Source organism: Gasterosteus aculeatus, chromosome 4, assembly GCF_964276395.1.
Source record: "Gasterosteus aculeatus chromosome 4, fGasAcu3.hap1.1, whole genome shotgun sequence".
NCBI lineage: Eukaryota > Metazoa > Chordata > Actinopteri > Perciformes > Gasterosteidae > Gasterosteus > Gasterosteus aculeatus.
The window spans coordinates 13,548,288-13,688,184 of NC_135691.1; the positions used below are offsets into that span (position 1 = coordinate 13,548,288).

General features: G+C 43.9%; 11 protein-coding genes and 1 long non-coding RNA gene across 35 annotated transcripts in view; 6 read left to right on the plus strand and 6 right to left on the minus strand.

Moving 5' to 3' along the window:
• Positions 1–581: 581 nt before the first annotated feature.
• On the minus strand, positions 582–9,930 carry LOC120817505 (uncharacterized). Its single transcript, XM_040173800.2, has 2 exons — positions 9,580–9,930; positions 582–9,053 (listed from the first exon to the last, which is right to left on the minus strand). Exon 2 carries the CDS (start codon positions 8,972–8,974, stop codon positions 1,007–1,009), a length of 7,968 nt encoding a protein of 2,655 aa, XP_040029734.2. The 5' UTR covers positions 8,975–9,053; positions 9,580–9,930; the 3' UTR covers positions 582–1,006.
• Positions 9,931–11,881: 1,951 nt separating this feature from the next.
• Positions 11,882–18,303, plus strand: rmnd5b (required for meiotic nuclear division 5 homolog B). Of its 5 annotated transcripts, none has more exons than XM_040173874.2 (10): positions 11,882–12,153; positions 13,454–13,630; positions 13,818–13,960; positions 14,042–14,179; positions 14,362–14,462; positions 15,087–15,253; positions 15,505–15,670; positions 15,882–15,984; positions 16,067–16,221; positions 16,556–18,303. In XM_040173874.2, exons 2-10 carry the CDS (start codon positions 13,492–13,494, stop codon positions 16,617–16,619), a joined length of 1,176 nt encoding a protein of 391 aa, XP_040029808.2. In that variant the 5' UTR covers positions 11,882–12,153; positions 13,454–13,491; the 3' UTR covers positions 16,620–18,303. The 5 variants fall into 5 exon arrangements, with proteins under 5 accessions (XP_040029808.2, XP_040029809.2, XP_040029810.2 ...); XM_040173875.2 differs by having other exon boundaries at positions 11,906–12,149; XM_040173876.2 differs by lacking the exon at positions 11,882–12,153 and adding an exon at positions 12,321–12,593.
• Positions 18,304–19,326: 1,023 nt separating this feature from the next.
• Positions 19,327–40,764, minus strand: n4bp3 (NEDD4 binding protein 3). Its single transcript, XM_078102313.1, has 11 exons — positions 40,471–40,764; positions 35,420–35,603; positions 23,587–23,858; positions 23,341–23,477; positions 22,721–22,953; positions 22,382–22,503; positions 22,059–22,254; positions 21,882–21,974; positions 21,534–21,785; positions 21,122–21,380; positions 19,327–20,823 (listed from the first exon to the last, which is right to left on the minus strand). The coding sequence occupies exons 3-11, from the start codon at positions 23,823–23,825 to the stop codon at positions 20,441–20,443; spliced, it is 1,914 nt and encodes a 637-aa protein (XP_077958439.1). The 5' UTR covers positions 23,826–23,858; positions 35,420–35,603; positions 40,471–40,764; the 3' UTR covers positions 19,327–20,440.
• A 1,134-nt stretch (positions 40,765–41,898) lies between these two features.
• On the minus strand, positions 41,899–45,276 carry LOC120817538 (platelet-derived growth factor receptor-like protein). The gene is made up of 7 exons (XM_040173878.2): positions 44,913–45,276; positions 44,485–44,645; positions 44,246–44,388; positions 43,984–44,135; positions 43,560–43,853; positions 42,960–43,099; positions 41,899–42,620 (listed from the first exon to the last, which is right to left on the minus strand). Exons 1-7 carry the CDS (start codon positions 44,992–44,994, stop codon positions 42,417–42,419), a joined length of 1,176 nt encoding a protein of 391 aa, XP_040029812.2. The 5' UTR covers positions 44,995–45,276; the 3' UTR covers positions 41,899–42,416.
• A 622-nt stretch (positions 45,277–45,898) lies between these two features.
• On the minus strand, positions 45,899–52,909 carry LOC120817519 (cationic amino acid transporter 2). 3 transcript variants are annotated; one of them, XM_040173831.2, is made up of 13 exons: positions 52,756–52,882; positions 51,355–51,374; positions 50,579–50,960; positions 49,957–50,112; positions 49,713–49,878; positions 49,483–49,619; positions 48,184–48,406; positions 47,632–47,768; positions 47,437–47,539; positions 47,215–47,348; positions 46,921–47,087; positions 46,728–46,836; positions 45,899–46,645 (listed from the first exon to the last, which is right to left on the minus strand). In XM_040173831.2, exons 3-13 carry the CDS (start codon positions 50,946–50,948, stop codon positions 46,515–46,517), a joined length of 1,833 nt encoding a protein of 610 aa, XP_040029765.1. In that variant the 5' UTR covers positions 50,949–50,960; positions 51,355–51,374; positions 52,756–52,882; the 3' UTR covers positions 45,899–46,514. The 3 variants fall into 3 exon arrangements, with proteins under 3 accessions (XP_040029765.1, XP_040029762.1, XP_040029763.2); XM_040173828.2 differs by having other exon boundaries at positions 51,355–51,369; positions 52,756–52,843; XM_040173829.2 differs by lacking the exon at positions 51,355–51,374 and having other exon boundaries at positions 52,756–52,909.
• Positions 52,910–53,998: 1,089 nt separating this feature from the next.
• On the plus strand, positions 53,999–63,879 carry anxa6 (annexin A6). 4 transcript variants are annotated; one of them, XM_040173825.2, is made up of 25 exons: positions 53,999–54,361; positions 55,122–55,163; positions 56,686–56,770; positions 56,923–57,017; positions 57,127–57,240; positions 57,339–57,429; positions 57,505–57,584; positions 57,698–57,754; positions 58,164–58,257; positions 58,476–58,571; positions 58,658–58,716; positions 58,838–58,960; positions 59,196–59,254; positions 59,537–59,615; positions 60,165–60,246; positions 60,331–60,425; positions 60,605–60,718; positions 61,372–61,462; positions 61,545–61,624; positions 61,749–61,802; positions 61,886–61,979; positions 62,063–62,158; positions 62,248–62,306; positions 62,492–62,629; positions 63,473–63,879. In XM_040173825.2, the coding sequence occupies exons 2-25, from the start codon at positions 55,161–55,163 to the stop codon at positions 63,530–63,532; spliced, it is 1,998 nt and encodes a 665-aa protein (XP_040029759.2). In that variant the 5' UTR covers positions 53,999–54,361; positions 55,122–55,160; the 3' UTR covers positions 63,533–63,879. The 4 variants fall into 4 exon arrangements, with proteins under 4 accessions (XP_040029759.2, XP_040029761.2, XP_040029760.2 ...); XM_040173827.2 differs by having other exon boundaries at positions 62,492–62,614; XM_040173826.2 differs by having other exon boundaries at positions 54,217–54,361; positions 55,103–55,163.
• A 1,198-nt stretch (positions 63,880–65,077) lies between these two features.
• On the plus strand, positions 65,078–78,119 carry tnip1 (TNFAIP3 interacting protein 1). 12 transcript variants are annotated; one of them, XM_040173822.2, is made up of 19 exons: positions 65,199–65,219; positions 67,822–67,973; positions 69,057–69,239; positions 69,733–69,876; positions 69,983–70,068; positions 70,228–70,284; positions 70,873–71,076; positions 71,682–71,776; positions 72,231–72,399; positions 72,594–72,686; positions 72,822–72,887; positions 73,966–74,097; positions 74,226–74,354; positions 74,443–74,577; positions 74,817–74,942; positions 75,052–75,135; positions 75,602–75,817; positions 76,083–76,167; positions 76,545–78,119. In XM_040173822.2, exons 3-19 carry the CDS (start codon positions 69,092–69,094, stop codon positions 76,649–76,651), a joined length of 2,076 nt encoding a protein of 691 aa, XP_040029756.2. In that variant the 5' UTR covers positions 65,199–65,219; positions 67,822–67,973; positions 69,057–69,091; the 3' UTR covers positions 76,652–78,119. The 12 variants fall into 12 exon arrangements, with proteins under 12 accessions (XP_040029755.2, XP_077958443.1, XP_077958442.1 ...); XM_078102318.1 differs by having other exon boundaries at positions 75,692–75,817; XM_078102315.1 differs by having other exon boundaries at positions 65,200–65,219; positions 69,733–69,897.
• A 136-nt stretch (positions 78,120–78,255) lies between these two features.
• Positions 78,256–82,203, minus strand: gpx3 (glutathione peroxidase 3). The gene is made up of 5 exons (XM_040172831.2): positions 81,191–82,203; positions 79,703–79,850; positions 79,489–79,606; positions 79,031–79,130; positions 78,256–78,769 (listed from the first exon to the last, which is right to left on the minus strand). The coding sequence occupies exons 1-5, from the start codon at positions 81,260–81,262 to the stop codon at positions 78,557–78,559; spliced, it is 651 nt and encodes a 216-aa protein (XP_040028765.2). The 5' UTR covers positions 81,263–82,203; the 3' UTR covers positions 78,256–78,556.
• dctn4 (dynactin 4) lies at positions 82,070–91,013 on the plus strand. Of its 2 annotated transcripts, XM_040173854.2 has the most exons (14): positions 82,070–82,446; positions 83,109–83,179; positions 83,320–83,498; positions 83,692–83,735; positions 84,115–84,222; positions 84,926–84,946; positions 85,520–85,593; positions 86,373–86,485; positions 86,563–86,672; positions 86,766–86,839; positions 87,166–87,220; positions 87,581–87,688; positions 89,299–89,396; positions 89,498–91,013. In XM_040173854.2, the coding sequence occupies exons 1-14, from the start codon at positions 82,312–82,314 to the stop codon at positions 89,727–89,729; spliced, it is 1,422 nt and encodes a 473-aa protein (XP_040029788.1). In that variant the 5' UTR covers positions 82,070–82,311; the 3' UTR covers positions 89,730–91,013. The 2 variants fall into 2 exon arrangements, with proteins under 2 accessions (XP_040029788.1, XP_040029789.1); XM_040173855.2 differs by lacking the exon at positions 84,926–84,946.
• A 24,384-nt stretch (positions 91,014–115,397) lies between these two features.
• Positions 115,398–131,185, plus strand: synpo (synaptopodin). Of its 3 annotated transcripts, XM_078102325.1 has the most exons (5): positions 115,480–115,689; positions 119,059–120,359; positions 121,883–122,137; positions 124,245–126,313; positions 128,114–131,185. In XM_078102325.1, the coding sequence occupies exons 4-5, from the start codon at positions 124,577–124,579 to the stop codon at positions 129,326–129,328; spliced, it is 2,952 nt and encodes a 983-aa protein (XP_077958451.1). In that variant the 5' UTR covers positions 115,480–115,689; positions 119,059–120,359; positions 121,883–122,137; positions 124,245–124,576; the 3' UTR covers positions 129,329–131,185. The 3 variants fall into 3 exon arrangements, with proteins under 3 accessions (XP_077958450.1, XP_077958451.1, XP_077958449.1); XM_078102324.1 differs by lacking the exon at positions 121,883–122,137 and having other exon boundaries at positions 115,398–115,547; XM_078102323.1 differs by lacking the exon at positions 121,883–122,137.
• LOC144406331 (uncharacterized) lies at positions 119,056–121,182 on the minus strand. The gene is made up of 2 exons (XR_013467608.1): positions 121,042–121,182; positions 119,056–121,008 (listed from the first exon to the last, which is right to left on the minus strand). It is a non-coding gene; the product is annotated as an uncharacterized LOC144406331 (long non-coding RNA).
• Positions 131,186–132,475: 1,290 nt separating the features above from the next.
• The window catches only part of tspan17 (tetraspanin 17), a 16,902-nt gene continuing 9,480 nt past the window's right edge, over positions 132,476–139,897 (plus strand). Inside the window, exons 1-2 of the mRNA XM_040173888.2 lie at positions 132,476–133,068; positions 139,289–139,339. Coding sequence (XP_040029822.1) covers positions 132,982–133,068; positions 139,289–139,339 — 138 coding nt within the window. The 5' untranslated portion in view covers positions 132,476–132,981. The remainder of the gene's footprint in view (positions 133,069–139,288; positions 139,340–139,897) is intronic.

Below are 139,897 nucleotides of genomic sequence, written 5' to 3' on the forward strand. Positions count from 1 at the left end.
ATCGATTGATAAATTGTTTTCATTAATCAATTGTTTGTTCTGTTGTAATAGTGACAGTGCTCTCTCATGGCAAAGAGAAAAAATGTAAATAAGTTGACCAAAAATAAATTGGTTCTTTGTAAAGCTGGTGATATCAACATTTAATGCAAAATAGTAGAAATATCTAGCATCAACTTCCCCTTACACACTTGAAGGGACCTTCAAGTGTGTAAGATACTTGAATGAAAGTATCGTTTGTATCGTTTGGTGTAACTAGAAATCAAAATGTTTAAGGCGCAAAACTAATACATGTTATAATATAGCCTCATTTACATGGTATATACAGTAGTGTACATTTGGTGTAGTGTAGCACCAGTTTCCTGTGCACAGCCAGTAGCCAGTTCTCTTACTGCTTTACCATTTGATTACATTACTAATGCGGTTACTCATTCAAATAAAATTGCATTTGATTGTTTAAAAACACTATATTAGCATGACAGTTTTAGTATTCGACCCCGTAGGCCTAATTAGATGATCTGTCTGGCAAATAAAGGCAGAGCGAACCACAGAAGTAGAGATGAAGGTATAAGAAAGCAGAGCAATTAATATGTAACATGTTTTATTGCCAGTTGCAGAGTTGCCAGTTGCAGACATCCTGTGCACAAACTCATTAATCTAAAACACAATAACAAAATTAATACAATTTTTTGGGAGACATTCATTGCACCTCAGCAAAACCTATTTATTTGTAGTGCTTTAGAATTACCGGAATTGTATGAGATCATTTTTGAAATTTAAAAACACCTCATAAAAAATATCTTTCTCTCTTGTATTTTCAAAACTATTAATTCCAGAATCGTACATTGTGCAGCCTAGCACAGATGAAGCAGCAGCAAATAAACAACTGAAGATAGCAAATCTTTAGTGAAAACTCAAATAACGTTACAGGCTAACATTAGACACCTCCTTTATACACTGTGTATTTAAAACCCAACAGGCTCCAGGAAGGCGGCCTCTGTCCTCTATTTCAGGACCTTTTCCCCCCTGTTGGGGGGAGGTTGGGGGGATGTTTGTGGTAATAGTCTGGTGGGGTGGGATTGGGGCTCGCATTCATCCCTGTAGGGACATAATACATGTTCTCCAGGTAGCTCTGGTCGAGCGGTGGGTGATTCTGGGCCTCTGCCTTTGACTGACCAGAGGGATTCCTGTAGCTGACCCCAGGCCCACCTGCGTGCATTGTTGCAGCGGCAGAGGCCTCAGGATATCGGGGTGGCTGAGGCTGGGTCTGGGGGTGGGCTTGGGGAGGAGGAGCTGCATAGGGCATGTACTGTGGAGCAGGAGCATACATGTTGGGGTTGTGGAGAGATGTGTAAGGGGCTGCTGCGGGGGGGTACATGCCCAAATGTGACATTGACTGCTGCGGGATCAGCACCTCCACGTATTGGCCTGTCTCTGGGTCAAATAACATTTTTCTCAGTGGCTGCACAGGCACCTCTATGTAAAAATACTTCCCTGTTTCAGGATCTAGTAGCACTCTGCGAGGTGTCTGTCCATAGCTGCTCTCTGAGTACAAACTTGAGCTGTCTCCCCCATATTCAGAGCCATAGGAGGGCCCAAGACTTTGAGGGCCACACAGGTACTGGGGATCCATAGGAGGCAGGCCTGGAGAGTTGCTGTGGCCTGTATCGCTGTAAGGAGCACCAGCAATTGGTGGCGGCTGTTGCTGGGGGGATCTGTGGACAGGTGGTCGTCGAGGGTCAATATGCTGGGAGGGCTGCAGCGGGGCAGGGCAGGGCTGCAAGATTGAGGGGTGGGGAGGGCAGGGAGGAGGCTGGTGAAGAGGCTGGTACATGCCCGGTGGCTGACCTGGACCAAGAGGGCTTGATTTTGGAGAGCTGGGCTGGTAGCTTATTGGCTGAGCGTCAGGTCTGCACTGGTGGAGACGGAGAGGGGGTTGAGCGCCCGGGTAAGGCAGAGCCTGACCTGGAGAGTGTGTAGGGGCGGGAGGGGTAAGGTTATGGGGGGTGCGGTGATGGTGAGGAGGGGTGACACCAGGGTGGGAAGGGCAGCCAGCTGTGCACGAGCAAGGAGGAGGGCGGGATGAGGGTTGATAGTGCCCCCTCCTGGAGGTCAGATCTGGGAGGATGAGGGGACTGAAGCTCTCTCTTTCGTCGTAGCTCGGAGGGTCGTCTGAGGCATAAAAAAGCAGGTCATCTGTCCTTTGGGAGAGCTCACTTGAGAGGGATCCCCGGCATGGCTGGTGTGTGTATCCTGGCACTTGTGTTTTGGAAACACCTGCAAGTTGTTTTGTATTGTTTGAAGTTACCGCCATATCTTGTTCGTGAGGGTATGCTGACCTGGAATACTGGTGTTGGCTGTCTGGATACATAACAGCTGCCTGGCTTGGCTTGTTGGATCCAGCTGATTCAGGTCCAGGGACATGGTTTGGTTTGGGGTCAAAGACTGGACCCGGAGCTGAGGTGAAAGCTGGCCGAGTGGCTGATATTGGAGCTGTAGGTAAGGTTGTGGGTCTCTGTGTATATCTAGGAGTCTGAGGCATGACCCCTGGCTTTTGCTGCTGACCTCTGTCATTAGATGCCTCGGCCTCTGATGCTGTTGACTGGTTTGAGAGATTAGAGATGGTGGTTGCTGCTGCTTTGCAAGACGGCGGTTTGAGGCTGGATACTGCAGACACAGCCACTTTTCTTGTATAGCTTGACGTCGATGTGGACTCATTGGAGAGCTTTCTATAGATTGTCGGTGAGGACACAACAATAGTTTGAGACCTCCCATCACTTTGTGGCTTTACAGTTGTTGCTGAAGGTCTCTGCGCTTCACTTGGCATTGCCCCTAAATCGGCTGGTTTAAATTTGCAGCTTGGTTTGGGAGGTACCGCTGGCTTTTGAGAAGTTTTAGCTATAGATTTAACCTCAATAGTTTGAGGCCTGCTGTTTCCTGTAACGTCTGTGGGCGTCTGTTGTTTCTGTGTTTCTTTAGACAGCGACTTAACCTCAATTGCCTGTGGTTTGAATTTCCTTGCTGCAGGGGACCTTGGGGGGAAAGTTGGATCTAGTCTTTTCACATCTTCAAAATCTCCAAGTTCCTGGTGTTTAGCAGGAGGTGGTGTCTGCTCCTGCGCGTTTCTTAGCTGAGAAGGACTTTTTTCCTTTTCAGTCTCTTTTATTGTAGGCTGACTTCTAATGCCCTCGTCTTCTCTGGCCTTTGGAAGGGTGTGTGTGTTCTCGGATGCAGCCGAGGGACAAGACGTGGTGGATGAGGAGGAGAATGTCCTCTTTCTACGAGACTCAGGTTCACCTCCATGTGAAGGACTTGCGGTCTGAAGGGGGATCTCTAGGCAGTTCACATGTTTAATCCCTGTAACCTCAGTTTCAGTCATGTCGCCCACTACTGCTCCAATGTCAGCTTGGTAGCCTTTCCCCTTTAATAGCATTGAAACTGAGTGGCCACCGCTGGGGGTAGAGGGTGCGGATGAGTGTAAATCAGCTCGAGTTTGGAGCAGGTTGGGAATCCCTTCATGGATTGAAGATCCGGATTTCTTGGTCTTACTTGATCCATCTCTTATTAAAACTACTGCAGTGGACACCTCTCTTTCCTTACTAGGCAATCTAGGGAGGCTGCCGAGCATTGGAGGTTTTATCTCGGTCTTAAGCCCCACAGGTTTCTCCTCATTGTGTGACTCTTTATGCACTTCAGTCACATCCTCTTCTACAGCATGGTTAAATGACTTTGAAACTGCTGTGTCTCCGGTTGTGTAACTCAGTGCCTTGTGTGATTCTCTGCTTACCTGTGTGATGAGCTTCTGAGCAGCCTCGCATTTATCACCAAGGTCTTTCTTGCTGCTTGACGAACAAACAGCCTTGTATTGTATTTGCATCGGCTGTGGACGAGACATAGAACTTCCTTTGCTCTGAAGAGGTAGAGAGGTTTGTAGCTTTGATTCTTTTAACTCCTCCTTCTGTTCCTCTTTCCTCTCCCCGCTGACCCCCTCCTCCCTCTCCTTCCGTATTATCTCATGCCTTACCTCCCGCTCTTCCTGAGTTGTACCCTCTTCCCTCTTTTTTTCCTTAATTTCTTTTCTCTTATCCTCATTAGAAGTGTCCAGTCTTTCTTTGTCCACATGGGATGGCATTACAGCACTAGTTGCTTTGAATGACAGATTATATGTATTTTTTACAAGGCGCCTTACATCTCTAACTTTGTGAATGGGGACCTTAACTTTATTATTCCCATTGCCTTCTTCTTCCTCATCTATCCTAGTCTCTAGCTGATCCTCCTTCATATCTGGCAAAGACGCCCAAGGTTTGTTCTCTGCCTCAGGTGTGAGACAGACATTTAAGGAGGCTTTCTTTTTCTCCACAGCTCTGACAGTAATGTCCTGTGTTTGTGACGTGTAAGCGCCCCTGGCATCCTGTTCCAGTTGTTTATAGTCCTCCGTGTTTTTACGTTCTGGGTCTCTGCTTGTCCCCCTGGCCTGCATGCTGCTGGCTCCTGTGGCAGGAGGAGCTCCTGAGTTCCTGGCGGTGGCATTTGCTGAGTCACCACCCTCCCCTCTGTCCCATGTCTCGCTCTCATCAGCTTGTTGTACTCCAGTTCTTGACTGTTTACTATCAAATGGCACTTTCAGTTCTGCTCTCCTTTCAGATCTTAGTGAGGCCGCATTTGTGCTTTGAGAATCAACCTCCTCACTCTCGGTCAATGAAAAGTTAACACTTCGGCTGCTGCTGGATGAACTTGGCCTATTACTGGATCTTGCTCCAAAGCTTTTGGCTGGGTTCAAATTATCCTTTGTGATTTTCTTTTCTCTCTCAGTGACACCCTCAGATAAAAGACTGTGATCTGACTGAAGACTGGAACTAAGATCATGTTGGTCAGGTAGTGGGGACTCTTTGAGGAGTACCTGTGTGCTCTCTGTTGGTTGTCTGTTTTCCTCAAAAGCCGGGCTCCCCTCTTCTCCTACCTGCTCATCAGGTTGTTTTTCAAAAATCTGCATCTTCTTGGATAACACACTCTTGATAAGACAAGTGGCCATCTTGGTCTTAGTGCATGTTTCATCAAGAGAAGCAGATTTCTGGAGTTTGGATTTTCTTTTATTTTGTTGATGCTGCTCAAGGTTCCGTTCAGAGGCGTAGCATTCTGGCATTGCTGCTGGTGTACTGTGTTGTCTCATGAGCTTCTCCCTGGAAGGAGTCTCTAGAGAGGGGCTCTCCCCCATCACTGGTAACCCAGGACTACTATTTTCACTGCTCTCATCCTGCTTCCCTTCAGCGTCACTCTTTTTCTTCAGCTGGATCTGTCTTTTCGGCACTCCTCTTCTCACCCTTCTGAAGTCCTCTCTTTCCACGGCAACATCCACACACTCAAAGCTGCCCATCTCGTAGCGCCTTGACGGATCTAGGCCGTCTGAGTAGTATGCAGGTGGTTGCTGGAATGAGAGTTCATCATTGTCCAGCCTAGGAGCAGAACCCCTGAAGTCAGCATAGGCCGGCCAGGCTGTGCTGACCCCAGCGGGACTCTCCTGTGTAGATGGTTGAGAAATGTTGGTAGATGAACGGTGGCTGGAGTTGTACATGTCAAGGTAATCTACCTCAGGGCTTGAGAGGCTGTTGAAAGCCAAGTCTGTGAACCATTTCACCTCATCGTCTGCCTCATCAAGCTCACTTCCCATGCTGGAGCTGGAACTCCGGCAGGACCTGTGTGCGGCCACGCGTCCAGGAAGACTGCTCTTGTTGTGTGGTGCAGGAGGTTGACGGCGTCTGCTGGGAGCACCACCCCTGCTGTCTTGTTGGGAAGCAAGTCGAAGCAGACTCTGTTGTTGCTGTATCTGCCTGGTGGTAAGCAAGCTTTCCGAGTAGGAATGCGCTGTTGGCCGTCCCTGACGGGTCTCCTTGCTTGTGGGAGCTGTGCTGCGACTTGCAGGCCCTTTTCTATTCTTGGCGTTGAATGACAGTTCAGCCTGTTCCCCTCTGTAACTGGCGTCCCACTGCCCACCCTTCCCCTTTTCAGGAACCTGCTCCTCCCTCTTCTTTCTCTGGCTCTCTGGCTCCCTATCAATTTTCCTCTGCCTACCTACCTCCCTTTCGTCCTCTAGCTGCATTTCCCTTTTCATCTCCAATTGCCTTCCTTGCCTGACCCAATGGGCCTGGCTATTATTGTCAACATAGGCAACATCGGGGCATTCCCTATTTGTCTGCACTTTCCTCAAATTACAATTGGGTGAGGATGCTACAACCTGGGAGGGGCTACGGCTTCTGTTCTGCCACTGTCTGTATGGTTTCTCAGGGGCTATGATGTGGACAGGTGTAAACCTGGTGAGTGGCGGAGAGGGAGTCCGCCTTCTGTTTACATGCTGGGCCATGTCCTCTGTTGTCCTGTTCCTGGTTTCACCTCTAATTTTGGCTGACAGCTGTCTTCTGGCAGGCTCAGGTGTACAGGCTGATTTTAATAAGCCGCTGCTCTCATAAGTTTGCGGATACGTAGAGAATTCAGGCTGAATTGAGGTTTCTTTTTTCTGCACAGGCGAGGTTGCTGTAGACCTGTGGACAGGTGAGATACCTGGACTCCTGTCTTCGAAGATTAGACTATTACGAGAAGGAGTATTTATTTCAATGGGTAGATTTTTAAAAGTGTCTTCGTTCTGTCCAAAATTCGGGGTAATAGGTTGTTTTTCCTCTGGGAGACTTGAATTATCCTGAAGGGTTGCCTCCTTTTGTCCTGCTTCCCTCTCTTTGTTTTGTTGTTTAAATGAGGGTGACACACTCTCTTTGGCCAAATGTGTTGGGTATTGTTTTTCTGTAATATCAACTGAAGCGGAATCCTCCTCAACCTCGGGTGTATTTCTTAGAGGAGGAGTAGGCCGGGTACAATGACGGTTGTACTCAGTGGAGACGGTCGGTTGTGAATTCCAATGATACCTCTGTTCAGGGCATGAGGCAGGTGATGGACCTCTACTCCTTTGCTGAGGCGAGGGACTTTGATTCTTGTCAGATGAAGGGGTTTGATATCTTGGCTCAGTCGAGGGAGTGTGACGCTCTGGCCGAGGTGAAGGTGTTTGATAGCTGGCTTGATGCAACACAGTTACTTCTGGCTGCAGGTCAGAGCTTGTGACTCCTGATATACAAGGTGAATCTCTTGGTGAACAGGTGGACTCTGCTATACTGCTATGTTTACTGTCTCCGTGGGGGGTAGGGCTCCTTGCTTCAGGGGAAACAAGTGTCCTATCAGGTTGACGGGTGGAGAGACAAGAAAGCTCGGGAAATGAGGGAGTGTCCCTGTCCTCGGGTTGAACAACAGAGTAAGAAATCCCTGTGATGTGAGGGGACGAAGTGAGGCTTCTTGATGAGGAACAGTCAGAGTGAAGATCTAGGAAAGGAGATGCAGGAGTTGTTTCCACTTCAGAAGACAACTCTCTTTCACTGACCTCAGGGGAAGAAGCTGTAATCCTAATTTCAGGTGAGGGAGCTGTATGTTCTTGCTCTGTGGGAGAGTAACTGCTCGTAATGTCAGGCGATGGAGATAAGCTATAACTGAACACAGGTGACAACACCTGGGTCCTGCTGTCAGGAGGTGTTAAAATGTGTCTAATTTTATGCGAGGCGTCGGGAGGCGGAGTCCTTGTCCAAGTTTTATCAGAAGAAGCGTCACAGGGTTGGCCAGGTGAGGGAACTGTGTGTATCAATTCAGGTGAGATGCTATGCACAAGCTGAGGAGATGCTGCTGGTGATGAAACAGGTGAAGGTTGTGTACATACAGCACTGAGTCTTGTATCTTGGCTCTCAGGAGTGGTTGTATCGTGTCCTCTTGCAGTGGAAGAATCTAAAATCTGCTCAGGGATGTGGGTAAAATCTCCGTTATCAGGTGTTGAGCCTCTGCTGAGGAGATCAAGCAGGAACACCCTCCCTCTTAGCTCAGAAAAAGGAGAGGACGCTTGCGAATCCCAGGAGGAAGGCTTGTCTTTCAACTGAGGTGAGGCCAGTGTCTCTCTCGACTGGGATGATAACTCTGTAATACTGGCTGAGGGTGAAGGAGATAGAAGTGTGGCTGCAGAATCAAACGTGGATTCTGTAGAATCCAGAGAAAGCTCTTTGGATGTGGGCTCGGGTGAGGGACTGCTGTGTTGATTAAAGCAGCTGCTCCCGGGCACAGGGTAAGCCTGTGCGACACCCAACTCAGGTAACAACTGGGTGTTCACTGATTCACAGGAAGATGAGGTGACACAGTTCCCAGGCTCAGGTGAGGGGCTTGGAGTTAGAGACGGAGATCTATCAATGAAAGTGGGAGTGGTTCTTCTTGCATCCGTTTCTGGGTAGGTTTTTCTAGGACTAGGTGATGATGGTGTTTTTTCAACTGGGGAAGAAGACAAGGATGACAAGCTTCCCTCTATACTGAGGGTAAAGGGGCTATTATGTCCAGGAGAGGGTGTGCTCTCACCAGTGTTGAGGACTGATGACGATGGGCTTGCTGTACTAAATTGAGGTGCGGGTGATTTACTTTCTGGTTCTAAATTTGGGCTTCTATCGTCGGAAACTTCTGTAAGCCCTGAGGTCAGTCCCTCACCCGCCAGCTGCCTCCTTTCTGAAGAATCGCACTGCAACAGGGGACTGCAAACCCTTTCTCTAGAATCTTCAAATCCCTCCTCGCCTTCACTGGACCCCGGAGCAGTGTGGTAAGAGCCCGACGAGTCGTTCAGATCATCTGCCAGAGATGAGGCAGCAGCTGACCCGTCCACCTCCCTACGCGGAGGAACAAAAGTCCCGGCAGCAGGGCTACTGGAGACAGACGGTGACTCACAGTCGTCTCCAAAAATGTCACAAAGGCTGGTGGTCTCGGAGATGACACTGCGCTGACTTGGTACGTTTATGATGTCGAAGATTTCAACCTGGTTGGGGGTGCCGTCCCGATGGCACAGGGAAAATGTGTTGCGGGGTGCACTTCGCAGGAAGGAGTAGCTGTCCCCCTGTAGAGTCCAGCTGTCCATCGCTCGTCCACAAGCTCCAAATTCTGACTGTGGCCCGTCCAGTCTGCTGCTCTGGTCTGCTTTGGGCTCAGTTCCTGGACTGGAAGTAAGATAGTGTCACGTGGAGGGTGTGCAGCTCATTCATTTAAACCACAAGGAACACTGATTACTACTACTATGATGTAAAAAACTCTCCAATGCGCCTGCTTTGTTAGCTGGCAAAAAGCACATTTAGCTTTAACCCTAAATGTCCAGAGCAACAGCCATATACGGGGATATTGTGAACCTTAAAAGGGATTCAGAACAGAATGTAACTGTTGGTATCTCTTTAAAAGCCATAGCAAACAACTTATAATTAAAACATTCAACTTAAGCAGACTAAAACATCCATTTGAAACAGTCCGCATGTGGTTGAAACCTGACAAGATTTTCATCTTGAAATACAAGGTATTTTGCAGTACAACGACACAGATGTATTTGTTTTATATTGAAACTGACAATGGTTGGATTAGCTCAGCCAAATAAATGCTCTTCATTTTAACTTTCTACTTTGCCTTCGTGTAGGATGACAGGAGAGAGAGTACCTGCTCCCCATGCCGGCAGAGAAAGACAGATTGGTACTTTACCTTTGGCCAATGATGAGGCTCTCCCTGGGGCATTGAGATCCTCTGTGTTGCAAATCCTGCTCCTCATTCGCCAAACTGTCTCAAAATCTGCACCACATTCAAGACCCGATCCAGGACTGGGAAGCTTTGGACAGCCCAGTCTGGCAAAGCCACACTGGCTAGACAACTCCAGAATGTAAATGCACTGCCATGTATCAGACTTGAATAGAAAAAGCAAAGGGGGGCATCTCAGGCAGACCCATTACATCCTCCAATGCTCCCATCGCTATTTCTGCCCCTCCCCTTTGAGCTGGCCTAAGGGAAATTGCCGACAGTCTAACCTGCGATTTTTCTTTTTCTCTGGGCCGGGGTTTGGTTGGACATTGGCTTGCCTGTGTGAGTTGGACTAAGAGGGGCGGCCCCTGACGGGGAGGGGGGGGGTTATAGTTAGCAGCAGGTGCTGATCCCGCCAGGATAGATGAGTGTGCCTGGAATCTGACACTTACAGCGAGATCAGTCCCAGGCTCCTCTATATATAGACCCATACTATCAGGGCCAGATAGCCGTAGCTTTAGCCAATAGTCTGGGAGCCTTGGTGGGGAACGAGAGGAGAAATACAGAGGTTGAAGTACAGGCCACACATTGTCCACTTGACCTTATATATGAGATTATACTTAACATTGAGGCTGTGGTGCATGTATGTATGGCTGTGTTTGTATCTGTGTGTATGTGAGTACTCACTGGGGCACAACAGGTTAAAGGTTAACATCGACCACCCAACTTTGACATCACACATGCAGAACTCCTGTGCATGGTAGCTGACAAGACTCTGCAAGGTGCTTTCACTGTTTTAAATCATGGTTTTATATTTGATGTCTGGATATTTTATGTTTCCCAGGATTACCAGCGCCATTGGACTTTTTCAACTTCAAATGTACTTTTAATCTTTCTGGTCATGTCTGATCAAAAGCGATCATGCTATTTTACTGTACTTATTATTGTTGCTACAATAGCAGGACCCTCTAAGTCACATTGTGGCTGTCTGGGCATGTTTGATAGTAGGGAGAATAGCTAAACCCTGTGTACCAAACATAATACCTCATGAGATTACCTTTCATTTTCAGGCATTGAGTCACTCAGGGCAAGCCAGTGGAAAATCTTTAATTGCAGCCTGACTAAATGTAACTAGGGCTGTAACATAAAAGTCAAGTATCTAATAAATGTACGGCATCATACATATATAATTTTCCCATTTTTCTATCGGAAGTGTTATGTTATTAGTGTTCCTTGCCAAAATGGGAACTTATTTCATGACCTTGGTGGAGTTGTATATCTTCTTCTCTTTTTTTTTTACATCAACAATGCTGTTTATAAACCATTTTAATAGTCATCCTATACATTATTTACTATTACACTATAGGTTCTAATGACACGGCAAACATAAATCCACATCCTTTTGAACTCTGGGCTGTACCAAGAGGATGGACAATTAAAATACATCCACTATCTTACAATGTGTTATAAATAAACACCCATCTCAAAAAACACAGTGTAAAATAGTATCGCCCAGAACTGTAAAATTCCAAAATGTTGAAGGGGATGACATGCATGTGTTTGCTTGAGGTAAGATTGTGTAAACTAAAGTGTACATAAGTGCTGTTTGAACATATGTGGTCAATGGTAGCACAGTAGACCAGTGTAGGACTCAGAGGGAAAGAATGATGAGCACCTCAGCAATGGGAAGCTTCAATGTAGATCACTGATAGATTAGTCACACTAGCCTAATAGAGTCCAAAGACCTCACCCACCCTCAGCAATGCAAGACACCATAAAGCAATGCACAAACAATATGCTATGGGGCCTCTATAAGGAGACAAATGTATACCAGCACGTTCATTTGTAAAAAGAAAAACAAACGTGCTTCATACTTTTTCTGGTTGTGTACTATTTGTGGAACATGATGCTAGACAAGGGTTTGGTCTCATGATGAGCTATTTAAATAGGCAACTAGTATTTTGTGACAAACCGTAAGAATATAAACATACGATCACATTTCAAATATTTTACCTGACCTACTTCCTCTTTTAGGCCAGGCTCAACATAAGCAATTAATGTTACAGACGTTTACTCTTAATTTAGCTCTATATATATATATACATATGTTGCACTGAATAATTTGGAGGATATAACACATTTTCAATACAGATGTTTTACTTGTGATGAAGTACTTTTACACTTTTGTATTGGTACTTTTACTTAAGTTGCAATATTGCAATATTGAGGTTTAGCACTCAATATGAATATTCTATGATATTTCATGAATGCTGATTAATTTCGTATCCTTATTGTACCAACCATTAAGGGACATGTTCTGACAGCTTTAACGGCCGTGTGCAAGGGAAAGAGTGAAAATCATACTATACATGGACAGCGAGTGTAGTGTTTCGACGTCGCACAAAAACATGTATTTTATTGTGAAACATCCAGTCTAAGCTGAGTGCGACACAGGAAGATCCGCATTACGACTGCTGGTGAAGTGTTGCCATAACAGGCAAGCGGCTAACGCTAATGTTTGCTAACTAATTAGCAGGGTAGGTGAGTGGTGTTTATTTTAACATACCTCATCATTCAGTTAAAGGTGGTAGATGTTTCACGCGTTGGTATAATGCAAAACAGCGAAGACAAGCGGGTTGTCATTCTCTCCTGAAATAATTCGGGCCTTGTCACATCGACTAGCTGCTAGCCGAGTAGCTGCTAGCAGCGACGAGCTTTTGTAGCTAGCTAGACACTGTGACACCGTTTGTTTATGTTAGCTGTGCGACACCTTCATTTTCTAACTTATCGAATCGAATCAAAATACAGAGCTTAGTGGTTCGTATCACTTTGTATTTCTCGTTGTTGATGGGTAATACAAATACCAATGGTGGTGTTTAAATATGGAATATAGAAATATTTAGCTTGCCTTTTATGTGGGTTAAGTTAGCTCTGTCACGGTTACTGCTAGGTGGATATTTTCTGCATTGGGCGTGCAAACGGTGAGAAATAGCAAAACCTACAAATGACTATGCGTAGTTTAACAAGGTAATAGACCAGATGACTGACGGCTTTTTCTTTCGCTACCTTATACTCCGCATCGTTGAGGACTAGTGGTGACTTACGTCGGTAAACAACAGGCCGCGGTGCGTTTTAACGGTTTAAAGGCCTTGCTGGTTCGCCAGCAAACTTATAATCAGGGTAGCACAGGGCAGGCTCGTTGTCAGCTTTGCAGGTTTCTTCTGCTTAAAAATAAATAAATAATGAATGCCAGCCAGCCGTCAAATGTCGTATGTTATAAAACACTGTAGTGCAGCGCTGGGGGATGTCTCGTTCAAGAGAGAGCTTTGCAAGAGAGCTTTGCAACTATCGCTGTAATGGGATTGTCAGCATGTTCAGTGTTGTCAAACACCATTATTGTGACAGTGAAATAATAGAATGGGATCATACGTATTTTCTTGACTGGTCCACAATCTACATTTGTTGGATTTGTTTCTGTTGTTTCAGCTGTTACAAACTACAGAGAGCAGCAAACTAACATTAAACAAAAACATTCCTGATTTCAGCCTGATCAATGCATCGGCTGGGCAAACATCAATTATGCATATTTGCTGAAGATATATTTGCGGTTAGTTAGTTGTTTCCTTGACTTTGCACAGTCCATTGTTTGACATTTAAGGTCACGCAGAGTACATCTCTAGGTCATAAATCTTGAAAAAAATAATTCTAAGCTATTGTAATGAGAAAGTGTTTTGTATTAGGGAGACATGATCTGATTTTAATAAAAAAACATTAAACTATCTTTATTGTTACTTTTTCTCAAACGTCTTTAAGCTGTATTTATTGTATTTTCTTTCTCTAGGTGTTGTGTGTGTGTGTGTGTGTGTTCCAGTCTGAACCATGGAACAGTGTGCCTGTGTTGAGCGGGAGCTGGAGAAAGTGCTTCATCGCTTTATAATGTACGGCCACCAGTCTGAGGAGAGGCTAGACGAGCTCCTGCGCAGTGTCTGCGAGATACGTGGACAGCTAGTTGCTTTTGGTAAGAAAACTGATGCACACACTGCCTGAACACTGAAAATATTCTCAGAGCGGCTTTAAGTTTAGTATTTACATAAAGATTATGCTTTTGTTTTTTTTATGCTTTGTTCGTGCTGTATCCTAATTAATTGTCGCATAATATTGTAGGAATGCAGAATGAAGACTTTTCCTTCTTTTCTCACTTGCAGGAGTACAAGATGCGGACTTGTCAGTCCTGTCTCAGACCATGGCACAGTGTTGTAAGAATATCAAAGAAACAGTGCAGATGCTAGCCTCCCGACATAAGGACATCCATGGCAGTGTGTCGAAAGTGGGCAAAGCCATTGACCGGGTGAGGACATTGAGACCAGCTTTCTTTTAACATTTAACAATGGGCTTTAAGGAACTTGACTTTTGACATGCATCTCTGCAGAATTTTGACGCAGAAATCAGTGCTGTGGTGGCAGAGACGGTGTGGGAGACCCCAGAGAGACAGAAATATTTGAGTGAGACAATTGTGGAGCACCTTTACAGACAAGGGATGCTCAGTGTAGCAGAGGATCTTTGTCAGGTAAGCAACCATAAAGCCCGCAAAATGTTTTTTGTTCTAAATGCAGCCCATATGGCTTTAAAATACTTTCTATCTGAAATTAATCATAGCAAATTGATGTAGCGTTACGGGCCTTTTTAAAGGCATTATCTTTTGTAAGTCAGGATAATGAATTGACAATTTATTATTTATTTGTTTTCCAGGAGTCTGGTGTAGTTATAGATATGAGTATGAAGCAGCCTTTCCTGGAGCTGAACAGAATCCTTGAAGCTCTAAGGATGCAAGACCTCAGGCCGGCACTAGAGTATGTTATACTTTCTCTCTAAATATTCATTATCTTCAAATAACTGAAAAACACATTGGAGAAGATAAAATGCACTACAAGAGGTACAGACACCTTCAGTACAATTTAGCATGGGAAAATGTCATAAACAAGACAGTTGTTTGGTATTCAGTGTTGCCCGTATCGGGGTGATGCAGAAAGAGGGAGAGTATTGTTAACGTGCGACCGTGTAGAGACAGAGATTACATGTCGTTGTGTAAATAAGAAAATGAACATCAGGCTGTGTTTCTAATACATGAACAAGTTATTGACCCATCTTTATAGGAAAGGTAACCTTTAAATAAAACCTGTTGTCGTCTGGCACGATATAGAAAATCAAACAAAATTAACCTCACCCTCTAATATGCCCCCCTCACTCAATATAACAGTAGGGGAACACTGGTATTTGCAAAAATAATTGAACTACTTTTCCCATCTCGTTGACTCAAACTTTTGTGAACTGCTTGCCCACTTTTATAAAGTCCAAATATGGAGGAATTTCTATTGAGATACGGTTTACGTTGATTAGTGAATCCCTTTTGAACACCGTGATGATTAAATTATCAATGTTGACGAAGTTAACTGTACTTATTCTTGTCTCCGTAGGTGGGCTGTGTCGAATCGCCAGCGCCTTTTGGACCTGAACAGCAGTTTAGAGTTCAAGTTGCACCGCTTGTACTTCATCAGCCTGCTCAGTGGGGGAATCAACAACCAAATGGAGGCCTTGCAGTATGCCAGGCACTTCCAACCCTTCGCCTCTCAGCACCAGAGAGGTAGATGGACACATGGACCTCAGTCTGACCCTCCTAAGTCTCTCATACGCAAAGATGCTTAGCATGACTTGTGTTTCATGTTTTCCTTTGACCTTGAAATAATTAAAGAGTCTTTGCTCTATTTGCATCCAATAAGGACCAAAGATGTTCATAAGGAAAATACACTGTCCTTTTGAGGCCTACCTCACAAATCGTCACGTAAGGTTTTTGATTTACTTTATTTTCCTCTCCGGCACATTTTTTCCCTGCAGATATTCAGATCCTGATGGGCAGTCTGGTGTACCTGCGTCACGGCATTGATAACTCTCCGTACCGCACTCTGCTGGAGACGAACCAGTGGGCCGAGATCTGTAACATCTTCACCAGGGATGCCTGCGCTTTGCTGGGTCTCTCTGTAGAGTCTCCACTCAGTGTTAGGTGAACATTCCTCTCTGATTACCTTTTACAGTTTTTACATTTAAACCAAAGTACAAACAATTAACTAGTACATTTGTTCAGTTCATAGTGAAGTATGAACTGTACCATCATGTAGACAACCTGCTTGTCATCATGTAGCGTGTGTGCTTAAAATATTTAAAAAACAGCTGGACTGAATTAATGCTGCCTTTTTATTATTTTTTTCTGCAAGTTTTGCATCAGGCTGTATGGCCTTGCCAGTGCTGATGAACATCAAGCAGGTGATCGAGCAGAGACAGTGCAGCGGAGTCTGGACGCACAAAGATGAGTTGCCTGTAAGTCGCTCCTGGCTTCCCAGCGGCATGTCCCGCTCCTCTTTGCCCGCTTAGTTGATTCACACCATGTCTGTTCCTGTAGATTGAAATCGACCTCGGGAAGAAGTGCTGGTACCACTCTGTGTTTGCCTGCCCGATCCTCAGACAGCAAACCTCAGAGAGCAATCCTCCCATGAAGCTCATCTGTGGGCACGTCATCTCCAGAGATGCCCTCAACAAACTGACTAATGCTGGGAAGTAAGTCAGCAATACAGCCCAATGCTTTGTATGATTTCTTGATAGGTTCAGGGTAGGATTAGGTTGTGTGATTTAGCTTAGGTTAAAAACAAAAAGTGTGTTGCATGATCCTGGAAAATAATATTGAACTGTTTTTGTTTTGTTTGCATCTAAAAACAGAATATTCAGCACTTGTAATAAGCCTCCAATTTTACGATTCAATTAATGGAAACCGATGGATATCTGTAAATAAAGAAATCAAGATTAATGGTTGTTCAGCAGAAGCAACCAATATGGTCTTTTGATTTGTCATTCAAACTCCCGCTCTTCTTACACTCCGGTCTCTCGTCCTCAGGTTGAAATGTCCGTACTGCCCCATGGAGCAGAATCCGTCACATGCCAAGCAGATCTACTTTTGATACCGCACATTTCTTCACAAGTAAGGATGAAGTTCCCTGGAGCTGTTTGCATTTCCAGGACCATTCGCTCTGGCCCTTTCCCTCTGTCCCTGGCCTCTTGCCCTTTTTATTCAAAGCATTACAGTTGAGTCCCAGTGCTCCTCTGGACACCCTCGGCCTTCCCGGCACCCACCTTGGACCCTCCGACTTTGCGTAGTATACAGAGTCCAGCGGGGACGGTCCAAGTACGACCTGTAGTCGAGAGAGAAGAGTCTCGATGTCAGTAATGAGAGCATCCTCGCAAAGAAGCACCTCTGAAAAAAGGTCCATTCGTTGAAACTCATTTGCAGACACCTGCATAGTCATAGGCTTATCTTTCTTAAGTATGTAATACTTTATAGTGGTATTTTCTTCCGACTTTATAAAATTGTTTAAGTTGGATGACTGCTTTTTATTTCATTTTATTTTTCTTTTTTGTGACCGAAGCAGCTGAATGATTATGGTCGGGTGAGTGTGGGGAAATGATTTAGATTTTCAGTTTTCAGAATGGTAATTAAAGTCTTTGAAACATTAAGGAAAAACCACAAAAACAGTTGCTGGTGAAGGGATCTGCGGGGGTTGCTCTTGTCTTGCTATTTGTCTTGTTCTATGTATGTATTTAACAAACCGTGACAAAAAGGAAAACAAAAAATATATACTACTGTGAAATGTGCTTTTGTTTTTACTTTTCATTGCAACACAAAAAACACTCACGTAAAAAAGCAAATTCGGCGGCTCTCAAGACAAAGGACTCAACAGTTCACGTCCCGGGTGTGTCATCCCCTCACTCTGCTCCGCACTGTGTGTCCTAAGCTGGCGAGCCGTGTGATTTGGAGATGTGAAGTGGTGTGACAGTAGCCGTGTGCTCTGACTTGCAGTGACTGTGGGCTTATGATTCAGCTTTTACACGTCGTGGGTGGGAGAACTCCTCCGATTGTCTGTGGCTGTTTAATAAATACTTTGATAATGCTGCTGCATAGCTTTTATTTGAGATGGAGTCTAAATAGAAACATTAAAATCCATACATTTCCTCAGGGCTCATCGTAACAGTTCACACCACATTTTTCATTTCGTATTAAAGTTGTACATTTATATAAGGAGGCTTGAACAAAGATGACACATGCTTCACTGCTGAGGTTAATGGTTTGCAGTTTGTATATATTATTCAGAGGGTGTTGTGTAGGCGTGCCCTTGTAAAGAAACGCGTCACAAGTTCACATGCATTTGGACGTACCGTAGAGTATGTTTTAGATGATCAATAATTAAAGTGCAAGCTCCCCGGGTGCTCTGGGAAATGGTGATGTCACCTCACACTCCCGTGAGGCTCATTTGTTCAGCGCGCAGCAGCACAGCTCTCTGATGCAACATTACACTCAGTTTTAAGTCTGCGTTCAGGATTATTTTTCCAAACGTTGGTTTCTTTTGGAAATTGGTTAAAGCACATGTTACATTTGCGTGGACCTTTTTTTTTGTTTTCTTTCTTTGGTTGACAATCATTCACTGCTTCACTGAGTTTTTCCCTTCAGCTAGCGCTCTGTACTTCTGCCCTGTTTATTTTGTTCAATGTTTGCATTTTTTGTAAATATTTACCCTCTAACATGTTTCATATACTTGCATCTGAAATCAAAATAAAAATGTATACTCCAAGTCATTTGGAGTAATGGCATTTGCTGATGTTCTGACCCCACTATGACTTTTTCCCCTTCCTAGATTTAAAGATGTTTCGCCTTTGAGTTCATCACCACCTGGTGGCGTTATTGCTGCATTATCCATATTTGGGAATAAATGGTCTTCAAGTGTATTAAATCTCAAACCAAAGAGTTTTCATTTGAATGCGTCACACAACAAGGAACCATTTATTTTCCTACTTGAATGGATGTTTAATAATTGTGTGAATTTATCAGATAAGCTGCACTGATGGCATTCAGCTTTGCAACCCTCCTACAGGTTGATAGCGTGTGAGGTAAGAATGCTTTTTCATCCCACTTCAGTAAACCACTGCTGAGCTACGCGGTTATTTTAAGCCCCAGTTTATATAATGTTTTAAATGCCAGGGTAAGGGCCCTGTGAGTCAGACACCGCTCATAGCTCATCAGATTTTGACCCTGTATGAAAAAAACAAACAAAAAAACACCACATGCGTGTACACATGGCGCTATCACACTCTTCACACTTATTTAATGGATACACATTCAATCATGCATACCCATAAACAACGCATGGATAACACAAAGTTAAGTGTGGGTTTCGTCAAGTTATCCGTGGAACTTTGTTCTAGTTTTCACATTTGACGGTTTCCATAGACGTGCGTATTTTCTTGGGCAAACCGGGAAACTATGTTTCCATCTCTGCTGACCTTCCACCTCCCGGCTGCGGGTGCTGCAGGAGATGGTATGCGAGGCCTGGCTGTGCGACAGCAGGGAGGGCCTGAGGGAGAGGTGGTAGATAAGGACCCAAGGCTCAAACTCTAAACGACCACATTAGTCGTTAGTTGTTCGTCCTGCCATGAAGCTCCTGTGCTTTTATTAGCACGCTCTGTGGACATTTTTAAGCCCCTTCAGGGCGGCCGGGCATCTAAGCTCTCGGGGTGAAGGCCATTGCTTGCACCCCTAACATTAACAACATCAGACGGAGAAGCATTTTGATTTGCAGAAGAAAGCGCAATCGAGGCAAGCAACACCTGAACAGCTTTTACACCACTTCATAAACGTTTATTATGAATCCAAAACAGACACATATATTTCTACTTTACAGTTTTAATTCCAGTAAATAGACAAGAGTCACAGTATGTTGAAGGGTCGGCTTAGAGCTGGCGTTTGAATGATCATATACTAAAAAAACAATGCAAGGGAACAACTTTACCTATGCCATGCGTTAGGTTGTTATTGGCTGGATAGGCGCACCAATAAGTAGGGCCGCTGTGTTCAACAATCCCTTTCAATGCAATCGAAATAAGAGGAAATACGTCCATTAAGACAACAGGGTCCTTGAAGTACCATCACTAAAGGCAAATCAAATCAAAATGACTTGTACAAAATATATAGATCTTACCTGACAGGAGCTGGAAACCGAAGAACTAAGAACATGTCCAGTTAGTGCGGTACGCAGGCAAAGACACAGCATTAGTGTCTTTAATGCTTGATTCTTAACCCGGAGATGCACAGACCGAACACGCTGCGTCAAGTCACCGGGCCACGGACAATTATACAGCAGTCCAATCCAGAATGTAACTACCGAAATGATCACACAAAATCCAGATATTAATTTGCTCATTTACATTGTTCATTAATGGTCAGCAGTCTGAAGCACGACACTTTGGTCGTTTTTTTGATGCTCGCCAAGGACAGATGAGGCACGCACCGTGTCTCCGTGCAGCTCAGCATCAGTGGGTTCTGTAGGCCGGTACTGGTCCAGTCTTTTCAGGATCGGGGAATTTCACAATCAACGCAATTGCAAACGGTTCGGAATCTATGGAAGCTCATTTTCTCCAGGAGAAGGAGAAAAGTAGACGAATATCGATGCAGGATGAAAATAAAACCACTAATCAAAGTCAGGCGTAGAACTTAGTATCTGATCAATGTTTACGCACTCGATCAAAATCTTAGAAAGCATATTACTTTATATCTTTCAAAATTAACTTGACTCCAAATGTAAGTACGTATCACATCGTATAATTTTGACTATCTCATCATTTAACGTAGAGAGTTTTTTCTTCCCCTTCTCTTGATAAAATGGGCTTCAGTGGAAAGAATAGTTCAGTAAGAAAACCCTTTGCATTGCAAATACCAGGAAGTCTGTCGCATTCAAATTTCCGATGATTCAATTCTGTCTATCCACGGCAAACCGGGGGAAGGTCTGTCGTCTGGTTTTTCACCCGCTCTCTCACTCCTCAGCTCTGGTGCTTCTGTTTCCAACGTCTCATTTATGCTCCCTCCTCCTCCTCCTCCTCCTCGTCCTTGCTCTCTGCCTGCACTCAGCCGTTGCAGCTCCCTCTCCAGCGCCTCGTTGCGATGGTGCATCTCCAAGTAGCTGGCCTGCAGCTCCGTCTGGTAGCGGATGACCTTGTCCTTCTCTGTCTGCCACGTCCGCCTCTCCTCCTCGAAAGCCGTGGCCTGGGCCTCGCTCTGGCGGCGCTCCAGCAGGAGCTCTGCGCGCAGACGCTCCTCCGTAGGGCCCCCGCACCCTCCTGTAAGAGCGAGCCGCAGGGGAAACATAATGAAGTGCACCGGCCGCGGGGAACTCGTGACCTGGCGCACAGGCGTCATAACTCAAAATAACGCAGGCAACTTGCAGCTCTGTGCATAAGAAACTAAGTTTGGATGCTTTTTACTAATGTGCTTGAATGTTAAAGTGCTGTGTCAGCAGTGGCTGTGGCGCCTCAACGTGACTAAAGCAACGTGTATTGCCTGTAGCCTTTGAAGCGCATGCAACATCCCAGTGACGATATAAACAGACACAAGTAAGAGGCGGACACATTTATCTACCTGTTGCCCCGGCTGGAGGACCCTCCTCAGCTCCTTTTCCGTCCTCGTGCGCCGGCTGAGAGGGGAATCTGCGGCGCTGCGTCCCCTGCACGACCAGCTTCAGAGCGTCGATCTGGCCCTCCCTGTTGCGCAGATCCGTGCGAGTCTCCCTGAGCTGAGTCTTCAGCTGGAAGATCTCACTCAGCTTCTGGGTCACCTCCGCCTGGGAGTCCCTCAGCTGCTGCTTCAGCAACGAGATCTCCCCCGATTTCTGGCAAACCTGAGACAAGCGAGTGGCGCGGACAAGAGAAGCGTGCATTTTGATGAGTTTAACGAGACAAACAACAAAAGGAATTCAGTTCTCTCCTAAGTTTCCTGCCGTTTAAGTGCTGCTCCCTGCCATAAAGTGCCCCCACCTCCCAGAGCCGTATACCTGCCACTGCGTCTCCTCCAGAGTGGGACTGGTCCGCTTCGCCACGGCTCCGTCCGCTTGGCTCCTTTGCCTATTCTGCCCATCGAGCTCCTCCTGCAGCCGGTTCTTCTCCTGCTGGGCCTTTAACAACTGCATCTGCAGGCTGCGCTGGGAACGCTGGGCATGCTGGGAAACCTGACGCAGCTTGGCGGCGTACAGGCGTTTCAGCTCCTCTACCTCCTTCTCCCACAAACGCTGTTTTCCTTCAAACACCTGCGCATGCGCGGTGGGGAAGATCGGGTCAAACCTCAAAGGCGAAGCAGACGGATGTATAAATTGAGGGCAAAAAACACGTCACATGGGATTCACCTGAGCGATGGCGCCCTCACTCTCATCCAGGTTTCTCCTCATCTGTTTCAGCTCATGTTCTTTCTCCACCAGGCGCTCCTCCAGATCCCGGACCTGGAAAGAGACCACATGAAGGACTTACCAGTCTATAAATCCTCCCGACCCGCTCAGCCTCCCTCCCTGCAGTGCTGTGCTTACCACTTCCTCAACAGAAAGGGAGAGTGTCCATTCATAAGGAGGCGGAGCCTCCCCTCCGTATGGAGCCAGGCGGCTCAGGGTCGCCATGCTCCGACACGCCATCTCTCCTATGGCCACGCCCCCTGGCCCCACAGCCTTCTGGGCCAGAGAGGCGCGGTCCAGGGAGCCGATGGTGTTGATCTGGCCCATGGATGCGCTTGGGTACACAAGGAAATGAAAAATATTAACACCCACACGTTCATAAAGTGCCAAAAAATCAATAATGCATATCAACGCGTCCTTTGAATATAACGTAAAGCCAAGACAAGAACACTGTGGCAAACCTGATGTTAGACAGATGTGGGCGGAAGGGCGGCCGGTACGGTGGAAGGCTGCTCATGGAGTTATGGCCCGAGTCTGACAGGTTATCGTCCTCCTGGCTCATCCCACGCACCGAGGAGAGGACCTACGGCCGACGTTATACAGTTATTCATCCCAAGCGAATTCACAACCCGATTCCCTTGTTCACTTTACAACAGGTTCAATTGAAGCCTATGAGAAGGTGTGTGAGATATTCTAGCGATCGAACAACCAGACGAATGGACTAACCACCTCCTGGGCACGGACATCAATTACTGGTGACTGCTCGGAGGATTTTGAGTCACTATCGTGTGCGAAGATACCTTTTTGCCACCGGATGTTGGCCCTCCATGACGGGAGGGGGAGGAAGAGGAGGAAGAGGTGGAGATGGCTTTAGGGACGTGGGCGTAGGCTCTGTGCAGCCCATTGGAAAGGCCGTGGTCCACATCCTCCAACTTAGAAGACGGATAGAGGTTTTGCATGGAGCAGAAATTTTTAGGGGTGACAGGCTTGAAGGCGGACCGTGAGCGAGCCTGCAGAGAAAAGAACAAGGAGACTTTTAGAGGATAAAAAAACGGTACAATAGTAGTAGTGGGGAGACACTTTATTCATTGCAAAGGAGGCTGGGCTACGGAACAATGTCCCACCATCAACTTTTACACTTGATCAATTCAGGCAAAAATGGGGAGATTTGATTGATGCAATGAATCCTGCAACACAGAAAGGGTCAAATTCTCGGTGCATGCTGGTTCTGTGAAGGAGATTTAGAGCGGATTTATGCTGATGGAAAGCCAGAGGGATGTTTCGCTGCGCTGCCAGAGATGTATAAATGTGATACTGATCAATTTAAGCTCCAGCAGCCGGTCACTGGCTGTATACCATTTATATAAATGCAAATCATTCATTCATTCATTCAGGTACATCTGCTAGTGAAATCATGAACGAGACCCCCCACTTGGCAGTGAGTTCTTCGTCAGATCTACCTCGGTGCCGTCTTTGTGGTAGACCTTGGCGTATAAGCTGTCCTCCTCCCGGCCCGGGACAACGTCCTTCTTCCCGTCGCTTGCTTTGGGCTCTTTTCTGTTTGAAAGCACGACGGGTCAAACGGGGGGGGGGTTCAAGTCCTGTCACGTTTTAAAGGAACAGCCGACTTTGCCTTCAGCACGTGTTTCCTGACAGCAGCACCCACCTGGTGATGTTGAGGTAGTTGAGTAGCTCCCTTTGGGTGAAGCCTTTCTTCAGGAGGCTGTTGGTCTGTTTGGGTCTCACCTGCGGCACTGCGCGGCTGCCTTTGGTCGGGGACACATCCGGCCTCTCCACCAGGCTGCCTACGCTTCCCATGCCGCAATGGGACGAGACAGGCAACGGCTCACGGAAGTTTTTGTTGTGGCCACGGGTCAAAGGAAGAGTTTGTACAGAGGTTGCCATCGGTTACGCAGCGCTGCAGGGGGGTAAGGTGCTCTGCAGAAAAAAGAGAAATATGAAGGTTTATTTTTTTCATTATTTATTAAATAATGAGCTGATGGCCAAGATGACCATTGCTTTTGACGGTATGGTCATTATATCATTAGAGGTTGTTTGTAAGATGCCTGCTTCTTTCGAGCATTTGTTATGCCTCTTCATTCAGGTTCTTTTAGGACTGCAAAGGACAACTACCAAGTGAGTATTTTCTAAATTATAGCTTTGGCCATGATTTTTTTATTTATTTTGTAAAAAAATATATATATCTTAAACAGTAAATCATATGCTCTACCAAAATACATGTCATTCTTTCTTATTTTTTCTGTTTGGAAACTGTAGCATGACTTTTTGGTGCCCCTCTGTGGTTAACTTGTTAGTGTTAGTTAATGTGTTACTTCATTGTGTTAGTATGTATATACATAGGATCATTTGCTGATTAGGACTAAATCGTATAAAGGTTGAAAGCATTTTGATGCATCCTGTGTGCCAATCCATTCAAAGGTTGACAATACTATTATTCATTATTATCAATTATTATTAGGTACACTAAATGTCAACCTCTTGGTGGCGCTGGATGAAAAGTTCCCAAGTCAGTATACTTTAACCTCCGGGGACCAGACGTCTTTGTCGCAAATTTCTTGTCAATCCATCCCATAGTTGTTTAGCCATGTTAGTCCGGACCAAAGAGGTGCAGCGACGGACGGATTTAAATCAATAAGGGAAATACAAAGCAAGACCGTACTCTACTCTACTCTACTCTAACAACTGAAGCAAAGTGCCTTACTTCCCTTTTACGACCCTGAGTGGACGTTGATCTCTGGAATAAAGAGCACGAGCTTTCACCAGTTGTGTGCACAGCTAGAACAACACAGCGTCCCACAACAGCACAAAAAAAAAACTTTTATAAGAAAATGCTGTTTATACAGAAGTACAAACAACAACCCATCAACAGGATGCCATGAATCAGAAAGTGTTTTATTGGTAAGGTAGCATATGTCAAATCTCAATTCTGACACTTAAATCTGATTCCAATTAGTTTACAGCAGCAGGACTCATTTCCTTAGAGAAGAAAGCAAAGAACATTCGACGTCGGTGCTCTGTTAACAGCACATAGTGGGCATGGCTTGAATCAAGCGCTGCTGCAGCTTATTTTGTTTGCAAATTTCCTCTCCCTCACGAAAACCATGTGGATCCAAATGTGCCGATCACTCAGCGTGCCTTTAAGTCTTGCGTGGCCTTAATACATTTCCCGCGGATGCGACGGCTGTCTGTGTGAGATTAAATATCCAGTCAGTCACTGCAGGCATCATTTTGAAAAGAAAATGATGCCGACAAAAGCGTTTCTCTGGACTTTGACAAAACTAAATCGGTTGCCTAGTTACCGCAACACCTACCTAACGGGGACTATTGTTTTCGTCAATTTTGAGTGTGTGCCTCTTCAGCTATAAGCAGCAAATGTTCTTTCAAACTCGTCTGTCAAATCACCCACCAACCCCTCCCTCTTCCTTCGCTCAGACAACCTCATTAAGGCTCACTATTGATTTCACCTCCTTTGACCCTTTTCTCTCCGTAAAACATTCTCAGTACCATAAAAACCCGCTGCAGTCTCACGGGACTATAAACAGGACCGGAGGGAGGCAAATTCCCCTTCTTGCGTTAGAGCTTATGTGACCTGTATCAGGTAGAGTTTTGCTTCCTTTAGCCCATTAACATCCAATTTTCCAAGCGGTCGGTCACATGTCGGCATTTGTCTGCGAGGGAGTGAGTGGGCTCTTTGAAACGTAACTGGTGCCCAGTGGGCAGTAACGTGATGACTGGTGTCTTGACTAGCAGTTCAGAACATCTGTGGGTTGTTTTCATTCGACAACAACGTTCCAGCTATTTCAGGAAGATATAACACAGGGTACTAAACAATCTTTCTACATTGTTATTGTTGTTATCCATTAGAAAGAACATATTATTATTTTGTGGAATATGTGGTTTCTGTCCGTCGCGCATTCAACAACATTAGATATTGGAAACATGGCTTCCAAGAGAAAACTTAAAGGAAAAGGAATGTTCCCACAAGATCCAACCTGACATATCAGCAGTGAGCAAACACGAACACAGCTCTTTCTTGCATTAGCAACATTCCAACAGGATGAGCTTCTAAACCTGTTCCTTTCGGATACAGCAATAATGTACGGCGATAGCAGAACTTTACAGAATTAAAAAAAAAGCCTCACTGTGATGGATTGAATACACATTTCAACTAGTTTCAGGTTGTACTTTCTACTGCAGTGAAATGAATTGGACCAACGGTGCGGTTGGTGGATGCTCCGGAGTGCTTTTCAGATGTTTGGCTGCTTAGGGGATCAGAGGCCAGAGGTCATCCTTCCCCCTGACACTGTTTTCAAGCCAGCACACACTCAAGCAACCCTGAGACCCTTTCATTTGTTGTCCCACCAAACTATACATTTGAACAAACATGCCTGCAGTGAGACACCAGGATCTCCTCTTGCTTCTAATACAATCAATCATCAAGTGCTTTGCACCGCTGGCTTCAATACTTATACCAATTATGCAAATGGTTAAAATGGGCAAAGGGAGAGCTGTGCAACGGCAGCTCCGGCCCACTCCACTCGGGGCTCTCAGCCAGAGATCAAAGCAGCACAAGCTGCTCATGTTTATAGTCATGAGGTAGGATTTTTACCAATATAAAACTTTCCACTAAAGCACCCGGCATTTAATAAGCCATTATAAAACAGGCGGAGGAAATATGATGATGAATATTATCAAATATGAAGTGACTACTCAGTGGCTCTGGGGGGGAAGTCTGTCGGAGTAAGATGGGTCAGATATGAGTCAGTGCAGGTCATGTGAGTGTGTGTGTGTGTGTGTGTGTCTGACACCATATGAATTAATCATGACAAACCTAATGGACACTGGCCCGACACTGTTTTTAGGGACGGTATTTTACTCCGTTTGAGTCTCGTATCCGCCAATCAATGGACCAATCAATGCGTGGTGGGAAGCCGGGGGCGGAGGTGAGGCCTCGTGCGGCGAAGCCATTCCCTTTGGGCAGATGGGGGGGGGGGGAATCATTTCGTGCTGCAACCACAAATCCCATCGGATCCGAAGAAATCTTGCATCCAGTTGTTTTTCCTTAATTGCCTTTTAGTTTATGGACCCCGAGCAAACCTGGAGGACACAGCGAGATTTAGAGCCCAGCCCCCCGACTAACCACAGGGCCCCGAAAGGCAACGCTCGTGCACACACACACACACACACACACACGGACACGGATCAAAGCAGCCTACCAACCTTGAACAGTTATGGTCTCTTTTTGAAAAGTGCTGTGTTCTTGATTCATGTTTCTTTGAAGGCAGTGAGGAGCGTTTTTCAGAAGCTGCTCACTTTGATCAAGCGTAGAAATGTTTGACATCAGTGCACTAAAGAAGGCAACAGGTGAGGCTCTGCTTCCCTCTGATGGTGCACACGTTCACCTGGTGGCCTGCTTGCTATAATTAAATGCAAAGTCAAATTAGTGGATGAAGGAAAGACATTTAGTTTAAATCAAGTCAGCACACCTTGCCAGCGGGCTGAATGCATCAGTATGTAATTACGTTGTGGGACTTCCCGGTTTATCTCGACACAGGGAAAGAGTGATACTAAATTAACTACAAAATAATGCATGATTTAGCTTTCAGGAAAGCCTTCACAGTTCTGGCTTGAGTTTTCTTAGGGTGATAATATGTAGAAAAAACATCCAACTGCCACTTCACTATAATCACTAAGAAAAGGACACATGCATCCTTCAAGAGGAGGGTTCTTCAAGGACCGTGTCCTGCGGTTGAAAAAAGTGAAAAGGGGACATTTCAAACCCTTGAAGAAACAAAGGTCAGCGCTGGGGCCGAGAGAGAGAAAGAAATTCCAAAGATGCTTTACAGAGCACAAGCTCGGGCTTGTCATTTGCTGATGGACGAAAAAACGCTCCCTCCCACGGACGCTCAGTCACACTTGTGTGTGAGATGGTCACGCAACAAAGCTCCCCCCTTGAAAAAAAAAAAGCATTTGCGCGGCTTTGGAGCGCCGAACCCTTCTGCCCTCCTCCCTCGCCGCTCTCCCTCCCCTGATGCACGATCAAAGTTTGTTTACGGTTGAGGGGTAACTTCGCAGCTTACATCTAAAACTCCCACACGGCACACTGTTCCATTATATAACCTCTATCAAAGCTGCGCTCGCTAGTTCCCACAGCTGTTGGTTGTGTAAAACACTAAAAGTGCTATTACCAAATCAGAGGCTGGGCTTTATTCATCCGCAGTATCGTGTTCAACTCGTCCTCTGCCACGACGGGATGAAATACAGTACAGCGCACTATGACATAAAACAAGGATCTGCTCCACTCGCTCGCGTGTGACGGGGTGAGTGTGTGTGAGCGTCTCTGGCCGTCGGGGCATGGCAGCAGAGCAGAGTGCTCGGCAGCAGGCCTCTAATTGTTAGCAGGTTATTCCTCATGGACCAATCAGGGAGACGGACCTCGTCCCTCTCTTGTCCGCGGACCCGGAGGCCCTTTTTTCCGGTGGAGGCAAAGAAAGGCGTCGAGAAACGCGGTGGCTTCTCTCTCCGTCAGAAGGCGCTCTGGATGTCACACATCTGTAAAATCTGACAAGCTACATGGGAATTGAGTCAAACGCCTCAAGCTCTCTCTTTTCTTCACTCTCTCTCTCTCTCAATAAGGTCGACTCGGGATGATGAGCAGTCTCTCTGTGTGGAACGTTCGGGCATAACTCGCTGGCGGTTAGACGCGGCGGCGCGAGAGCTGAAGGCCCAGTGTTCAGGTCTCACACTCCCTCCATTGATGAGCGACACTTCAGTCCTGACAGAGGCCAAGGGGTCATATTTGGTCATGGAAGTCGATACAGGGTGCTATTGAGCACGCAGACACTCAAGAGTGGACACAGACCTTTTATTCAACGAGTTGAGACAGGGAATGGGAACACGGCAGCAGCTTGTACACCATAATACAACATTGTGTACACACTGAGCTCATATGTCATGAAGGATATATTCTGCAAAATATTTGGATGCAGTAATATGCTTTTTTTGAAGCAGTAGTTAAAAGTGTTTAGGAGTCAACTTCTTAAAATCTTAAGCTTAACACAGTCACGGCAACAACACTTTCCCTAAAGTGTGAAAAACACCTGAAAATAGACCTGATGGGTAAAAATACTTCTTTATGGGCTCCAGAACTTATCACGACTGGCTTCCGTTTGACCTGAGCTCATTACACAAACTAGCAAACAACAAATGGGTCTCCTCTCATCCGTTACCCCATCAATGGCGGTCCGTACAGTGCACCTCGGTTTCAACTGACTCTCCGGTAATGTGTTTCTGCACATAATTCAATTCCTGGCTCTTGCTACAGTAGCGATGTGGAGACTGTCCGGGGGGACTGGTTGTGTTTTACGGAACTTTATCGATCAAAGAACAGGCTGCTTCAGCGTGAGAAGATATCCACGGGGTCACTTCTTACCTCCAAATGTATAATTAGTGGTATTTTTGTGGGAACATTTACTCAACAAATGCTACTCCACCATCAGTACAAAGAGACAGTTTTTCTAAATATCACATAGAAAAACAATTGATTGCATAATCCCTAATGTTGTTTGGATGACGGCCTTTGTTGATCCTATATCAGTCTGTGTGTGTGTGTGTGTGGATAATGAGAGATTACTATAAGCAGCATAAGTATAAGTAGATGACCGCGATGTTGTTTTAAGTGACATCCACTTGCCCTTCACTCATCTCTCACACACACACACACACACACACACACACACACACACACACACACACACACACACACACACACACATAGACACACACATAGACACGCACTACTAATCTACTAGTGATGAAAACAACAGGCCAACCACATGCATCGAGAACTACAACTAGAATTTGATTCGAAGCAAATCCCATAGGAAAAATGTGTTGCTCATCTGTTGTTCAATCTCATCTCGCGAGCTCAATTTGAGCATCTCATGTTCATATCATTCTGTGATCATTTGTTTCTGAGTTACTTCTCCTAAGGGTCCCTTAGGAGCAAGACATAAGCTAAAAAGAGACAAGACATGAGTAAGACAAAGGAGGTTAAATTGAGAATACCATTTGAGCAATACTTGAGAAGTGGGATAGACAGTAGAGATCTCATAATTGTATACCCCTGATCTCAATTGTGTCTCGGCCATTTGAAGGAGAATAACATGAGACAAATCTGAGAATTATGAGCCTTAAAAGAGATCTTATTATTGTGTGTCCAACGTCTCTTCCATCTCTTGATTATTTCTCTTTAATGTCTTACTGAAGCTATATATGAGAATGATATCTGAGGTATATTTGAGAAATAAAAGAAGAAATTGAGAATGCAATTTAAATATTAATTATCTTTATTAATTTGAAACAACTAAAAACAATACTCAATATTGAAAACTGCATTTGTGTAACACACACACACACACACACACGAGAGAGAGATCGCGGTCCACATAGCTTGGCCTCCTCAATTGGTTCCCAGTCCGGTAGAGTTGCACATCTGTAAGACAAGAGCATTAAAATCAGTCATGAGTAATTTGACAAAAAAATTTCCACATAGACCATATACAACTGCACTTCAGGTTAAAAGGAAATAACACCGTGAGACGTCCATTTCAGTTCAGAGAATTGCAAATCAGCAAGTACGATTTTTTTGGCCAATCATGAATATGAATAAAACAAGTGTTATCCTTAAAAAAAACGTACTTAGGATTCAGTCAACTTTTTTACAGTCAAGGACCTGCTTTCCTTCCTTTCCTGAGGGGTTGTTGCCAGGGTGACCAAAGGGCACTACATTTTGACACTCCTCAACAGTGAAGAAATTATCAAAAAGTGCATGAAACAGACGCATGCAATTTGGTTTTGATGCGTGATTCATGGCAGCCAGGCGGAATGATGAGATGAATATGCCGCTCCCAGGAAACAGCTCCTGCTGGCCTGATGGTGAAGCTAGGCTGCCACAATATCTCAACTGATTAATCCACGTGTGTCTGACCATTGTGACTCAGACACACGTGGATTAATCAGTTTGTCCAATAATGTAAGGCAGGAAATAAAAGACCAGCCTTAAGTTCAGGAAGTAGTGGAGCTATGCATAGAGCCTATTCTATTATCATAGATTGGATAACAAAGTTATCCTAATGATGTTTTTCTTTGGTTTTGAACTTTGCCAAATCTGATCGGATAAGGATAAAAACTGTTGAACTCATGGGCCCAGGCGATTATGTAATAATTATGACAAACCTACCCATAGGGTGGTGGTCCAGCTGTGTTGCGGCCTGTTGCATGTCCCCCGTCAGGTGATGGATTCATCGATGGAAATGAATTTCTATTTGGCCACAACAATTTAGACTGGTATTTTTAGACATTATTAATGTTATGATTATTACCCCCGTATATAACAAATTATTACGTTAATACTTACCAGATTGCTCATTTGGGGGAGGGGAGCTCAGGTCCTTCAATTTTCTGAGTGGGAACCCGTAGCCTCTTTTTTGCCAGCACTTTGTTTTTCTCCATCCGGTTAATGAAAAAAATACATTTTAGATTATTAACGCTAAGTATAACATCAATAGACACTATTTTAACCTAAATTCACTTCATATCTTTGAGACAATAATGGTATTAAAATGAGCAAAAATCAAATCAAATCATTTTCCTAATTGATTGTTTTAAAACCTATAAAACCACCAAGATTAAAAAAATGTAAAGATCATGAACCATGATAGCATCCCTATTCTTGGGTGAGCTTTTGCAGAAAATCTGCTCACAACATACGGACTCGTGACACAATATTTATGAACTTGCAGATCTGAAATGTCAGAGATAAATAGCTAGTGTACAGCAAAAATAGGAGGGCAAATCCAGTCAACAAAGTCAAATTTAAATGTATTTAAAACATTTAGCTAACACAAGTTAGCTAACGTTAACTTTAGCCGTTAGCTAACGTTATCCATTAGCTAACGTTAACAATAGCAGTTAGCTAACGTTATCCATTAGCTAACGTTAACATTAGCCGTTAGCTAACGTTAACATTAGCCGTTAGCTAACGTTAACTTAGCAAACCATCCCATTTTCGACAGTCTGAATACAGTTCGGAGTTTCTTTGTCAATTACTTGTTGGACAGACACCTAATTACCTAATCCCCACCTTCCATTATTATGATAATGTCAAAAGAATTTCATTCTTACCTCTCGTGGCAGGGGCAAAAGCCAACAGGTGCAGCAGCAGTTACCGACGCACTTCTCTCACCCCAACGAAATTACGAATTGGCGCCAAGACCCGCCCTCCAGTCTTCTTCTTCTTCTTCTATTTTTATCTGGCGGTTGATAACTTGTTGTTGTATTACCGCCACCGCTGGACTGGAGTATACCCACAGATTATATTTCCTTTATACTATTACATTCTTTTTAAAAGCCCTGTATTCTAGATAACAACATTTTTATTTGTTCAGGTCCTATCCCCTGACCAATCCGCTATCCTAACCTTAACCACTCGAGGTGAAAAGTCTAATCAATCGTGAGCCATGCAATGAGCTGCTTCGTAGGGCGGGTCTTGGCGCTACCACGTCTCCCGCGCGTGCAACGTTAATAGTAATAGTCATAACGGACTCTTTCATCACACATGAGGTAGGATTCTTGGAGTAACGTGTTACACACTCTTTTACTGCTCTATACAATAGAGCTTTGCTGTGAATTCTTTTAAAACAGCACAATTGTCAACATTTAGAAAGTTCACAAAGGTGTCTTTTGAGCAAATCATGGCTTATGTTTTGATGGGTTACGTTTTAGAACTCAAAATTCTAATTAATGAATTGTATGGCTTGTCAGAAATAAACACCTTTTGTAAGTTGAACATTATGTAAACCATCTCAAATTATTTGCCTGAATTGATATACTTCTTTTCTTAAATTTTGCGCTGAGATAAATTGAGATATGATTGAGCTATAATATTAAATAATGTCTCATATTGAGACTAATTTGAGAGCTAACACTACTCTATTTTTTCTTTTTGCTGAAACACTAGAAAGAGACAACTGTAAGCGAATCTGAGAACTCAAATAGTGAGCAGTACGAGACATATTTCTCACTGAGATATAATTGAGATCAAATTGAGACATATTTGAAAGCTGCATTGTATGTCTCATTTTTCTCTTAGTTGAGATCAGGAAAAGAGACAGCTGTGAGAGAATTTAGAGAACTTGCACTGTGCTCAATGTGAGACTTAATTCTCAGGAGAGACATTTGAGAAGAATGAGAAAACCACTTTGGTCTCAATTAGTGCTCATTTATATCTAGGAGATGTAAATGTGACATAAAGGAGATCTCATCTTCAATTTTGCTTTGCTATGGGATATCACTAACAACACACCGTGGTCCTTGAGTAAAATAGATTTCTGATTCTATATGCATGGCTCACACTATCCCTCTTGGGTCGCTCCTACCCTTTAAAATCCTTGAGTGAAAGAACAAGTCCTCGATGTCGGCTAGAAAATAGCAGCCTCTCATTTCTTGAGTGCTCTGATAACGCCGACTAATTGTCACTGGCAGTTTTGAGCAGCTCTTGCGGTCTACTAGTGTGGACGATGATACATCTTTACCAACTAGCATGTTTACTTGTTTCGAGAGAGTTTACATAAGTCTATAGCATTTGGGAGGGAAGGACACACATCCTTTCCATATCATCTATATGCCCGACTCCACCAGCCAAATATCCTTCTGGATAAACAATGGTTCCAAAGAAGGTGCCACGCAGATTTATTTCCTCAATAACCTCGTTGGAATTTGTGAGCAAGCAAACAGCGGACTGGCTGATATATTTCACCTTATCGTGAGACCAGTTTGAGTCGCTTGATTGGTTTCTGTTCAACTTGTTAAGAATTAAACCCTTTACAATGTTTGCCAACCGCTGCTATCAGTGGAACATGTTCAACATAGAGCCCAAGTTCAGAGTGAAGAATGTGAAGGGAGAGAACGATGTGAGGAAACAAACTCACATTCCGTACATTTCTCACCAGGTAATTATTAATGTGCCTTTTGGAGCACGGACGTAGTTGATAGGACAGCGGCCTGTTTCTCTGCTACGGGAAGCGTTTGGAGTTACTTAAAAAAAAACAGAATGTTATCCAAAGCGCGGTTCCCACGAGAGCCAAACTGGTAACATCAGACATTTAATGACTGATAATTCTACCACGTAATCAGAGCGAGGGAGCCGTCCTGTGGTAAATTGAGCCGATAAAGACAAAAAGCCTCGAGAGCTGGCTTCTTATTAAATTCATTAGAGCGAGGAGGATGGTGGGAGAGGTGAGCGGAGGCTCTTTATCTTTTCTCTCTGTGGCTCCTTTGTTTCCTGGAGCGGTTCATGTAGGAGTCAGCGCAGCGCTGTGCTCACAGAGATAGAATTCGAGTGGTTCCCACATCGACCCACACCTCGACCGACTCCACCCGGCAAGCCGCGGCGAGCGAGCCCGCGTCCGTGTAAACACCCTCAGCGTCGGACCACACGCTCAGCACAAACGAGGGAAACGAGTGGACCGCGGCTAAAAAATTGATTGGGATTCAGATCAATATACAGATCCAGGATGGGCTTTAAATGTTAATCAATTCACATTTAAACCTAAATAAGCTGCAAAAAGCTTGTTCAGCCGGCACAGGTCGCGTCTTTACTGGTAACAATGCTGGCAAAGCCACAAGAAAAACACCAGTTAAACGTTGCCGAGTGGAAAATGGTACCTTGTGCCGCTGTGACATTTCGCCTCCAGCTACACAATTCAATAATAACAATACAAGCCAGTCCCAGGGAAACACTGTTACCGCGCTTGGGTACAACATCGGGACACCAATAGTCCTCGGGGGGAATTCCGTGAACACAAATAGACCATCAAACCAGAAAAAATCAACTTCATGACCATGAGTTTTATTTTCAGGAAATGATGCCGCACAGCTCAGCGAAGCAGATAATCCTATACGGTATATTGTTCTTTAAGCACCATGTGGCTCCATTTGGGGACATTCAATAATCCAAAGTGAATTAGGGTATTGGTTCTGTGCGGCTGGAAGCGAATAAGGAGGGTGAGGCTGCTGCTCAGTGTGACGTCATTCGCCCGGGAGAAAAGGTCTTCCTATGAAGTTAGCTAATTAGAGTTCAACCCCGTGGGACAGATAATCAACAAATCAGGCAAATTTCCTCTCCTCTCCTCTCTGCAGCTCACGCTGTTCTTCAAACAATGCAGCTATAATTCACACTGCTTTATCCTGTGGGCATGTAAATCAAGTAAAACCTTCCCAGCAGCAAGCTCAGTAATGTATAAAATATGCCAAAACAGGTTAGCCGAGTTTTTGTTTTGACCTGAAGCCTATGAAGTATGATACAGTATAATTACAGAGTTTAGGTACTTTCGGTATCATAAGACTGACTCTTCTAAGGGAATACAAATCCAAAATAAAAAGATAAGACAAAGAAGGAAAAAAAGTCACTTACTTACCTGTTTGTCCGACTTAAACTTCAATTCTCTGCTTGTAATCCCATGCGCACTATTCTGTCTCTCTTTTTGTCTCATGCCCGCGATACTGGATCTCACGCCACGATCACAACTTCCTGTTTCTCCGTCTGAGGTGGCAGTTGGGAGGTGGAGGATGGGAGGAAGCTGTCCGGTCCTAACGGCTCACCTGCAGGCCACGAAGAGATGACTTTACAGTGCTCTCGAGCTGAGTGTGACCATGGTTTCATTAGAGAGCGCGGGGTGGAAATAGATTTGTATCATATACGAAACAGGGAGAAATCCTTAGGTCGACCTCTGCAGCAGCTATAAGAATCAGGTACTTCCACACCTTCATCTCCTTTCCTCCTCTTCCCCTCCTCACCTGCTCATCTCCTGTTGCTCTTTAAGCCCTCTCAGGGGCCATTGTGGTTGGACTTGTTCTGCCAGTTTCACAAACAAAAGCCCCGCATGTGAACCAGCACTAAGGCGGTCCATCCGGAGCTGACACACGAGAGCCAGCGTCACTGGACAAATACCAACCACGCGATCCGTCTCGTTTGCTCACGGATATCATGTCAATAATGAGGCATCAGACTCAGGTAGAGACAAACAGCGGGCGCCGCGAGAAAGATGGATGAGAGGTGGATAAATTGAGTGAGGGCAGACGAGGCGGGAATGGAAAATGAGAGCATGTGGGGGTTTTCTCAGCGTACACCGTCCGGACAACAGTCAGAGTCCCCTTTCCTGAGGCTGGGATACTGGATGTGTTCTGCGACGTATCAGGTTACATAACTCAAACTGGAGCTGCTTGCATCCGAGCGTCGGGGGGGAAAAAGAGAGGACCTTGTTCTCTGCTCCAAAACCAGGAGAAAGGAGACTCCTTTCTTGTTCGTGTAGGGTGCGGGGGGGTGAAGGAGTTATGGGGACTACTTAAAGCTCGCACCAATAGGTGGGCACACGGGAATCCCAGCTAATAAAGCCCCCTGTGAACCAGAGATGCACAACGTAGCGATTGGCACGATATTAGAGGCATTCCAGACGGGCAAGAATGTGACGCTTTGTGGGGCCCCGCCAACGTGCAATTTGAAGAAAATAAGCCAAAAAATGAGAGAAGGGGGATGGACCCATCAAAAGCCAGCACGGTTCAACACTGGAGCAGGTGTCGCTACGGTACCCCTGTCATTACCTTCGGGCCCCGCAGGCACCGTCAGTCTGAGACTCCACAGGCTTGCAGAAGTCTCTCGGCTGACCCGAAGGCGATGGTGGCGATGGTGGCGATGGTGCATGTGTGTGTGAATTGATGGGAAAAAGGGCTCCAGCGGGAGGGAGAACAGGGCGATGAGAGAGCAGGAATGTGGAGGTGCATGGATGGAAACGTGAGGCGGAAAACAAACAGAAAGGGACAAGTCGGGGCGTGCTTACAGATGGCGGTACCTGTCGGACCAGTCAAGGAGATGAGACAACAACCCAAGCTGGACTCATTTCCTCCGCTTAAGCCCTTCTGGACAATAACATGACAGGAAGAGGCTACGGGAGGCACGCTCGCACGTCTGGCTCTCCAGAAACAACAACGCGTCATTCACAACAAGACATTTTAAAAGGCTGTCAGTGAGGGTTTAGAAGAAGACAGCGGGAACATCGAATTTGCACATAAACGGATCTCACATAAACAAAAAGTAGTCAAAGGAGTAGTTTGACATTTTGGTAAATTTGACTGCCCCTTTGACCCGAGTGAGACATGCGCAGCTCACGACGAGTAAATGTAACCTTCAAACCCCCCGTATAGATTTCTTGTAAAAGAACAGGACGTGACAGCAAACCGAAAATCTGCTCGAGAGAGAGAGAACTACTTGCGCACGGCGATATAAATAAACAACAATGCCCACTTGCAGAGGAGGGCTTCGACTCGTGGCCTTTTCTTTGGCAACGCTACAACTCTTCAGACTACGTAAAAAGAGACAAGGGCTCCCGACCCGACACAGGCGGCCTAGCTATTACTGCCGCTGATATCTATAGAGGGCAGGTGAGTGCATGCGCTCCTCAGCGAGAGATGAGGCGAATCAATAAACAGGCGAGGGAACGATAAGGCTGCTGCTGACTCACAAACAGGCTTCACTCGTGAGCAAGGCATCAGGCCCAGAACGCGACGCTGCCAGAGTTAGCGGTTATTTCCGTCTGAGTTGGTGACATTTAGGGAACAAAAAGGCCACGGCAGGGGGCCCGTCCACCCTCCTCCACTCTCAGACCTCTCCCCCTCTGAAGGTCACGGGGTCCCGCCTGTCTCATGAGGATAAAACTATTGTTCAGCAGTCAGGTGACCGCTCAACCAAACACGGCGTCCGGAATAACCCGGGAAATACTGGCCACGATGCACTATCCTCACCGGACATCCCAGTTTGTCGCCAAAGTAAAACTCCCACGTTGGCCGAGACGCCTGCATGCTGTCACATACGCGTCTGTGGTGTCTCTGGTTTGGTCTTTTCCAGCCCCTGAGAGACAGAAATGCTTCACTATGTCAATAGTTTTTAGCTCTTTCTACCGTTGGGAATATAAGAAAACACCTGTCACTCGGGACTAATGATTAACTTGGGTGTGTTCTCTGTATTGGCACTTGGAAAATAATTCAAGCCTGCGAGGTCTGCAACTTGACCCCGGCCCAAGTCAGTTTAAAACAAAAAATTAATGTTTTACTGAGGCTCATGCAAAGGCCGAGGACAACTGCATGTTTGACCGGTTAGTTCATGTGGTGAAACCAATCATCCCATAGGAGCTGCCTTTCCAGGCAGTCACTTACACAAATGAACACTTTCTTTTTGGTTTTTCTACCCGTCCATGCCATGCAAACTCTTACCGTTTGCTGTGTTAGCTTTTAGCTGAACCGCCTTGTATCCAACAGTGGCCGTGCACGCCAGGTCGAGCCACGCTGTGATTTTCTTAACCCGGTCAAGCTTTAATCGCAGCGACAGACGGCACAGAGAGAGGATCAGGCCAGCCTCGGGCGGAGGGATGACCGAGGAGGGAAAGCTGTAAGAGTACGAGCACGGAACTTTCTCTTCTATAATAATCAGGCATGGCCCTTCTATCTTCTTCTTTCTATCAAGAGTCCATGACCTGGGAGCAGAACAGGGTAATATGATGAGCCCAAGATTAGCAGCAAACAGGGAGAAAATGGGAAGAACAGGCAGGATAATCTGAGGAAACAGAGTTGTAGAGTAGAGAAAAGAAGTAGGGCTGATTAGTGTGTTATTAGCTGGCTGGCCTCAGGGGGGAATCTCTACCAACACAGTCCCATTATGACTGAGCTCTGCTCGCAACACCATCTGCTAAACTGTAGCACGCATGACTGAGCCGCTGTGCTCCTGCACGCTACACAACATGAAAAGGCCTAACAGTGGATTGTGCTGGAGGTAACTCGGGTGATGTTGGATCCTTTGTAGTTGGTCGCACCTTTATTCACGCTTTACAGCTGGACTAACATCACGCTGTTTGAATATGGAAGCGTGGAGTCAAACTGATGGAGAGGAGTTAGGTCAGAAGAAGCAAATGGTCAGCAGACATCTGAGCGATCAGCAGAATTGGTGTTTCATCAGCTGCCAGTTTTTTAAGAACACACACACACACACACACACACAGTAGTGTCAACCCCCTGGGAGCTAAAACAGCTGAACGAAGACATCTCATCAGCTGTCCGGCTGCTTCTGCAGAGAGAAGAGCAGCCAGGAGACGGACTGCGCCAATAGATTGTGGGCAGAAATCACCCAATAAGCTTTTGGCTAGCAGAGGGGTTTTGCGATTTTGATCAAATCTGGAATCATGATGTTTTGGTGGCAATAATGTGGTAATAACGAGTGTGCCCTGTTAGAAATGGTTTTGTTTCTGAAAGTCTTTAACATGATGATCACAAGTTATCAAAGCTTAAAGGTAATTGCTTATTTAAAGGGAAAGGCAGGCCAATTATTTAAATACTTAAACTATCTGTGTCGATAGCTAAAACAGGTAAAAATGAATTGTTTAGACGTTTGTGTTAACCAACTTTTTATAAACAGTCTTCTTGAAGCCTTGCCTCACAAAATTTTAGCCGACCCTGCACTATTTGATTTGTTGTGGTCTGCTTTCGCAGTTGACGCTATCGGTGAGCTGATTGCAAAATCTCATCACTCAGTCGCCTCCGTGTCAGAGAGAAGTGGGTCTGATGCCAAAATGCATTTTTGTGCGGTGACTGGAACCCTTAAACAACGTCTGTCATACACTTCACACTAGTGGAGACAGCGTTCTATCACGCCGCCTCCTATAATCCATTCCCAAATTACAGGAACGATAACCACGCATTCTCCAACAACACCTCACGTATTGTCTCTCTTTTGTCAGACTTGCGTCGGCACAAACGCCCACAGCCGCCACACTCAAAGGGCTCTTCCTGCAACGCTCCATAAGTAGTCAGGTCAGAGGTCACCTGTGGCCTCTGGTCTCCACGACAACAGCCTGGCAGTCCCCAAGAAGGAGCTCGTGTCTACCCCTCCACCCGCACACTGAGGCTCTCACACACACACACACGCACACACACACACACACACACACACACACACACACACACACAGCAACCGCTTTTGTCCCCAAACTCCTGTGCATCAAAAGAGACTCTGGAGTGTTGAGCTTCCACCCAAACATTTACAGCCATGCAGGCCAAACCCATTTCAATGCTCTGCAGTGGAGACCACCATAGCTGCAAAATGGGGGGAAATTGAAAAAAGAAAAATATATTGTTCATCCATCAGTATCCATCTCCTTCACTCTCTCGCATGCACACTAGCAGTTGCCAGGTCAACGGTGAAAACGCTTTGTAAGGATTGACCCTGATTTACAGACTACAGCTCTTTGATCCATTTCATTCATTACTTCACAGACTTCCAAGCCACACATTCAAGCATCTCTCTTCTTTTTTTTTCCTCCAGGTCCAGGTCTACACAAAGTTTTTTTTAAAACATGCCGTCATCATGAATCAATACCGGCACGGATTCTCGGGTGTGAGCGGATCACAAAAACGATTCACTCACCATGTTCCGCACGCAGGACATCTCTCTCTCCCTCGGACCGGCGCAGGGGCTCTGCTGCGGTTTGTGTGATGAAACAAACAGCGTTCACGAGGAATTTCTTCCCGAACTTGGTGCCGGAAAAAGCAGATGAATAAGTTCAGCGTGCTGTGCAGCTCGAGCAGAGAGAGACAGCAGAGAGACACACAGAGAGAGAGAGAGAGAGAGAGAGAGAGAGAGAGAGAGAGAGGGACAGAGAGAGACGGCAGCGCACTGGAGGGACGTTTCTTTTCCCTCTCAGAGGTTTGAACAGAGTGCGAGGAGACAACGAGAGGCAGGGACCCATGTGTCCAACCCCCCTCCACACAGTGAAGTGAAGGGGGACGGCGACCTCTAGCGGTCGGTCCTGTAGGAGTAAAAACACACATGCGAGGAGCCGGGCCCCTACAAAGTACGCTGCCGCTTCACTAGTTAATTTGCTGGTAATTTGGTTAATTTCAATACCTCAATTCAATCTTATGTGTGTTTTTTTCCCCTGTATAGTTGTTGTTGTGTTGATTAGGTGAATGTGTTGCTCAAGTTGGAAGCAGAAAGTCTCCCTAGACTCTGGACACAGATTTGATTTTGGGCCACTTTTCATCACTCAGCCTGTCGTTTTAATGTTGACTTGTGACGATCGAGTGACGGCTTTCGATCACATTTGAACGGTGGATGTTATTTTAGGCAACATAAGACCTGCAGCATCCGTATCTGCTTTGATGCTTCACTTATTTTAAGAACCCTGAGAGAACCCACGCAGACACGGGGAGAACATGCAGACTCCACACAGAAAGGCCACTGGGCGGAATCGAACCCAGGACCTTCTTGCTGTGAGGCGACAGTGCTAACCACCACACCACCGTGCCGCCCTTTTGTGATGACTTCCCAAATTAAAAAATAACTATTTTGTTTAACAACAACAAAAAAAGCTATAAAAAGAGGAAAATAAATTCAGAAAATTGTAATTAGAATTGTCGCTTGACAAAACGCTCACAACTTCCCTGTGTTAAACTGGCTTTTTAGATAAAGGTCACCTGGTGTCTCCCAGTTTGCGTAAATGGGAGTGACTCCCTTTGCCTACTATACTATTTTGGAAACTCCTAAAAAAAGTTACATGAAAACAAATTGAGACACACACATGTTTCGGGCCAATTGTGATATCTATTTATCAGTATTATTACAGAGGTAATATCTGAGTAAATAATGGAGCTGTCCTGTTTAGATCTAAACACTGTATTTAATTATCATTTTGGTAACCGGAGGCTGGAGGTCAACAGGGACCAAACATTAGGTGGTCAACAGACTAATGCACCTATTTACAGTATCCTCCTCAGGGTGAATGGGATTGTCATTTCTGTAACGCTGCAGCAATGTATTTTATTCAACAAATAGTGAAAAATGTAAACCACAATATCCAAGAACGTCATTCAATTTATTCCGTCCAACCAAGTAAAATAAAGATATTTAAATCACAAAACAATGTACTCTGGATCTAGAAAGGAATTGGAGTTGGTTAATTATTTAATAAAATAATGATGATCATATAATTATTGTGAGTTAAGGTAAATATTCATCATAATTAAGAATCAATCAATTAAAATCAAAATAACGCAAAATTGATAAATGACACATAAAACATAATTTTTACAGAAACCATATCACCCTCAAAGAAAAATAAACCGTTTACCTCATGATTATAATGTTTTCATCACTCCTTTTCATTTCCAGGCCCTTGTGTTTAGCGTGGTTATGCATGATAAGAAAAGTAGAAAAAAAAGACACAGCGACACGTGTTTCTTTTTTCACTAGTCACGACAAAAGGAGAAGATGATATTTTGTTGTACCTTTATATTTATGTAAGTATGTAATTAGAATACTGTTTAATCCCACGACCAAGCAAAATGCTTCCTCTCATCTCCACCTTTGATGGTTTACGGTTTCCTGGGTTTGGCTTTGACCACTTTCACACTGGTGGACACTGCTTTGGCGCCTTGCAGGTTCACGGCGGTGCAGGTGTATGCTCCTTGGTCCACGTCCCTCACCTCGTCCACCAGGAGGACGGACTGAGACTGCTGTCGAGCCGCTCCTCCGCCGATTGGGGTGACGCTCTCGTGTGTGTACAGAGGCCTCCCAATCTGAAACCAGAGCCCCGTTAAGACCGGGTGAAAACACATTACTGCATGGCAGAGATGTGACCACCTTTCAAAATGATGGTCTGAGGTGCATTTGTTCCTCAGGAACGCTGCCCGAACCTGGTGTCTGGCTTGGCATCACGTTTGCATCAGGTCAAGTATTAAAGAATCTCTTCATGAAGGGGGTAAATACTTTCAGACTGCAGTAGTGATTAAAAGCATTTTGTGTTGAAACAGGGAAACCATTTGTAGCATTAGCTGTTTTGAGCTATTTCATTGTTTTTTGTTCATTGTTCATTGGCAACAGTAGCTGTATTGTCCCTCTTGCCCGGGGTGCCTGACCTCCTGTCCCGGGTATTCCCAGGTGAACTCCACGACCACGTCCTGTTCCCCCACCACGGAGCAGCTGACACGCAGATTCTCCCCCACAGCCAGCGAGTTTGAGGATGCTTGGATCACTGGAGCAGGAGGAGCCATGGGGTCTAATGGAAATTAGATAACCAAAAAATCATTTAACATCCACATCCATGAGTCAGCACAGTAAAAAACACCATAGGTTTTCAGCCGGTTTCTTAAGAGTTTGCATTTTCTTACTGTTTGTCCCGTTATCTCAAGGAAAGACTTATGTATAATGCACTCTGTATAACTGCATAAAAAACATAGCAATGAGTATAACCAGAGTGACAATTTGCTACCGAAATTGGGCGGTTTCAATGCAGAAATGCTGAAACGACAAAGTTACACCTATTCAAAATACGAGTAGTGAAAACTATCAGTTGAAATTAAAGAGTTCATTCTGGTCAAGCACTGAAAGAAGATGATGTAAAAATTCAACAATTTAAATTGAACAATTCATTTGGAGTAAATTCTGTATGAATATTGTAGATGAAGAAGCTATTAGTCAAAATAAGAATTCCTGATAAACATAGTGGCAGGACTCACAGTTGACATAGATGAGCATGTACGTGGTGGAGCTCTGCCTCAGGTTGCCCAGACTGGCGACACAGAACAAGGCTCCAGCGTGATGAGGCCGGGGTCGGTGGATGGTGAAGCCCCTCTTGACGTTAAAGGAGATCTCCGTCCCGTCCACTGCCACCTCCATGGGGGGAAACTCGCGGTGCAGAGTCACTTTGGCCTCAGGTGACGTCACCTGGCAGGGGAGGAGCGTCGGCCAGTTGGTCCTCAGGTGGATGGCCTCGTAGTAGTCAGACGACGGGACGAATAATTCTTGTGGATCTGATTGTCACAGAGAGAAGAAATGGCGGGCCGACGATAAGATAACACGGCAATGTGAAAAAGCTTCCTGTTAACCTGAAAGAGAAAATGAAGTGGACGCCTTCAGTTCAGAGAAGTTTATTCGCCGTACCGGGAAAGAATACGAAGACTTTGACAGCTTTGTTGTACTCCTTCCTGCAGTCTGTGTCCTCACAGTACATAGGAAAACAGGTGTACTCCCCTGTGTCTGCACCAGTTGTGTTGACTAATGTCAGGACGCCATATCGCTGGTGTTGAACAATCCTGCAGAGCCAAAACAGAAAGGTCAGAAAAGAAATGGACGTCATTCTGGCATTAGAAGACTAAATTGGCCCATCAGGCAGAATAAAGATTCATCGACTCGCCCGGCTTACCTGAGGCGGCCGTCGTCGTCCTCCTCCAGGTACCGTGGGACGCCCCACTGCACAGGTTTGCCCTTGCACCTCAGCTCCATGGTGTCTCCTGTCTGCACACTTATGGTTTCTCCCACCTTCTTAAACTTCCCTCTGTTTAGCACCTATATGTGTCACATACAATACCACTCAGATCCTTTTATGTGTTTTTATCAAGGTCCCATTGGACAAACAGAGTCATTGTGTCATATATGAGATACCTGTGTGAGGACAGTCTGGGCTGCGGCTGTGGCTTTGATTTTGGGTTTGGCTGTTATAGCTCTGGACTCTTTATTTGTTGATTTCCCAAGTTTGGGTTTGATGGGCTTGGGCTTCCTTCCTGGTGTGTTCCTCTGTTCTTGTGTGTCTTTTTGACAACATGCTATAACGTATACAGAGCAAACGATGCACCAATCGTTCATAAATATAGATACAGGTCAATGTTTAATGATATGAAGTGACTTAATATCTTATAAATACTATGGTAATGGCATCATGATGGGTCAATGTGTGTCTCCATGGTGTTTTCTTTCCTTTTGTTTCATCAGGCCAACTTCTAGAGTAAGTCATGTCATGCATTCGGCCCTCCTTAGTGATTCCAGGAACACATGTTAACATCATTGCTGTGTAAGTGAATAAATCCACTTACCTAACTCAAAGATGACGGCACAAATAAGGAGAGCGCTGAGCACCCACCTCCTCTTGGATCCCAAAAAGTTTCCCAAAGACATGATTGATCAGTGGAATACAATCAAAGTGGTCTTTAGCTTTTTAGTTAGTGCAGTTCAACACAGAACAGGCTGCAGAAACCGGAGAAAAGAGGAGGAGGGTGGAGCTCGCAAAGTCAGCTGCCAGACCCAAGGAAAGTCCTCCTCCTGAGAGTGGCATTAGTACCCCAAATTCCTCCTGACTGGCTCAATGGAGGCTTTCAAGCCTGTCCGGACCAATGAGGGTCCAGAGACAGAGGCCCTTCCATGTGAAATCACACCGCTTGTTTGCTTAGCTGCTGGACTGGAAGTGTGCTGTCGGCATGAGTCCGGCCCATCAAAACAACCCAGTCAAGGAATATGTGGTACTATGGGGTTGAAAGCATTTGGTGCCCAATAAATCCTTTTTCCAACATTTGCTGATGTCTTTAAACGATTGAAACAATCACAGGAGTTACCAGCATTAGAAAGCACATCATATGTAGTACTTCACGTACCTTTACATGGCAACAGTGATGTAACACTGAAGTAACGTTTTGTAGAGATTGTAGGTTGTAGTGAAATTTTCCGAGAAGGGACGTTAGATTACAGTGTAAGAATACACTTGATAGTATATCTGTACTACCAACTATCCTTGGTTCCATTACGTTTCTAAAGAGGACAATAAATCAAGGTATTGCAGTTTTGATTAAATCAATAGCATGTTGTACTCAGTGAGAACATTGTAAAAGTTTTCATTTTTAATGACTAGCTGAGCCACAATCTTGAACATGACACAGGTAAGCTGCTGTGAAAGGTCCCTTTGTTCCCAGTGCACTCTGGGTAGTGAGCCGCCTCCACTTCTTTACCCAAGGTTACGAGTTGAACGGAATATCTTTTTTTTGTTAATGAAGACGCCCTGCAGAAAATGACCTTCAGTTGGTAGTCCTTTTGAAAACTGCATTCTTTCTTTTTAATTGAGAAATACATTTACAATATATCATTGAAAAACATGTACATTTAGCATATTTACACTTAAAATTTGATGGAGTGGATCTTTAAACACACTAAAAACAGAAAACGACCATTCACAAGATTTTTGTACCTACACAGTACTTTTGTTAAGTCTAATTCTACATTTTGGTGCATAAAAGACGATTTGTTTGTTATTCATAATCATTAATTAGAATTTTTAAAAATGACAATAGATTTTTATATTTTACAATTTGATGGAGAGTGTTTACAAATTATTTTAAGCTTTTACCGTTTTCAAAAGAAGGGTAAAGTACTCGGTGGATTAAGGCTCCGGGACATCCTGGATTTGATACAGGAAGCATAAACGAGCTAAAATATGTCTGGCATCATTTCAAAGGTGGCAGTGAAATATTTAGATAAATGAAGACTTATAAAGTGGAGTAAAAGTGAACAAGTTGGCTCATTCGCCTGCATCTCAACACCGACCACCTGTTGCACTCCCGGAACACATGGGCAGAGCTGCATGTTAAACAATCCTTAGTTAACAGTTACTGACTGTAACATCTCAACCCATTTCTCTCCAGTTGAGCTCAGAACCTTTCTTCTTTAAGCATATCCTTGTCCATTTTGTCACTGACGGTTTCGATATTTGCCTGTTGGGTCTTGAGGCGCTGCCTCTGCACACTGTGACTGACACCGTAGGCAAAATAGATGAGCAACCCTGGTGAGTGAAAAGGGGAATCAGTACAGCTGAGCAGCGGACTTAAAATATATAAACCTTTCAAGCAGAAATAAGTTCTTACCCACTGCCATCCAGATAGCATATCGCATCCATGTTTGTGCACCTAACTGGACCATTAGGTAGACGTTAATGAATGTACTCACTACTGGCAGAGCAGGAAGTAAGGGCACCTGTGAATGGGGAAAAGAAAATGGGAAATGATTTACCCCGTTGTATGTATTTTAGAACTTGCTCGGATACACGAGTAATCTTACCATGAAAGACGCCTTGGTAGAATTTTGCGGATGCCTCCAGATGAGGAAAGTGTTTAGCAGCACGATGAAGATGAGGACAGAGACCAGCACCAGACTCCATGCTTCCATACGGGACACAGCATCTAAGGCTTGAGTCAGGGTGACACACAGTGCAACCAAGCATGCAACTGCAGAAAAAGCAAAAATGAAAAGCGACAGTTTATGCAACGGCACAGCAAAGAAACTGATGGGCAAGAAAAGTTACTTAAAAAAAGGAAAAGCCACCGCTTACTCAGTAATGTTTGCCGTGCTTACCAGAGATTATAGTCAAGATTGTGACTCTTCTTGAGGTGGTTGAATTGGCAGTCGATGGAGGCTTTAGGAAGCTAAACTTGGTGTTCAATTCTGGGATCTGTGGGTCTTTCTCTTCAGATGAATCCCCTTGGTACCTTGATTGGGAAGTTGATAAAAAGGTATTTTCAGTTAAACAGGTTATTTTAGCAAGTGTGGCCGAAGAGACGTATGAAATGAATTTACCTCAGTATTAAGATGCAGATGGCTACGAGTGTGTAAGCAAACAAAGTGCCAATGGACATCATTTCCACCAAGGCTTCCAGGTCAAACAGCAGAGCCATGATGGCTGAAGATGACAGAGATTTAAACAGTGTTACTTAAGTCAGTAAACCTCACCCTGGGTACATAGAAGCTGATACACAGCTGGAGCATCTCTACCTGCCACTGTCCCAGACGATATGGTAGCTATGGCAGGGCTGCCCTTGGAAGTGACTTTGGTCAAGGGTTTGAAAAGCAGACCGTCTCTTGCCATGGCGAACAGGACCCGGGGCATCGGGAACATCGATCCCAGCAGGCTGGAGAGCCAAATGCAAATTAGTCAGTCAACAAACATTCAAACACTGTCAGTGAAAGGCCAGCATGACTTTGCACAGACAGGTTATTTCAAACAACATCTCATATGTGGAAAAAAAAAGTGACATTTCCTTTGTATTGTGTCTTGATGTCATTTGAAGCCCGTTCTCTTGGTAACAGGACCCGGGTAGGCCCAGGGCCTCCTTAGTTTAGTATTACAAACTCCTTTAGAATTTTTGTATACCGACAGAGTACATGAGTTGTTGACATCTGAATTTAGAGTTCCTGTGAAGCGCCGGGGGAACAACCTTAAGGAAAGCATGGCGAAGAAAAGTGAAGCCTTTCTAGCCCATGCGTTCTTTTCTGTGAGGCCAGTCATATCTCATCACCCCACCTGTACTACCAGCGGTTTCTTACCTGGTGGACAGGGCACACAGCGATCCCACAGCCACAACGTATTTAGCAGGACCCCAACCGATGTAGTCAAAAGCCACTGGCAGGGGGCTCTTTTCACTGAGCAGGTAGTAAGGCATCATCAGGGTGAGTGCAGCAGACACAGCAAAGTAGGCCAGGAAACAGATAAGAAGTGAGGCCACAATGCCCAGAGGGAGGGACTTCTGAGGGTTCTTCACCTCCTCGCCTATGAAGAACAGCAAAGATATCCGCGACATTTTTATCTGTTGGATAATGTCACGCAAATACGACAAAATAATATGTTATAATCAAACACTTAAGGGACTTAATTGCCGTTTGAGGAACATAATGCTATCTTGCACTTGCCAAGAGCTCATCGCACATCTCATGACCGTCATCGGGGAGTTTGTCAAGTTGTCACAAAGAAAGTTCAGTTGTTATCAAGCAAGTGGAATTCCATACTTGATAACCACTGAACTATCTCAGAGAAAACTTAGCAAACTCCTTCCCCAGATGAAGGCCATGAGACACAGGTTAAAACAAAAATCCTCTAAATGTTTTCAGTGCTCCTATTTCTTTTTTTAATTCTTGTTAGGTATTGTTGTGTTCAAAATGAAGACAGACAAAGCACATCGCAGATCGAAAAGTTAAAATCAGAAGTATTCAATAAAAGAAAGGGTGGTAAAAAGAACATCTCAGCTGAGGAGCCACTGGTCTCTGCAGCCAACGGGCCACAGGGCAGCTCATTGACCGTCCCCATAGTGCCCGTCTGTTGCCTTCACCAGCAAACTCGAGAACAATGGTCCCTACAGGTATTTATACTAATCCGTAAAGGTGTGAAATTTAATGTCCACACCTCTGGGAGTGCTCTTCTGGTGAGTTCAATGTAACTCTGACTGTGAATGTCTCAATACCAGTTGTTGTGCTAGCATTCCAGTTGATTACATTACATTACAGTAAATACAATCATAGCTGTACATTGATAATATTCTATTGATTACAGTTTCAAAATTACAGTGTTTTTACAATATTGTCATTGCTTTATTGATTACACCGTTTTAGAATCATGGCTGTATTCTGGTGTACACTAAATGCATTTTATTAATTTATGAACCGGTCGTAAGTTTATTTCTAATATCCTACAGTATCTTACCAGACAAAACGAACGTTGGCAGTAACACACCAAAACCACCTCAAAGTCTGGCCGTCTGTCATTCGTTTATTAGTCAGAGGATCTCATCTACAGGTATAAATCAAACTATATGTAATCACACTGCTAATGGGGAGACATTGTCACCTCACCTGTTGTAGCGATGCAGTCAAATCCAACGAAAGCGTAGAAACATGTTGCGGCGCCGGCCACCGTTCCACTGATGCCATAGGGGAAAAATCCCCCCTCTCCATACACACTTGTCACATTGACAGTAGAGCTCAAATTTCTGCAGGGTACAGGGAGCATTATTTTGTCTTCATTTACACTGAGGGAGCAACACCCTAAACACAGAAAGGCTTCTCTTGCTCTTTGACATTACTTGAATTCTGCTGTGGCGTTTATCAGACTCTCCTTGCTGATTTGCCAGTTGGAGATGTCCCCTTTGATAAATCCAGAGATGGCCACAAACACCAGCACCAGGATGTTGATTACTGTGAAAATCTTGTTGATTGTCGTTGACTCTTTCACTCCAAATGCGAGCACACCTTCATAGGAAAGACAGTTCCATCTTTTTTGAAGCCTATACTGCCTTCACCATGGCAACAACGGTTGCATACTTTTACCTGACAGTAGCAAGACGAGAACCGCAGCAAAGACATCTGGGTAAGGGGCCAGGCCAGGGAGGCCCATGGCTGCATTTTCTTCAAAGAATTTTGATATGACGCCCCCTATGAGGTCATCAAATGTCCCACTCCATGCCAGCGCAACGCTGGATGTCCCTGAAGAAGATGCAATAAATGAATTAGCTCGAGTCAAGGTCACGAAAAGAAACTACTCATATGTTCTTTCTTCATGTTTCTTTTACATGTTATGGCCCTGTTGTTTAACGCCACGTAGGTTAATGGCATGCAAGCAATAAATATATGTACAAGAGACTGTTTTTGTGAATACAAAAAAACACTCCTATTATAAAAGCTGTAACTGTTAAAAGAGCCATTAAGGATCATATTGTGGAGCAAGTGAAAGGTCAGCATTAAGGAGTCTTGTGTTAATGGTTGATCCTTTATAGGTTTCAGAGTTCTCAGTGAGCTAAACGTGTCACATCAGTGGAGAAATGTTTTTCAGAGGATGAAAATCCAAGAAATTTAGCCACTAAATGAATAGTAAGACAAACAATATATTGAAAAAAAAATGTTTCTTATACATTGTTATCTGTAGGAAACTCATTCTGTGTAGTACACTCACCTATAACGTAGGAGAGTAACAGATTCCAGCCGGTGATAAAAGCCAGCAGCTCCCCGACGGTCACGTAGCTGTAAAGGTACGCTGAGCCTGTTTTGGGAACCCGTGAGCCAAACTCTGCATAGCACAGCCCGGCGAATATGGAGGCCATGGCGGCGATGAAGAAAGAGATGATGATGCTGGGTCCAGCGGTGTCCCTGGCCACCTCTCCAGACAGGACGTAGACCCCTGCCCCCAGGGTGCTGCCCACACCGAGGGCCACCAGGTCCAGGGTGGTCAGGCATCGGTTAAACGTGGACTTCTCCCCCTCCGGCTCCAGGGGCTTCCTCTGAGACAGGCTCACCAGCAAGGACTTCACGCAGCTGCACGACATGCTTCTATGTGTCTGGATTGCGGATGGTAAAACAAGAGACAAGTGTGTGTGTGTGTGTGGGGGGGGGGGGGGTAGTATGATGTCGTGGAGTGGGAGTCAATGGAGGAAAGGGTGAGGGAAAAGGAGAGGAGTGGGGAAGAAAGGGCAGAGCAGTGAACCTGTCAGTGAAGAGTTGTCAGGTCAGCTCCACGGTAGAACATTTACTTGACATTCTGAAATTCTGCTGTTTGTGTAACACTTGCAAAAGGAGACATTTATTAAGGCATCAATGGAGATCAATAACTCGTGGAAACTTCCATTTTGTTGAAGCTTAATCAGGATTACGTAATAACATGTAGTTAAATTGTATTACTAACAATATTTTAATATTTTACAGTAAAGACAAAAGGAAAATGGATTCACTCACCTCTCCTGAATAATCCTTCACTTCACAGGGACACCGGGAAGAGACAATTAATTGTATCCGTCATTCCTCTAAATCACAATATTCTTTTATGCATGCACTTCTTTATCACCCCCCACGATATGATACTGCTGATGTCAAGTGTTTTCATTGACGCCCACAGCAACGCCCTCCTTGTAAATTGCACTTTACTCAACCTTCAATTAGCTACACATTTACTTCCTTGAACACTCCTGAGATCCATTTATAATGGGTCTTTGGTGATAAAAAATAGGTGTTTTTTAATTTGCAAATGGTCTGATATCACACGGGCAGTAGCATGTCAGAGATGGTAAATCCTCTCACACTGATGGAGTGTTTACATTACTTGTGTTGATGACATTTTTTCTTTTCCTGTTTTGAATGACTAAACCTGATGTACAGTTTTGTCATTTGTGCAACTCCAACAAAATGAAACAGGGACTACACTTGTTTTCTTTTGTTTCTATAACAAATCTAACTCATGATTGTAATGTGAGCTAGAGCAGTGGTTTTGATAGTCTTTTCGTGATTGTGCCTTTAGGATAATCCAAGACTACTGCACACATTCCTCCATGACTTTGTATTTCTTCCATCACAAACTGAGACCTGGCACCGATCCAAATGTATTGCAATAGGAAACAACACTTTATCTTTACAGCGTCTTTCCCAACTCAGTGTACAAGGTGCTTGAACTTTAAAAGTACACAGATCTGTTGCCTTTCACTACGTCACACCAAGCCACCTATGTTCTCAAAGTGCGTTTACCACGTGTGTGTTGCCTGGAAACAAGTATGTGACCTTATCACTGCAGCTTTTTGGAGGTTTCCTCTTCGCCTGCCTCCCCATATCTACCTGGACGTGCAAGCTTGAGCCAGACTAACGGTGCTGAGGGTTAAAGGCAACAGGGGGCGGACAAAGCAGCTTTCATGGCAGCCGGCTGCATACTTGCTCTGTGAAAGGTAGCTTTCGCCTTCTCATCTCCCCTCAAGCGCTTTCAGCTCACTTAATCACTGCAGGCATCTACTCTATCGGGCAAGAGGGCGGTTGACAAAGCAGCGGTGTGGATGGTCAAAGTACCTTTGGCTAAACTTGAATCTCAGGATTCCTATCTGCAGACCTTACACCATGAGATACCAACATTACCGGGGACAAGGGGGTATTGCTTAACTAAACCACACTCACGCACATGATGTACAGCTTTATGACTGTACAGTGAAGCTCAGTTGTGTTGTTTATTGCTGTTTACTATGCAAATAAAGTCTGCGTTACAGAGAAATATTGCAGTGCAGCATTCAGATTGACAGTAATTAAAATAGAGGTCAGGGCATTTGAAATCGGACTGGCTTCTGGCAATTTTATTCAGTAGATACATAAATTGTTTACCTTGCCTTTAGTCCCACGAGGAATGACTGGTGACTGTGTGGTGAAAACAGCCAATGAAGCAAAGACCATCCGGGCTGTTGACTTGGATGGAGAAAACATGATTTTTTACTGTGATATATACAAGACTGCCCTGTGTGACCCTCCCACTCAATGGAATTACTTACAAAGTAGCCTTTCTCACTTGCGAGTCGCGACCCGTTTGGTTCATAATGTGGTCATTATTGCCCGGAAGGCACGGGGTGAGAATTGTGAACAGCAAATCCCATTCAGAATGCCAAAAATGCTTTTGTGCTCACTTTGTTTGTTTGTTCTGCTTTCAGATTTTTTAATTTCATATTTTGTTTTAATCCATGAATTTTTGGTGGTGGATGATTCGATTTTTCACATGTGTCTCTGTTATTGTAAAAAAAAAAATCAAAACACTCAGTTTGGAACACAAATATATGGTTTTTATACTTTATAGAGGAAAGTATTTTGTACCCGGGGGGATGTTACTGAGCCTAATTGTTTGTCTGTATGTATACTAGATCACATTTGGACTGTCTTTTACCGTGAGATAGGGTGAAGTTCTCATGCAATGCATTTCAAAAGCAGAAGAGGTCAGTATCTAACAATGCCATTTCATGTGTTGACCTCTGCAAACAGAAGGAGCTCCGAGACAACATGTGCTGATATGTCCAGTTAAGAAATTTAGAAAGTGTCCTTCGTGTTTATACAGTGGGCTGATATCGAGCAATAGCTGTGAAACACGAAGCCGATGATACCAGGTTTCGACTTCCAGTCAGTTGTGAACACACGTCCTGATTCTGATGTGTGTGGTGGCTCTAGACGGGCTGCAAACCTCTGGGCCCCTCGTAGAGTCGCCTCTCGTCATCGTTCATGTCCCACAACTGCATTTAATATCAGTAAGAATGCACATGTTGTGTCACTTTCAAATGACATATATGCCTGGGCTGTAAATAAGTTGGAAATCATTTTTGATGGCATTATGCTTGAAACGAGTTTCTATAGATGGAATTCCTTCCCAATGCTGTCCCCCCACCCTCGCTGGCATCACTCTCCCCCCTCTTACTGGAATAGATGCTTGACAGGACAGAAATAGACCAGGCAAGCGTCCACATCCGTGCCCGTGTATCAGTTTTAACAAGAGGGAAGCACTGTTTGTCTCGGTAACAGATATTGACATCACACCCCCTCTCAAAATCCCTGAACCCTAGGTCATGTGACAAAGTTCAAATAACACAGAGTGAAAACGACTCAACATGACGGTGTGCGCGCGACCGGCTCATTTTAATAGCTTTCATTGTTTCGTGTTTTGAAGATACAGAAATGGTGGTGAAAGATGGAACACTGTCTATAACTAACTGTTCGAGTTATGGCTGTGAGTTGCTGGTCTAACGCGCTCTATGGCACTGCTAAAAACACAGGCTCGCGCACAAAAACCCACGTGCGCGCGCGCACACACACGCGCTTCACAAGAAGCTGCGCGTGGGAGCGCCGCAGTCGCTGCGTCAAGGAGGACACGTAACGGGACCGCTCAGTCTGACCGGAGGACACATCGAACACAACACAACCCTCCTCACTGCAGACTTCCTGCACACAGAAGGTGAGACGTGTTCACGATTATCTGTAAACCTTCTCGTTTTTAAATGTGCCAATGAACTAATTCTTGGATTAATTCATTCATTCTGTGGATTATTGGGTGTACAATTGATCTGGTTCATATATATTATAATGGTTGTTTCTGAATGACAAGAGTCTAAAGTTAGAAAAAAACATACATTTTAGTTAAGTTAAATAAAGTGTATATGGGGGGCAGAGAAGGGTGTGGTTATGTCCCACTCCCCCCTCAAACGTCCATTCTCACATTAAACGGGTCCTGCTATTTTCGGAAAGCTTCACTTTGGGGTTGTAGGGTTAATCTCTCTTTTATGTGTAGAAATGTATTGCGTTTTTAACTGTGATTATAAATGGAGAAATGTATTCAATTCAGGGAAAGTTAGCAGATAGATACTTTCTCTCCAGCAGCTGCCTCCATACACTTCAGTCAATGGCTGCATTATATGTTAGGGAATGGAAAATCTGACGTTCTCCTGCAATAGTACGTTCCATCACCCAGCGTGTAATTTTAGGTGAATGTCTGAAGAAACCTGTTTCTTGTGCTGTAGATGGCGAGACGTTTTACCCAGTTCACTGAACAGACAGCCGCATTACAATGACTCAGGAAAAAGAAGAGATCATCATCATGCAAATGAACTCTTTGCGAGCTGATTGCCCCTCACATTGGAACGAAATGACCTTATTAGGACAAGGATGCTTTGCAATGCTGTTCCTAACCCTACATCAGCGTTTTTCTCTCTCTGTAGGCCTGAGGTTATTGATTCCAGCGCAGACCAAATATAAAAATGGTAAGTGAGCAGAACCTTTCTCATTCGACATGATATGGCTTATGTCTGAGTACCTTGTGTCTATGGCGCACAGATGGTTTTGTTTGGCACTGAATGAGGAATGGACCGACTGAGGCCATTTTACTGCCTCCATGGGATCTTCCCCATCATAAAGGAAGCAGTGTAGGTGTTATTGACACCTACAGCACCACCGCATCTGAAAGAGCCCAATAGCTCTTAGTTATGCTAAAGTGTAGGTAGAAATTAAGCTCCTTATAATAAATCCACATGAGGCCTTTTACCACATAAAGAGCCACAAATGAGACAAGGTTAGCTAAAGACCCGTTCCTGAAGGCTTGTATTTGTGGCCTGGTTGCTATGTGGGGGCGAAGCTCTCCAACTGTCGTGAAGAGTGATGGTCACGGTAGCGAAACAGACGATCAGAGCATGTGCAGTGGCCCCTCGTGCAGGGCGGAGAAAATTCTTTGGCCGACTGCCTCGATGCAGCAGTAATCTCTATACGGCAGCTGCAAGTTTGAGCTTTGAATACGTAGGCCGAGCGTTCTGATTTCCCCCGGCCAATGAGCAAATGCCCTTACGACTTCACAGGTTCCCAAATGGTTGAGCAATCAGCACTGTGAGCATTTTGAGGGAAACTATGAGTGAAGCCTGCAAAGGGAGCTACTTTGTGTGCAACCTGACACTCTCTAGTGCCCGTACACCCCCACTGTCCCACTCATACACGCACCGGCGACACACACAAACCACACACACACACACACACACACACACACACACACACACACACACACACACATAAACACTCAGACAGACAGGTTTTCCTCTGCTCCATCTCAGCCGGGGGTGAGACAGGTGCAGCAGGCCTCCCGTCCCAGTGTCCCGTCACTGCCCCTTTAACACAGTCCACTCCCTCCACCCCGCAAGGAAGTTACGGTTAGACACAACATCGAGTGTTGACCGCCTGTCCTTTAGTTGGGCGGGTTGACATCAAACCACTTTCTCAACTCCATACTTGAGCTGAGCTGAGCAGAGCAGTGAATGTTAAACGTTAACATGATCTGGATAGTTGCTCTGTGAGCCTGCACACACAGCGAGGGCTGGAGCTAAATGTTGATGTCATCATGCTGACATGGTCACAATGCAAACATGCTGATGTTTAGCAGGTTGAGTCTTGAAGTTTGCTTATTAGCACTAAACCCAAAGGACAGCTGGGGCTGACGGGGAGGTCACATTTTCCTGTCAAGTATTTGACAGTTGGACATTTGACCTGAGGCCAGCAGCACCGGAGATTAAAAAGGGGATCACAAAAGTCTCAAGACTTCACCCTCTGTATGTAAGTTACATTTCCTGGCAGTCCATAGAACATAGAACAATTAGAATTCCTGGAAAGAAAATTCCAGATATAGTTTATCTATGACCATTTGTTATGTGTATCTGTAGGAATACATTTGCATTTCCACACATCCTAGATGGCATAACATGACAATTTACCACTAATCCAGTTGGACGCTTTTTCTCACAGGGGTTCAGAGGCACAATAACGGATGCTGCGGACTTTGATCCCACCGCTGATGCCGAGACCCTTTTCAATGCGATGAAAGGCTTCGGTGAGTTCCTCACTCCTCCGGTATTTAGCCGTGGAGGGTATAAGGTCCTCTTTAATCTTATCAACTTGTATTTAACAGAGCAATCGTTGCGGTCGCATCAGTTTCTGTGAGTGAGACGGACTTTGTTGAAGCGGTTGCTTTGTGTTCCTCAGGCAGTGATAAAGATGCCATATTGGACTTAGTCACATCAAGGAGCAATAGACAGCGGCAGGAAGTCATTGCAGCGTACAAATGCAGCTTTGGAAAGGTACAACGAATCATATCCTCATCGCATCTTGTTTTTTCGTTGGCTGAAATAGAAATTTTAGCAATTTTAAACACATTCAGACAGTAGAGAGGACTTGTCTTGATCATAGGACCTGATTGAGGATCTGAAATATGAGCTGACGGGCAAGTTTGAGCGTCTCATCGTCAGTCTGATGAGAACCCCGGCCTACCATGACGCCAAAGAAATCCACGATGCAATCGAAGTAAGACATTTACTTCACAGTGAGACTCTTTATAGCACTCCAGTTACATTGAACAAAGCAGAAGCTCCTTCAGTATTAACTTTAGGCTCTTTTCCTAGGGAGTTGGAACAAGCGAGAGATGCCTCATTGAAATCATGGCATCCAGAAACAACAGGCAGATGAATGAGATGGTTGCAGCTTACAAGGACGGTAAGGCTTCTTAAATGAGATGTCATTTTAAATCAACATTTTCTCTACATTTGACGTGGATATCCGTGTACCCAGCCTATGGCAGAGACATGGAAGAGGACATAATCGCGGACACATCGGGGCACTTTAAGAAGATGCTGGTTGTTTTACTTCAGGTGAGTTCACTGAGGAGTGGATGCAATGACCAGAGAAGCATCCAGTCAACCACACAGGGACTGTCTAAGCCACAGCTCACTGCTTGCTCACTGCTTGTTTGGGTTTGTTCCAGGGGACCAGAGATGAGTCAGGAGTGGTGGACGCAGATCTGGTGCAGCAGGATGCACAAGTGAGAAACACTTAATGAGTAGTAGAGAATTCAGTATGCTTGGGATTATTGGGTCTTTCATTGAAAAACTAATTAGATTTGTTGTATGTATATTTTTTTTACTTGAGTGGTAAATAACTGTGGTATTTTAGATGCCTCATTATAAGGCGTTGTCACTATTTACTAAAATATTGTGCCTAGTAGTCAAGGCATTGTTGAAGCAAATATATTGACAATACAAGGTCTTGGCCTGTGGCAATGTCCTATGTAGAGGAGCTTCCAGGCTTTCTCACATAACCAACGTCAGATATTCATTTTCAATCATTCTTCTTTCAAGGTGCAATGATATAATTTGGATCTCTGAAACGTGTATTGTTTTTTTGGTTTCACATTAAATCGGCTCATCCTGTGTGTCCTTACCTCTTTGCAGGATCTATACGCAGCCGGAGAAGAGCAGTGGGGGACCGACGAGGCCAAATTCATCATGATCCTGGGAAACCGCAGCGTGACCCACCTCTGCATGGGTGAGCACAGCAGTGAGGCCTCCAGACTTTCCCACTGTGACCTGAGTCTCGGCGGCTATTGGCGCCTTAGAACTCATCATCCCAGTTAACGCTCCTCTACGACTGTGCCTTCTGTGTCTAATGTCACGAAAACGGTCTGAGGCCTGATGTTCCCCGTAAAACGCCACTGTGAGCACAATATAGAATGCATTTCACTGTGTCGTCTTCTGGTTGTTCAGTTTTTGATGCGTTCGAGAAGGTCGCCGAGATGTCCATAGAGGACACCATCAAGCGTGAGCTGTCTGGGGACTTTGAGAGGCTGATGCTGGCTGTTGGTAAGAAACACGCTACGCTACCGCGTGTTAAAGCAACGCGAGGGGTCAGTCTAACACAAGGCCGTCTTCTTGGCTTCTCTTCACAGTCCAGTGCATAAGGAGTGTTCCCATGTTCTTTGCCAAGCGGCTTTACAAAGCAATGAAGGTAAAATGACTAGAAAACACATTCCTAGCAGTAGTATTTTGATAAGATTTTTAAAATAAATTAGGCCTACAATAATTCAGAAATAGTTGCCTGGTTGACTCGTCCTCTCCTTCATTTCCAGGGTCTCGGTACAGCCGACAACACCCTGATCAGGATCATGATTTGTCGTTCTGAAATAGACATTTTGGACATCCGAGAGTGTTTCCGCCTATTATATGAGAAGTCCCTTTTTAACATGATTACGGTTGGTCATGTTTTTTTTAATGAAAATAGATTGAAATAGCATTGTTTAGTTTCTTACTGTTCTCATGTCACCTACCTGCCTTGTTTGTATTGTTGCTGCTTTTATGGTTTTTGTTTCTACCACGTGTAGTGCCTTTCAGTACCTTTTAAAGTGCTACACAAAATACATCTATCATTAGGATTATCAGAAGATCATACACCTGTAACCGGATTTTTTGTATCTTCAAACCTGCCAGGACGACACATCAGGGGATTACAAGAGGACCCTGCTTAATCTATGTGGAGGAGATGATGAGTAAGTTAAAGTGTACAACCACAGGGGGGTGATAGAGCACCACTTTTCGGGAGTTGTTTTCTGAGGGCAGTTAAAAAACTGTCTTTTGAGTTATGAGAGAAGAAGGATCAATGCCTCAGGGACAAGAACTACCTGGTGAAGTTGAAATCCAAAGATTGAAGTAAAGAAAAGCAGCAGAGTGTCTAATATCAGACTCCCGTCTGCAGTGAATAACTCGCTCTGCACCACCTGAAGTTTGGGCTTTGCTCACCGCGCTGTCTTGTGTCAAACTGATTTTTACAGCATAGCGGGAGAGTTCTTCCCTGAAGCTGCTCAGATAGCCTACAAGATGTGGGAAATGAGCGCCATGACCAAAGTGCAGGTTTGGACCCCTGTTTGCTCCCCCATTAGATGTGTCATTGCATGTGTGGCTTGGCAGTGGCATGCATCCTAATTACCTGCTCGCCCTGCAATGACCCTGCGTCTTGCGGTCCCACCAACTTGGTACTGATAACACTGGCACGTGTACAGAACGAGAGCTTTGTGTAACCGCGGATAGGACCAGAATACTGTGCTCTCAAAAACAATTGCTTTTTTTTGTAATGCGCTCTCAAAGCTGCCGTTTTGCCTCGCTGGGTCCTGAATGTCAAGGATATCTCAGCATTTTGTCAACAAAAACTTGTCTCTCTAACGGTTTGTGAAGCTCAGTTGTACTTCAGCCTTCCCACTTTTCCCGTGATGGCTTCTAACCCTGAGAGGGCGAAGTCCCCCCTCGAAAAGCTTTCCTCCTTCTGCATGTTTAGAACTTCATTTTAACATATCTGATGCATTTTAATTTGAAATAATTTATCATATATTTTGTCCAGTCCACATTGTCTGTGTATGTAATTATTGAATCTCACACTCGATCATGTCCTCCCACAAACCTTAGCTTAGGCCAACAGTCCGCCCTGCATCCAGTTTCGACCCAGCTGCTGATGCTCAAGCGCTTAGGAAGGCCATGAAGGGATTTGGTATGCAGCCCGGAAAAGCACATTTACACCATTACAATCTTACAAAACACCTTATGATACTAACTGCCCTGCTGCTGCTGACAGGGACGGACGAAGATGCAATCATTGACATTGTTGCGCAGAGAAGCAATGCTCAGAGGCAAGAGATCAGACGGACCTTCAAATCCCTTCTGGGACGGGTGAGTGAAATTAATCATTGCGAATCAAATCCTGGACCAAAAGAAATGATGTCTCGTGCTGGAACATGTGTCTCACCTCGTCGTGATCTACCAGTAGATGTGTTTAACATGCCAGGCACAACATCTAGCATTCGCTGCAAGCTGTTTCCTGTAACTCAGTGTGTTTGATGTGTCTTCAGGATCTGATGAAGGACCTGAAGTCTGAGCTTTCAAAGAACTTAGAGAGGCTGATCATTGGGCTCATGTTGACCCCTGCAGAGTTTGATGCCAAAATGATGAGGAAGGCGATAGAGGTACAGTAGATCCAAATCACCTAAAGATTTTTATTTGACGACATGGTTAGTTTACAGTACATGTGCAGTAAAGAAAGGACTCATTGGTGCAGCTCTTTATAAATGTTCAGTGTGTGCTTTGTTGATTTGGAGCCCCGTGAGCTTCAGCTGGTGTTTAAATGTCATGAACTTTTTTGAAAGTCAAATATCTTTGCATGAATTTCCCTGTGTCAAAGCCTGACTAAGTTTTCACTCTGAACATATAGGAATTTAAATGTATGTATTGTTCACATTTAGATGCAGGGCATTTTAATATTTAGCTTATTTGAAGGCATACGGTCACTTTGCTGCACTTATGTCTTGAATAGTCACGCACATTTGTCCAATGTGCTATTTAAGCTTAATAGAGTTCAGCCAATCATAGTATGATATTCCATCACACACTTCCTGGCTTAATCATATATGTGATGATCAATACAGATCATTATGAGGAGGGTCTCTGATAAAATATATATGAAAATAATATATAAGACGCAAACAAGGATTACGAACCCTAACCCAAACCCACTTTCGTCAGTAAACATGAGGAGTTCACTCTTCCTAGCTGTGTGCTGTGTTCATGTTCATGTGTTGTGTATGCCGTTATTTGTGAAAACTCAAAGTTTCTTTAACAGGGGGCTGGGACAGATGAACACGCTCTGATTGAGATCCTGGTCACCAGGAGCAATGAGGAAATACTTGCCATGAATGCTGCTTATCAACATGGTGAGTTTGATTCCCTAAAAGATTTCTTTAAATCACTTACTTGGTCTGGAAACGTTTCAAAATAAACCTTTTCACCTCACAGCCTATAAGAAGTCTTTGGAGGAAGCCATTAATTCAGACACATCAGGCCACTTCTGCCGCATCCTCGTCTCTCTGGTGCAGGTAATCACCATCCTCATAATGAGAACTTAGACTGTGTTTTGCTTCCACACCCACTCAGTGGTTGCAGTCTGTCAGTCTGTAGCAGAAAACAGAAATAGCGTTTAACCGCCTTTACTCTCTTCAGGGTGCAAGAGAAGACGGGCCTGCAGATGAGGAAAGAGCTATTGGAGATTCTCAGGTGCCTCAGTGCTCACTGTAACACTTCAGTGTCTATGTGACAAAAGAAGGCGTTTAAATATATGTTTCTCTTAAACTTATCAGGAACTTGCTGATGCATGCAATGCCGAGTCTGATGACATGGTGATGAAGTTCATGAGTATTCTGTGCACCAGAAGCTTCCCCCACCTCAGGAAAGGTCACAAACTCTCAATGATCAAGTAATTGCAAAATCTAGATGATATGACCTTGACTAATGTAATCAATATTTACTATTTACAGTATTCCAGGAGTTTGTCAGATACTCCAACAAGGACATTGAGCAGATTATCAAGAAAGAGATGTCTGGTGATGTCAAGAATGCATTTTATGCAATAGGTAATAACTCTCTTGTAGAGTGTAAAGTATATACTGCTGACATGATATACAGTCCTCCTCAGAGTTTTCTTTCTCTCTCTTTTCTTTAGTCCGCAGTGTGAAGAACCAGCCCTCTTATTTTGCTGATCGTCTTTACAAAGCCATGAAGGTACAGTGTCATAACGCTTTAAAGGTCTTGGATGCCATATAGCTATACGGTCATATTTGTTGATGCCTGCAGTGTATTTGTGGTTTTGTCTTCTTTCTTGGTATCAATGGTGCTAAATGGTCCCACAGTATCAGTCACTGTAACCTAATGAGAATTAACAAAGCATCTATTGATCTTGGATGCAGGGCCTTGGTACGGACGACAGGGCGCTGATCCGCATCATGGTGTCCCGAAGCGAGGCTGACCTTTTCAACATTCGTAAAGAGTTCAAGGAAACACATGATGTCTCCCTCCATGAATTCATCAAGGTAGAAACTATGATCGTAAGTCGGAGTCTTTGTCAACTAATACTCTTGTTTGGTTTGTTGTCTTCTCATCACATGTGTCTCTCTGGACGATTTGTCTATTCTCCTTGTTCCCCACTTTGTCAGTGTATGTGTTGCACGTCGTTCTGCTGCTGTGGATGGGTGGGGGATGGGGTGTGTGTGCATGTGCGTGTGTGTGTGTGTGCGTCTGTTTGGGGGTGGGGTTAAGGAATTTCCCTTGCATGCTTATTAACTTCCTCTCCATATCCGCTGTTTGATTGGCTGGAAGCCGCAGATACAGGAACTACCCAGAAACTGTTCTATAATAATTTACAGATTACATCACCGCGACACCAATACAAACACAGCGAGTATGGATGCCCTGGATAAACTTGGCCAGAAATATTATCAAATCAACAGCGAAAGTTGCTACGATTACATTCTTCGCACAAAATGTCTGTACAGTAAAACCACCTACTTGAACTAAATCTACCAGCTCCGGCTTTAGTTCTGGTAGTTGGAAAATGTCGATCTCCTCATCTAACTCCTAGAAATCAAATGGAATCTGGTCCTTAAAAATATATCCAGACTTAACAATTGTGACGAAGATTATAAATTATAATAACAAGTGGGTAATTTCACCATGAGCTGATCTTTTGACTCGTGAGTTCTGCTTGTCCTCGTGGCTCACATTCATTCAACATTAGTAAGAGGTCAACATTGTTTTGCTGTTGTGTGAGTTCAAAGAATGAGCCCCGCTTACCAGTTTTTGCTCTGTGATGACAAAATGTCAGCAGACAGAAACGGTGTTTCCCATTAATTCCAGTTCCATCTGTGTGTGTGTTCTCCATCTTTCTCCAGGGTGATACCTCAGGAGACTACCGGAAAACCCTGCTGCTGCTCTGTGGAGGGGAAGATTAAGCTGGACTCGTCTCTGCAGCTCCATCCTACAGCGTTTAATGAAAACCCAAGAGACAAGCCTATTCACTGTGGTGGTTGACGTCAAAATCCGTCAGTGGCCCTCAACTGCTGCCTCTGCTAAGGCAAACCAAGTGACCTATGACCTGTGGCCCTGTCTGTCGGAATGACATCTTTCTTTCTTTTTCTACAGCTCATATGTAACGTGAATATGTTCAAGTCGCTTTAGAAAAGTGCTTCACATGTACAATATATTGGAAATGAGTGGAATAGTGCCTTCAGATTGCTGGCCGCCCAATGATTACTGTGATTTTAAGGTGTCGTATAAAATAAAATAATTAAAAGCACAACCAAATCTATTTTCTTCTTCTTAGAAAAACATTCATTTGAAATGTAAATCCTGCCATATCACATTCTCCCTCCCGGTGCTTTTATTTCTGTTTTGTTATGGTGTGGTGTCCTGGTTTGCATTTGTCAGGGAAGTTCAATGATTAACTGTGTTGTTACTGGCAATTGCAATCGGCTGAGCAGAATGAGAACTAGAATATTAATCATCAGGAAACGGCAATACAATGTCTCTTCTGCTTAATAAAAGCAAACCCCCAAGCTATTGTTGTTCATAAAAGACAACGTGTAAATAAAGGGTAGTTATTACAGAATAGTAAATACATTTTAACATTATGTTTTTTATTATTGTCTGGCAGCTTATATTCTATTCTATTCTAAAAGTAGACACCCCTACACATTTTAAAATGAGCAAGGGGAAAACATTTATTTGGTCTTTGTAGATGCAGTAAAGTTAAGTACAAGACAGCTTTTTCTCTTGGCGTCAATGTCTCGGTTCATATGTGTGAGCGCAGCTGTTGTCAGGCCATCTTTGAGTTAAAAGAGGAAAGAAGAAAAAAGACCTATGTAGCGAGGAAATCCCCTGCAGTTCGCCAAATCCAAGGCAACAAATAGACTCTGCAGCAGTCAGTAAGCCACTCTCTCTCTTTGAATGGCACAAGCAACATGAAATTGCTCCATTTGATGATAATTCTAAGAGATTAAGAAATTAACTGAACAGAAACATTGTTAAAATGCATCCAATGTCCAAACATACCATTTTGAAATGCTCTTTTGACATCTTGGGGAAGTTTGTGCTGTGGTGCTTTTCGCATAAAATAGACTGAAGTTCGCGTATTTCAAAGCGGTGGCCTCCTCAGAGAGAACTCTGGGTGTTGCGTCAGACTTTGACTTTTATTATCTGCAGTCTCTGTTATTAGAGCGGCATCACAATGTGGCCATGAAAACAAGCCACTTACCGAGCTGCATTTATTGTACTGTGTGAACGAGTCGGTGTACTTTAGAGGTCCTCGGAACACGTTTCTCGAATGCTGCTCTCTACATGTCACATTTCTGTGCCCTCCTCTGTTCACCGAGCTTTGTTGAGATGCATTAATGTGCACAGCGCTGTGTGCATGCTGCAATCTGCTGTGCAGGATCAACTAAATGCATTCAGTCTTTTTCATGTCGTGGTGTTACTCAGTTTAGGCAGGCAAAGTTGGACAAACACCAGGTTGTATTCAAGCTCAGCGTACAGTATCAGGCCATTTTATGGGAATTCCCCAACCCTCACATTGATTGCTCCCCCCCTCGTTCACCAGTTTCCTTAAAAAGTGCCTCACTCCGACACAAGCTGAATGTGTGGGTGAGTTGTTTATTTGTTTTTCCCATTTGAGGTGTATAGAAAAAGAGCATATTAGATACACTATCAGTATTTTGTGGCATTATCTTGTCTAGTTTTAAGATTTTATTCAGGGCCGGTTGAATAACTTTTCACTGAACAAGGCGTTGTTGTTCTGTGTTTTGAACATGACGTGAGAGGCAAATGTAACTAAATGTAAGATTAATATCGGAACTCTGAACCAGATAGAAAAGCTGAGAAGTCTTTCATTTTTTGCCATATGGGGTATTTGCCTGCTAAAAGAAATACTTTGTTGGTAGATATTTATTTTAAGACAAATATTGAGGTCAAACACATTTTTAAACAACAATACCTTTGTGTATGTACTTAACCGCGGTGTCTTGGTCATAGTTTCAATTTTGAATTAAACTAGACACAAAGAGCCTGTTGGAGTTGAAGCCTATTTGGTCCCAGTGCACGTACTCCACTTTTATTTTGCATATTGATAGAGACTTGAGCTAAAATGCCCCTGTGCTGAGGCCTCGAGATGACTAGTCGCCTTACAGAAGCACATTTTTTATTAAGCACCACAGAAATAATGACTATCAGCTGCCGTTTTCTGCTGTTGGAGATGGGGAACTGGACTGTCCTTGCGTCTCAGCAGGGTGGGGTGCATGCTGTGTACTTGTTACGATAGGCTTCAATGTGATTTTTACCCTTTTCTACATGTAATCTGCTCACTCTTCTTTTATTTGTGCAATGAGGAAAAATGCTTTAAAATACTTTTTTTACAAAGTTGTTTGTCCCAAGTAGGTGGGAGTACAAAACAAAGTGTAGATTTTGTTACCCACTGTTGGCATTTCCTTTGTCCTCTGGCTTTTGTTTTTGTCCACCGCCCTTTATTAATTTGGCACCTATTAACAAGGTCAAAGTGTTCGGTGGCACACAGTTTGAGCTATTTGTTCTCTCTTTCTGTTTGTTCTCTTAAGCCAGCTGACAGATTTGTCTTGGAACACAGTGACACTTTTAAAGTGGGTTTTCTGGTCAAGGCTGGCCCACATACCATGTAGTTTAAAATAATAGTATGTGTTGTTTTGTTATTGGTGTTGTTTTGATTGAAGTGACACTGCAATTTAATCTAAAAAAGTTTACTGCTGCATTATGAGGTACCATTTTATATAGACTATTATCTAAACTATTGCTAAACGGCTTTCTCTATTATAGCATAATGCCATAACTTTTTTGTCTTGAAAAGGAATAGAAAAAATAGGGTTTGAATGGTGCAACACAATTAGGAAACTAGATGTTTCCTGTGTGCACAACACAGGACCTCCCAGGCTGATCCTCTAACATCTAAAGTTGTCCTCATTATCTGTGTGGTCATGCAGCAGTACGTTTTACTTGTGTGTCATAGGCTTTTTGGTAATTAATTCAATTCATTCTTAGTCTTAGAAACCAACAATATTTGTTTGCCATGAAAGTACCATTGCATGAATCAGTCTCATTATAAATGGTCATAAAATGGAATGGATCAGAAGTAGTTTGTGCTTCCAGTTAACCAAAGAATGATCTTTCCAACTACGTATAGCAGATTACCCGTTTGTTAACTCCCACAAGATGTCACTATTGCTCTAAATAGTTCATTTTTGGTCAGTCGAGCCTTAAATAAAGTTCAAAGAGCTGTGGCACAGTGATCCTCAACAAACCTCTCTTAACATAAGACTAACATTTAAAATACAAAGTACGAGTCAAACGTTTGGATACACTTTCTAATTTATTTGAATGAGACAATGTGACATGACATTTAAACTTCCAAACACAGTCAGAGCCTAAAGGAGTCCTTTATGGAATTGATTTGTTGCTTGACTGACAACTGAACAACAACTATTTTTATAATGGACTTATTGATGGACTGACTATTTATCTAATATAAATACTAAATGTATTGCTTGTGCATTACTTCCATAAACCTACTGTGCTTAGGTATTTGGAGCATCCGTTGTTCAAAGCAGACAGTTTTTAATGTCAAATTGAGCTATTTGGCCATTTTTCAAATACTTTTTTAATGTTGTATTTAATATCCTCACAATTATCCTTAATTGATTGATGGAGAAAAATAATAGCAAAAAAATGTGTTTTTCTTTTTATTGCATTATCATATTAAAGATCTCACAGCGAAATATAAGTTGCCACATATTTCTTGTTAATCTATAGTATGAACGTAAAGGGTTCAGTGTAACTTGCCTTATTGCTTCCTAATTCAGAGGAAGTGTCTGATGCAATAACAGAAACTCCCACCAACCCCTTTTCTAAATTTATCAATGGAGGAAAAAGTAATTCTTTGAAAAAGGTGGGTTTGTCCCTGGACTACAAAGTGTGAGTTACAGTAGGTAAAAAACAGAAATATTAAGCAATTTAATTCAAATCATTAAGACATTAAATAAATTGGCTAGTTTTACTCAGCAGTCATTGTGTCATATGAGCCGTTTTTGTTATATATTATAATTCATGAACATATTAAAAAGTCCACTAGGATTCATTCTTGTAAAATTCATATAAAAATGTAAAGCATTTTCCTTGTGTTTACATCACGGCCAAGTGACTCCTGTTGGTGTCCCGCTAACAGAGTGCTGCACGCGGATTGGTCCGCCGGGCTGTCAATCAATCGTTGTTTACATCAAACGAGGTGGAAATTCCCGGGTTACAGCACAGACCAGTAGACCACTTCCGCAATAGATGTCTGGGCTAGGGAGACGAGAGGCCACTGCGAACTGAAAGGTATCCAGACAAAAGACACCTCTTTGTTCTTTTGTTTGTCGCTTAAGAACGCTTTTCGTCTGACTTACGGCATCCATGAAAGTATTTCTAATGTGTAAAAAGAGAGGAGCTCGTGGCTTCCTGTCCCGCACTGTCATTTAGTGTTAGCTAGCCGTGAGCTAACGAGGATGTTGCTAACAATTTGCATGACAACAGCGAAAACTAATATTAGCCTTCTTCAGCCAATCAATGTAGCTATCGTTTGCTGGATTGTGCTGAATTTGACACTTGACTATAGATTAGATGTTTGTTTGCAGGATTCACCGAACACACGTTAGATTTGTGCTCTGCTTTTGTCCCTTTTTCCCCTTTGGATATGAACGATGTAACGCTAGTTGTCATATTTAGCCTCAAACGTTAGCATATTCTTGCCATACGTTTCCCTGTGGTAGAACTATGGTGATAATGGAGCTGCTGTCTCTTCAAAGCTGTCCGCTTAACCTCATTTCCTTCTCTGTTCCTCACCGATAGAGAGCACTTTGCTCTGCCATGAATGATAAAGTGAGGAAAGCGGTGTTTGTAGTAGCTCAAAGTACAAATCTGCACAGCACGACCGAGTGAATGGTATGGATTTAATCTGCGATCAAGAAGTAACCCAAACACCCCTTTGTTTAATTTCTTATTGTTTGTCATATTTATTACTGGTTCAAGGTTATTTCTAGTGTAGGACAGTGGGAACCAAGAAGTACATTTAGTCACACTACCAACCATTTAGTCAGTGCTTCTGCTCAACTATCCTCTCCACAAACGGTCTGGTGTCGACATTTGACGTTGGTTGCTCTCATGCTGTTTCTAAAAGCCGTTGCATATGATTACCACACCTTTTAACCTGGGGATCAAGTGTGCCCGTTGTGCCACTGTTCAAATTTGCTTCCTCTCATTACAAAGGGTGGAGGAACATAAATACTCAGTCCAGCAGCTTTGTTTGCTGTAAAGTAAAGCGCCCACAGTCATTTGTAAGGTCTTTGATCCTCTACTGAGAAGTATCTGGTACTGTGTGTGCACACTTAACTGAAAATGGCTGTTGTTCTCTTCTTTTTACAGTTCAGAGAACCATGTTTAGGAAGTGAGCAACGGCGATGGAAGGGAAAGGCCCGTACCGCATCTATGATCCAGGTGGGAGTGAGGTCAAGGCCAGGGACGAGGCCGGAGGGGGAAGCAGCTATAGACAGCTACTGGCAGAGAACAGCATACTGAGGGAGCGGATGAAGGGACTTAAGAGCTTAGGTAGGTGCCCAAAGACAGCGCGGTTGCCTTAAAGCTGACGATCGAGGGCTAATGCCAGCTGCTCGTTGGCATTTCACATCTGTCTGAACATTTGAGGATCTTTTTTTTTCCACACCCATGTGTAGAAATGTCAATAAATTCATTATTAAATTTGAACTTTACTTGCCCACAAAGTCATAATATGGTGTATGTCATTTTAGAGTACATTACTTAATAACCTCTCAAAATATATAAATGCAGAAGGGGAGCTCTTGTTTTGCAAATGTGTTGGAATGTAGTGAAGCTGGACTATCTTCATTGGTAGTTTGTTGAAATCCTTGCACACAAAGCTTGTGACTCACCGAAAGGAGTGCTGCCTGCGCATAGTTCATCACAAGTTGTGTCTCATTCAATTTGATGTATCTGCTCTTGGCAGTGTTTGTTTAGAAAGGAAAAAATGTTAGATGCTGTACACTGCTGATGGACAGAGACAAGATCTTTCTGAAACTTGCAGGTGATTTACTGGAAGAGTCTCAATCGGAGGCATTGAGGCTGCGGCAGCGAGTGGAGGAACTTGTGAGAGACAACGAGGCACTCAAGTCCTCCAGCTTCGCAGCCAGTCTGTGTATGGGAGGACCCATTCATATTGAGAAACAAAGTAGGCCTCACATTATTGATGGTAATTGTTCATTTTACTTTATTAACTAGATATTTTTTTCAACGCTGCTCTACTTAACCTAACCTTGGTTTTTTTGTTGCTTTAGGTAAACACTGTTTACACCCGGCTGCAGAGCAGAAGGAGGAGCAAACCAGCTGTTTAGGGAAGACTCTTCAGCCGGAGAAGCCCAATGTAAGTCATTTGCACTGTGAGAGAAACAACTTTGTGATGATTGTAAAACTGAGAAGGCTGGGGGGGGGGTGTTTATTTCATTCTTACAAGTTTATTGATTTATTGAGTTACAGTCACTGCGCCGTGTAAAAATGCCTTGCTTTCTTTTCTGTTTTCCAGGAGGCCTCCGAGTTTGAGGTTGTGAATGTAGATGGGAAGAGTTCTGACGCCTTGACTGTACGTACCAGACTTTTCGTGACACAAAATTCAACCACGGGAATTCAAAAGAAAGAAACGCTTTAATTTGATCAAACTTTGTGTTCAGAATATCATTTTGAGGAATATAATTGGGCTAAACTTGCCTCTTTCATAGCCATTGCCTCACATTGGGAACATATCCTTGTTGAGGTGACTCACCAACCAACTCAATACTGGTAGCTCCAGCCTGAGTCAGCCGGGGGGGGAGTCCAGAATTATTACTGAATAGAATTACACCCCTGATTCATTCGTGCACTATGTCCTCGGGGATGTGTTAATAGGACCCTGTGTCAACAAATATTTCCTGTATACATTTAGTGTTATGGCTAGCCTGTTGCAAAAGCATTACCACAGGCAACTTTATAGTGGGAGGATTATAAATAGATGAAACGGGAAAAACCGGTTTGCCTTCACAGATTAATTAGCTTCTACTTTTCCTAAAGATAGTAGCACAATGACTTTTCAGTTTGTTGATCTTCCAGTCTTGGGCCGGTTGAAATACATTGCGCGATGAGTCAGCCCGAGCGGGAGGCCACACTGACTGTTCTCCTTTCTTGACATCTCCAGGCCCGGTCGGTGGCGATCACAGTCCTGCCTCAGGAGAACCTCGAGCTAGCCAGCCAGCTGAAGAGACTAGAGAGCTCCTTCAGCATATTCGCAGAGGAGTCCAACCCGAACCAGCTGTTGGCTCACCTCGGTCGAATGGCTGTAGAGTTTCACCACCTTTCCTCTAAGGTCCAAAAGAATGAACAGAGGACTTCCCTCCTACAGGTATGCAACGCGCTGACTGCCCGATTCACATAAATGCTACACGATGACTTTAATGACATGCCAGATTTATGGATCTGATTAAATGATGATTTAAATGCTATATTTTTTTTTTTCTCAGTAACTAGCTACACTCTGCTTTTTGTAAAAGGACCTGAGAGCTATGAGCTGTCCTTTTTTTCATTCTTGTTAACCGTAATAACTTGATAGGTATTACACATTTCTAAACAATGTGACAAAATGGCTGTAGGCAGTACTAGTGGAAGGGCATCACGACTCATGAAACACAACACCGATTTTTATTTACAAAAGTCCAAAAATAACGCAGTATTTGCAGTGACTTAGTCATATTTTTCTCGCATACTTTTCTCGCAAAATCGTCAGTTTGAGCACTGAACAATTGAAATATAGTACCATGCTTATGAAGAGTGCCAAATAGGTGGGAGAGCTGTACACGGTCTCCTACACACATCTTCCCTGATACCACCGCTTACCTTTCGTATCAAAGGAAGCTGCTTTCTGCTCAGTGTCTCCCTGAAGATTTTAAAGGCAAATGTTGATTTCATTATACAGACCGGTGCCAGATACTGTGATTTTTGTTTTTCTAGACTCTCTGTGAGCAGCTCAGACAGGAGAACAATGAGCTTCGAAAGAAAATGGAAGAAGACCATCATATCAGGAATCAGGACTTGGAACTGCTGAGGTAATGTTTTTCTTCCTCTTTTATATTTCACAGGTCTTTGTGATGTTTCTGCTGGACCACAAACTGTATTGTCAGTTAGGTGAAAGAGAACAGATTGTGAGATCTGCAGCATATTCCCTACAAATACTTTGCACACTTTGTGCCTTTTTATCTTCTTATTTCTTTTTTACTGTGAGACAATATTGTTTCTCATTACATTTTTGAATGTATTGTGACTAAGTCCCCTGATAAAGTGTGCATAACGACAACCTACACAGTTTTCACTTTGTCTTGGATGTTGAATTTTGTTCCATACTTTCACTTTTCATGGGGGATTATTTCACAGCTTTCTGTTGGCTAAATTGCTCTCAGACAGTATTGTAGGTTCTTCCCAAAGGATATCATCAAGCGGTGCAAAAACTCTGGGAAGGGACTTTGCTCACGGACTATCATTTTCATTTTCTTGCCGTTTCAGGCAGGAGAATCAAAAACTCAAGGAGCTTGTTACTGGCGCAGCAGCAGTGGCAGCAGCAGCAGCCGCCGCAGCGTCATCTGACACCGAAGCTCCAGAGGCCAAAGAGGAGCCGATGAAGGAGGAATCGGCTGCTGTGAGACCCAAGATGGAGGCCACCACACCACAGAAGGTAGATACAATTAAATGACATAGAAAGACGATCACTTTCAGTATCCTCATATAAAAAAAAATCCTTAATTATGTGCCATTAAAGGCTTTCTCAATCCACTTGTGACATCAACATCCTCCACTTATATACCCGGTGCGTGGGCTTCGAGTTATGGAGGAATGTTGTGGATTAAGAAAACTTTTGTGTGCCCCCAGAGTGGAAAATCCGGAGAGAAACCCCCAACTAAACCTTGTGATGTTGAGGTGTATGAAAAGAAGATCAAGCTTTTGGAGAAGCAAAGAAAGGATGTGAGTCTTTTTTTTTCTTTTTTCTTTTTTTTTGCTCTAAATGCTTGTCCGCTTTTGCCATTGGGGAAAATCTATGTGTAATTTGTTTCCTATATGTTCAGTGTCATTTGTTTCACTTTCTGGTGCCGCTTGCAGGTACTGGAGGTGAACAAGCAGTGGGACATTCAGTGGAACTCCATGAAGTCACAGTTTGAACAGAAAGTACGGTAATGACTTAACAGCTGTTGTGATTGGTGTGGGAAGACATCGCTGTGTCCTCCACTGATAGAGAGCTGAGGAAGGAGAGTTGATATCTAATTCTCTCTGAATTCCTATTACAAACATTTTAAATTTTTGTCATTTCAAATCCATTTTTGTTTTAATAATGAGATTACCTCTTCAATAAGGTGCAGAATTATTCTAGACAGTTTTTGGCTTTAATTTAAGGATATTTCAAAGACCACCTCAGCCTACCGGGCTTGTTTTTTTAATTCAAGGCAAAACATTTAAAAATGGTTTAAGAATGCATGGAGATGTTTATTTCGTACATGAAGTATCCGTCTAGCATTTTCCCTAAACCTCATCATTGAAAATAAATGTTTGTCCTTATGTATTTGGCTCAAGAAAAAAACAACCCTTTTTAGCATGTTTCGCATTACGCCACTGGAATAATGACAACCGTTTTTCCATGACCATTAAAGTTGACATGCTTTTGAAATGACAGATGGCAGGGATTTTGTAATCTGGAAATATCTTAAAGGAACCGAGTGTGCATCAGTGTGTAGTGAAGCAGCCGTGTGTGTTTTTGTATATGCTTGTCCAGTGGAAAGGTGCAATCTTGCAGTAGCTCGCTATCTGAGCATGCTTACCGCACGGCCTGTCACACCTCAGTCAGAATTCCCCTCACCTCTCTGGTACCCGCTGACTTCCTCTCGTGGTGCAGTCAGAGGGCAGCAGAGACACACAAATGTACACACTCTCACACTCATACTCACACACCTACGCGTATGCTCACCCACAATCAGGAAGCAACCTACATTCAAAATTTGTTCACACTGCGACACCATGCAGCCTTGGGTTTAGACCACACAACCCTAGATATATATTCATTTGCGTCACAAGATCTGTTCATTTTTAATAAAAAAAAAAAAAAAAAGAACTGCTTGTACTTGCAGACGTGTCCTTGTCACTGTGGTTTAGCTTATTATTTCAAAACCTACAACAACAACAGATGTTTAGTTTTACCTCAGATATCAGCTTTTGGTTGGTGGATTAAAAAATGGTTGACGTTGTCACTCAGATCACAGACCTCAGACAACGGCTGGCTGAGTCCCAGAAAACTGTGCTTGAGCTGGAGGCCGAGCGAGAGCAGAGGCAGCGCGACTACGACAAGAAGCTGCTGCTGGCTAAGTCAAAGATTGAAAATGTACAGGTGAGGGCACGAGGTCACAAAGCCCACGTGAAAAATGTCCAAACCAGGCCACAGATAAAAAAAACAAACCACAAAAGAGCGAGGATGAACTACAACATTGTTTTCTTTTTTCGGTGTGTCTATTTCAGGGAGAGAAGGAGTGCCTGAACTCTGAAACCACTGAGTTGAAGCAGAAGATTCGCTACCTGCAGGATCAGCTGCTGCCCCTCAGCAAACAGAGGGAGTACCAGGAGAAGGAGATCCAACGCCTCAACAGGGTGAGTGTACTCGGCTCTCCGCTGCTTCTGCGACTCTTCCACAGAGTGTTGCTTCTTGTGTTTCAAACTTTGTTTTGGCTCATTTCAGGCTTTAGAGGAAGCCTTAAACCTGCACACCCCTTCATCATCGCAACAGCCACCTGGTCAGAGTAATTTTGCCGATGCAGCCAATCACCTGAAGAAACAGGAACTGCTCACTCAAATTGCCGTACTAAAGGAACAGGTCAGACATGCAACGAAACGTACCTACACGCACACAAGGGCTCTGATGCAATCTGGAAGTGATGGATTCATCTTGTATTTAGTTATCAGATCATTTATGAGCTGATTTTTGCTCCACAGGACCAATAACAACATCACATTTGCCAATGATAACTACAGGAAAGGAGGAATAAATATCTCCAACATTCAGTTTGTCCATGCATTTCCTCGGCTGAATTGAGTTGTTGTTTTGTACTTCAGGTGAAGATCTTCGAAGAAGACTTCCGAAAAGAGAGGAGTGACAGGGAGCGAATGAACGAGGAAAAGGAGGACTTGAGGCGGCAGGTTGAGAGACTTCAGGGTCAGATCACTAATTTGACCAATCAGGTAAGCTGATGTGTGTGTTTTCCCCTCCCATATGTGGTATGATGAGGAACCCTTTAAGCAAAATGGTAACGAAACGTCTCTCTAACATGCAATTTGGTTTGTGGTTCAGCTTCACCAGGCACAGAACGAGTGTCAGAGAGAACGTACGGAGCGATGTAAGCTGGAGAGACTGCAGATGCAGCATCACAAACAGGTACTGGCTGCTGCTCAGCTCTGCGCCTGGTAGTGTCGCAGACAAGTTGACATTTAAAAATGAAACCTTGCCGTCAGCCTGGAGAGGGTTTTTTGGGCGTGCTCTCGAGTTCTTCAGGCCAGACTTTCATTGACAGTGGCTCTACAAAGCTGTGTGACGCATCACGCAGTAGGCTGTGACTTGTAGTAGACCCTGCTGACGAGCGCCCTCTTGTGACAGAATGCTGTCACGTAGATGCTGAGTGTAATCGGTTCATAGGGCCCAAATGACTCTCAAGAGCCTCACTCAAGCCAGCTTGTTTTTTTTTGGTGCAATGGGGACCATTCACATGGCTCAGTGGGAGGCAGGTGCCGTAGGGTTAAAGGTCAGCGCTGGCCCGTGCCACGACGGGCCCACTGCGTTCGCCGGGGGGGGTAGTGGCCGGGCACTGATTGGGGATCACGTGTGTACTTGTGATCCCTCGTAGGGGCAGCAGCAGAAAAGACGTCCCTCAGACCCCACGTCAGGCTCAGTGAACGGCCTGCTGAGCCCTCCCTACTGTGGTCCCTTTGTGCAGGTGGGACCGCAGGGCCCCGAGGGCTGGCCCATACACTTCCCTCCCCGGATGCCCAATGCAGCAGGCGCCACAGCCGCAGCCGCCGCAGCGCCGCCCCCAGTACGAGACTTCCAGCCCGTTGCCGCGGTAAGGGTCCTCTAAGGCCCCTCCTGTCTCTGGGGTGACTCTGGTTCTTTGAGCAAACTGGGCCCTCTTCTCTTTCTCGCTTCCGCTCCCCTTATCCTTCATGGAGGGGAAACAAGCAGTTGTAATTGGGTCTTGACTGTAGCTCCACCTAGCCACGCTTGCACTCAATAACCATTGTTAGGCTACGGCAAAGACGCGACGGCAATGGGGGATCAATGGGTCTCTGAAGCCACTTCAGCTAAGGTGTTCCTTCCTCTTTGCTCAGGGCTTTCCTTGGCAGTCGTCATTTCCGCAGCCGAGAGGCACCAGAGCAGTAGGAGAGAGCTCGAGACCACCACCAGAGAATGCAGGTATGATACCAGTACAACACTGTTGCAGAAAGGATTCAGCCGGAGGAACTCTGTGTCTCCTTATTGTCAACAAAATGCCATTGAATTGCAAAAACTTGCAGGCGTCGGACTCTCATTCTCTACATTCTGTGCTTAACCACATAATAATACTCATTAGTATGAACAAACACTATTCTGATCATTAGATTGGATTCGTTGACTACTAGGTATTGCCTACCCTTTTTTTTATTTTATTTTTTAAAAATTTTTTTACCTTTTCTACAAATCATCAACTGATTTGACTACACCACACAATGGCTGAATGTTTACGATATTCATTACAAAGAAAAGTCTGACTGTGGAGATAACGTATTCTTATTTCTTTAATGCATGTGTAGATCAGACCGCAACAACAGCCGCTGCCGCAGCCGCAACTGCCGCCGCAGCCGCAGCAGCAGGATTTGGAAAAAGGGAGCGACAGAACATTGACCCTGGAAAGCACTAAAGCATCACCGCACCCACCAAATGGAGTCTGGGTAGTAGCATGAAATCAGTATGTTTTTGAGTTGACAAGGTGTGATTTGATCTATAATTTTCCTACTGAACTGTAGATATCCTATTGTAATGTTGTTTATACTTGCGTTTTATAAGGCTATTTGTGAAACACGTTATTCTAAATATATACATTAAATATTATTTAGTTGGGGTTCTTATTAGGAACTGAAGTCATTTATTAAATAGGTTGGAATAATTTCCATTGTTCTTTTTTTCCAGAAAATATACCTACGTGCTTGCATCTCTGCAAATCATTAACAATCTGACACTTGGCTGGTTACTTGTAGAGTTACAGGAAGCCATTCCCCAATATGAATAAGGCAACATATTCTCATTCCAACAATGGATGATTATTTAGGTACATTGAGTCACAGAATTTACAATGTGAATGTTGATTGATTTGAGGATTTCTTCAGTACCATCGATATTAGAGATCTCCCATGCGTGTAACTGTTCAAAAGTGGTTTTTGAAATACAAAAATTTGGGGGAAATGCATTTTACTGCCATCATACCAAAACATAATTGTGATTTGATAATTTATTTATAACCTTGATAGTTGCATTGACTAAGTGTAAATCATTGTCTTTGAGTAATGCTGTTCTTTCTATGTTAGTGTAATCCAAATATATTGTAGCTATTGACATTGTATGTTTGTATCAGACACAATACACAATGCAGAGTACATACACAGCCTTTTTTTTTCCCCATGATGATGGACCTAATCTCATTAAACACAACACTTACTACGACTTGACCACAATTGATTTGACCACTAATTCCGAGTCTCATACTCATCTTGCTGCATCGTGTACCACAGTTTAGCCCCAACATCCAATACTTAGATATCTACAACACCTTTTAGGCAGTAGCGATGGAGAGGTTGTATTCTGTGCATCTGCTGCTGAAACATTGAAATGTTGCCCAAGCAACAGATGGAGGAAGCGAAGCGTTCCATCAGTACTTTGTGTGGGGGGGTGGATCCAATGTTACAGCAATACAGGTGCTCCTGGGAGAAACCGGCTCTCTGGTCACTCCAACGACCGGTGAGCTGTTGTGACACAGTCAAGTGCCCCGATGACACCGGATCCACCCTTCAGCTGGATGTATGTCACCATTTTCAAAAGGGAAGATCCAATCGGTTTTCACTGAATACCCACTAAGATAGTAAAGGGCTTTTTAAAACGTGTGCAAAAAGAATTGGAAACCACCGTATCTAACAAGTTGACTTTCAGGGAACAGAGTCCTGATGGTTGAGAGCAGAAGTGAGAAATTAGCCAAATTGCACTTTGAAAGGTATGCTGTAATTACTGGCAGTTGTATTTTCTTGGTTTATAGCCCTTTTCCTTTTTTGCTATAGGCAAAAGCACATGTGAGACTTTTTGTATTTGACTGGCTTAATAAATCTATTCTAAATGTCTTCTAGCATCTTACCTTGCTTATTCGTGTCCATTTTTATTGCATGATAGAAATGTCAAGGCCACAAATTAACTTAATCATGTCCACTTTTCCATTGGTTGCTTCTTGATTTAAAAAAAAAAAGAAATTTTCTCACATTTGTATGTTCTCCATGATTTATTACAGGTAATTAACATTTAGGGTGCAATGGCTAACAGGTCCTGGGCTGAGAAGATGACATGAAGCTGTGGGATCGCAGGACGGCTCGAATGCACTGAAGAGCTGCCCTGAACCCCCCAGACTCCGAAGAGGCACCACAGAGTTCCTGTTTTCAAGCCTCTTCTTCATTCAACATGCCATCTTCGAGTGTCACGATCCGTTAACATTACTCCCGACTGTTTTACATCACAATCTCATTACTGATACTCCCGTTAAATGGGAAAAATACAGTGTGATGAATCACAACTGCTGCGTGTACAGCTGGATCAGATGTTTGTGGATGTCCGCTTTGACCTCAGAGACGCTGACGCTCGGGTGCCACCTCATCACCGGCTTCCCGTCCGGACCCACCAGGAACTTTTCGAAGTTCCACTTGATGTCGCTGAGTTTCATGGGCCCCCAGAACAATCTGGCGGGGTCTCCGAGGAGGTCTCCGACTGGAGGGCAGGAGCTCTGCGTGGCAGAGAACAGCGTTATTAACGAGTGATGTTAGAAAATATGTACTTGCCTTGAGTTGTAAAAAAGTAACCCCATATTCTCTATTGTAATAAACTTAGTGAGAACGTTAATGGAGAGTGTCCAAAATCAACGAGCCATTTATAGCATTTTACAGCTAATGAGTAATCTGTGTGTGCACAGCTGGAATACGAGGCTTCAGGGAGAAAGAGGCCACCTCTGTTGGCATCTGTATCACACACAAAGACAACGACGTACCTTAAGGAAAGTGAAAACCTCTTGCTCGTCTTTTCCATTCACATCTCCTTTCTCAAACAGCGGGAAGTTTGGAACAAATCCATTGCCTGGTCGGACATGCCTGGAATCCAAAGAGGGCAGCTTATCAGTGGACATGCGTCTGAGCGCTTAGTGGCTCGGGCAGCTGCCCTACATTCACTAGGAGGTGAGGAAATTAAAAAACTAAAGTATGTTGCCGTGGCTTCGCTCTACGGAACGTAAGACAGTCATTCAATGAGTAGATAGGGAGGCCGGCCGTATTGGCAAATTGTGTTTTCCCGTTTTAATGAAGCTCTGTTGATTGAGAGGATTTAAGCAAATTCCTCTCTCCCCCTTCGAAGGCTCTAATGTTACAGCGCGTTTACAATGTAAACTGTTGTGGGCAGCTATTGACTCCAACGTAAGGGTTTCTCAGGTTTCGACATCCCCACATTGCTCACTTTAGACCGGGCAGAATTTCGTGGGGTTGCCCCGGTTCTTGCTTCCCAAACTGGTTGCAGGGAAAGCCCAGAATAGTTAGGCCCAGTGGCTTCATCTGCTCGTGTAGTGCATTCAGTTCTGACGAAGGAAAAGGAGAAAAAAGGGGAAAATGTATTGAGATGGAGAAGATTTACTTCAACACAAAACAGTGCTGCCGGTCCAACGGATTCTTACCCGCGTACTGGAAGGTGTAACCTCAGTACGTGGCCACGTTGATGAAGAGGACACTCCTGCCCTTGAGGTCACTGAAGTTCACAGTGTAACTCTCGTTTAGAGTCTTTGCATGGTAGTTGTAAATGGTGCCGTCTGTGAATTCACACCGCTGGGGAGGAGAGGGGGAGCGGTAACCACAGGTTATGTATGTTGGCGCGTACAGACTCTATAGCCAAAGGTGGGCCTCGTTTCAGTTTGTTTCATTATCGGTGGGTAGTCATTTTCAAAACAAGTAGATGACAACGTGTTAGTTGAGTCCCAAATATATTCCTGTAGAACCGAATGCTATTTATAAACGCACTGAGAAATGTTGAAACGGCCCGATTATTAACGAAACAGTTGTACTGTCGGCGTGACCTTGGTGTCTCCAAGGCAATGTAACCAAATAGGACAGCTGCTACCTTCTCCCCCTCCATAGATTACACGTGTTTTGTTACGTGAGCGAGGCCACTGACATCTGCCCCACTTAAAGACTTTGGGTCAACAGAGCAGCACATCTGCCACAAATATCTCCTCTGTTGATGCAGAACGCTACAGAAACTGAATCCCATCCCTCCCGTCTCTGCTACTTGGCGCTTGTAAAATCAATATGCAAGTTTTAAAATCCCTTTCCTCAATCACAAAGCCCCAATTCATTGTATCTTAAAAGGGGCTCGTACAACGTTACTCCACTGGATTGCTTCCTAACTTTATTCCTTCCCCTGTAGTCTTTGTGCTTCCTCGCCTCACAGTTTTCTGTTTTTGGTGGTTATATCTGGAACGCGGTTGTTCCTGCCGTGGTCTTACCTGACTACGTCAATATTACTAGTCGCATTGCCGCTACTGATAGAGTTGCTCATTTTTGTCATTGTTGTTCTACTGTGTCCACTGCATGCGGTTATTATTAGTATTTCTTTGCTATTTTTTGACCCGTGTGTGTGAGAATACTTTGCTGTGTGTGAACGAGGGGTTGAAGGCTGTCTGTGACGTCCTACTGATAATGTTTGCTCTTGCATGCACGTCGCTTTGCATTAGAGACCATCATTTGCCATTATTTAAAGCATTAGATGAAGTCAATGCATCGCAATGTAGAAAGAAAAAAGGGGTTAGACCTTTCCTAATGTGGATTACTAACTCAAATTCGGTCTGGTATTGTTGGGACAATACCTGCCATGCCCATGAGACATGACAGCTGTTGCTAAATACAAGTCTATTACATTATTTCCTACCACTTGTTTCCAAAATAAAAGTCAATTTACGACAGAACGCGCGTGCGGGGGACAACTAGTTTACAATTCAGGTTACGTCATAGATCTCAATCAGTTATCAGCTCGTTTGAGGTTGATAAAGCGCCGGTGTGAACGCTGACGTCTTCTGCTTTTAGTTTATGTGCGTCACGTCTGTCTAACTGGATACACGCCGTGCGTGCGTGCGTGTGTGTGTGTGCGCGTGTATCAACAGGTGGCCTACCTGTGTGAGTGGAGTTTCGGCCCCGCAGGGTCGCAGCAAGCCGAGCAGCAGCAGCGTTAAGAAGGGCCGCATCACGTCGTCCTTCCCCGACACGGCGGCGACTCGATGTGAGCGTCCGTCCGCTTCTCCCGCAGGATGGTTTGACTCCTGAGGGAGGAGGTGGGGCGGGGAGCCGCACAGCTGGCTGAGATGACGCCCTCCGCTGGCGTGACGGCGTAGTACACGACGGGAAGCGTTTGAGCGTTGATTAATGCGTCTATGTTCATCTGCTGTCTTTAAAAGTCACTTTCTATAATCAAGAAAAATCTGCAGAAAAATACAGCGAATATAGTTGAATGTGTCTGTGTGTGTGTCTCACTCACTGAGATTGAGGAAGGAAAAAAAGTGTGTTGACATTTTGACGAATAAATAAATACGCAACGATTAACGCCACGTTCCTGACAGGAGGAGAAATACTTGGATGCCATGGACCATTTCTCCTCTCTGGGTTCAGCCGTTGCCATGGTGAGGCGGTACTCGGCCACGTGCCCTCTGAGTGGCCCAATCCACTTCTGCTTGAGCCCGTCATAGTCCATGCAGTGTTCACTTATCTTTCACAAGGCCACATCCATATGTGATGTTGTTATTATGTCGTGATCCCGAGTTCACCTACCCTGCTATATAGGAGTAAACTTCCAGGAAGAAATCACAGCAGGGATATTGACTTATTAGATAAATAGAGGTACATTCCAAAAAACAATTATTTTATATGTTTTTAAAACACATGAAAATGCACAAATAGTTGGTATGAAATGGATTTTGAGATATTTGACTTGAACAGACTCCTCAAACAATTCATCACCTGTCGCAGTTTAAATATTGTATCTTCTCCTTGGTGTCATTTAGAGACACATTTGCCGTACGGCAAATGTGCCAATACAGAACGAAAAACAAAAACATTAGTCCCCTAAGTAACGTTAGTAACGTTACCTATCGTACACATCTGGGTTTAGGCTGGCAAGTGCAGTGTTGACCACACGAGGTCGACATTGAGCTCATTGTGTTCCAGACAACTACCGGTGACATCGACAATAGCGGCGGCGCAGCAAGTGAGCCCGTCGTCTCGTCGGAGCTGTGCGGAGATGGCGTCTCTTCTGCAGCCAGATAGAGTTGTCTATCTGGTTCGTGGGGAGAAAAAGATCAGAGCCCCTTTATCTCAACTTTATTTCTGTCGCTATTGTAGCGAGCTACGGTCTCTGGAATGTGTGTCTCACGAGGTACGTGAACGTTTTCCCTTACTGTCATCAAGCTAACTGTTAGCTTCATTTAGACGGCAGCTACTTTGTTGTTAGCCGGTTTGCTAGTAGCTTTGACAGATAGGTGGGCTCAGCCCGACCACTTCACGCTTTGAATGGCTAAGCCGCTTGTCAATCAAGTGTTTTTCCTAAATCCCACTCCTCTCATTGGTTAGGAGCGTCAGTTTAACTTCCGCCGGAGTTAGCCTCATTTCGAGCGCAGCATAAATGAGTGGACAAGCTAGCTAGCTAGCTAGCGCCTGCTACACTTTGAGTTATACGTTTTAAGTATTTACCTGGCTCCCAAAATAAAGAACGTGGCCGACATGTACAATCCTATTATTACAACATTAGTTCACCCGGGGTACGTCACTCAGTTTCAAAATCCATCATGTTAACGTGGCTCACAGTTATGGACACCACACCCAGAGTGCTGTTAGCTCTTTCACATACTCTTCTCTCTTCACATACATTCACATATTGCGATTTCAGATCACTAGGCCGTGATTTGTTATTGTTGACGTGATCGCTTTTCATTGCAGCTCAGGCAGTAAGACACGAAGGTTGTCTCCTGAATTAAAGCTATTCCGTTTAAGATGAGTATGCGCCGTTTGACTGACTCCCGTCTTGTTGGTGGTAATCAGGTGGACTCTCACTACTGTCCAAGCTGTCTGGAGAACATGCCATCAGCGGAGGCTAAGCTGAAAAAGAACAGGTGAGCCCGAGGTGCTCATATAGTCAGTAAAGCAGGTCACTGCTGACTTTGTAATTTTCCGATCTCCCTACCTCATCAAATGATGCTAATGAAAGTAATTAATATCCATTCCTGATTATGTGTGCTGTACTGTTCTGCAGGTGTGCAAATTGTTTTGACTGCCCGTGTTGCATGCACACGCTGTCTACCCGAGCCACCAACATCCCAGCGCCTCTGCCTGACGATCCCACCAAGACGGCCATGAAGAAGGCTTACTACTTGGCCTGCGGCTTCTGTCGCTGGACCTCCAGGGATGTGGGAATGGCTGACAAATCCGTTGGTGGGTGCAGACGTAAATAACATGGAAGTCTCAATGTGGCCATAAGTATTTACAAAACTTTAAATAACGGTCGATGTTTCTTACTAAGTCCTGCTTTGAGTCCAGCCTTACTCCTTAATTCAGCACATGTACAGGGCTGTTATGTTGTATATTTGTTTCTCATGGCTTGTGATTTTGGTGAATTTTGTTGCAGCCAGCGGCGGATGGCAGGAGCCAGAGAACCCTCATACTCAGCGGGTGAGTTTGCCCCCTGTGGTCATTTATTCTCACGAGTTTCTCACATGCTTCCTGACTATGAAGTACTTCTTTTTGAATAGATGTGAATAACTGACACCAACGTATAGCTGCCAAGAGGCAGAAGTTTTCTCTTTAATCCCCCATTTCTGTTTTTTACATTTTATTTAACAATTGTGATGGTTAGGGGGAAAAGAAAGGACCTTCTTTGTTCAGTTTTCATTTTATAACCTTCAATTATTGAAGGAAAGCTTTTTTAATGTTTTTTTCTTTAACGTAAGAAACACTGTATTTTTTATTATACGTTACTCTTGTTTTTTAAATTTAAATACGGGAAGTGTTGGAGACAAGTATCTGAAGGCAAAGTTTGGTTTTCCTACAGATCAACAAGCTGATCGAGTATTACCAGCAGCTGGCCCACAGAGAGAAGCAGGATAGAGATCGGAAGAAGATGGCCAGGAGGAGACAGTGCATGCCTCTGGCGTTCTCGGTACCTTACTTCCTATGAGCCAATTTGCGCCTTTCAAACACACTTCCATAGCATTGCTGTTCCTTTTCCAGCGTTGAAAAGCTGTCGTCTTACTTTAAGCTGTGACAAAACCTGCGGGAAGAAGAATCGATGATAAACTGCATTTAAGAGATCCATTTGATAACTAAATCTCAATAACACTACCAATGACACATTCATTATCCGTGGGGATATTGTTTGATTAGCAGACATTGAACCAAAGCAGGAGCCGATAACTAGCTGCTTGGCAGTTTAGTTAAAGCGCAATATTCACACCATGTCTACACAAAATTATATTTATTTGTGTAAACGATTTTTTGATTCCTTTCAAAAAGTTTTTCAAGCCTATTTAAAAAGTGTCAAAACTAAAGAAGAGAAGCCTGCTTAGTCTGTGTGAAAGGTCAACAATTGAAGATGTGTAAGTTAGTTTCCCCCCGTGTGGACATGGTTTTTGTGCTTCTTAGCTTGTTGGCACATGGTTGTGCACCTTCTCCTGTTGTGTAGCAAAAAACATCTGTCTTGCTGTTGTTTTCCATCACTGATGCATTTCTGTTGCTGTTGCATGCCACCAAATGCCACTGATGTTTGCTGAATTGCTTTTGTTTCACCTGGTTCTTTATTCTCTCTTTTTTCTTTGCATATGCACTCTGATATTTTGGTTTTTGCCCCCCCCCCCTCCCCAAAGCAACACACTATTCATGTGGTGGTGAGTTGTATTTTTCACAACTTGGATAGTCTCATCTTTATAGTAGCACTGTCTTCATCTCCTTTCATGTCTAATCTGTAACTGAGTAACCTCACAGATCACATGAATGTCTCCTTGGGTCACTGAGGCAGAGAGACGGACAACGGGAGCCTTTGTGTTGACAAGAGTGAGAGAAGAAACGGAAGATTTAGTTTGAGTCTGTGGAACAAGATCTAAATATTTTCATACTAATTAAGTCGTGAACCCTCAGTCTGTCTGAGTTGATTCTCTATCCTGGGCAAAAAAGGCTCCTGTTATTGTCTCTCACCACAATAAATATAGAAATGTTGTTTGCTTATTTGATGTTTATTTAAAATAACAAAGACGATTTATTTCCATTTTAGTTGTTAGTTGTCGTATTACACCCACTGTCTTTGGATTAATAGCTTGTGTTAAAAGTAGTCCTGTAGATGACTGTAGATTGTGTAATTTCCTAAATTGTCCAGTATTTTTTTTTCACTAGGCGGAATGTCTGATCTAGCCACCTCACCGCCCCCCTCACCGCCCCACTAACTCCCTCCTAAATTCCCTTAGGAAAAATATGGCCTTGGAACCAGACTGCAGAGGCAGAGGCCTGGAGCTCCCATATCAAGCCTGTCAGGCCTTTCGTGAGTGGACTTTGTATCATAAACGGAGAATTACTGCTTTCTCTTTCTTTCTTTCTAAAATATTATTGGTGACTGAAAATTGACTTGTCACCATCCATCAGCAAAGGTTTCGTTCATTTTAGTGTGCGTTAAAAGAGCCTTGAAACCCCACCTGAGATACATGGGAATCCGTCACACGGAACTGCTCGTCACCGTAGTTTTTCTCACTTTGTAGTAATGCCGTTATGAGCGATCAACATTTTTATATTAAAGCACCAGGATGCATTCAAGAACCCTGCTTTTATGTCTGAAAACAAAGTAGCTGACAAAAGGCACCGTATTGACAAAGTATGCTGTCCGATCTAAGAGACGCACACGTAGAACAAGCCCAGACGTGATGGACACGATTATGCAGATTCGGTCTCTTGTCTCAGAAGGTTCCCCTTCAGTAGCCTAAAGGTTCCACTGACAACACGTCTCTTCTCAACTGAGTAAGGATGCAAGAAATGTGACATAGCTGCTGGAATGTTATAGAGATTACCTTTCCACCTTAAGTAGTGTCAAGTCCCACTACTGGAAGTACAAAACAAGTCTAAAGCTTTACTTTACGTGGAGTGAAACGTTCTGTGGCAATGTCAGACAGACGTCCGCTATTTGCAGTTAATATGTCAACGTCCAAAGTCACCTTTAATGTTGATATGTTGGTACGTGTTTGTGACGGGAACTCTCACTGTGTCGTTATTAAACTGCGTCGTCATGAGAGCGGGTTGCTGACGGCAGTATCTGTGTCACTTCCCCAGCCTGAAAGAGGGCGAGGAGCAGAAGGACATCACCATCGAACCTGCCCCGGCCCTTGATGAAGTGGAGCCCCTGCCCGAGGACTGTTACAGCCGGCCCATCAGCCTACCGGAGGGTAAGCGCTTTGTTCGGAGCTCGCTAAGCGGTAGGAGCGATGTGCGGTGGAATCTAAGCCTCCTCGTGTCCTTCCAGTGACCACGCTGCGGCAGCGGCTGCTGCAGCCTGACTTCCAGCCCGCGGGGGCGTCCCAGCTCCACCCCAGGCACAAACACCTCCTGATGAAGCGCTCGCTGCGCTGCAGGGTCAGCACGGTTTCACGCACCCGTGTTCTCCTTTTTGATGACAGGCCGATCATATTTTTAACTAATTTACTTTCTCTGTTTCCTCCTTTCCAGAAATGCGAGCACAACTTGAGCAAGCCGGAGTTTAATCCTACTTCGATCAAGTTTAAAATACAGCTAGTGGCTGTGTGAGTATTTGCTCATCCGATTCCATCTAAACGCGTGTCTTCATGAAGATGCTGACCATTTTATGTTCAAACTCAGGCTTGGGAAATTATCCATGCAAAAGAATCTTAATCGTAAACACGTCTAAAGGATTATAACCCTATAAAACACACATCTAGAATGGTGTCCATGGAAACGAACAAATGAGTAACTCGATGCGGCACAAATAGCATGTGTTTCTCATGGGCTCATCAGGAGTTGATGGTCTCTTGTGTTTTAACTGGTGGTGGATGTTGTTGAACGCAGTTAGTAAGTCTGAGTGTAACTGTAGTGATCCTTCCTCCCGCAGGAGTTATATCCCTGAAGTGAGAATTATGTCCATTCCAAATCTCCGGAACATGAAGGTCTGTGTGCACTGGTTGGAATGTGTTGTGTGTTGTCTCGCCGTGTACTTACTCTATTTACTGTTGGGTCTGTAGCAGTCAGTGCAGTGAAACCCAGCTAACTCACCACTAACTAACGTTAAGGAGACTAATTCCTTATTTTTTTTCCCCTATTGTCTGCTGTCCCGGTTATTAACCCGAAACCTGTGGGGTATATTGTTTCAAGACGCGGTCGGCACAGTTTATCTAAAAAAAACCAACACGACAACACTTGATTCTCATATGTTTATTGAGTTAAATTATGCATTTTATTGTGCTCTTTTAGAGATATTAACAAGACCAGTGCTTTTCTAAGTGAACTTAATCATCTCGTCTTTCTAGGAAAGCCAAGTGCTGCTGACTCTGACCAACCCAGTGGAGAACATCACCCACGTCACATTGGCTCCTTGTGAGGACGACGATCCTGATGACATCAACAGCACAGCTAAGGTATTTAACAGCAAAATAAAAAGGATCAGACCGTTGGGTTAAATACGCGACACTTTCTGACATTGACTCTATGATTTAAAAAGTGGTGATGTGAATTCTAGCCGGAGTGAATCTCTCTGGACAAATTATTAAAAATGATCCCACAACTCTGCAGCCCAGATATTTTTAGACTGAGCTGAAAGCCCAGTGAACATTGAACCTAAATGTGTCAGCTGGTCAGAAACCTTTCGGTAGGAAGATGATTTTGCAGGCTGCAGATTATTATTAGGCGATGATATGTACGGGTTGTGTGTTTCTCCACCTGTTTTAGGAGCAATTCTGCACCACATGGTGGCCAAGTGTCACTGAATGAAGCTTTAAAGAGAGCATCATGGCTCAAAAACAAAGTGCACGAAATGTGCACAGTCACAGATTGCGCCAGTCGTCACCACCTGCCCGCTCATAAATATTCCATATTATATCAAGCAGTATTCCTGCGCGCGAGGTGGCCCGCTCATTCACGCCGCCTTTTCCGTATGGAGCGGGGAGCCTTACCGTCGCCTTGAATGCAGAGCAGTTGGGCTCTGTTTCTACTTCCATCTGTCAGCTGTTACAAGCGCAGCGTTGCCGCGGCAAACGCTTTCGGGGACCACGGGCTGTTTGTCTCTCCTGCGATGAAGTCATGGGCCGGACTGTTCCCGGTCGACACGCAGCGTCTTCATGACCCATTTACTCCCGCGAGTGCACTCCGGTCATCCTTCTCGATCTGATGCTCCATCACCCGGAGGGTGGCGTGAACCAAATCTTGAGCTCATTTTTAAGGTTTAAACTTGTATTTGGGTTTCTTACTACAACAGTCGTGGACATCAAAATCTCACCCTCCTATTATAGCGCCCCTCTCCATAAAGCCAGTCTGCTATGATTGATCAGCGGCTTTAGTTCTTCCGCCTCTACGCTGTCGTCGTCTTCACAGCATCATTGCAGGCCAGACACGGACTCGCTTCTATCTGCGGCGTCACGCCCGTATGATTAAATACCACCGTTTCTGAATACTGGCTGTACGCATTTCTCCTGAGATCGAGCGTTTTACAGTAACCATAAGACATCTCACTCTCTACATTGGACCTTTTTAGATTGTAGTAATCAGAATTATTAAATCAATACATTTGATAATAATAATGCATAATCTTTCCAATGTGTTCTGTAAAACAATAGCCACATTAATATAAATATTTAGAAAAATGTGAAAGCCTTCTTTACTCCAGACATGTGTGATGACATTAGAGAATATATATCACCCTGTTAAATTTGTCTCTTTTCCATCTTTGAAAAAGATACGCAGATGTAAATATGCAAATACTGGCTCTTGAAGTCAGATTTAACAAATTGATTTTAAAACTTCCCCCTGGTGACAAACTGCACGTTGATCATTCCGCACAGTGAGGGACGAACATCACAAGTGAAGCTACATTAAGCAACACAAATGTTTTAGTTGGGGGTTGTTGTTGCTCAAAACGCACAAATGGCATTGGCATACTTAAAAAACAGAGAAGCTGTGACATTTCAAAGCTAACTTTACTCATCCAGAACTTTAAAATGTTGCCCTTTTCAAACTGTTTTTGTTGTTTTAGGTCGTGGTTCCCGGCAAACAACTGGTCTTGGCAGGAAAAGACGCCGCTGCAGAGTATGACGAACTGGCTGAACCCCAGGACTTTCAGGACGACCCCGAGTAAGTAAACACACACACACACACACACATACACACACACACACGTAGTGGATTGATAGTGTGAGGTAACGCTCGGCCTGATCCCTCCGCTCTTTCCACAGTGTTGTTGCCTTCAGGAAATCCAACAAGATTGGTTTCTTCATCAAAGTGATCCCTCAGAAAGAAGAGGACGCGGATGTCACCGTGTCATTTAAGATCCGACACGACTTCCGCAACCTCGCGGCCCCCGTCAGGCCGAGCGAGGAGGGGGGAGCCGCCGCCGCCCCCGCCCCCGCCGAGTCCATTTGGCTGACTCACCACGTGGAGCTGAGGCTGGGCCCGCTCGCTCCCTGAACACGACTGCTCCGGTGGCCATCAAACAGTCCTAGTGTTGAGTTCTTTGAAGGATTTCTGTGGGATGAATTTAATTTAAACGTGATTTCTGATTTTGCTTATCGATACGTAAGACCCATCTGTGGTCTGCTCGGCATACAGCTGTTTCCGGAGTTGTAGCCATCGGGTGGAGACCGCAGCGATCGCATGATTGCCCACTTTGTGAAACTACATGCAACCATGGCTGACCGGCCGTAAAGTTTAATTTCTGTTTTTTTTTTTTTTTTGTTCATGGAAATGTGACTGTACACTGTATTCGGTTGCATCCTCGCTCTCCTCGGCCCAAACACTACACCGTCGGACATTAAAAAGCAGTTCTAGTGTGTGACAGAGCCTCATGTGGAACCTTATGTATTCACATTCCGACGTTTGGATTCGCCTCTTCTGTTGATGTGTTTCCTCTTTCCATCTTTATTCAGTGTAATTTAGTCATCAAATCTATTGTTTTCTTTGGAAATATGTTTGGCCTTAAAAGAAGTGTTGGAATACTTGACCCCGTTTAGTCGGTGTCTCTACAGTGTTACATGCCAGCCGAGGAAACCGTTGTGTTGAAAATACCCAAACTTTAACGGCAGTGTACATACAATTACTGATTAAAAGAATTATGAGATTTGATTTAAACCCTGTTTTAAAAATGTTTTCTCACCCTGCTGTTTTTTTTGAATGGCAAAGTATTTGTCTTATTCAAAGGGTCAGCCGTGGATTTCTTTTTTTGTGTACAATATTCTTATATGTGGAGAACATCAGTTCAAGTTGAAGTTGAGCTTGTTTAACGTGTATAAAACGGTAGACTCTACCGGGTAGAGAATAAATGGCCGATGGTCCGAATCAGAAATCATATTTGAGATTTAGTCCCAATAAGTCCTCACCGGGCAGAAAACGCATGCCTGTGTTTTCAGCTTGTGTATCCTCGTGCATATCCATTTCTGCAGACAGTAATATCTTATTAACTCGCATGCTTCAGCTATAGCAGATATGGCACACGGGATCCTCTCCCGTTTTCTGAACGTTTTACTATTGTCTCAAGTCAAACCGTAACCAGCGCTGCAGATCACATCACAGTACAAAGTGTTCACTATTTCAATCTTTGACAACACTATCATTTTTTTTTCAGATTTAGAAATGTATCTTCCTGGTTTGTAGAGCTCACTGACCTCGCCGCCAGTATATATTGTGTGTTTGTAAAACAGCCTTACAGCACAGTTAAACTTACAGTACAGGCTAATAAAATCACGTGATACTGTACAGCACTCTTGACTCTTTAATCTTGTGGACTGACATAACTTTCAAGGCATTTGGGAGCTTTAATCATAAATAAATCCCACAATATCTGTCAAACTGTCCCTGGGCCTTGTGTGGTTTTCACTCTCACCCCAGGAGGGCGCTGCAGGCATACCGTTTTTTGATAATCTTATGGAAGAGAACCTAAGCAATGTATGATCTTCAATTGTCCTACAAGCCGAAACACTGTGCCTGATTCTAGTAATGATTTGACAGAGATCCAGACAGAAACATTGAAATAATAATCCAAACAAAGCTCACTATTAGTTTATATCAAGCTGTGAGTCGTGAGGATAAAATGTCTACCTGGCTGAGTAGCTACTACTGGAATGTGCGTTCCAACAGATACCGCTTTGCACACGTGGGACAGTTTATTGCCTCTGGATAGGGCGACCAGATCCGCCATCCAGTCCTGTCTTCTGTGTAAACAGACCTACTCCGTCTGGTAATAAAGCCATGATTTTCTTTTATCTTCATCAGATATAAACAGCTCAGAAGAGCGGCCAGTGTTTAGAGCAATACATCACCGCAGTATATGAGGTAATAAAGCACACATGGGGCGCGTCCGTACCACTGAAGCCTCCCAGACTCCCACTTCAAGCACAGCCGAGGATGGCAGCAGCAGCAGCAGCAGCAGCAGACTGTGCACAGCAGTCTGCTCTGTTACTCTCTGGTTGCTTCCTGCCTCAGATATAATAATAATAATAACTTGTAGTTTAAAAAAATAGATGAAATTGATACTTATACTTATTATAGGTATAGGTATAGGTATAGCCTTTGCCATGATTTGATTTCAGATAAACAAGTGAGACTTGTTGTAAAATGGCTGGGTTGCATATGGCCTTGAATGATCCCCAAAAAACACCGTCTGGAGGACAAACTCAGATGTATGAATATTTTCTTGGTTCAAGGCTCCAATTATTTCATGCTCAGCAACATTGTGTTCTAATTTGTAAGAGCTGATGATGTAAACAGAGCATGAATCTGACCTGCGACCGTATTAAAAGGATTAGAAATTAATATCATGGGTGTCCAGCAGTTTAGTAAGTAACTAAGTGGGTTAATAAAGCGATTTGAGGTCCTTCCCCCTCCTCGGTTTTCCCTCTTTTGAAGACAAACATCTTTATTTATAAAGACGGGCCCAGCCAGCCTTGACCAGAAGACAAATTCCTCACTGAATTACAAGTTTGACTGCGCCCGGGACGTTTCCACAGTTACATCATCACCCAAAAACCGCAAGTACCGCCGCCAAAGAAGAATCGTGACACAAACGAATAGAAGAGGAGAAAAACTGCACCCCAACGAGGCAGTAAATTCCCTTCATCTCATAAAAACATGGCATCTAGAAGCATGGACAAATATCATTTGTCATTGTATTATTTCCCCTCACTTGGATCAGCTGTGCAACGCTACAGTACATATGAGCATATGTGCATTCTGCATGAGATCTGTCCAGGGCACAAATATTAAATGAAATGCAAACTCCTGCCTAGTTTAATTTTTAAAAATGCATCCTTTTTGGTGCTGGACCTTCAATCCTTAGAGGGGTCTATTTGATCATAGTTTCGACATCTCCTGTTTTGGGGCTTCAGTGGTAAACGCACAATAATCTTCACTTTTTTAGGTTGAGCAATAGGTTTGGAGGTGCTGATTAATGCTGATTTGAATGATGATAATGATTTTTATGCTCAGCAGACCATCATCTGGTTAAATGCGTGATCTCTACTCTGATTAAAAACTGTCGGAATGTGGGCTTCAAAAACCTGGGAGAGCCAAACCTGAGAAACATTAGCTTCTCAGATGGGGTTCGGTGCGATGCTCCTTTTGTAATTTTCTCTCCATTTCCTCTCGCTTTTATTCAGTCCACTTTCAGACGGCCGTAGGTTGGCTGGAATGTTGACTTTGGACGCCTGGTTGAAAAAGATTGTTCTGAGAAAACAGCTGACCCTCGACACCCCCTCTGAGCCCCCCTCAGACGCGCAGGCTGCGGGTCCTCTCATTGCTTTCATTTATTTGCTCAATTGCCCACCGGGTGCATTACGTGTGTTAGGGCTTAAGTGTGTCAGCACCCCGAGACCAAGGCCAGTGCCACAGATTGGTTTCCTGGGGGCAAATGGCTGGAGCCACAGGAGGACTGGAAGTCTGCCATTTTCCCACTCAATGGTGAGACCAGAGGAGATATGTAATCAGTCTTAATCAGGATTAGCTTGGTTTAGCGAAGGACATTGGATGGCCCCATTTGTCACTGTGTGGTACTGTGTAATTACATGGCTCACAGGCTTCTCTTTGCAAACCATGTCACAAAAAATCTTCTGTCTGCCCAAAGAGATAAAATGTATCACCTGTTTCGAGGAAAACATTCAAATACAATAATAGGCCTCCGCCCGGCCTGGTTGGTTGTAGGAGGCCTGTTCCAGTGAAAAGTAAAGAGAAGCGCGTGGAGGCGCAGCTTAGCTTAACATACAGAACCAAAGAATACAAAACGCCTTCATTTAAATAAGACATTATGTGCAAATTATTGAGTTGTAGTGTGTTGGTAGTTAAATTTCCTCTTTTTACATTCAGACACAGACAAATAAGTGCCCTTGTTTCCTGTCATTATGCTAGGCTCAATCAGGGCGCTGCTAGCTGCTAGCTGTTAGCTGTTAAACATAATATAATATTCAGCTTACATATGATAGTGGTTGTGTGTGTATTTCCAAAATTGAACGAGTACATTTTCAATGGCATGGTTCATTTCTGCAGAGGTGTGTCGACACCGTGAGGATCAACTTGAGCCTGCTGTCAGAATCACACCAAGGCCTGAATTTTCCCAACGACTTTGGGTCTCTTCGCAGAGACGTGTTATTCCAGCCACAAGATATTTCACCCTGGAACACGATTTATTCAGACAAGCTTGATGTCTTCCGACATTTCCAGAAAAGAGTCACAAATCTCTGCACCTGCCACACAAAGATCTTCATTCACGCTCAGCAGAAGATAATCCTCCGGTGTTTACAAGTATACACACGAACAGGGTTCATTACCCGTCCAAATAAATTGCATGCCCCAAAGAAATTCAGCCACACGCCAGCAACAATGCAAGTTCAATAAATAGAGGATTTCAATTAGAGCAACACTTGTAATAGAAGCACTATTGCGGCCTCACTGTGGACGTGTATCGCTGCAGGCATCTTGGGCAGCTAAGCCCCATTAGGTCTTGCTGAAACTGTGCTGCCACATGAGAGCTTGTGGATAGATGCTGAAGACAGAGGCGACTGGTTCTCACTGTGCATAACCCACCAAGACACAGAAATACGGAAGGACTAAATCCAGATACAGCACACACACACACACACACACACTGTTACGGCCCCAGAGTTCTGGGTTCGTATAATGATTCTGATTCGGGGATTGCTTGTAGTTGTGTGTGTGTGTGTATGTGTGTGTGTGTGTTTGTTTTCCAGGTAGGATTGGGACCCGGAGCTCCACCCCCTCGTCAGTGGTCGCAGCTGGCTGGGCTCTTTAAAAAGCCCAGTTTTGGACCAGTTCGCTCTCGCTGAATGCGCTGTTACCTGGTTTTTGGTTTGTAGCCTGTGTGGGGAATTGTTTGTTTGTGTCCTTTCAACTAATTATTTTGTTTCATAGGGAGTGGGGAGTACATTTAGAGCTACCCCGGGGTATACATCACCCGTAGGTGTACTTCTGTCTAGAAACACCACTTTAGACCTGGGCAGACCACCACCTGTACGTTTGGTTAGGGCGCCTTGACCGTGTGCCAGGTAGAGCTTGTATTTTCTATTTGGGGTTCGTACAGGTTGGGCGGGGGGGCTTTAGTTTATTTCTTTGATTTGGTCCGTCCAGCCCTCCCCTTTTCCCAGAAAGTTATTGTTTATGTATGTATATTTGTGTTTTAGATAAAAGCGTTCTACGGTATTTGGTGTTTGTCCTTTTCTCGCACCGTGACTCCATACCCCTTTTACTGGCATCGGTGGGCCCGAGCAGTGGGTGGCCATGTTCCCCTCCCTTTTGGGAGCTGGAACGTAACACACACACAGTTCCCATCCGTGAGCAGTGCCGTATTTCACCCAGGGAGGCTAAGTTAAATCGCTGAGAGCCTCGTTAGATTTACCGTGCAGGAATATGAAATGTGAAACCGTACATGTGGACTCTTATCAGTGGCACATTTCAAGGACTTCATGTCCTCCATTGTAGTTGGACCTGATGAGCAGACGGCAACAGCGCCTCTCCATCCAGTGTTGGGGAGTTTTTACTAGCATGCGCATGCATGGCTTCTTTTATGATTGTACTCTCATTCAACCCATGGGAGATATTTCTTATATATGAGATGTATGAAAAAGATCCCACCTGGGGCTCTGACCCCTCCAAGGCATCCCAGGAGGACTCCTTCTTGTGGAAGATTTAAGACTTTCATCTCTTCAGGCCTTTCAACAATAAAATAATACAAGTCTGTGAAGGAAAGAAAAAAGCTTCTCTCATGCCATTACTACACCAACCGGTGATGAGAGTTCATAAGCACAGACTTTATATTAAAAGTGGATATATGTCCTCACTGTGACATCCATTTGTTCGTGGACTTTAGGTCTGGTGTTTTGGCAGTCACAATCTTTATTTTTGGCAGTTGCCATCTTTTCTTTCCGCAACCAAAGTAATATGAGAAGGTGAAGCTATGTACAACCAATACCGAATAAGACAGACAACATTAGGCATTAGAGACTTGTCAATCACATAAAAGCCATACCTGATGCTGATGTTTGTTTCTTTAAATACGGTATATGCACATCATGATTTAATGAAGAATAACAATCAATTGAGAATATAAACTTCATGTTTACTGAGTTTATAAATCAGTTGAGAAGTAGGGTAGTTTTTATAGACTTTTATATAATCTGACTTGTTTTCACTTCCAGAGGATTTGCCCCCTGCTAGCTATTAGACAGTTCACCTGTAGATTTAGAGTGTGATGTTTCATTAAATACCCTGCCTAGTGAGTTATCTTGCAGCTGATGCAGCCACAGATGAGGGATTTATACTGATTCTGTAATTATCTTTGTCTTGTTTTCCACCTGCACACTCCAAAAAGTCCACCCACTGAATTAATGCGAGCATCATCTGTAAAAAAAAGTTTTATAGATACTCAAGCTGAGCTGTGGAAACAGTCCGACTAAAGATCCCACAGGGACTGTCGGCAGAGAACAGAGGGCTGAGTTACACATTTCAGTCATGCCTCAGGAATTTAAAAGAGATTAAACTCCGCCATGCCCGCTGAAACAATAAAACAAGGAACACACAATGAGATCATCAGGACACAATTTGTGTGATTAAGGAAATGTAATTTTAGTCAGTCAGGGTGTTTGTGAAGTAGAAACGAGTGGTCCAAGAGGAAAAACAGAAAAATGTAAATGAAATGTGCTCAGAGGAGCCAGACAATAGGATGGAGAAAACAATCACTGGCGTTAGACTTTTCCAAACATTTATTCCTTCCAAAAGAATATCTGTCGTCTGAGGACTCTGGCTGCTGTTTATCTACAGATTGGATTGAGGAGTGTTTCACATGTCAGGAAGTCCGGAATCGTTGCCAGGCTTAGTCACCGGTAGAAGCGGTTGCTGGGAGGATCTGGGTAGACTGGGATCTGTTGGCTCCTGTCTAAACCATGTTGTTTTCTTTCATTTCCTGTTTATCGCCCTCACAGATCTGATTTCCTGCCTACGCAGAAACTAAAATCTTGCTGTCAATCTGCTTCATCAGGGAGGAATTTCGCCTCACTGAGCCGGGACGACTTTCTCCAAGATCCTCAAAAAAAAAACTCCCCACCTTTCACCGTTAGATAGGCCTCCCTGTTATGTGTACTTTCATCATTTACTTTTGATAAGACTAAAAGAGACACTGAAAATGAGAAAGACAGCCAGTGAAGATATATATATATATATATATATATATATATATATATATATATATATATATATATATATGATACATTTTACAATTGAGATAATAACATAATCCAGCTACCATCAGCAGCAACAACTAACCTGGATTAAAAAAATATATCCGACGTTAACTAGTGTAGTGAAATTGTAATGAAGTACAAATAGCTTGACCAGGTAGCAAGATGGAAGAAGGTCATAGAAAGAGAGGAGGAATAATAAAGGTCCAGGATGAGGGGGAAGAGAGGTGTCCCAAGGGAAGAAAATATGTCTTCAACGGAGGGGAATAGTTTGGTCTGGGGCAAATCTGAAGCATCTGCCACTCCTTTCCGGTGTTACATCCTCGAGTAATTGCAGGGACTCCTCACGGGAGATCACTTTCTTCATCAGCTAATTTTAAATTGACACGAGTTGGCTACCTCTGTGTTTTCAGCTGTAAACTGTACTATTTGCCTCAAGAACAAGATGCCAATACTTTGAACATTAGTAGGGCTACCAAATGACAAGTCAGTTTCCACAGCAGACCTGCCACGTGTGCAGAGGTATGGGACGGATCGAGCCCTGCTGTAATCTTTCCTGCTGCTAGAGGATAGACGATTTTGACCTCGGAGTACTTGACCTTTTTTATCCTCAAGCTAAAGCAACACATTCTGCATTCCGTATCAACGTCGCTCTGTTAAAAGCTTTCTGTCGCTGCATCTTGAATGAGGGACCACCTCTGAGGTTTAGTTGCACACAGATTAGAGTCTCATGGATGCTTTCGGTTGCTTCGGAGACATTCCTTTAATTGAGTAAAGCAGCATGTGGGTGTTAGCACGAGCAGGCCAATGACTACATGTTTCTAGTGTATCTTGCACAACACCGTTAGCAGGAACTGTTGTCCAACATGATGTATTATTGAGGTTCTTCCTTTCCCTTCACTTCACCGACTTCATACATATTTTCATGTGAAGGGTTATCATAACATGACCTCATGAAAAAAACTAAACAAAGCATTCCTCTTTCCTCCAGAATAAAAAGCATCTACATCACTCCCAATGAATTTGTCATTTTCTCGCCCTTATTCACGGCTCATTGACGTCTTTACTTTCTGTTCCTTTCTTTATTTACCAGGCCACCTTTCCATTTAGCCATGCCTCCTTCCTCCTCTCGGTCCACCCAGCCTCTAATTAGAGGGGAGTAAAAATAACAGTGGTGTTGCTAAGCGTCGTCGGACTGTAAGTCAAGCAGACATGGTCTGCTGCCAGACGGGAAACCTTTTCGGGCACTTTTGCCAGCGCACTGCCTTTGAGTGGGTCACAAAACTGAAACCCGGAAGGGGCTTTTTAGTGCTTACAAACAGCCCTCTGGAGGCAGAGGGCTCCAACCCAAGGTCAACCATCCCCTCAATCACGACTCCCAAATTGCCGACACCTCGGGGGTCTGTGGTGCTGAATCTATTAGTGAGCTTCTACACAGGCTCCAGCACCTGTGGGCTGGAACAGGAGAAGGTGGTTTTCTTGAGTCAGCCTGAACAGGAACTTCGTACTGCAAGCTATTTATCTTCTTATTTTCTTAGTCAGCACTGCAACTGGATAGGCCCAGATGGCGGCCGGGTTGTCAGGCGCGTATTTCAGGCTGTTTATATTTGGACGCGTCTCCAGGGATATTCTCATAACTCAGATGGCGGTTATATCAATACCTTATGAGAACGCAAATAAAACGGCATTGCAAAATGTGGTTAATTGAGGTCATTCTGTTTTTCGGCTCTTGGGTTTTCTCTGTTTAGAAGATGTGTTTCCTTCCTGGCTGCTCTGATAAACGGTGCACCCTGGCATTACTCCCTCACCAGTAAGAATGCAAACAGTATCATATTCAGCTGCAATGGCTCGTGTTGTGACAGTATGATTTTAGATTTGTAGTCAAATAACCTGAGCTGATTATCTCTTTTTGGCATGTGTCCCTCAACCTCTGGCTACTACATTTCCCCATTTGATGTTGGAACCTGAATGGCTGATTTCATGGTTGGTTGAGGCCCGTCCGTGTTAAAAATTGACTACGGTGCACAAACCTGGCTGCCTCTCGCAGTGCATAAAAAGGGACCAAAAGGAAAAGGATGCAGACAACTGATTTATCTTTTCTCTGAGTGTGCAGTTTTGCACAAAAAGGCATTTTTCACATACTTGTTTTAATGGGCTGTGTGGTTATGTCTTACATTACTAAAGGTTTATGAGGGTAAATAAAGGGAAAACCCAAACTGTCAGTTAACCGGCAACCAGAAGTTAGACTTCAAGCACATACAATGGTTAGACCACAGACTCAGATTTAGCAGGCGGAATGATAGTTTGGATTGAGTCCAAGAAGAAATGGTTTACTTACTGATTCTGAGGAAAATAAAAACACTCCTGTGATGGTGTGGGCTCGTGTAGACTTGATTGTGCATGTTGCCTTCATTTAGAAAGGGCGGTTCTCTTTTAAGCGCCTTGCACAAAAGGAACGACCTACATTTTTAAAAGGAAAAGCTTGTTTTGTATCTATTCTCTTTTGCCGTCCTGTTCAGAGGTAAATGAGAAGAAGATCAATACTACTTTCCTATCATTACACGTATTACAAGATAGCTGCAAGTTAGCTTAGCATGAACCGCTAGTTTGGTTCTCGTCGAAGGAAACAAGTGTTGCACCTTGTGATCGCACTGATTAACACACGCACACACACACACAAAAGGAAGTGTGTTAATAACTACATAAGCACTTGTGACCTTGGGCCACGACCAGACCCAGTTCAAATTTTAAGGGTGGGACATAAAATGCATTGACACCACATTAAAAGACGGGATGGCCATCACACCAAATAAAACCATATGGTTTTAATGAGAGAGAGAGAGAGAGAGAGAGATGGCTTTCTCACTGTAGGCTTTATGGTTAAATAAAGGGTGATCAAATACCAACACAAAACCATAAGCACAATTAACAAGAGTACTGTAAGCAAGACAAAACAGAACAAACAAAACAGTAGGGGCACTCAAATCCTCTCTAGGCTGCAGATATGCCTCACCTTGCACGCTACAGTGAGGCCTACCAAGGCCTGCGAATCTGAGATCAAAACCACTCACCACACTGGTGTGGCTTAAATAGTGGAAGACCCTAATTGGAGTTTGAAGGGGGTTGGGTGCACCCGCCTCTACGGTTGATCAGGAGGGACATTTCACTGTCGGTTACATTCACAAACCCCCCAAAAAACATAATATTTCATTGTAGAGTATTATTATTTGTTGTAGTTACTAAATGGGAAAACATGGGAGTTGTGTTGATCTACTCAGCCAACTACTGATGAGTGAATAAACAAGTATTCTTTAAGAAGAAGAGGACAGTTGAATTTGCTTTTAAATTTCAATATCCAGCCGCAACTTTTAATCAGCGTTTGAACTCTCGAAAAACTCCTTGTAACTTCCTCAACATTCATCACCGATTCATGATGCCTGCCTGAAATAATAATGTTCCTCAACATGCTGGTCTCGGCTAAATCCATACAATATTCAGACATGGTTGCTCTGTGGCTCAGGAAAGGGATGATGGAAGACTCTCAAGTGGAGTCTGGACTTGCACTAGAGTGCACTGAGAGGAGGAGGAGGAGGAGGAGGAGGAGGAGAAGGGGGAGGCGGAAAGGGTGTTTCCGGGCACGGTAACTTAAAGAAGCACAGTATTTATGCTTGCTGTTTAACAGGTGGTCGGGAAATTACACATGCCAAGTTGCTTCTGCTCAACCAACACACCTATTTTATTTTGGCCAACCACCACATCCTCATGCACTCATTTTCTCTTAACACACACGCACACACACACACACACACACACACACACACACCAGCTATCATGCTGATTTAACATGCACACCCTTTGTCTATCCTGTCCAAATTCTTTGTCATAGGATGTCACATATAAAAAACTTTGGTGGGATAAGAGAAGCTGGATGTGGAAAATGCAACAAGGGGGCATTCACATGTCAAGACACACTGCTGACATCTGTTTCCGCCACATGTTGAATAAATTGTTTTGTAGTCATCTTCAATGACGTAATCCATATGTGCTACTCTTCATCAAAGTCAACTTTGCCTGCCTGCTTTGATGTCCTCCATATCGCTTTGGGCATTCAGTAATGCCTGCTGTCACGTTTTTTTTCAGATGTTTCAGTGGATTACTTAATGGCAACAATCTGACAAAAGCTCCTAAGTGATCTTAAGGGAAATGTGAGTTAAAAGTTACATTCCCCAATCAGAACTCCTCTTTTTCTGGAGAGCATTGGGGCAGAAACAAGAGAAGACAACATCGGGCGTGAAAGGCCGCTCGGCTGCTTGCCATTTACAAAACAAAAAAAACATGAGACGGCAGAGCAGATTTTCGTCAGGCTGCCGTTGAAAGGCAGCTATAGCCTGTGCCCAGTTAGTCAGCCAACCCATCAAGGGCCTGGTCCATGCCCACTTTCTTCACATCTGTAAAAGCTTACAAGTCAGTGGGCTGGATCACAGAGACAGAGTTTGGCTTTGTTGCACCCTAAATTCTCTGCAAGGACTCAATCTGAATGGATTAGACTCTGTCAGAGAGCACCCGGGGAGGACAGAGTTTACTGCCCTCGACCAGCAGCCCCAACCCCTTTAGTTCGTGGTTCCTGGACTTGGGGACGACTCGACATCGCGCAAGGGGTTTTCTTTGAGAGCAATAGAGAGTAGAGATAATGCAGCCAGTAGAGTCATGGGTGCAAGAACACTGAACAAAGACTAAACAAAGGCATGGAAGGTGGTCTAAATGGACCATAGAAAAGCCTCTCTTCATTTGATCACCGTGGCTTTTTAGCAGCAGAAGCTTACCCTGTTATTTCTGTCTAAAAGCCTCCTCCTCTCTTTTCTCTTTCTGTCACCTTCCCTCTCAGTCCTTGTTTATCCACCTCCAGACCTCTCACCCAGCTGCCACATAATGGCATGTGTTTTGATTGGTGCAGCACGGGGAAGCCGGTTATTGTCTGGACAGGATCTAGGCTGAGATCAGCAGATAGGCTGAATGCTGGTTCAGGGCAGCGCTCGAGCTACCGACGTCATCTTTGTTTTAGTTGGACCTCGCGAACACTTAGCTAATCCTAGAACGAGCCAGACATGCAGGAAGTAGGGACGAATGAAAACAAGCAACACGTCCGCCATTATTATTATGTCAAAGTCATTCATTAGAGGTATGTTACTGTTGATTGTGTGTCCAGATGTTATCGGACATCTTGTTTTCATTTTGAGTACTCTGAAATTAAATGTAATCACAAGGATTAATGGCTGGGGAAATAATATCAAATGTTGAATTGCCGGTGTTTTCCAATCCTTACGTGTTTTATTTTGTGAATTTGGGCATCCTGAATGTGTGATTTCACAGTCGGTTCTGGCCCACCCCAGTGCTACAATCGTCGGAAGCGCAAAGGCCCAGCTTTCTCTCGCTGTGGAAAAAAGTGCTGACACTGAAAGGAAGCAGACATCTGATTTATCTTTTCTGGCAAAAAAGTTGACAATTAATTCCTTGGCAATGGACTCAAATTACAACATGCTTGGTGTGTTGTGGCAGGGCTGTCTGACCTGAAATAGCTGGGTTGTCAGTGCCGTGAATCTCCTTTGATATAAAGGGCACGAATGGTAATATATCCCAGATGGGGTTTCATGCTTTAATCAATGCAGTGAGAATTTAAAATTTCTGTTTGGGTTTATTTAATAGTATTGCGTGATATGCACCATACAGAGTATTAATACACATTTAAAGATAATAAGGTTGTGAGTTCAAGTCCTGCATAGTCGTCTTTGCCAACGGTGCTCCCTTCAAAGAAATTCAACCAGACACCCAATAAATAATATTTTTTTCTTCTAGTTTTGGACATACTGGCTGCAGGGATGTCTGCCTTCTGTCGAATATAATGGGATGGCGTTCGGTGTGTTGCTGAAAGGCGCTAAAGAAAAACACAACTTGGGAAACTGGAAATGTCACTGGATCTGCAGTGGAACTGAAACTGAAGGTATGACGTAATGATACCACTGAATTACTCACCAAAGATATTACCATCCCCTTCTACAGGAGAACATTAATGTTTGTACCACATCGTCGGTGAACCATGATTATCGGGCTAAATCTAATGCCAATACGATATTGGAAAACTTTTGAGGCCAAAAGGGGCCGACCGACATAAGACCAACACCGTAGAACCTTCGTGTTGTGCTGCCTTTCACACAGTGACGCTCTCCTGTGTTACACAGTAACACGCTGACTAGAGGGACGGTGACACGCAAATCAGAATATGCGCCCAGTTTGTTGAAATGACTTCCCCTCCTTCAGGGCCGGACTCCACATCACATTATGTTGTGTGGGTTGAGGCCTCTGAGGCTTTCCACAGTGTGTCATTTCCTCTCTGGAATCTGTGGTGTGGCCACATCACGTCCTGACGTCCTTGCCAGGCAGCGGCCCACTTGGCTGATCTTTGTTCACGGCAGCTTTCATGGCCTGATGGTTGTGCCACTGTCAGCTCATGTCCACTACTGTCAAAAGCATTATCCCTTTTGCCTTTCTTCTTCCTTTCCCATTTAACTCTTGGAAAAAGAGTGCAACTTTCATCCCGTTGAATATAATTCCCAGGCTTTGAATAGCATTTGGCAGAGGGCTTTATTGTGCGGCCAAAGGCGGGCAGCCGTTCCATCCCATTAGAGAAAAATGCAGCCGCTCATTTAATGCTTCAACTTTGATTGCTAAAAGTCAACGGTGTGTCGGTTAAATTAGGAAGTGTTAATGAGGAAAACAGTTAAGTCAACACCTTTCTCCCTAAACTTGAACACTCTCTGTGAGGCAGATAGGGCTTTCTTTCCTCCAGGCTTGGGTTGGCCACTGGTTGGATGAAAAAGAAAGAAAGAAGGAAAAAAAACCCTGTTTCCATCCCGTTCCTGGATCTGTATGTGGAGGCTTTAATGGGAGTCAGATGTTCTCCTAATTAAAGGAATATTGTAGGTTGGTGAACTCAGGCAGGGAGAAATGGGACTACAGGAACTGTGCTAAGACTCAAACAATTACACTCCTTGACTTCAGAGCCAACAAACAAACTCTCAGTTGTTCTAGCGTTGTTTTTACCTCTGCTGGGAACGTGGTTATATGGTGGTGTTAAATGCCATTTAATGAGGTTCTGTACATTATAGGTGAAAAACAGCTTGTAAAACAGTAATAGACCTTAGGTCTTTCTTAGTGGTACTATTAGAGAATATTGTATTAACAATGCTAATATCACTTTGTATTTAACGCAACTACAGCACATATTTTCATATCAGCAGTGGAGCAAAAGACTATGTGTCCTTTGAGGAGGTCACTTGTGGAGACGAAGCGGCAGAGAATCATCACCTGACCCCTCCCACATACTATGGAGAAAATTTTAACGTCTTTCCTCTGATTGTTTCTGTTTTACGGCCCACAGCTATCATTTTTGTTCACTCTCATTGCCCCCTTCAGCGTATTTCTTGGCCTCTTCAGACATCTGTTTTCATCAGAAAAGCTGTAAAAACCAATTGCTCGTTACCTGTCCAGCACCAAACTGCAGACGGACATTGCTGGCGACTAGCTGATGAACATAGCAGAGCATTTGGCAGCCTAAGAGTGAGATATAACTCTTAAGAGTTGGTGGAGACGGAAAACAGAGCTAAACCGAGAGTAAACATTACACCTTATTCCGTTAGACGGCCAGATACGCAACTGCAAATGAATGCTAATGTCTCTCCATGTCTGCTGGATATATCAGTACGCAATTGCTTGCTAAAAAATTAGCCACGTAAATTTATTAAATGGTGATACGTCAGTGTTGTATTTACATTTAGTTTTTTAGCCTCCCTGAGTAGCCAAACATTGTTTAATTGAGTTTAGTTACTGATCAACTGCATCCATAGCAGCTTCTCTTCAGCTTTCTTCTTCACCTACGAGTCTTCTGTGCTATATTAAATATAATGTCTTCTCTCAACAAAAGAAACAGTTACTGTTGCTCAGCGAATTTTTGTGCTGAGTTTGCACATATCGTTAACACTGGTAATACTGCTCCATCCTGTGACAATGGCATACCGCCTATCTAATCACCCACTGCTCCCAACCTCGCTCTGCCTTCCTCGGCCCCCCCCCCCCCCCACCTCTGTTTTCCAACCATGCACCGCGCCCATTATAAAATTTAGTGCCTGAGCATGCCCGGGGCAAACTGACCACCAGTCAGATGATGTCATGTGCTGATACACCTTAGCAAACACATCTATTTGTCTTTGTCGGACCACAAGCTCCTTTCCTCTGCCTGTAGACTAAACAGACTCGCACACAGACGCACTGTGTGCAGGCTCGCTCATGTTCCGGCACACACACCAACATATGAGGGACATTATGAGACTTGTGCAACAATAAACTGACAAAACTCTCATTAACGGTGCCAAGCATCCACTTGCATGTGTCCTTTGTCAGTCATCTGCCTTTCCATGGGGTTCTTCTCTTGTGTGGTAACTTTAACTGTTTCTGAAGCTTCATTTGCATCCGTCTGACTCTCACAGACAGACGAACCGCAGAACTGTGATGGCTGGGCGTCCAACTCCCATAAAATAACCTTAGGTCATGCACAAAGAGCTCATGGGAAAGCAGCACTGAGTCCTGAGCCCCCCTCCTAGAGCTCAGGCATTGGCTTGATTATAAAAAGACGTTTCACTGCATTCCATTTTCAGAAGCAAACCGGCTTGCTTCAGATCTGTGGTTTCAAGAGCGCTACTAAAGAGAAGGAAAACCAAAACAGAGAAAGATGTAAAAGACAGAAACTGTCGCAAAAAAATAGGAGACGATGTTGGAAGCCTGTCAAAGCATGTTTTGTCTATTTACAACACACTCGTTGCTGCAGTCTGGAATGCCTGCATTTGACTGCAGTAATCAAAAGGGCTGCAGGCTGCGGTCGCCGCACAAGAGAGCTTGTTGGGATCTAGCAGTGAGCAATAAGTATATTTCTGCCTCAGCCGTGCCAGTGAGACAAAAGCTTAAAAACATGCTAATGTGGGTTGCCTAAAAAAAGAGCGCCTGATATCTATTTCTCTTTAGCGCTGCACAGAAGAGCCACAGCAGTGTCTTCATCCAGATGTGTGGCTGAGGGATTTTCTTGAGGCGTAGATAGTTATTTCCATTAAAATTGAATCTGGTTAAAAAAACACATTTACCTAATTGGTGATTGTAAAGAGCACGGAGACCTTTTCTCCACTAACCCATATGCCGAGCAGATGGGATTAAACCTCCCTGGCATTAACAGGGAGTTATATACAAACAACTTGGATGGCCTGAGGTGTAACTTCCTCTTTACAATAACAAATTTGTTCACTCTAAATTGAAAGGGACACTTCCTCTGCACGCTGTGTGGATAATTTGGCCATTGATTCCACATTGTCCTGCCTTGCTGAGTGCCTGTCAGGGGTCAGGTGCAGGAGCAGACATGATGGAGGGTTTGGAATTTATGGGAGGAGACGGTGATTTCTGAGCGGCTGCGTCTTCTCCAGACATCCGGTTGAGGCGATGTCTGCTGCCGGTAAGGCTTTAACAAGTCTGGGAAAGGTGTGTGTGTGTGTGTGTGTGTGTGTGTGCAGGCTCACGTGCAGTCACACAGAAATACGCACAAGCACGCACACACACACACACACACACACACACACACACACACACACACACACCTGGAAAAGAGTCTGAGCTCACGAGGGCATAGTGAAAAGTGGTGTACCAAGTTCAAAGGGTTATTGTTCCTCCACTCCCGTATTCTCATCGTCTGATTCACTGATCTGTGGTGTTAAGGAATGTTTTCAGTCCAGTCTGGTTTTCAGCAATATGAGCAGTTATGTGTCATTTACAGTAATAGCTGATGGAAAAGAACTGAGGAAACGCTTCAGTGGCTTCGTTACACTTTTTGGAAGGGTGAAATACAAAGACTTGGCTGCTCCACATGCACCAATCCTGGAGTAGAAGGTATACAGTTTTTCAGGTCTATAGATGAACAGCTCAGTCTATCCTAAATCAATGGAAAACTACAGATTATTACTGCTTCTGATTTCTTTTGCAGCCCTTTTATCAGTTATAACATGTCTCATATCTTTTAATACAGTGGTTGAGGACAATGTTACTCGTCCATGATACATGCTCTGTTTTGTCTCACCTCTATTGTGATTAATAGAGACTAATATTGAATGTTAAATAGACACGGGCAACGTATTGTTTCAAATGTAAAACAATCGTGAAAACGACACTGAAACAGAATCTTCTTTTCACCATGAAACCCAACAAAAGTCAAAAGCCTTTTTAAGAATGTACGAGCAGAGAGTCATAGATAATGAACTCTATCTTTGACAGTTACAATGCCATCAGTGTTTACATGACCACTGAGCTGCGACTGGCATTGAGCAGAGTTCAGAGAGGACGCTGAACACCGCAGAACATTAGTCCTCCCAGCGTGAGCCGACAGTAAAATCCCCTCCCAACACACTAAGGCATACAAAGCTGATTAGCCAACTAATGCATCTGATTAACCAGAAAGAGATTCTGGGATGCAACAATAGACCGTGATCCGACGTAGACAAGCCAGGGTAATCACAGTGATTTCAATACATCCCCCCCTCTGCTGGGGGACGTAAAAGTCTCTGGAAACCAGAATGCTCTCGTTCATCACACACTGACACCGTCTCCCTACACACAATTAAAAAAATGGACTAGCTTTGGGTTGTTGAATGTTACGGTTTAAATAAAAATGATTATAATAAAGAATTCCCTCACTTCCTGCATCTTACTTGTTCTTTGTTTATTTGTAATTCTTTCGACTTTGTCCCGTTTTTTAAAACCCACATCTGTTTGCGATTAGCAGCTTTGAACGGCCTTCTGCTACCCACAACTCCAACGTGACCCAAACAGTAACTTAATGCACTACAGACAGAGCTGCGCCCTTGACTGCTCCACGCCTCTGGGCTTATCAGAGTTGATGGAGTGGACCGACTGTCAGACATTGTTACGGAAGATTGTATTTTCACGCTGGAGAAGTCCTCTGAAAATGGACAGCTATCTCTAAACGACTCCATAACTTTCCCAAGACTCAGTGAAACGAAACCAGTGAAGTCATGTGCAGTGAATGGGATTTCTACCTGCTGGGATAATCTGAGTGCTAAACCTAGAGATAAGTACAAGACCCCCATGGGGCAACTCTTTTGGATTTAGCTAAGCCAAGTTTTGCCCATCTGGCAGACAACCAACAGTGGGCATAACATTGTAACTGAAAAGCAGCCTGGAATTGGAGCCGACTGGTAATGAGACATGGGAGTATCATGAAGACGACCAGATAACACAAAACCGACATTCTTTGAAGCCCAATTTGTTCTCAGTGGACCACAGCCCAAAATCAACAAAGAGATCAACCGGTTCAACGGACCCAAGGGAATCAACTACATTGATATGTTCAACTGATATCGGTTGTGGGGACGTGGGCATCTCTAAGATGATGCACCCTGACACACAGCAGCCTCAGGGCCACGGTAACAACACACTCAATGTCAGCATGTTTACAACCAGCTTGTGGATGTCTCTCTTATGTCCTCCGGCCTTTACTTCCCCTTGACTCACACGTTAATGCAAACAGTTAATGCAAACACTAAATGTTTGCTTCGTTAGGCCTTTCTTCTGGACTTTATGTTCCTATTCCAGTTTGAATAAGTAGAGGAATAGTCAAGATGCACTCTACCGATTCTGCAGATTCATCAACCATGATATATTTGTAATCCTCTTGCCAAGCGGCTTTCTAAAAACGTCCACAGGCCAACTACGTGCTGTGCCGTTTGCTGAGCTGCTGTCTATAATCTGCATTGACAATGCCAGACAGCAGCACTGAAGAACTATGTTTATTCTATCGATCTATAGACTGAGCTCACGCACAATAAGGATGCATGGCGTCAGTCTGCCAATGCTCAACCATTCTCTCCTCTGCCTTATTTCAAACCTCGTATTTTTAATTAAATTCCTCCTCCCTCAGCCGCTGAACAATCTCTTGGCCGTAGAAAATTGTTTTGATATTTTCCAATTAGGAGCTGGACCACAGCATTGACATAAAGGTCTAATGACGTCTTGGTATTATTGGATATCAAAGCTGCATTGGATACGGTCGACTGTAACATGTCACTTGACAGGCTGTAAATCTGGGGCTCTCTGGCATTGTGCTAAACGGTTTGGCATCCTCTTTGAAGGATTATCTGCTCTCTTTTGTTCCACACATTTTTCAGCTAGATGAATTTCTGGAGGCTAACTTAATTTCTTTCCATAATTATGCAGATGACATATCATGTTATACAACGACACCGCCATGTAGATTTATCTCACATCTTTTTAGATATTTCTGTTGCTGCGGTTACACAGGAAGTACCCGGGCTTTGTGCTGGCTCAAGTCAAGTTATTACTGCTGTAACCTTTCGGCTGACAGAACATGTGAAGATAATGAGATAGCCGTGTTATTTTGACCGGCTCTCAAAGTTTTAGTACTTTGGTTGAATGTACCATTATTTTACCCTGCTGTTGGTTAGGAATTGCCTATTTTTGACAAACCGAGGACCCAGATGTGAAATGCTGAACCAAGTTTGATTGAAGCAGGTGGCTGGTGTAATGGGAAAATATATGTAACCCTTTAAATGTTTCATTGTACGAACAGTTTATAAATGCCAGTGCTGGGATGGTGTGGCCATGGGAAAGAATCGAGCTGAAGTGTCTCACACTGATAAGATGTCCCCAGTCTCCTGGATGTAGTGTAACAACAAGTTGGTTCACATGTGTTGGATGTAAGCGAGTTTCTGTTGATGCCACCTGTAACTGAACTGAGGTATAAGAACTGCCTTGCCCTTTTTGCAAAAAATTGATATATTCTTGTCAGTCTACTGAGCTGTTGTGACCTTTATTCCCTTGCAAGGAAATAAACGGAGAAAGACATGTTTGATTCAGAGCCTTTATTCTTATTTTCCAATTGTCCAATTATGCAAACTCTTCCATCCCGCTAGGCATTAGAAATTGCACCTTTAACGCATTTCTGTCTCGTGTAAACTATTTTGAATTGCCTTATTGTTGAAAGGTGCTATTTCAATCCTGCACTAACGAAAAATCATTTGGACTGTACTTGGTCACGATTTGTTGCCATCACCGACTAATGACTCAAATCAGTCCAACTACTGGAAACCACCATGAAGAAAATTAGTCTCATCATGAACCACTGGAATATAAGAAGGATGGTGCGTCTGTAACCGACACCACATTGGTTTAATTTTACGGGCATTTTTTCATTATCTGCCTGCTTTTACTTCCATCTTTATTATTCATTTTATTGTTTGCATGTTTGGATTATCTGTGTGTGGTGGTAGTATTGCAGACGCGGTTTTATTTGTTTACCTACCATATGTTTTTAACAACTAAGTGTCTAGTGGTGCATCTCATTAGGGTCAACAGGTGTGTCCGCTCTGCCCCTTTTAAAGAGCCTGGTGTGGTTCGGAGGCAGGCGGCCGGTGGAGTAGCACCGAGTGGAGGTGGACAAAGATTTTTTGGTTTTAAAGAGGTTTTCGAAAGCCGTCTGCCATTTGGCTTTTACTCCATTGGTAAGCAAATTGTCTTCGTATGACCGTGCTGGTCCAATCTGGCGTCCTTTTTTAATATGTCTTGGTCCACATCTTTTACTGGGCTTTTACGGCATTGCAAAATCTCTGAGACTACTTTTATATTCAGTCATTTTAGACATTGTTTTCAACTTTTACAGGGGAAATTCTTTCCCACTGTCTCCGCTGCTGTAAGTTCCATACGTCAGGCGGCTAGTGGGCAGCTCAGAGTGGTCCTCTTTAGAAACTGCGTGTCTCCTGTGGTCTCTGGGGTCTGCCCAAAGAGGATACATAACCATCTCTAACCTCTGATGAAGCAGCTTCCCCGTGACCCGTCCATCGGTCTCCATGGAGTCTTTTAGCGCTTTCTCCTTAATGGAAACGTCATGTCCTTGCCAGTATCGCACGGAGCTCAAGGCAATGGGATCTACTGCAGGCCAGTGAAAGACCATTAAACTCATGGAGTGACAGGGATGAGCAGAGCACACGATGGACACTCTGCTTAAATGTGAACAGCAGGAACACCTATTATTGCCTGACTCACCTTCTGCCAAACCATCAGGCGTTACCTGGCAACTGAAATGACACTGAGCTTCAGCTTTCGATCCACGATGACATTTCTTTCTGAATAAGCTCTGTAAATAAATTTTGCAACGTGGATAAGATCATTCAAAGCGCTGTGACCAGGCTCATTATGAACGGCCTAACAACATCATTTACATGAATGTTTTTGCAGCTGCGTTATTTGTGCAGTAACCGAACAAATCTTGTGAGTTATTCCCAGGTGGGAGATTGAAACCTTATTTCCGTTCTAAGGCTTATTTTTACTGAGAAACGTAGCGAAGAAAAACTGAACACACAGAGACTCTAGTGTCTTGAGGATATATGAGCCAAGCTCAAAAAGATTCAAGCTGGTCTCTTAATTAAGTGAATAAAAAAAGTCGGAGCGCCAATGGCAGGAAAGAGGTATGAATTGAATTGCTTGCAGACACAATACAAACATAGGAGGGTACAAGGTATTGTAACTGCACAAATACACCCTGAAAGACTTTTGGTGAGGATGCATGTTGTGAAAATTCACCATGTCCGGAATGACTGAGATGAATTGTGACTGAGGCAATGTTAAACAACCATGTAAAGAAATTGATCATCACACTTATGCATGTGCTGATTTAATGTAGAGGGTTCGCAATGAAAAGTGCAGTTTTGATGATGTGGTGCAGAAAGGCTGAAGGGAGGCCGCATAGAGAAAGGGTCAAGTTACAGAGATTTCTATTTAGGCTCCCACCCACTTCCCCTTATTCTTTAACACGTCTCATACCAACAGGGCGAATGAGCAGTAAAAATGGTGCCTGACATTCCATTGAATTAAGTGTCATATACAGATAACAGGACTTGTTGTTGTTGTGCTACTCAGACACAAATCATATGTGTCAGATATGTGGTGCCAACCTTTCATAATAATTCAGTTTCACTTAAAAATGTGACTTTCGTGATATTTTTGGTGCTACATTGTGCAAATGTGGAAACAAGGAATAAAAGGGACCGTTTGCTCTTGTACTAATAAACTTGGACTAAATCAAACTGGCCAAACCCTTTTTTTTACAACATCCTGTGTTTGTTTGTTTTGGCTGCAGGAGCCACGTGAACACTAATGAGGGTGATTTTACACAGATTCAGAACCTGAAATGTATATCATTAAACCGTAAGAAATGAAAACCAGACGAGCTGGCAGTGATGGAAACAGTACTTTTAGTACAGAGAAAGCCCCTGAGATCATTTAGGGTCAATTCTGATTCCCTGAAGTCTGCACACAATTGTTGCCACTGGCATATCAGGAAGGAGAAGATGTTTGCATATGGCTGACACACACACACTCATACACACACACATTACGTTGATTTTGTAATGTGTAAATAGCACTTGGTTGGTTCTGCGTTTCTGTTTTTCAACATTACCCAGACAGACAGACTGAGCCAGCTGATTGTGGTTTGGGCTCTGTCTCCTGTCTGTGTGTTGCTGCTGCGGGGCTCTCTCCATATGCTGATGGGGCTGTGGGTCTGGCACACACACACACACACACACACACACACACACACACACACACACACACACACACACAAACACACACACACACACACACACACACATACAGTTCATAAATGAACGTACACACAGATGAAGACACGCACACACAAACATTAAAAAAAAGTGCAGAGTCTCCAACGCTTTGGATGCCCGGCCAAGTCTGTGGAAGCAATTTAGACCACTAAACTATGTCGTAGGGGTACTTCTGCCACGGAGTGTTAGAAGGGCGTATGTTGGATTTTTTATGAGTTTTAATATATTAACACATTGCTTATTTCTTGCTTTGGGTGCCAGCAGAGTAGGATGATGCACTCAGATCTTTTACTTTACTTTATGCTGGCTAATATATTTCTTTAATATCCCTAACAGCAATCAATTAATGAAATATTATGGCTGGCACAAGACTGTTAAAGCCCGCCAATCTACCTGTCGAGCTGGCTGTCTGCACACACACACACACACACACACACACACACACACACACACACGTTGTGAACTTGACAGCTGTGAGCACTAACAGGAGCCATGTTGTTTACGTTCCTTTATTTTGGAGGAATGGCTTTGAAGGCAGGTCTTAAGGGACGTATTTTCAATGTCGATGACTTTCTCAGTAGAAAAGCAACTTTTGGAGGTACTGCGGCTAATTACTTTCAAGAATTGGCTCCACTGGTTTGGATTTATTGTAAAGGTAGTAAAAGTCGCTGAATGTTTTACTTTCCAAAAGCAATGGCATCAAATTACATAATTACATTATTGGATTGCCATCACTGATGCGCTGAACTTAATGTTGAAGCTAATGTCAAACTACTACTTCTATTTGTATCATTGTTCTGAATCTGCCAGGTAAATAGTAACTTAAGTTATTCAAAAAACGTAGGAGAGTACACACATAAAGTAGCAGAAATGAGTGAGTACTAACTACTTGTAATAGTTACTTATATATGTGTATATATATATATATATATATATATATATATATATATATATATATATATATATACACCCACACAAGTGAACACGCCCTCAGTCTACCAACCTACCACAACACCCTCTGAGGTAGGTTATGATAAATGCAGATGTTTGGTTGACTGGAAACAAACAAAGGCAGCGCTGAGCTGTGTTAGTTCTGCATACATACAATATCCCAGGAGATTCTTAATCAACCCCATCACTATGCAGCTGTGCTCGAGAGGAGAGCTTGACTGAGTTTTGCTTCCTTGTTGAAGCAAATCTACCCATCAAAACATCCACAATCCCGGCAAATATTCCCACTTTCTCTCTGCCTTCCTCAATGTTTATGCTAGAGTTGTGCCTTTGAACAGCCCCGTGGCTGTATCCCATTACATGCCGAGGGATGAGCTCAGTGTTGGTACGGAGAGGAGGAAAGCAGAGTAGGTCCCTGTGTGTGATTCTAATCAATTCAGGCCTCCGCCGCAGCAAACGCTCTCTAATAACTTCTGTTAGATGGATCCGACTTGAGAGGGAATGCGAACCAGATCGCTTCGGAAATTCCAAGTTGCTGTCTTAGCAGCAAAAAAAAAAAAAAAAACCCTCTTCTGAAGGAATGTGCTCCGACATTTCCCCTCAGCTCCCTGCTCTCCCACACACACAGCTGCCCATCAGAGAGTCCCGACAGATGAGCACAGAAAAAGCGAGGGAGAGGGAGCCGTCAGAGAGATGGTCCTAGCAGCTAATGGCTGCTCTCCCAGCTGCATGGGGTCCGACACGTATAAACATGTCTGGGGGTTTGGGGCAAATGAGAGAGCACGCAGGACTGGTGATGAAGAGATGCAGATTGAGGGGGAATAGGAATGAGTTGCCTGAAGTGGGACACTGTAAAGAAAGAAAATTCAGAGATAAGGGGGAAGGGGAGATGGATCAGGAATGACAGATGTGTGAGGAGAACAATATAGAAGAGTACAGAGGGAGAGCCTGATGTTGGAGGAGGCAGTTCTGCTGAGACGTTAGACAATGATGGATAGTCCGAGCAGTTTGTCGGTACCATCTGCCTGGTGAGGAATAGGCTTATATAGGCTGAACCCTTATTTAAAGTTAGCCTATCCTATGTCAAAAAAAGAGATTAAGATGTTACTCTTTCTATAATCTATCAAATTTAAACACCCCACAATTTCTAAACATTGGTTACCATCTGGTGAACCAGCTGTAACTCACTTTTCACTTTTAACTCAATTCTTGAGAAAAGATCGTTTAGCGAGGGTCATCATTTCACAATCACCCAACAGTGCAGGATGTCCACGAGTCACTGTCCTGAGCAATCTGCACGCATGGTGAAATATCTCCAATGTTTGTCATATTCTTTAGTCTGTGTTTCTGTGCTCAAGTTTTATTGCCATAAGCGGGCGGTGACTGCGTCAACAAATTCTTGGTGGGTTTAGCAGAAACTTTGTCTATTTAGATTTCCCCGCCAGGGGTGGCGGGAAAATGGGTCCAGAAAGGAAAAAGGGGAGAGGGCAAAGTGGGGCCCACTGGTCCCTCAACATCCCCGTGTTGAATATGAAAATATATTATAACATAATGTGTTCAGTATGCAAGCCTGAAGGAAACCATATGAAAGATCCCAGACAAAGAGCCTTCTGTGCTCCAACTGACCCCCCTCCCACCCTCATCCTGCGTCTGCATCAGTTCAGAGGGAGGGAGAGAGAGAGAGAGAGAGAGAGAGAGAGAGAGAGAGAGAGAGAGAGAGAGAGAGAGAGAGAGTGAGAGTGAGGGAGAGGGAGAGGGAGAGGTAAAAGGGGGAGGTGTGTGTGCAGATTCGTAGAAACTAAAAAAGGGGCAGTACAAACTCGCTCCCTCACTCAGCCGGACCCACCGGAGCACAGGTGAGCAGCATGAACAAAACAGACACACACCAAACAGGAAGGAGGTGCAGAATCCCCGGAATTTATCCGTCGCTGTGAAACTGTGGTTGCTGCAGGCTTTGTCACCTGCGGCCAATTTTTTTTTTTTTTTATCCTTCTCGGGGTAAGACACTATCTTTGTTTGCAGAGGGAGAGAGAGAGAGAGAGAGCGAGAGGGTGAGGTGGGAATGCAGTCGACTGGAGCAGAAGAGGGGGGAAACTTTGAAAGTCTTTGTTTGAGTAGATGGCAAACATCTGGGGCTGCTGTTTTTCCCCTCGGCGCAGCCTGCAGACTTGCAGAAGGGGGTTGGCTGGCTAAATTGTCGCTGTGGTCAGTGATATCCGAGGCCTTTGTCCCGACTGAGTGAAGCCTGCTGTGTAGCCAGGTTATGGAGTGAAGCTGCACTGTGCAACGTTAGATGGTGTATCCAATTGAAGACCTGGTTGAAGGTGTATTGACTTACATATATAAGTAATTGCTTCCTGTTAACACAACAGGTGAGGCTCATGATCTGCTTTACATGGAGGTAACTCTTACCATAGATACATTCACTAATGACTCCCCTTTAGTTTGATGAAAAAAAAAGATCCTTTGAACTTGCAGAAAAGTTGTTTTTCATTTCCGTCACTGCGGTGAGGAAAAAACAATGCTAAAAGTCAAAATCACTCATCAAAAAATGCCTGCAGTTCTGATATTATTTGCTCACACTTTTAACAAGGCTTGTATCATCTCCCTTTGATGTCTAACAGTTTTCAGATCAGACTATTTTGAAGCGCCCCCCCCTCTTCCCTCCCTTGGCACTAAATCACACACACCTACTCCAAGTATTTATCTTTGCCTCTCGAAGCACCCCACCTGTGACACTGAAAGTATGCTCCGTATTAAAGAAAAAGGTTTTCCGCTGCCTGATTTATGACAGCACTTTGCAAGATTCCTAAAAGAGGAAAGGGAAACAGAGAGAATGAGACATTTATGACTTTCATTGGAATGTCTTTTAGTGTGTGTTAGATGTCATCAGCCAGCGCGGGCCAAAGCACGTTGACCATCACAGCCTCCTGAGGAATTATGAACCAGGAATGCTAATTTCGGAGCACTACCCGAAATTATTTCATAATGCTGCGAGTGCCCTTGAATGGTTCTTTGTCTGAGCAGGCTAGAGAGAGAGAGAGAGAGAGAGAGAGAGAGAGAGAGAGAGAGAGAGAGAGAGAGAGAGAGAGAGAGAGAGAGAGAAGGCCCTGTTGCATTTATGGCAGAACAATTTTTGCTTGCCCAACTGTAAGGGATCCTGGCAAAAAAGGGAAGAGATAACAGACACGCAGCAGACTTGCCTGTAGGAGATTTCAGTCAACGTCGTGACCAGATCCCTCATTAAAAGCTGGGTAACTGATACGCTTCAAAGTCTTAAAGGAGGTGGAATGCAGGATCACCTGACATCCACACATCTCACATACCTCAACACATGTGCGCTCAGAGCAACTGATGATGTACAGATGCCATGTCTGAGGTAAAAATGTCTGAGGTAAAAATGTATTGAGTATTTGAGTTATGAGGGGGCTGATATTCTGTCTACACGCTGGCTATTGATACAGATGTGTAATAAATGTACCAGACAACGTCTGGTGGAGACTAATGATTTCAGTTTGTATGGCTGCCAAAGACATTTCTTTTGAGCGAGGCATGCCGCGGAGAGCTGTGGGATATTTGCTGTCGGCCAGCGAATCCATCATGTATGTTGATGATGTACAGAAACTCTGCGATCTCGCACTAAAATGGCCTGTACGGGCCGGACTGGAAAAGAGTGGCAAAGGAAGAATGTTCGGGGTGAACAGGTGGGCGGTGTGAAATACTTTGTGAACTTCAGGCCGTTAGATTGAGGAAGGCGAGCATTTCAAAAGTCCACATGTCTGTGTGTGCATGGTTCTTTTGCTAAGTCTGCGTCTCTTCAGTGTCTCTTCTTTTTCTGGGAGTCAAGAAATGTAACCATGTTTCCATCGGACATGTGCTCACCTCTCTTCTCATTGACTGCAGCGAACATGACATCTCTCGAAGGAGATGCAGCGAGATGAGGTGCTAATTTAAAAGGACGTCGGCCTCCAAATTTGATCCAGATAGAAACAAACGCTTCTGTTCTGGAATCAAAGAGCTGCTGTCAGTTTTTCCAAACAATAGCGGCCTTCATCTCCAGTCATTCGACACGATCACGCCAGTAAACGAAAAGGATTCTTCGTTCTTTTGCAGGCGGGGCGGGGGGCAGTGTTTTGTTTGGGTTGATTGTGTTTAGGGGCCGAAGGATCAGTCCTGCCGATGGCTGTCATGACTCAGCTGTCATGTCAGGCGGACGTGTCTTCACACAAAAAGGTCTTCAAGGAATGCAAACAAGTTAATGGCGCTCGTGCACCTTCTCAAAAGAGAGAATGCCCGCTTTGCATCAAAGGAATTTTAGAAGAAATGATTAAGCGTGTAGTTTTCTGTAAATACCTCCCACTCCTGAGTGTTACAGCGGTGACTCACGAGCAAACACAAATGTAATTGTGATCAGCTCCGAGGAGAGGCAAGACCGAGCACAGAAAAGGACGCGCACCCACACGTTTATCATGGTGAGCGTTGCCAGTGGGCACTGTAGGCTAATGAAGTGCTTTATCCGATAAGAGGGAGGGACGCAAAGTATGTCAGCGTTGAGCATTCAGATCTTTGTCTCTTTACTTCACGCTACGTAGAAATCTTTAATCCCCATTTACTTTCTCACCGTTCTGTATCGCATCTCAGACCTCGAGCTTGAGATAAAGCTAATATTTTGACGGGTGTAATGCACATTTACGACCGTAAAGCCTAAGTGAATTATGACCTCCTTCGGTCTTTGTAGGCAACACTGACTTTATCAGGTTCAGACTTTTATAAAGGCGTTTCCTCATTCCCTGTTCCACATTTCCTCATTTCCTTTTCCACCCTATTTGCTGGAATCCAGTTCAAAAGGCTGATCGTTATCTGCGAAGACAGATAATTGGACTTTCATTGTTTAAAAAGCAGACTTATAGGTTGAGATTAAAGCCTTTTGGAAGGCCAGTGTTCATTAAAAGTATTAAATGAGCCAAACAGTATATTAGATCATTCATTAATTTGTCTACCACTCCAATTGGTAAAATCTGCATGACTCTGCAAAAAAATATCCAAAGCGACTTTCAAAAAGTGCATTTCAACCATAAGGATACAAAAGAACAAAAAACAAGACTAAAACTAAGTGGAATTAAATCAAATGAGCCGATTTACAACTCACTATAGATAAGAGCCATTACAAGTACAATTAGAGTGCTACAATTTGTTTTGTGTCTTTAGTTTGCGGTAGAAGTTGCAATTATTGTAATACATTCTTCTACCAGCTGTCTGCCAAAGCGGTTTGTTTGTGGGTAGATGCAACATCCAGCTTTTGTCCTGGCAAAAGTCACATTTAATCGAATGCTGAATCTCTACCGCTGTATTTTCTCCTTCTTGCAGATTGTACCGGACAGAAAATGGACCCAGAGAGGAATACTGGATAAAGAACAGTAACCTATCATCCATCTAATTACAGCTAAAGCTGGCCGCGAAACTAAAGCAGTTTATAGCCAGCAAACCGTTTCTAAAAGCAGCAAAACAAACCAAACGGCCGAGCTGCCAACCCCAGATTTACTGCATCTAGTGTGCTGATGCATTTCATTATTGATCAAAACCATAACCACTACCTTAAGAAATAACAACAATACATTTCACTTGTGCTTTCTTTAATGAAGAACACAAAGAAATTGCTCATCCTGTCTCATTAGACGCTGAGCCTGGCTTTACTGTATGACGAATAACACAGAGGACCAAAATAAAGCAACTTTAATCACATTGAAGATCTGAATACAAAGCAGTCTCTGGAATGACCTTTCCAGAGTGAAATGTTATTCCTCACATGCACCTAACAGCAGGAAGCTGCCATACACACAGTTCCCCTTCATGTCACTGTGGAGTTATGAACTCCAAGATAAAGGGCAGATCCTTTTCTCCGAAAGAAAAATAATCTGCGAGCTGGAGATTGGGATGCAGACAAAAAGCATGTTTTGGTGACCAAAATAGCAGAGGAGCGTCTGGGAAAGAAGAAAAAAGGAGTAATAGAGAAATGCCAAAAGAGAAGAGTGGACTGTTTCTCAGCCCTGTTTGCAAGAATTCCAACAGAGCACAACAAACTTTTTTTCGTGGCAGCTGTCCATGGGAACTCATCCAAGGCACATATGAGGTGACCCTCCCAGGAGGTTCCGTTAGTTTGAGAATAATACTTCATGAAAACCAAAGTCAGAGCACACTTTTTCCGTCAAAGTCTGGCTGACTGCAGGACAACGCGAGGAAGGATTATTGCTGAAAACGGAAGCGACAACTGGGAGCGCTGAGCTACTTCTTTCCTTGTCCCTTTTTTCGTGGCTTTTCTTGCGTTTTTGAACATATTCACTGCCTGCCGGTGAGGACTAATACTTCCATCTTCCGACTCCAGCGACAGTTTCTTCTTATCAAGGGAGAAGATCGAGCTGACTGGAGCGAAACACTCACACGTCCCCCTGTCGAGGGCTTTTGTTTCTGCTGCAAGCAGAAGCATTTTACTTTGAGTAGAGCAATGGAAATGGAGAAGGGACGTACGTCGATTAGGAGGGGACTGAGCTGTCCGGGAGAATTGAGAAAACCTCTCCAGGCAACACACAACACACACACTCCTGGGAGAGAGTGCAATGCATCATGGGAGACGGCAGGATTCAACAAAGAACAGATGAGCCGGACAACAAGTAAGTGTTTGTTTACCTCGCATTCGCTGTCCTTATTTGGGGAGTCTGAGCAGCGGCAAGGAAGTGCATTGTTACTCACACAACACAAAAATGTATTTGGAATTATATTTGTGGGGATGGGTTGTTTCCAGCGCTACCTCATTGGCTTTAACTGTCATATTTCATCATATCAGAAGACTTAACTGAGGCGAGATAGCAAATAGAGGAAACAGGCAGGATGCCTCCTCAGTGCAACTTGACACGGTCTCAATGAAACATCTGTTTCCATGACTTAAATACAAGCTGCCGCAACAGCAATGGAAATGCAATCACACATCATTGCTAAAGGTCAGTTTGAATATGCAGCACTGCCACTAACGATAGCGGGCTGACCTGCGGTAAAAGATTTTCGGAAACTTCTTCAGACCTTTCTTTTACTTTCACAGCTGTCAAGCCCCAGTAAGAAATAGAAAAATGGAAAAACGCCGCTTTAAAACCGGATAATAACCTCTGGGCTGTGACAAGCCTGTCAGAGGCAGTACGAGGCAAAGACAGTAAAAACACATGTGTGGAAGTTTAACAGGAAGGTCATGGCAATCAGATAACTGGTGCCCGATATAGATCTATGGCCTCTGCACCTCCAACACTGGTCCCATCACTAATTGGTTTCCTCAAATGGAGCCACCAGAAACAACCCAGGAGCACAGTTAATAGTGGACTGCAGAGGCCCACAGCACACAGAAGTAACAGTGTGCGCAGCAGAGCTTGGTTTTTCCCCTCCCTCCTATGGGGATCTACCAAGAGCTTAAGTCGCATTCAGTCGGGGAAGATCCCAGGACCTCGCTTAATCCTCGTCTTTCCATATCGCTTCACAATGCACCCACGGGGGCTGTCATCCCACTCACCCCAAAGCCATCGCGCCGGAGCAAGATAACATCCGACAGGGTAATCTGACCTTTGATACACAAATGCAGGGCTGGCCCCCTGATTTAAATCCCGGGGCTGGGGGCAGTTTGCCGTCTGCTCTCAATGCAGGGATGAGGGGCTGGAGAAGAGAGCAGACCGATGAGCTATATCAGAGGGACGGGGGGGAGGTGCAGATCAAGTGGAGGTTCTTCCAGCACCGCCGAGGGCTGAGTTTTGTCTCTGCTGGAGGAGAGGAAATTCCTACGCTGCCCTCGCAGGTCGGAGCTTAGGGAGCACAGGGTTCGGGGAGGGCAGACACTCGGTCAGGAAGAGTGCGCAAGAAACACACGGCTACATGGTAATATCCAGGAATGACATCGGGGGGGCAGCAGAGGTCAGGTGATGGATCTCTGGGCTCTCAGTGATCTAATCCATACACACATTTAGTCGCCGGTAACCCTTTCCACTTCAAAGACAGCAACAAGGTTTGGACACATATATCACAGGATATCAGACACAGATTAGCCGCTCAATGCCGGCTGTTGATTGGATACCTCTGCAGACCTGTCAAAAGAAAGACATGGATCCAGACAGAAGCCGTGAGCTCTCTTCTCAAAGGCATGTCTCTGTTTTCATAGTTAGTAGGAAACCCCGTGGAGGTGGGTGGTGATTTGAAAAAACAGAGCTGGAGGCTGAATGACAGACAGCCCAGCCTCCAGCTCCACGGACCACCTCCCTCCCCGTCTGCCCGACTGTGTGCCAGAGTGCGGCGGGAAGAGAAATCCGATCCCGTGTCTCGCTGGAGAAAGGGGGTGTGAAGCTATCAGGCGCAGTTAAATTGAAAACTCTTGTGGACGTACAACAGCGGAGCTCTGGTTTTGAACATGAGAAAGGTAAGGGATCAAGCACTAAAGAGGATTCCAGCAAGATAAATGAAATTTTCTCAACCTGATCAACTTGTGATTGCCTGCCATGTGAAGAAATATGACTTGTTAGAAGGAGCGGGTTGTTTTTGTAGCTGCTGACCTCATGAATCAAAAAGTTCATACTTTTTGGTGGAAGTTGGTGGAATTTTTTTTTCATGACATTTGTAAAATACGTTGTAATATAGAATATCTGTTGTATCTCTGTTTGTTGGTTGAATGTTAATATCTTAATTAGTTGATAAAGTACGGTAAATACTAAGATTAAGATGTTGGTGTTATTCAATCAGATGATAACCGATCACTGTCTAATTTACTGAAAGACATGAAACAAATAGTCCGCATTTAATAGCATCTTATTTTTATTATTATTATGGTCATGATTTGAATTGTTGAGGGGATTCGCACCTGCGTTTGTGCTACCCGATGACCAATCTGGCTCCCAAAGGTAAATGTTTACAGTGAGGGGACATTTCATTTCAAGCCCTCACTGCTCTGACCGATTCAAAAAATGAAATAACAAATATTGATAAAAGGCGCTGAGAATACAGTAGGCACCTGTGTGTGGGTCCAGTGCTGCAGTCCATGAAGGACGGTGATTTATGCTCATGCCAATAGCTGTGAGAAGACTTCTTGTTTCAAGTGTCTTGTGATCACACTTTCATGCTTTAAAATACCGCTGACACAAATATGTGAGGTGGTTGATGAATCTCCCTCTAATGGTGTTACGTCCCTTTTACTTCTGCCAGTGTCACGTTGACTGATTATAATAGTTGATGCTGCCATTGAAATGGGTCCTTGTGGAAATAGCCAGCAACTTCATCAAAGGGTGTAATTTGGTCCATTCTATTACCGTGCAAAGGTCTATCATCCAAACCTCAGCTATTGTTTTTATCTTTACATATTAAAATAATAATATAATAAACGTATGCTTTTGAACTACATGGGTTAATGTAGAGGGAGCTCATGGGTTACCTGCATAGAGTTAATTTAATCACAGTAAAAATCAAAGACGCATTTTATTCCTTTTTGTCACGTTAGCGTTATTCTCTTAGCCAAGACTACATGCAGGATTAAATAAAAGCTTCACCAGTTATTGATTTACACATATTTATTGGGATTGGCACACGATTAGATTGAATAATGTGGCTGTATGGATCCATCACCTTACTAAATAAGGAGAGATGTTTAATAGGAGTCACCACAACCAGTTATTCTCCTTTAAAATATGCATCAGAGACTTTTAAAACTCACGGCTTTTATTCTGAAATGCAGCGTTGATATTCCTCTGGTTAACTATGTGGGTTGATGTAGTCACTATATTTAAGATGGAAACAGTTGATTGTATGGTATGTTTAGAAAGCAGTCGAACAATGTCATTTCTAGGAGCCAAAGTTGTAAAAATGGTACGTTAATTGTTCAAGCAGCAAAACTGCACAAACGAAGTACAGTGGGAAACCAAAGGCGTTTTGGAAGCTCACGCAGGGAGTTTTCTCAGCGGCGGAGGAATGCTCAGGGAGGGACGGCTGCAGAGGAAATAGCTGCGCTGCCTGCTGGAGCTCTTAAGCTTCAAAAACAAACTGTTAATTTGAACACGGCCATGTTTTCAAGCCAATCAGTAAACCCACAACATCAGTGTAGGACATAATAGACCACTACCTCTTTAGTACTGGAGGAGAACTTGACATGAATCCTTTTATTAACATGAGTCAACAAGCTTATTAAAATTTTTCTTTTGCCTACTGTCTGTTCTTTGTCTGCAGCTCACTCTGCTGGGTCAAGTGTCCACAAAGCTCGCTGGATTGGTTGCTTCAAAGGACTGTAAAGAACAATCAAAAACATATGGCGCAAAAACTCTTGTGCGGGTTTTTTAAGAGAATGTTTAATCTCAGACTTGTTAAAAATGTGTCCCCACTGGTTTTCTCTATTTGTATAAAGCAATTAGTCTTTGTTTGAACATGTGTTTGAACAGTAGGAGCCTCCCAAACTTAGGGTCCATTTTTTTTAAAGAATCCTCCCTCTCTCTCATGAAAAAAAAAAGTTTGTTACAGGCTACTTACTGTCTCTTTCCCTTCAGATCTGACCAGGAGCGCCAGTTTATCCGAGAAGGAGCTGAAGGAGGCTCGTGTCAGAAGTCATATCATTGCTGCTCAGCTCAACGTGCCCTCAAACTCCAGCTCCAGAGGCGTGCAGCTCTTCAACCGGCGCAAACAAAGGGTCAGCGCCTTTACGCTTGAAAGCAGTGGAGAGGGCTCAGGGAGGGACGGAGCTGAGAATGCCGGCTCATCTAACAAACTAACATGGGCAGAGAGGAGCACTGAGGAAAAGGATCAAGACTTGAACTTTAAGAATAGTGCTATCAAGCCACTGTTGTCACTGCCTGGGAGGGTACATTCAGTAGGTGATATCATGGAGGATCGAGGTAAGGATTTTCACAAGAGAGACGAGGTAGAGGACATTGTTATCCAAGAGAGACATTTCCTCCCTGTTAAGGAGGAGCAGGAGGAAGAGGAAGTGGAAAAGGATCAACTCCCTGAGGACAAATTTAAGGATGATATTCCACCTGGAAGTAATAATACTGATCCAGTGCTGATGGGACATGATGAAGAGGAAGCAGACACACACGGGGGCCACAGAGAGTCAGCTCCTCCGGGAAAGCTTCATAACGGCTGCCAGAGCACCTCTGGAACGGTGGAGAGGGTTTCTGTGCCCACATGCAAACAGACGAGCACCATCATCAATCGAACTGCCAGGCCCTTTTTCTCACCGTTGACGGTGCAGTCTCCAGAGGCGGTCAACCCTGTCATGGAAATCCCCCCTCCTCCTTCCTATGCCACCCCTCCACTCCCGGCTTCCTCTGCCCCTCAACCATTGGCGTTGTCACCTCCACCACCGCCTCCGTCATATCCCACACCTCCCCTACCGACCTTTGCAAACCCATCTCAGCAGACCCACCACTCCAGTCCGTCTCCAATGTCTCCCGTTATGTCTCCCTCTTTCGAACCACCACCGCAGTTGCCGGTGTCTTCTGTGTCTCAGTACCCACCAATGCCCCATTATGGGCCTCCAACAGCCCCAAAGTCCTCCACATTTGTTCCTCAGCCTAGTGGAGAGAGGAAATTAATGACACACATAAAAACAGGAATACTTGAGGAGAGTGCTGTGCGAAGGGGAAGTAGGAAGTCGATGTTCACATTCAAAGAGAAGACAGTCTTAACTCCAAACCCTGAGCTGCTCTCTCTGGTGCAAGGGATGGATGAAAGGAAGAAACATGGACATAGATCTGTGCCTGAGCCAGCATCCGAAGAAGAGTTGCTGGCGCTGGGGGCTGAGGCCTCCAACTTCCTCGCCAAGGAAGAGGACAGGGTCGATGAGACAAGAGCTCCCGAGTGGGCTTCCTGCCTCAAGACCTCCAAGACCCATCCAAGGGCTGAGCACAGGCCGGAGCAGAACCTCAGCAATGTGTCAGGAAAGGGGGCTGAGCTGTTTGTCAAGCGTCAGTCCAGGATGGAGAAATACGTTGTTGAGAAGCAAAATGGAGGACATATAAGGTCTCCTTCTCCCACAATGTCTCTGCCACCGTCTTGGGTATACCCGTCAAACATGCCCGGTAGGGTAAAGGCCATTGCGAAAAACTCAGAAATGAGTGCTCAACTTTCACAAAACCTAAAGACCCAACAAGAAGTCAAGCAAAAGTCCAGACAAAAAGTTCCAGCACCTGAGCCAATTCCAGAGTCCCCTCCTTTGGAAAATGGTTGCTCCAAATTAGAGATGGAACTGTCAAAGCACCGGCCCTACCAGCTCTCCTCCTCCCTCTTCATCCTCAACCCAGTCAAGGACCCCGTTAGTACCCTACCCAGAGGAGCACCACATTCGAAGAACCAGATATCTACCCGGCCTTTCTCTAGAACGGCTTCGTTACCTAATAACCCTCCTTGTCACTCCACTACCCAGTGCATGTCTCCACAGCTGCCTCTCAGCCCCACAAGGGGAAGAGGAGAATCCCGACAGGAACCAGCATATGGGGATCCGAGGATGAGCTCTCCCGTGGCAGCCTTTTCTCCAGAGCGAGTGTCCTCTCCTCGGTCAGGAATCCAGGCACCAAGGCCCACGTTTTCTGCCAAGAAGGCTGGGATTGCACCACAGGTGTGGAGACCCTCTTTGTACCATTTTTAAAGAACTGTTTGAATCCGAGGGAAGGTTGGAAAATGAAAACTGTCTTTTGCAGCGTTGAATTTGAAATGTTTCTGAACTCCTTTTCTCAACTTGTGCCTTCTTCTAGTACTAACGCTTGCATTTTAAGTATGAAATGGCATGGAATACTGTCCGAAAGCAATTGATGTAAAGGAAATGCATAATAATTGTAGTAAGAATAAGACATTTTCTGTTCCTAAAGAAATTTATTTTCCTAAAGAAATCTCTTTAGTGAATCTCTAATTAGAATTTTTTGCTCAAGAAATAAATAAATAGCAGTAATTACTCTTGGTTTAAATAAAAATGTGCCCTGGTATAATCAGATAAATTCCATATCCAAATCCTCAAAGCATATGAGCCCTAAAATACATCACTTTTCAAGTTTAAAAATACGATAAGAAAGAACCTCACACTTTTTCCAGTTTGTCTCCCAATTCTGTGGGCACCAGGGGATGCTACTCCACAAAGCACTTTAACAGATGGTCTGACATCTGCTTTATGATCTATGCTTTAGAAGTTAATGCTGCTCACTGACAAGAAAGTTGCAGTGAAAGAACTCTTATGTCTTTATGTCTTCCGGGTAATTTACTCTCCTTTCCAGCGTTTTCTGCAAAAATATAGGTTGTGTTCTTGGATGCTTTGATGTTTCAAACTACAGGCTGCATACAAATTGGCATCACGGACCTACGTATGCATTGTTTTTTCAACTTAAAGCAGTAATACCGAAGACATCACTGTAAATATACATACTGTAAATCCCGGTTATTTTTGACTAAAGGGTGTATGTTTGTTTAATTTCACTAACTTTGATTCACTGCTCTCTTCTGTTATTATCCTGTCTGTGATGATTGATTTCTGTGTGTTTGACTGTTTCCTTCTCTGATTAAAACTTTATGCTAACAGTCCGCTATGACCTCTTTCTCCTTTTTCTCATTTCCTGAGTTCCCTGGCTTTCAACAATTAATTCCACTGCATTAATGTTTGTTATTTCCTTTTCCTGACTTCCCTCCAATAACTGCCTCACCTCAACACACCAATGCTGCTTGCGTTGAATAGATCATTTGACAAATCCATTTAATTGGAATATTTATTTCAGCTTGCAACAATTGCAAGATATTTTGCACTTCAATATGAATTTGAGATATGTCTTCATGTTAAGACCTGCGCCTTGTTCTCGTTGGTGTTCAGGAAAATGGTTTGACATATGACCTTTTTTTCTTTACCAGATGCACTGACATTTTGAGATGTGACCAGTAACATTAATCTTAAGAGACCATATCTTCTCACGACACTGAGTTTAGCAGTGTATAACGCTAAAGACTATTATTATCAACAGTGGAAATTCTCTCAATTATTATATGCATAGGATGGAATCTATCCTACTCTTGCGTAAGTCAAGTAACTTCATACACCGTAAAGGTCAGCCACCTCAGGACAGCCAGATGACAGTAATATGAGAGAGACACTAAAGACCCGGCCTGTGCGCCAGGCGTATTGAAGAGGATACACAGAGATGGCATACATGTTTCCAAAACAAAATGACCCAGCATGTCTTGTTGAATAGGGTTAGCACTGTAAAATGTGGGTCTTTGGTGAGTTTGTGCACAACAGTCATGGTAAAATCAAAACTTTAGAATAAATAGGAGAACATTTATTTACTCAAATTGTACACTATACAAAATCATTATTATGTAGCAAACTGTACATTTGATGTATGTTTACATGAGTCTAAAATACATTATTTATCTACAGACTAAAGACACATTGCCAGTTGAATCGCCCAGTGAGGCTTCCACGAAGACCAGGACCACCAGCCTCACCAGACGTTTCAGCAGCCCTGAGGGTCCTGCCATTGGGACCTGGACTCCCAGCCTCCAAACAAATCGGCCCTCCACCAACATCTTTAGCCGCCCAGTTAGTGCCCCTGTATCCTCTCCCGGGGGTACAAGATGCCAATCCCCTATGGCCAGTCGGAATATCCAGTTATCCAAGGTCACCTCCACTACAACAACCAAGCCCTCTCAATCATTCACAGCCACCTCCCCACGCTCTCCTCCTTGGGGTTCAGGGTGCCAGTCCCTGATGGCGAGCCAGAATACCCAGTCCTCCAGCATCTCCTCCAATCCTGGTCTCAGACCATCCGAAACGTCTCCGACTACTTCCTGTCTTTCTCCTTCTTGGGGTTCCAGAAGCCAGTCCCCAATGGTGAACCAGCATACCAAGTTCTCCACTTTCGCCTCAATGTCTACATCCAGACCTTCCCAACCACCTACAGCCACATCCCCACTATCTCCTCCTTGGGGATCCAGATGCCAGTCCCCAATGGTAAGCCAAGATAGCCAGTCTTCCATTGTTTCCTTTGTTCCGTCTTCCAGGTCCACCCAAATATCTACCTATACAACTCCTGTCTCTCCCCCTTGGGGCTCACGTTCCCAGTCTCCTGCACTCTCTCAGACCAGTCTATCCTTCCAGGCCACTAAACCTTTGTACAGATCCTCGGCCACCTCACCGATTTCCCCGCCCAAAGACAGTCGCTGCATGTCCCCCATTGTCAATAATCCGGACTCTAAAGCCAACCACCGCCTCCTGGCTAAGAATATCATCAATGCAGCCAAACGTAAAAACAGCCCCTCCCCTGGAGCACTGAGCGGTCACAGCCTCCCGATCTCACCTTTGGGAAATTCCCATCATGGCTATGACTGTCACAAACCACCCATCAGCCCTTTCCAGTCGCGGGCATTTGGTGCCCAGTCTCCAACATTCACTAGCCCCCCTCCAACACCGACGCAGAGGATCTGCTCCCCTGTGAGGCTCTACAACACTCGGTCCCTCACCGACTCGGATGCCTCCGTCGAGTCGGAAGACTCTGGCCTCCGATCGCCTGGCTTGCACTCCTACAACACCTGTCCCCGAGGCTGGGGCAGTAGCCTGAGGGTGAAGAGAAGCACCATCTCCACTGACCTGTGAGGGTGTCCCAGGAGGGCAAATCAAAGCACGATTTCAGTTTTCTTTTGACTTTTTGGGCTTTGGATCAACCAGTAACAAAATTGTTTCTGATGGCATTTAATCAGTATAAAGATATCTTCCTATAACTTTGTATAAGGACCCTGGGACTGACAAGATCAAGGTTTTACATACGACAGTTACTTAGGTGTGTACTCTCTCCTAATACCAACAGTCTTAACATACAGTTACCAAAGATATTTGAATTCACTTCAGTTCACATTATACTCCCTACACAAGAAACATATACACTGTTCACCACAGTTTTTAATGTAATCAATGAATACTAATCGTGTTTTTTGGTCTGAAGCAAGTCAAAATGGGAAAAGACTTTAAAAGTAGGCTATAGAAGAGACATATTGAAAGAGTATTGTGTGAATCTATAGCTCATTGGACTGTACAGTACTTAGTTTTAAGGCATTAGTAAAGGGTAACATTTAACCATGTAGTAAATAATGCGTTTAGACTTAGACTGGGTAAAATGAGTTTTCATTTTTCCATAACAAAAGCACGGTTGTAAATGGGACACATGCTATTCACACTCACATGAGTCACAAGTTTCAACAACTTTTTTTATCCATTTCAAGCAATTGGAAATAAATAATGCATTATTATAGTGCATTATGATATCCGTGTGATAATCAAAACAATAAGCACTGTTCGTCATGTATGTTATATGTTGCTTTATGTACTGCATTTGCTAAAAAGAATGTAAACTGTACAGACAGATTGGCAGAGAATATCGAGGGCATGAGGAGGAGATGAAAAGTGGAGGTTTGATGAGACATTGATGCACCTGTTCATTCAAACACTGTTTCCATGATTAAGGAGATATCAAAGGTTTCATTGCTAACCTAATAAACATTGCTGACGACCAACTCAACATTAGCTGTCAACCTGCAAATGTAATGGCATAGTGATTGTAATATTCATATTGGACATTGATGTTTGTCCTATTTCTGCTTTTGCGGACCACCTGTAATGTTTTTCATGAGAGACAAACTAATATTTTTGAGCCTTTACTTATGATACAAAGGATATTGGTTGCATGGAGTTCAAGAGCAAATGTGTATGTCGGAGAAGGTACAAAAAGTTGTAAAACAAAAGGTTAAAAGAATGTTTGTTTTGACATTATTCTAAGGGTTCGTGAGAAAAAAATAAGAGCAATGGATTGTATTTTAAATACATACTTATCTCTTTTAAATATATTCTCTTTGACGTCTGAAATGTATTTTTGTACTTAATTTGCACTTATGTTCATTCCATTTTAATGGCTGGATTGGCATTGTTTCAAACTTGATTTGCTGAAACGTATCATTCAAAAATAAAACAAGCAAAAATATAACAATGAGAACATTCATACGCAATTAAATATGTTTACATGATGCCGATTATAGCTTGAAAACCAACTGCTAACTTCAAACCACATCTGGCTTTCTTTTCACACAATTTACATCTTCCCGGGTCCTGAAACAGCAAACACAACAGACCATTCCTTCCATTGAAGACATGAAGGTCAAAAGCCTGAGCACATTTTTAAATATTTACTTCTGTGTGTCTTTTGAGTGACAGGGACATCTGCTACACATGACCTGGCTCCTTCAGCAGGATTAGGTTTATTGCTGTCATGGATTGGTTTCAACCTGGGCTGACTTTAACGCGCTAAACACCGCTGACATCCCCAAACACCAAAAAATAATCATTGGATTTTGTAAGATGGGGTGATTGTCAAGTGTTTTTTTTGACACAGCATGTTTTTCTCTCATTTTTCTCTTAAAACTGTATGATTTCCAATCAACTCATAATAAAAAGTGAGAGGTGTGTTTTTCGCTTTGTACTTACAGCAGGAGTATTCATTTTTATCTCTAAATAATGGTCGGAATGAAACGTTGTTTGGGTCATGCCATGGAATGTACATCATTTCAGATACAGCACACACTCAATTATACTGCTGAATTAGACTTTTACTTATTGCAGTAATCCTACACAGTGCCACAAACACGATTTGTGGCAATGATTTCTACTTCATCTTCATCCTTACATAACCCCTTCATGCACTTCAACAGTCCCTCTATTAAAACTTGTAATACAATTTGCATATTTGAAGGTAGTTTAGTAGTTGAAGTACTGTTAATGGTATATTTTTAGTCACTTTAACTACAAACAAACCTCTTGGATTGATTTCATTAGAACATAATTACAGAACCTTTGGCTCACAATTTAGGTCATTACACATGTACTTCGCCAACCATATTTGAGGACGTATTTCTTTGGTTTTAATCTGGTGTCATGCTTTACTATCAATGCAAGATACTTTACATATATTAAAGTGGCTGCACAGTCCCTTGCAGCACGTAATTGGGGTGAAAAGAACTAAGCTAAGTATCACAGGTTCATAGACTGCCATCTGTAGGACTCCAAACAGAAGTTCCAATTAGGCAACACTGTTTGACCTGATTGTGTACCTGCAAGTGTTTCTCAAAATAAACACTTCATATAGACCCTCATTTGTATTTATTCAAGAAGTCAACATAGTATTAGAATAAATCCAGGAAATAATATGATGGAAAAAACAGAGGAGGATACAATTTCAGTCCATCCACTTAGCGTCATACAACACAAAGACTTTTACTCATCAGAGGAGCAGGGAGCAACTAAGAAACTGCAGTCTGGACGCGATGTGATTACAGTTATGTCATCTTGGCACAGTTGATTTGTTGGGTAAAAGGGGATATATTTTTAGAGATCACAGATTTAATTTAATTCAAAAATGCAATGCTTGCAAGGGAACTGCAAAGCTGTATAGCAGGTTTGAGAGTTTGTGCTGATCTGTTTCCCTTTCAAAACTCCTTTCTTATTTTCCCCTTCTTCTTTTAATCGTGTTGCCACACATAAATTAGTCCAGAAGACAAGGAACAGGATAGAAATATAACATTATACGACTAACTTGCCTCGGATGGATGGATTAACAACAAGGTGCTCTGTGAACCGTGTGATTAAAATACTATTGTTGATTGTTTTTTCTCTATTTTGCATCGATTATTTGATAAAACCCTGCGATCCCTGCTGAACCTGCCCATCTATTAACCTGAAATATAGGGGAGTAAAGAAGGGACCGTTTAACTTCCTTCCTTCAGGCGCAGGGGGGCGCTCGCGAGGCGGACGGGGCGAGAGAGGAAATTGTTTCCTCGTTTGACAGCAGGGGCTTGTTTTACAGCCCAGAACTACCAGAAACGAACATTTCCAGGGACGATAGATGCCGACACTAATTGAGGAGACGTTTAGCTGAAAAGCCCATCAGCTCCCTATCGCCCTCCCGGTGTGAGAATTAACATCGACCGAACGGCAGATGAGTGTCTTTGCATTTGTTGTTGTTAGCCGCTAATGCTAACCATAGAAGTCGTCAGCTAGCCTAGCCCAGTGAGCTAATGGTTAACGCGAGGGAAAGATAATTCGCCGCATATGTTTGATTCATGTATCGCTGTCCCGGCGGGTGGCGTGAGCTGATGGAGCCAGCTGACCGGGGCGTCGCTTGTTCAAGAAGTGCAGCTTTGGCCAAGCTTTTAAAGCTGCTTCCCTGTTAGCTTCGCGGTTAGCGCCCCACTACACTTGGAAGAATGAGTAGAAAACACCATCATCTTAAAGGAGCCGAAGTCAGCTGCTGCGTAAAATACTTCTTGTTTGGATTCAACATTTTATTCTGGGTGAGTGACAGTTTTGTTGTTTTGCTAGTTCACATCGTAAAGGGAATAACGTTCACGTTGTTTGTTACTTAAAGTCTTCGTGAATGTTCGGCTAAAGTTGGCTGGCCGTCAGTGACCGTTGGAGCGTTTGGACTTAACATGAAGTTGATTCCTGACAACTTACCAGAAAAGTATTTACTCAAAATAATTGCAACGTGTTGTTGTTGTTGCTCATCTTCTTCTTTCTACAGATTCTTTGTTGTGAAATTGTGCTAACTGGCAAAACGGATCCACTTGTTCATCTACTTGATTGAGAAAGTCACTATTTTTTTTTTGGTGTGTTATAAGTCTTTAAAACCTTTTTTATAGCTGTAATTTATTAAAATCACTTAATGTTAGGTTGGTTAGCAGACAACCCTTTCCTCAAGTATTGAGGTAAGTGGTAAGAAACAGTGGTAAGAAACCAGTGTATGTGTGTATATTTATTATCACCAGTCTCTTTAAAAACCCTGCTTTAATGGCTTAATATAACATTATTTTCTAAAATGTGAAAAGGGACCTCTGGTGGTGCTTTGATTCTCTCTGGGTGTAGCTGGTGGAGATGATGGCGCAGTTCCTTTCTCGGTAGTAAGGATCTGAACCATTTGTGCTTTGAGAAATTACACAGATCCCATTTGCATTGTTGGGTCACTGGCAAGTTTGCCCACATCTCCTTCACAATGCCCGTCCCATATTTATCCCTCCTCAGTCTGAAACGATCCTCTGTTCAGCCCTCCCCCTCTCCCTCCCCCCATCCCTCCCTCCTCACCCGGCTGCATTGCAAGTGGTGTATCTTAATGCCTGTGAGTGATGGAACGGCGTGTCTGTGCGCCTCCAAGGTTCTTCCCACACACTGTTGGAAGGAAAAGGCCACACTCGCCCGAACATCCATCCCCCCCCTCCTCTTTTCAAGGACCCCTTTTCACTCCCTCTACCGCTATCGTACTCGGCCTCAGTGGGACACCATTGTTTCTCTCGCTGACACGCCCGCTAACGCACACAAAGACGCATGGGGGTAACAAAGACTATGGGACAGGGTGGGATTCTGTGTCCAACCCGCCCCCCCCCCCCCCCCTCCGGACGCTCGTTCTGACGGACCCGTTAGGGCACATGGGGTCCACGTGCAACTGAATCTCGTCCTGTTGTTCCTCCTTTGGTCACCACCTCCCCGTTTCTTAACACTCACCCCCCCAAACGTAGGAGGATGGCGCTGTGATCTGTGACATGTTCGCTTGTGTAAGTGTGATGAACTGAGCTGATCTCAACTGCCAAACGCGTTGCAGGCCAAAAACAATTATTGGTTGCAGAACACAACAAAAGTTGATTTTTACAAATAAAAGGGTCTCTGTAACTCAAGTGGACTGGGCAGTGAAGCGGGGAAAAGGTTTACAGTGGTGTGTCTGACTCATGTTGCGTTGTTTCAGACTGTTTCGACACTCGAGGCCAACGGTTCCCCGTCTGCGCTTCTTCCCCTGAAACAGTCAAACAAGTTCCAGCTCGCTGGCTGTGTCCGTTAATAATTCCTGGATGATGTTCTCCTTTTGTCTGCGCGCTGCGAAACCAGATTTGACTGACAAGCTAGTTCATTGCCAAAATATAGAGCGATGGGGGTTATTTTCCACAAATCAGCCTATTTGTTTCTCCCATAGGGATCTTGTCGGGCTTGAAAAATGCTGCCCAAATTGAGACCGAAAGACGTTGTGAACGAAATGGAGCTGGAATTCTCCCGGCATTCTCACCTGTGAACGAGCGACGTTCTCACGAATCAACACATTCCTCACAGCCGCACAATTAAGCATTTGTTTGTGCTGGAGCTGCTGAAATGTGTGGAAGCTCTGCGTGATGTAATTAAGAGCTGGTTAAGGTCCACCCAAGCTGCTGAGTTGTTGGTTGCGTGCAGGCTGCGTGTTATTAGCCAACTCCAGGTTCAAGTGTGACGTAGAGTCATCACATCAGAGGTGGGTGGACACCTTAAATAAGGGGGACCGCAGTCACTTTACTCACGCTACATTCACAGGTAGTTACGGGCTCATAATGGAGTCCTCATGGTATGCACTCCCCCGATTGCGTTGTTAGAAACAGAAGCCGCTTTTTGACTGTGTGTATAGTAAAGTAGCAATCATTATTTAATTCATCCTTTATTTTCCATCGTTTCTTACAAAGAAGTTGCCGTTTCCCACAGAGGCAATCAGATGTGAGCAGGTAGGCAAACATCTACTGCAGGGACTTGAGTCATTTGGGCCAACATGGTATCTGCATGGTACACGGGAATTACGGCATCGTATGTCGGCCGTCCATTCCAATCGGATATGTTCTGAGCCACCAACTGGTTTGAGTAACACTAAAAGCTGTTGTAATTAATGATACATTGATGTTGCTTTATGGGGCGGGAATGCCCCCTTTGACTGTAATGGTCTGGTGGTTCGGTCGAAGTATTTGCTGCATCTGACCCGCACCTGAAATGAGTTTGAGACCCTTGCATTAGATTGTTAGTGACAAAAGGGCAGTCACACTTGAGTAAGTCTATAGAGTCTTTGTGATGTTGTGTCTGCCCTGACAGCACGGAGCTTGGTTTGTCTGCTAGTTAGTGGAGGTTAATGTGATCAGCTGGCTTAAGGAGGCATCTTCTCAAGTGTTGATAATCTCTCTCTCAAGAAGTCGTCGCTCTGGGACACACGCACACACCGCAGTCGCAGTAGCACTTGACAGAAAAATTAAGCAGATCAGCGTGATTTGAATAACGACACGAGTACAGGGACATCTAGTTCCAGATTTCGTTCATTTACTCCGTGACAACAAGGCATAGATTAGATGGAACCAAATGTACAGAAGAAAGAGGAACAAATTGCTTCCTAGAGCAGGTGTAATGTAAAAAAAAAACAAAAAAAATCCTGGGGGCTTTTAGAACAATCGGCAAATTCATGCATGCAATGAGGTATAAACTATGCAAGAACCAAAACACAGTTCTGCGCTTTTCCTATGGTTTAATTCCTGAGAGATCCAAGGCGATGAATGTGAATCCCATACAGAATTAGCGTTGATTTTAAAAAAGCACTGATAATCTGAAGCATTGTGTAGCACAGGGTGTGTTTTGATGCCGCCGACTGAGCTGAATTTGACTCCCGACTTGTTCACTGTGGGGAAAAGTGAGATAAAAGGTAATGACGCAAGAACTGCACAAAAGCAGGTTCCGTTCAGTTTCAATGTACTCATTCAGTCAAATTCACTTCATTCAAACCGTGTTGTCCCAGGAGGGGTGTTTGGTTTGCAGATGATGTGGAAAGAAGTCGTGCAAAGGCGTCCGACTTTCTGCGTAGGAGTGTGGAATGAGCGGCCACAGAGGATACAAGTATTCCTTTAGACCAGAAATAATAACTCACTTGTAGATGTAGAATAGGTACTTTTCTGGTGTCTGGGTGTTTTTTTTAAATGTAATTCTACGTTATTGGATAGTTTAGAGGAATAAACAAACTGGAGAAGTAGCAACAGAGATTATATGGTTGTATACGTACTCAAACTAACCTCCCTATATATATATATATATATATATATATATATATATATATATATATATATATATTATACACACACAAACTGCATGATACACTTTATGGACTCTGTGCTCTTTGTCTCCATCTCTGCAGCTCTTGTATCACCACAAATGTCTGCTATCCCCTCAAAGGATACTATTTCTCAAACAGATCAAAGTAGCACTGCATCCTGGTAATGTTCCCCCAAAGTCTCCTCATCTCCTGATTTCCTGTTAAGGACAGAACAATGGAAACCAGACAGGAAGTACATCAGCCATGTCACGGTGGGCAGGCGTTAGGTAGAAAATGTCTACTTTAAGAAAACATTATACGGGAAACGATATATATCAGTAAACAGACTGATCACTTTTTCTTCTTTTTTTAAAATTCTGCAATAATCAACATTAGTGCAACATCATTAGTGGGACTCGCAATTTTCGAAATGAGCGTCTGATATTGGTAATTGTAGTCATCATTATGATGATTACTCGGAACCAGGTGCTCAAAATGCTGTTACCTTGTTTCCCATTTGAGGGAAACGTTCTGGTGATAACCTAGAAAATGTCTAATCTAAGTGTTGTGTTAATAGTTTTGTAATTAATTTGTAAAGAACGTCGAGGTTTAGACGAGCCTTTGGGGCCACGGTTCCAGAGAGATATCCCGACTGCTCGTCCTATCGCAACAAGCTTCAAAGGGGAAAAGTCCCCCCTGATCCTTTTACAGAAGCCAGAAGTCATTGCTTTTTAATTGTCTTATCTTATTTTTCCTTAATAAATCCTAACTAACCATGAATGGGATTCTTCAGTCCGCATTGGTCTAGAAAGTATACTTAAACAGTAACAATAACTTCATTCTCAAAGTCATCCTACAACACAAAGTAGATTTGCGATGTGCGCGTTCCTCCCCCGTCTCCGGAGAGGCCTACAAGGAGCCAGCGAGCACAAAGTGACGCTGCCAATTTCGGGCTGAATTTAGGACATCATTCATGCCACCACACTGTAATTTAGGCTCATCGCTTTGTCAATTCCTAGATGTCGACAGTTCTGGCTCAGATGAGATGGGAGTTCAGAGGAATGAAGACCTGTGTTCTCTTAAGGACACAACTGTTAATTGGAATGTAGACATGAACTCAAATCCCATCCAAAGAGTTGTTATGAAGCACATGAACGTGTTATGTTGTCCAATGCTTGATTTATATTTTATTTGAAAAGTACTATTGCGAAACCCTGCCAGGTTTAGCCTGTCGCATACTCTGCATTCTGCAAACAGTGAGATGGTGCTCATGCAGTGATCTACGCATCTTTGGTTTACATTTTGAAATAACGGAGAATACCTTCTAATGGGGGGGACGAGTCGGGCAAACTGTTCAGCCGTGCTTGGGGGGGAAAAAAACAAAACAGTAGTTTCCATGCCGTAAAGTAAGAGTCTCTGTCTCTTTTTAATCTATGTGGATCCTTTAGTCGGATGCTAAACGGTTTTAAACCCCCCCCCGTTAGTCTCATCTCCTGCTAACCTTGACTTGTCCTCTTTGTAGCAAAAAAACACCGCATCTTTCACCAGCAGGACATACCTGAATCAACCCCTCAGGTCTTTTGTTGGTCTTGTTATGTATGCTGACAGATTGCCGTCAGTTTACCTTCCTCCCCGATATAATCTGCCTCCTAACAATATGATTTAATCCAAATTCAATGAAGCTATTATACTTCTGGCTCTGTCATTATAGTTTGCCTCAGTTAAGTTCATTACTTGTCAAATCCCTGAGGAATGACACTCTGCAGCAGTTGATTAGACTGTATTATAATACCAATGAAACCACACTACCAAAAAGGGGGAGATTTACTGAAAGCCGTACTATTGTTTAGCTTAATTTCTTTGTGTAATAAAGAACATTTGGAATTAAAGTTCTACTCAACCGATCAATGAACAGAAGGGTCTTAGATTTTGAAATTTCGAACTCAATCACATAAACAATAACAGCTGAAAAGCAAAAGGAACCACAGAATACATTCCTAAATTGTGCCTCTGCAAACGTGTTTGATAAATGAAATAAAGATTTTCAATTTGATAAAAGTGAACATACAATTATGCAAATGTCATACCTCAATATCAGCATTACCACAAATGAAAATGTGTTCTTCATGCAGTTCAACTGGATGTCAGGACTAAAGCGAGACGGAATCCCTCCATTTTTTTCCAGATTCCCCTGACAATGATTATGTTTATGCCACAGTTTACTTCTAAGTTTGTGGATTTTCATCTCAAGCCGCCGCCGCAGTGCTTTCCAAAGTTGTGTTTTCTTTGTGTTTTAAACTGTGAGCCCTCCATTATCTGCCTGTTTTTTAGAAGGTTGTTTTCACTGAGAGATTTCTTTTGTTTCTGTACTCGCTCTTCTTGCGTGTTTTGATCCACAGTCATCCAATGACATCACATCTTTCCTACAGCCGCACCCACAGTTTAACAACAGACACTAAAAGGGCTATCAGGAGTGTGTGTGTGTGTGTGCATGCGGTTTAATCAATTCTGATTTGCCGTTGCGTCAATCATAATTGTTCAAAGAAAACACACTTCTTTCCGCCTTCACTTCGCTTCCTGGTCAAGTCTTGAGTATTGAACGTCTCCACTGCTCCTTTCAGTGAAGTGAAGTGACACTTTTTTTCTTCTTTGTTTTACAGTTGCTAGGAGCCGCATTCTTGGCCGTAGGTCTGTGGGCATGGGCGGAGAAGGTAAGTTAACACGTCGCACAAACACACACTGTTCAAATGCAACACAATATCCTCATCAGCAGAGGTCAAATTCTTCTCCACTCCGGCGGAGATGAGTGCGATGAAAACTTGGCTTTTAAGAAAAGTGGCGTGAAAAAGGAAGGCAATGTTCCTGTAACTCTTTGTGGCACTGAAAGACACATTAGCATATAATCGGTCGTCGAAATTAATTATATTGCTGCAGCCAAAGTGTGATTTGAGACCGTTTCTCCTGTAGTTGGAGAATCTATAGTTGGAGAATAGTCACTAATAAGGGGTCAAAAGGCCAACATTACAAACGCATTTAACCCTGACCTACCTGGAATTTGGTTTTACCCATCACACGATGATTTGCACAAAGTCTGGGAATCAGTTGCTGCCACAAATCTCTGGTGTGCAGTAGATCGGGGCCACATTTTAAACTCCTTGCTATCGAGTTAACGGCCAATTTGCTCATTAATTAGCCAGAAATGGTTCCGGTCTGTTAAGTAAACGCTGCGCCAGCGTGGAAGCATGTACTGATTAGTAACGCCTGATGGT

Coding starts and splice junctions, on each gene's coding strand:
- LOC120817505 (XM_040173800.2), bottom strand. CDS start 8,974: ATGGACAGCTGGACTCTACAGGGGGACAGCTACTCCTTCCTGCGAAGT.
- rmnd5b (XM_040173874.2), top strand. CDS start 13,492: ATGGAACAGTGTGCCTGTGTTGAGCGGGAGCTGGAGAAAGTGCTTCAT. Junction 15,985..16,066: donor CGCACAAAGATGAGTTGCCT/GTAAGTCGCTCC, acceptor CTGTTCCTGTAG/ATTGAAATCGACCTCGGGAA. Junction 16,222..16,555: donor AAACTGACTAATGCTGGGAA/GTAAGTCAGCAA, acceptor TCTCGTCCTCAG/GTTGAAATGTCCGTACTGCC.
- n4bp3 (XM_078102313.1), bottom strand. CDS start 23,825: ATGGCAACCTCTGTACAAACTCTTCCTTTGACCCGTGGCCACAACAAA. Junction 22,504..22,720: donor CAACATCCGGTGGCAAAAAG/GTATCTTCGCAC, acceptor CGTCGGCCGTAG/GTCCTCTCCTCGGTGCGTGG. Junction 21,381..21,533: donor TGGAGGAGACGCAGTGGCAG/GTATACGGCTCT, acceptor CGCTTGTCTCAG/GTTTGCCAGAAATCGGGGGA.
- LOC120817538 (XM_040173878.2), bottom strand. CDS start 44,994: ATGTCTTTGGGAAACTTTTTGGGATCCAAGAGGAGGTGGGTGCTCAGC. Junction 44,646..44,912: donor TGCCGTCATCTTTGAGTTAG/GTAAGTGGATTT, acceptor TATACGTTATAG/CATGTTGTCAAAAAGACACA. Junction 44,389..44,484: donor CCCAGACTGTCCTCACACAG/GTATCTCATATA, acceptor TGACACATATAG/GTGCTAAACAGAGGGAAGTT.
- LOC120817519 (XM_040173829.2), bottom strand. CDS start 52,854: ATGTTTTCTCCATCCAAGTCAACAGCCCGGATGGTCTTTGCTTCATTG. Junction 50,113..50,578: donor GTTACTCTCCTACGTTATAG/GTGAGTGTACTA, acceptor CATCTTCTTCAG/GGACATCCAGCGTTGCGCTG. Junction 47,349..47,436: donor ATCTGCATCTTAATACTGAG/GTAAATTCATTT, acceptor TTCCCAATCAAG/GTACCAAGGGGATTCATCTG.
- anxa6 (XM_040173825.2), top strand. Junction 57,241..57,338: donor AAATCCACGATGCAATCGAA/GTAAGACATTTA, acceptor CTCTTTTCCTAG/GGAGTTGGAACAAGCGAGAG. Junction 58,572..58,657: donor GAGGCTGATGCTGGCTGTTG/GTAAGAAACACG, acceptor TTCTCTTCACAG/TCCAGTGCATAAGGAGTGTT.
- tnip1 (XM_040173821.2), top strand. CDS start 69,092: ATGGAAGGGAAAGGCCCGTACCGCATCTATGATCCAGGTGGGAGTGAG. Junction 70,069..70,227: donor TTCAGCCGGAGAAGCCCAAT/GTAAGTCATTTG, acceptor TCTGTTTTCCAG/GAGGCCTCCGAGTTTGAGGT. Junction 70,285..70,872: donor AGAGTTCTGACGCCTTGACT/GTACGTACCAGA, acceptor TGACATCTCCAG/GCCCGGTCGGTGGCGATCAC.
- dctn4 (XM_040173854.2), top strand. CDS start 82,312: ATGGCGTCTCTTCTGCAGCCAGATAGAGTTGTCTATCTGGTTCGTGGG. Junction 84,223..84,925: donor GCATGCCTCTGGCGTTCTCG/GTACCTTACTTC, acceptor CCCTCCCCAAAG/CAACACACTATTCATGTGGT. Junction 84,947..85,519: donor AACACACTATTCATGTGGTG/GTGAGTTGTATT, acceptor AAATTCCCTTAG/GAAAAATATGGCCTTGGAAC.
- synpo (XM_078102324.1), top strand. CDS start 120,194: ATGGAAATGGAGAAGGGACGTACGTCGATTAGGAGGGGACTGAGCTGT. Junction 120,360..124,244: donor ACAGATGAGCCGGACAACAA/GTAAGTGTTTGT, acceptor CTTTCCCTTCAG/ATCTGACCAGGAGCGCCAGT. Junction 126,314..128,113: donor AGGCTGGGATTGCACCACAG/GTGTGGAGACCC, acceptor ATTTATCTACAG/ACTAAAGACACATTGCCAGT.